General features: G+C 35.1%; 3 protein-coding genes across 7 annotated transcripts; 2 read left to right on the top strand and 1 right to left on the bottom strand.

Annotated features, from left to right (window-relative positions):
• The first annotated feature begins 5,937 nt into the window (after positions 1-5,937).
• LOC128992608 (helix-loop-helix protein 13) lies at positions 5,938-16,800 on the top strand. Of its 4 annotated transcripts, none has more exons than XM_054416273.1 (5): positions 5,938-6,127; positions 9,684-9,859; positions 12,525-12,624; positions 15,048-15,256; positions 16,552-16,800. In XM_054416273.1, exons 1-5 carry the CDS (start codon positions 5,973-5,975, stop codon positions 16,659-16,661), a joined length of 750 nt encoding a protein of 249 aa, XP_054272248.1. In that variant the 5' UTR covers positions 5,938-5,972; the 3' UTR covers positions 16,662-16,800. The 4 variants fall into 4 exon arrangements, with proteins under 4 accessions (XP_054272248.1, XP_054272247.1, XP_054272245.1 ...); XM_054416272.1 differs by having other exon boundaries at positions 15,045-15,256; XM_054416270.1 differs by having other exon boundaries at positions 12,525-12,690.
• An 8,304-nt stretch (positions 16,801-25,104) lies between these two features.
• Positions 25,105-70,618, top strand: LOC128993656 (NFX1-type zinc finger-containing protein 1-like). Of its 2 annotated transcripts, none has more exons than XM_054417717.1 (18): positions 25,105-25,215; positions 37,595-41,536; positions 42,038-42,121; positions 42,964-43,235; positions 46,967-47,110; positions 48,113-48,383; positions 49,426-49,502; positions 51,481-51,605; positions 55,923-56,051; positions 57,619-57,796; positions 58,654-58,755; positions 59,100-59,255; positions 59,629-59,917; positions 60,540-60,696; positions 61,317-61,428; positions 62,158-62,375; positions 67,204-67,487; positions 68,501-70,618. In XM_054417717.1, the coding sequence occupies exons 2-18, from the start codon at positions 37,657-37,659 to the stop codon at positions 69,277-69,279; spliced, it is 7,257 nt and encodes a 2,418-aa protein (XP_054273692.1). In that variant the 5' UTR covers positions 25,105-25,215; positions 37,595-37,656; the 3' UTR covers positions 69,280-70,618. The 2 variants fall into 2 exon arrangements, with proteins under 2 accessions (XP_054273692.1, XP_054273693.1); XM_054417718.1 differs by lacking the exon at positions 25,105-25,215 and adding an exon at positions 25,235-25,381.
• Positions 70,619-78,162: 7,544 nt separating this feature from the next.
• LOC128992618 (facilitated trehalose transporter Tret1-like) lies at positions 78,163-93,873 on the bottom strand. Its single transcript, XM_054416284.1, has 8 exons — positions 93,773-93,873; positions 88,155-88,299; positions 86,626-86,761; positions 84,743-84,922; positions 83,705-83,910; positions 82,669-83,217; positions 80,898-81,166; positions 78,163-78,951 (listed from the first exon to the last, which is right to left on the bottom strand). The coding sequence occupies exons 1-8, from the start codon at positions 93,775-93,777 to the stop codon at positions 78,714-78,716; spliced, it is 1,728 nt and encodes a 575-aa protein (XP_054272259.1). The 5' UTR covers positions 93,778-93,873; the 3' UTR covers positions 78,163-78,713.
• Between the last annotated feature and the right edge of the window lie 50,306 nt (positions 93,874-144,179).

Here is a 144,179-nt window from a genome sequence, read left to right as displayed (position 1 = left end):
CAAATAAATAAGTAACAGCTGATAGAATGCAGACGTTTTTCAGTCCCCATGCATTTCTTATGGTGGATATTTTACGTTATATCTCGTTTTCTGGTAACATGGGAATTCTGCTATTTTCCCCGAGTCCCTGGGGTCAAGACCTTTAATTTAAGACCCCTCCCACTTTTCTGCGACTTACCAGACGTCCACAATTTTCTGGTAAAAATTTGGTCTTATAGAATTATATATATAGATTCGATTAGTGAGCTTTCATTCAACTTTTTTCAAAATCAGAAAGATTGGTTAGGTTAGTTTGGTTATAACAGTTTAGTTTTATCCCTAAAACAAATGTTGCTCATCCCCCGGTCGATCTTTCCACCCCCATAACCGCAGCACCGTGGAACCATTCACTGATACCATTGACTTTTTACCCTGTGTAGATATAAAGACGAAGTCAATGCTATCTGGCCGGCACTCGCCCCGCCAAGCCCGGGCTGTAAAATGACCCTCGTCAAAGTGTTTAGGCAACTAGCACTCGGTACAGTTCATGGCAACACAGTACACCGCCACAACCATATCCCCCCTTATGCAAATTACCCAGGTTCACACACTATCTACTAACACCTCCGCCTGCGGCTAATTATAATTAATTCATAACCGGCCAATTTGAATACTCGGCGCAGTTCTCATGAAATTGAATTGGACAATGATTGTAAACACTTCTCGACCGCAACAATTGATTATTTGCATGTTAAAGGCCGCAATACAAATAGACACACTTCCATTGTGGAGTACAGGGGAGGGGGTGCTTTAGGCGTTAACTGCTTTTGTCAATATTCAAAGCCGGACGGGCGCGCGCGGCTAATCTGCCGGACGAGATGCCCGATTGCCCCTCGACAGGTTCTCACGGATAATAACTAGCATTGAACCCGCGACCTGCAGGAAGCTGGCTAATTTGAAGTGTAATTTGTAGGTTGAGATCGCTGGCACGCGCAGTTGTTTGTTAACGATGATAACAGGCAGCGGTGATAACAGGCAGCGATGATAACAGGGTGGGCATTTGCTAGGAAGGCTGTATACTTCTGCCTGTTGTTAAGGAGGGTTTACAAAATTTCCTGTATGTATCACCTGCAGTCTATATTGAAGTATACAGATCTATGGTTTATGTAGATCAGTGGTCCCCAACTCAGTACCAGGATCGGGTACCAAAATTTGCTAGATCACCACTCAAATTTTAACAATATCTTTAGGCAATAAGAAGAGTACATCCACACAAACATAAGGTTTATTTTTTCAAAATTTGAGCAAAAGTTACATTTTTATCTTTAAACTAGCAGTTACCCGGCACGCCTTGCTGCGCTAACAACTATTATTTTAAAAAATATTAAGGCATTGCCATCCCTTTTATTGTTTATATTGATAAACGTTTTATGTTTACATTTAACATTGGAGAATTTAAACGTTTTTGAGTGCACAGGTTGATTGGAATTACACTAAAACGTCTCCTTAAGGGGAGCATTGCGCGAATATCACTCCCATGTTATTCTTATGGGAAAACATGTGATTAGATAGGTACATTTATTTTTAAAACCGTTAGAGATATTGACCGAAATTTTTTTTATATTCATTCCTTAGATTGTTTTCTATGATTTCATGCTATATAAACAAGAAATTAGGTCTAGTTTTTAAAATATAAAATGAAATAAAAATTACTAATTTTTAATTGTGTTTTTTTTATAATAAACAACTTTTTTTAAAGTAAAATTAATGGTAACATTCTAAAAATGCATGAAACTATTCACCATGGTAACAGGAAGTATTGTGTAAAATTTGGGCTTGATGAGTTAAGTAGTTTTCTTTAGAATGGTACCTAAACTTATAAAAACTAACTTACGGATATTCACATTAGAAGTGCAGGCTCAGTAGAATCCTGAAGGGCCCTCTTTCAAAAATCCGGGAAAATTATTTTTATTTACAATATTAGACTATGGGTACTCAAATTTTTCAGTTTTTTATCCTAAATGCAAATATGCAGTTTGATTGAAGATAAGACTATTGCAAGCTTAGTAAATCAGGAAAACCCGGGAAAATGGGTAGTTTCCTTAATTTATCTTAATGGAGGATTAAAGATTCCTTCTTATGTAAGAAAATATCCCAAGTAAAAAGTTTTATATATTTTAAAACGTTTTTATTAGCTCGCTTTCTTGTCCGGTACAAACTTTGCAATCAATTTTATACTAACTTCCCGATGAGCTAGAGACTTGAAACTTGTAACATAGCTCACAAATGGAAGACAATGCAATATTATATAATTTAATTCTCATATTTCCCTTGGGCTACGGCCCATGGGCTTGTTTTTATATACTCGCTTTCTTGCACATTTTGATACTTCCCGATGAGTTAAAGACTTGAAACTTGAAACATAGCTCACAAATGGATGACAATGCAATATTATATCATTTAATTTTCATATTTCCCTTGGGCTACGCCCCATGGGCTTTTTTATTAGCTCGCTTTCCTACAAATTTTGATATCAATTTTAAACGAAGTTCCCGATGACCTAGAGACTTGAAACTTGAAACATAGCTCACAAATGGATGACAATGCAATATTATATATTTCATATTTCCCTTGGGCTACGCCCCATGGGCTTCCAAATTTTTCATGTTTACATTTTGAAAGAATGTAAATAAATCTATTAATTTAAGTCAGCTGTAAATACTTAAATTTGACAGTTCGAAGAGCAGAGGTTAAGAGGTACAAGTTCTGCTTCTGAGATATTCTAGAAATATAACACAAGCATTTCAATGTAATAAAACGTCTGATTACAGATAATAAGGTTTTGGTTATGTATTAACAGGCCATACAAAATAGATTTAACCACATTAAAGACTAAAAAGTAGAAAATAATTTATAAATAAAAATACTTTTTAAGAATGTCAGGTTTTTAAACGCACTAAAAAGTAGACAATAATTTATAAATATGTTGATAGAATAAATACTTGTAAGATTTAAAACGAAAAACGTGGGACGCATGCAATAGATCATTATAGTTCAATAGGTGAAGTTAATTGTAAAGTAGCATGCGCTCCACATTTTTCGTTTTAAATCTTACAAGTATTTATTCTATCAACATATTTATAAATTATTGTCTACTTTTTAGTGCGTTTAAAAACGTGACATTCTTAAAAAGTATTTTTATTTATAAATTATTCTTAAACAGCACAAAATACACAATAATTTGTCATCATTTAATAAAAGTTAATTTTTTGAGCATTTTCACGCACTGCTCCCCTTAAAAATATCATATTTATTTCCTATTTAAATAGTTTAACGAGTACTTAGGTTTCATGATGTTAAGCCTACGAATCACTTTAGTCAATTAAAAATGGTTTAAATACCTTTAACCTCTTAACCTCTTACGTGTGTATTCATTTTTTATGTTTGTGTTCGTGTCCGTATTCGTATTTGTGTTCTCGTAGTTTAAATGTGACGAATTCGTATGAATGACAACGTTTGACTTACTTTGACACGTGAAGAAAGCCCCCTGAGGGCTGAAACTGCAATAGTGTAAACTACTCCAAGGATCACCTGACAGTTAAGGTATTTAAACCATTTTTAATTACTTAGGTTTGCTGCAACAGGGGGGAGTAAAACAGTTTTTTTTTTTGTAAAATGTGAATAGTTAGTAAGAAATAAAAACATTTTCCAAATTTGATCAAAATATGTTCATAAACAAGCAAACTACAATAGTTTACTTATTCTCCATAAGAATATCATGGGAATTTTAAATTTAAAATTTTTTGGAATTTTCTCCTAACCATTAGGCGCATAATAACGCTTATATATACTAAATTATTTGTTTTTAAGCTCTAGAAAATAGTTTGGAAAGAAGTTGCAACATTTTATGGTTTTTTGTCAAAAATGGGAAAACCCAATTTTTTCGTTCTGGAGACAACAATCAATACAAGCAGCTCAAGAGAGTTTTCCCATTGGTCGTATCAACCCCCCCCCCCCTCCTACCAGTTTCACCACCCACATTGCAATACGTTTAAATATCTAAATACATAATTATAACAAATATACAGGGTGTTTGCATAGATTAAACATACTCCCTAAGGGAGTATGTTTAATCTATGGTGTTTGGTAGTCAGTGTCAACAATTTTAAGGCATTATTATGCGGGAAAATTGTGATTAAAAGAGGCAATTCTGAGAGTTATGTTTTAGATTTTTCAAAATTCGTTAACATTGTCCATCAAGATTTTTTCAGCTGGTAGCTAAAATGATATTACCAATGGCTTTTAGAATGTACACGAAATACTCTATCAAAAAAGTATAATTTGTTACTGTAGAATCCATAAAAAAAACCTGGTGAATTCGACTTGAGTAAAAAATGCAGCTTGCCTAAAAATGTATATTATTTTTTATATTTGTGAATACTGTTTTTACTATTGTTATACTATTTGGCAGTTGGTTGCATAAAAAATCCTAAGCAGGATGCGGCATCCTTTTTTTGCTTCTTCAAAATCTGTTATTGAAGTTGAATGTACAAGGTTTTATATGGATTCTACTGTAACAAACGTTATACGTTTCCCGATAGGATATTATGTGCAGATAAAAAAATTAAAAATATTAATAAATTAGCTACAAACTAAAAAATAAGATTTTAATAGACAATGTCAAAAAGTTCGGGAACAACTGTTTATGAAAGGAGGAGTGAGGTATATTTCTTCGGATATCTTATATTTATCGCAATTTGCCCGTACAATGCCCTAAAATCTTCCACACTGACTACCTAACACCCAGTATAAATATTGTCTTTATTTCGGGACGGGTCTTAAATCATTAAGACTGTTTTATTGTTTTATTATTATTATTATCTTAAACTCATCGATCTCTATCGATGGTCTTACTATGCTGTCGCTTTAAACATGAGTATAATACACAATAAATAAATAAAACTAGCAATCTAAAAAACAAGTCTGTCGTTTCACCTGTTCAACTTTCATATAATACCTCTTTGATATGACTAACTTTAAATGTTTGGATGTTAGCATCCGGATTATTGAATATGAATTATGAATTGTTAAAAACCGACTAGTTGCGGTGTTTGCAGTATTTTGAATTACAACAAAGCAGTTATTTGCAAAAATTCGACTAAGTTTAGTTACGACAAATATAGTATTTGAGCCAAGGGGGTTCTCTTATCCATTGGAAGGTTCCATTAGAATTGTCTAAGAATATTTCGGATTCCTGAGTTTCCGCGACTCTTAATTCTAAGTTATAGATAAACTTCTCATATTCTTCTTACATCCTGCAAACATTTTCCACAAAATTTTCAAAATTTTCGCTATGTATTTATTCTATTCCTCGCAAGCTTCTTTCCACACCTAAATCTATTAAAAGTATTCATACACTATGTTCTTCTTATTTCTTCCTCTCTTTTTATACTAACAAATTAAACAAAACTTGTTGTTCCCCGTGTTGATTGTTAAATTGTTATGTATTGTTGTTGATAGTAGTAAGATTTGATACATTTATATGTCATTTATAAGCCTGAAATGTAACGTTTTGCCATCTTTTTATGCATATGTAAAATGGAGTTTTCCGTTAAATAAATAAATACAAATAGTTGAAAAATGTGAGGAAATTCAGCATTTTAAACGAATATATATTTATTTAACCAGGCTGTAAATTATTTACAAAACTTTTCAACTCAAATAAAATTGTCAACTCCATTTTACTTTTACCGAAATACTTTTCGCCCTAAAGATACTATTAACCAACACAATCAAACCCAAAAACGATTCGCAAACCACTCGACGTCAGATCCAGACATGGGGAGGCCGCCATTGCTAAGCCCCGCCCCTGCGGCTGGACCAATAGGATCGCAGCATCCTCCCCCGGGGGTTAAAACCACGGGTGGACCCGCGGAAAATTCAATTACAACTGCGGTGTAGTGTGTAGTTGGTGTTGAGTGATGTAGTGCACGATGGCTGGTCCTGATATGTTGTTTAACTACAGACATCAGCACGGCATCAGCAATCAGCACGTAGAGTCTCCACGGCCATCTGTATCTCAGAAGTCGAGGGTTGTTGCGTCGTCTGCACCAGCTGATTCTAGCTCGTCGCCTCCTCTATGTCTCAAGTAAGTTGTGTGAAAAAGGTAGTGTGAAAAGACAGTAGGATAAGGAAGTGAATAAGAAGGAAAGACAGTTTTCAAATTGATATGAGCAACATTAAAATTTGGATGGGTAATCTTACAATATCTTTATACCTAAGGGAGATTTCTTTAAGATCAAGCAACTTTTTTATTCATCTATTGATTAAAAGTCCATTTTATAAAAAAAACTATAACCTTTTCGACTTTCTAGCTATCTTTATAAAAAACAGATTAATAAATCATTTTTTTACCCAGCAATCGTTTTCTAGATAGGCCTACAATGTTATTTCCCTTTTCAAAACAACATTTGTTACAAACCTACTTAAACTTTTTATAACAATTTATTAACCGATCAGCATTACATTGCTATACAGGTTAGGTATAATTTAAGAAAGACAAAAATAACATTATTAATTATATTAACATAGGTAGAGGTCAGCTATGGCTAGCCCCTCAGGCACTTATTGTCACTGTTTTAGCGGGTCGGACTGTAAAGGCGCTGTCAACCAATGAAACACAAATGAAAAAAAAATGGTTATAATAAAACATCTTGAGGCAATCTGGGGTTTAGTCGGAGTCTCTGGATTTCAGATGGTTGGCCTGTGTTATAAAATCCAATGCTGCTGGTTAATGGAAGTTTTGTAAATAATTTTGATGTAATTTTCTTGATGAAATCTTTCCATAGGTTTTATTCCCAGTTCTAAATGTATTTGATGGGTTCGAACTTACCAGGGACATTTCAGAATTATCCTTAAAACTTTATTTTGAAACGTTTGCAGTTTACGAATCGAGCTTGATGAAGCAGTTCCCCATACTGGGCAGACGTACAACAGTTGTGGACGTAGAAGTGTTTTGTATGGAAGGGTTCCATTCTTAATAGACATACATGATTTTTTGTTGATTAAAGGAAACAATTTTGATAATCTGCCGTAAGCCAAATTTAATTTTTTATTAATATTAAATTTCCAATTTAACTTTCGGTCGAAGTATACAGCTAACAACATGTTATTTAATATTTTTTGTTGGTTGTTAATTTACATTTTTATCATCTCTGTTTATCACTGTCTCAAAGTTCCTATTGTCAATTGTACAATTCTAGTTTTTGTTATCACCAGGCTGACTAAATTCCTTCGCCCTTGTTATTCATTACCTTTGACTACGTTATATTTTTCACGGCCATTGTTAAGTTTTCTTCTAATTTTTAAATTGTCTATTCTTGTTATACATTGCGAATGTCTTGTTTCTCGTAGAACTGTTTTGTTTTTCAATTTAAGTTTTGATCTGCTTATTTATTATTGTTCGCTTATAAGACTGACTTGTTGGTACCATAAATGTATGTATTATCGTAAAAATGGTGTTTACAGTTGAAAATAAATTAAATTAAATTAAACATATGGGCAAGTCATTTAGAAATAAAATGTGAGAATAACACATCGAAATGTTTTAGTAAATAAATTAGTAGCTAGGCAAAAACAATACTACACTTACAAAAACATAAAATGTAGTAAAATATGCAATGCTAAACATAATAAATAGTAAATACAACCATAGACTAAGCAGCTAAGGGAGTATGTTTTATCTATGATACAACACACCTGCACCCATGCCACAGCAACTTGCAGGCTAAGCAAATATCCGTCTGATTTGACTTTTGATAAAATAATACCATGACAAGACAAGACATATTAATTCCACATTTAAATATCATTAGATTTGACTTACTTGACTAGCTACATACTAGCTACTAGGTACTTACGTTTGTTGCTATATGGGGCCTTCCCCATATAGCAACACACGTAAGTACCGTACTTAAATGTAGCTAGTCAAGTAAGTCAAATCTAATGATATTTAAATGTGGAATTAATATGTCTTGTTATAATTTTAATGATCACGGTTAGCAGATAAAAAACACGTATTCCCTTGAATACGTGTTTTTTTATCTGCTAACCGTATAGGATATAATAGAAAATTACAAAATTTGATCAAACTAAAGCCATGAACTAGCAAACTGCAGAAGTTTCTTTTTCCACGTAAAAGTTGCATGAAAATTTTTAGTATAGAGTTTTTTCTACGTAATATTTCATTGTAAATCATTGCTTTAATTTTAATTTACAAAATATTTGGTTTTTAATCTATACACAATGGCTTTAATGGTGGACATTTCCATGTAAAAAAAAAACTATAAAAAAAATAAAACCTTAAACACTTTGTTTCTAATCTTGTTGGTTCGCGTATTCATTCAAGTTTATACATCACTACACATTCCATGTCAAATTTAGTCTAAATCGATTAAAATTAAAATTACTGCTAAGATAAAAATTAATGCGAGATATTTCTAAACCTTTAACGTCTGTTATAATTTTTTAACAGAAATTCAATTGTTTACTATTAAAGTTATTTGTTGATCTAACGTATCAATAGTAAAAATTTAACTGTTCTATGGACTATATAGGTAAATTTTGTTTAAGTGGAATTGCGGATGTATTCTCCACTAGAAAAGTTTGTATCTGAAAATTCATTGCGTGTTATTGGAGTGAACATCTAAATCTGTTAATTATTTCTACATAGTCTATTTTTGTTTTCTTCAATTTTGTTAATTATTAATTTGTTAATTGTTTATAGTCTTTTGTGATTGTTAACCCTGTAGTTGAAAGGAACTTGAACAACAGACATACTCAAGTTACCTCTGATTATTTAGACAATGAACATTGAAATTTTATGTTCTGCTCCACTGACAATGTCATTGCACTACTAAACAATTATAACAATAATTATTATTGTTGTAAATTTGTAATTGTAAATGTCCATGATGGTAAATTATTTGATTTAAACACTTTCCTTATGACGTAGGATTTTTCACGGGCGTTTTACTGGTTTCAGCCCATTTATAAGCGTCTTATCTGCCCAAGGAGGATTTTCAGTACTAGTAAATATACATGGCAAACCTATCTGAAATGTTGGTAGGCCTACTTTCCTGTTATAGGGAACATTCATTATTATCGATGATTTTTTCTACATCGATATTTTTTCCCTTCACGATCCATTCTGTATTCCTTCTGTTTTTATCTTCATTCTTCAAACACATTTAAATTACAAATTGACAATGGATCTTAGGCAAAATAATATATGGATTAAGAAATGAAACTATTCTAAACTAACCTAACATAACTAACCAAACTTGCTCTACCATTTTAAAATTCCGTTTGATAACTATAAAAGACTTTTGGGGGAATATCAAACGGGAGTTTGAAATGTTACAGCATCTTTGGTTAGTTATGTTAGGTTAGAACAGTTTAATTTAAATATATTTTTTTATTATTTTTTGTTGATACTGAACAGTATTTATTTATCGTTATTGTCAGCTGGTATTTTTAAATTCGTTAAAATTGATATTTCGGATCAACAAATAATATATCGATATATCGAAAAAATCATCGATGATAACGAATGTTCCCTTTAACTCGAAAAGAACATGGAAAGTACCATGTACATGTACATATGCTGAACATACTATGTTTATGTACTATGTATATTGTTGCAGCTCTCACAAAGTCCCCAGTCTGGTCAGCTATAACGGCTATGGGGAGATAGGGGATGAAGAACCCGTGGAGTTACCCAGCTGTGTCTACGCCTCCAGACATTCAAGTCTTCTAGGTTCCGGACAGTGTGTGCGCAGTCATAGTCATCTGCCTGCATACCTATCTCTAGCAGCACAAGGTATATTATATCATGAATAGTTCAGAATAGTATTTTAGACTATGGGGAGTAGTATACATCCCATTTCCTTGTCCAGGTTGTACTCTTACTCTTGCTCCCATGGCCATGGATACCCTAGGTGGTATTTGGCCTCGCCAACAAGTTGCCTCCATCTCCATCTCTCCCTGTTCTCTGAATCTTCTTTCCTTGCTCTCAATCTTTGCAAATCTTTCTCCGCCTGGTCTTTCCATCGATTCTTGGGTCTTCCTCGGCGTCTTCTCTCTGCTGGGTTTTGTCTCCAAACTTCTTTTATTAGTCTGCCATCTTCCCTTCATACATTATCCTCCATACAGGTTGTACTCAGTTACAAAAAATAGACAATAACTAGTATCTGTATGATGCAACCTGTCCCTCCGTGTACCTGGGGACATGCCGGGCTTTAAACAGCATTGGCCAGTCCCCAAGTAGAATGGGGAGTCAGAAGACAGGTTCCATCACACAGATTATAGAATATATGTTTTTACGGTCTAAATAGAATGTAAAATCATGGTTTTGAGAGGTGATCGTGTTGTTCATTGACAAAAATACTAACTCACGTTACGGATTGGTTACTAAAATTCAACTGAATGACTGGGTTTTCTCAAACTCCAGGCCGTAATTTGGTGAGTCGGCGGCTTATGAAATACACCAGCAAACTGTGTTAGGCACGACGGACTTCGGAACATTGGATCCATGTCAGCGATATCGTGGGTTAGACTGCTGGGTCACTGCTATTACACTTATCAGTACAGTAGAACTCTTGTACTGTCTACTGTGCCAACTCACCCCTTGCTTTACTGGATACGTTCCATGCACAGGGCAGAGGCCCATGTGTGACGCAAGCGCCACAGCTACATATATGTGGACGAGCAAATGCAAGTTAAGAAGCTAACAAACCTCTTAGTCAATCAAGCTACAGCACAGCTTGAATTGTACAAATTGAATTGTACGTTGTAACAAATATGGATTACTGCATCGTATTCAAAACACCTCCCAGTATTTTCGCCATTTTAACGACGCGGTCACATAAACGACATAAAGTTTTACTCTTCTTTAGAGTTGAACTTTTAGGTTTTGTGAGGGATGTTTGAGGGATTGCCTACATTTACCATCACGATTAGTGAAATACAAGTTCTGTTTTCGTGACGTTTGGGATTTGGAATGGCAAGAAATTACCTAAACCTTTTGACCGTTGATGCAACAATGTGCTATTCTGTATCCAATAGTCAATGCTAATAAATTACAAGATTAATAAAAAAAACCCCAGCCAGAGCTCGAAAAAATAATATAACACACAGAAAGCTGTATAATGGTCGGAAAACATGCAGAAAACCCAAATGAAACAAACAATACATGGGGTTAGAACAAAGGTCGAAAAACAACCAACCAAATGTCCGCATCGCTCAAACACCATAACACCATGACCAAAAATGAATTGTAAATGATTTTACAATGCTCTAACATGGTCAATAGTAAAGATTTTGAGAAGAGCGCCACAAAATGTGAAAGAGTATTTATACTTTTATGATTTCTGACTTCATAATGTGATAGGCAGATGGTTTGATATCCATTCTTCCCCTATCTCTCATTCAATGAAATCCGAGAAGGCTGTCGTCAGAATACGGGACAGGTGTAGCTGACCCGCTTTGCATTTCACTCTCGAGTTACACAGCATTAATCAATTAATTAATTAATTAAACCCAACAGTACTGAGGTAGGATTGTTTTATAGCCTGCAAATTTGTCTTTGTTAAGCTGTTTCGCGGTGCTGATGGGTTTGACTTGGCATTACAATCGTATATTTAATTGTAGTTTTATATAGCACAGAACATATATTATGTTAAATATATTATGTATAAAATGGGTTTCTTCTTGTGCTTGAGAGACCTGTATTTTTCAGCTTGGTTCTACAACTTTGATGTAGGTTCTAAGCCTCCTCTATTTACAAGACCGCGGTGAGACAAAAGTGGCAACACCGCAGTTCCGGTCAACTGGAACCAGAACCAGCGACTACAGAATAAATCTGTGGTCGCTGACTGGAACAGCTGTTGTAATTAAATTGATAATGAAGTGTTTTCCCAATGTTTATGTTTACATGTTTGTTAAAACCGTTATTGCCATGGCAATGGGCCAGACAATGCAACGTTGCCACACCTCAACGCTGCGGCCTTGTATTAGAGGAGGCTATAAGTTATTAGCCATAAAATGCACTATCACATAGAAAATTATCATTGGAGATCTGCATACAGTGGATTGCTTAAAGTTATTGTTTTGGACATTAATCTGTATACAAATTTTAGAGCATCGTATAAAAGAATGGCCTTCTCTAATACAAGGCCGTGGCTTTGGTGTGTGGCAACGTCGCACCGGCCGATCTATTGTTGCCTTGGTAAAACAGTAATAACAAACTTGTAGCATAACCATTGCACAGAAGTTCCATTATGAAGTGTAACAGCTTTTTCGGTAGGCCGGAACTGCGGTGTTGCCACTTTTATCTCACGGCCTTGTGTAGAGGAGGCCTTGATAACCTAAATAAACAAGTTAAATAAAACCTTTGACTATTAATACAACTAGACATTCCATCCCCGTGTGAAATTCCGCATCCAATAGTCAATGATAAAACCTTTCCTAACAAGCTTCTGTTGCAGATGACATAGGGGAGGCTGAGGACGGCTACTACGGCGCGGGCAGTCCCTACAGAGTTCAACGGCAAGCGGCGAACATCAGGGAGCGGAAGCGGATGCTAAGGTCAGAGCCGAGGCCCCGGGCCCCCACAGCCCCGCCGGGGCCCCTAGACCGACCCCCCGTCAAAATGTAAGCCCTCACGCCCACAAACAGCGAAGCGGCTAGGCCCATCCACCTGCAAATCCTAATTCATCAACCTCCTTCTCATCCTCAAGTTGTATTCCCTGTCACTGAGCTTTTTGTCCACATTGCACTACACAGCCATTCTCATGCTTTTTTACATTGATTTGCTTTCATTTACACGATCGTTAAATATATTCACACAATATTGATCCTGAAATCCCATTAATCCACATGTCTCCTACCAACAATTGAACACGTAACAACGTTTAATTCACATTCATCCTAATCTTCCTATTCCAAATTAATCCACATAACTGGATTCAATTTTGATCCAAAACATTCGTATTCACCTATTCTAAAAGTAAATTCGGCCACGCCTATTCTGGGTTTCGTCCTCTGTCACTCACGTGATTTTCATTCATACCTATCCTTTACTCCCTGTTTTATGTTTTATTTGACTACGGTTCTAATAAAAATCGATTACTTTTGGTCTGATTTCATTGTGCAAATAATGCGCCACATAAATAAATAAATTCGAAGAAACAACAACAAAACAAAAATATTCATATCAAAATAAATAGGATGAATTCAAGCTGAAATTTAGATAAACAAACCTAAAAACAAAACAATAATTAGCCTCTATTATATTTTTTTTTAACTTAAACGTATCCTGCATAAATCTTTCTCAAAACAAGACATATAATTTAGAAAACTAATACAGTACTACTCGTGTAATTTATAATTTTGTTTCCACAATCATGCTTATTCTTAAAGAACATAGTACTAAAATAACACGTTCTATAAGGATTAATAGATTTAATAGGTATTAATAGGATTGATAAACTACTTAATTTTATATTGAGGAAAATGTTTAGGGTATTTTATATCGGATCTTCATTCAGATAGGCTGTTAACAATAATTAACTGTCGCCGTTTGAACACATCCCATCAACGACTCAACAATAAACAGTAAAAAACACCATTAAACCAATTACGTCTGTACATTTGATGTTTATTTTTTGTCCATCAACAATCCTTTTTGATTTCCCCCCTAAAATCTCTTACAACTCATAACAAACAGCGAAGTTCACTCTATTTTATTACCAAATTTTAAGTTGTAAGACTAAGTTTAGCGTCTCAAAATATAAATAAACTATACTTTGCTATATTCCTTTGATAAATCAATTGGATAATACTTTTTTCCTAAATCAAACAATATAAAAAATGTGTTGAGTTAGTCGTGTGCAAATAGAATAAATGATTTTACATTTTATAAACGTGAGATTATCTGTACCTGTAAGATTTTGAATTCTTAGTAAGCTAGGAAAATCCTTTGGTATTTCATGGTTGACAAATATTAAAAATGCACAAAGCAAATTCCTTGTGCTTCGATGAAGGTTCGTGTTACAATATTTGCATTAGTTGCATTGCTAGGTGATTTGTAAGAGAAGTACTTTTGATTCCCAAAAACCCAAAGAATGAAGAATTAGATCAACATTGACCAAGTTTTTTTTATGTCTTCGCTGTTTGTTTGTGTTGTAGGGCTACAATTTTTCCCTTTCCTTTTACCTCTCCTAAACTCTTTCTCATTCATTCCTTCACTATGTCTGCAATTGTATGCTTTTTTGTGTGATTATTAATTTTATAGAGTTGTAAAATCTGTTTTCTTCATTAGTTTATTTCTTTGATAGAATTAGATGTAATACTCATATAGGTGTTAGAATAGATATTTGAATATGGGTAAGGGCATGAAGGTAAAGTTCCATTTTCTCAAAAAAATTTCTGGGTAGGGAACATTGGACGAATTCTAAATTGGTCAAGTGAATCCAATTTATGAATTGAATTGCTGTATGAAATTCAAAAGTCTTGCCCTAAAAGATGCAATATACGTTATGTAAAACAGTAAACGATCGTTTGCATGACAAACAATGATCGCTTTAGACATAGGCTACGCTGGAAGGGGTTAAAGACGAATATGTAAAGTCATATCATTGTGAACGGATTTAGATTAAAACAGGATATTTTTAGCAGAAAGCAAAGAACTTTCAACGGTATTTAAAGTGGTACTATTTCATTAATATAACATTTCAAACGACATAGTTAATAAAAAATAATAAGTCCAAACAGTTTTCTTCTCAATATAATTTCAGTACTGCTTGTAGAATATTGATGAAAAACTAGCACAACAAAATTAGTAATGCATACGAGATTCCCATAAAAAGAGATAAAAGGAGTTACCATGGTGACAAGCAACGGCACCCCATGTGTCTGGAAGGGAACTTCCCCCCTCTAAGGATGAAAACAACTACTGAAAAAAAAACTTGACTTTGCCGCTTGACTTCATTATGCTTGTTATTCAGCAGCATCAACTCGGCGTTTGACGAACTGCGCAGCCATGTGCCAACCTTCCCCTACGAGAAGAGACTCAGCAAGATCGACACGCTGAGACTGGCTATCGCCTACATCGCGTTACTGAAGGAAGTGCTGACGGCCGACTGCGATCCGCTCACATACGTGGAGAAATGTCTGCGAGGAGAGAAACAGGTGGAACGTGCTGAGTGGAACACTTCAGGTGAGATGTAGGGTTGAAATGATTGTCAAGATGATAAACCAATATAAGATACTCCGCCGTGGCAGTGGTGGTCCTAGGACCTTGTCAAAGGACTAAAGGAGGCTACCGGCTGGTTTAGGGTTACCCGAGAAAGGAGGGAACCCGGGATATTCCCTTGAAATTTTGGTGTAGTTCTAAAGTCATTTTAACGTCCAAAGGCCTCCGTTGCGTATTTAAGACAATATGTAGGTTTAAATTGATTTTTCCACGGTTCCAGGAGGGGGGTTTTAGACTCTCTAGTCCCCCTTCCCTTGGAACCGCCACTACACCGTAACAAACCTGGATACGTAGCGAATGTATGTTTGCCTGATCAGATTGTCACTCAAATATTTCCTTCAACATCTCATATATTTATTCCATATTTAATTAACATTTAGGTGTAATGAGAAGCTCAAAAGAATGTTATAAGTGTGTTTTTTGTAAAATAGTAATATAGCTTGGTATGAAATAAAGAAATTTCATAAGTTTGGTAACAATAAATCTGTTAACATTTATTCTCCGTTTGAATAACATAATTTTTAATTTAGAGTTTTTTTTTGGAATTTTCTCCGTAATTATTTGACTTCAACGTTCTAAATTATTATTTTCTCAAGTTCTAGAAAATGGTTTGGAAAGAATAAAAAAAATGTTTTGGAGGTGAAGAATGGGGGAAAACAATTTAATTTCCCATCAAACCCTTTAAGAACCACGTTCCCATTGCCCGATCGTGTTAGTTGGTGAAATCGTTCGGATACACGTAGGTGAATACTCTCAAAATCGGATGATTTTTCTTGAGTTGTTTTGCTAAAAGACATGGCCTCTGGGGACATAAAACATGAAAGTAAATAGGTCCCATGTCAAGGTCTTACAACACCTATAATAATAGCTTATTCCCCGTATGGGAAATTCACTAAAATAATGTTTCGAATAAGGTAAAGACCAACGAGTAGATTGCAGTAGCATGGAGTTTGGAGTTTTGTTTGGTGCTAGAGTATATTTTATGGGAAGTTGTCAAGATTTTTTTCTGAAGCCAGAAAGTTGAGCTAAATCTGGCATTAGGGCGGAGCATAGTTGTGTCGATTTCTGAAATTACTTCAGTAGTCATTGAGAGTTTGAGCTGGCACTTTGAACTAACTGTACAGCTACATTTTTAATGGCTTTATTTTAGTAACGGTACCGGTACCCAAACCTAACCACTGCTGTGGTTTCATAGATTACCTTGTTTTATAGCTTGGCGTTACTTTTGCCAGGTTTCTCACATTTTGTTTTTCTTACAGACTTGACGGCTCGTCTTTCGTGGATAAACTGGGAGAATTTGGGAGTGAACCCGAATCGCCGGAGTGTTCTGACGTCACTAGCTCTGACTACAGATACTCTCAACAATTAACATAGTCTAGTCAGCTTTTAGCAACCCAGTCTAGTCACCACAGTGCAATACCATCGGACCATTCTAGTCACTTGTTGTTGTCCCTTTACCATTTGTTGTGTATTATTGTTGTTTGATTTAATAAAGTTTCTTTCATTTTTGTGAATGTGTAATTTAATCAGAGGCTGCAAGACCCCGCAGGCTCTGTGGCCATGCACGGGTTTAGTTTAATTGGGAGAGTTTTGCAGAAATTTCCTCTGTAAGCTGACGAAGGTTTTACGACTGTTTTGTAAATTTCGATTTTTGTAGGGTTCAAATTTTGTCTCCGATTTATAAAAAACACCTTATAGTCCACTGTCAAATGTACACCCGTGTGCTCCTTGATGAGGCAGGTGTGGGAGTAGTCTTGATCTCTTCGTTTGACCTTGGAGAAATACAATTTCGATGGTAGGCACTCTTGAAAATGGTGCGTTTGAACGCTGTGGGTAAAAAACAAAATGGCCGCCATTTAAATGTTTAAAGTCAAATTCCATGAAAACCAGCTGTTAAAACAAAATGTTGCAACACATTATTTAAAGTCCTTTTTATTACAAATAGAATGACACTTTGTTTGTGAAAATCAGATAATAAATAAAAAAGTTATGTTACTTTTATTATTAATAGTAATAATCAAAATGGCAGTCATTATAAAATCACAAAGTTAAATTCCATAGAAACTAGTGACAAAAACATAATAAAAGTTACATAACTTTTTTATTTATTATCCGATTTTCGCAAATAAAGTGTTGTTCGATTTGTAATAAAAAGGACTTTACATACTGTGTTTCAAAATTTTGTTTTAATTGCTGGTTTTCATGGAATTTGACTTTAAAAAATTTTAATGGCCGCCATTTTGAAATTCGATGAGCCTGATCAAAGATTTTTTCGGAGAATGTTTATAGTTGTAGACTTAAAGTTTATACCAAGTTTCATAAAAATATCTCCAAGAGCTTTTGAGTTAAGAATTATTTTCAAAAAATACAAAATGGCGGATCACGGCTAAACTAAGCCGAAAAAAAATGTATGCTACATTTTCGACTTATTTTTGCACATAGAATCTGAATCTGCATAGCCCGTTACGCTTTACTGAAACACCCTTTATTACTTTTTGAAATATTTAACTGTCCTAGGCATTACTTCCACCCTAATTAATTTATTTATGGAAAATATAAAATTATGTTTTATGAAAGAATGGTGTAACCTACATAAAAACTTTAACAATCTTTTTTGTGCAGATTTGAAATAGCTAAATTTTGGTATCAACAATTCTTTCATAACTCTAACGGTTACTGATATAAGTAAGAAAATAAGTTTGCGACGGCGGCCATTTTGTTTTTTACCCACTAGCGTTCAAACGCACCATTTTCAAGAGTGCCACCATCGAAATTGTATTTCTCCAAGGTCAAACGAAGAGATTAAGACTACTCCCACACCTGCCTCATTAAGGAGCACACGGGAGCCTGTATATGTACATTTGACAGGGGACTATTATTGCCCTTTTAACTTTTTTAAAATTAATTTGTAGCAGACAAACTAAATTAAGAAAAACATCATCAAACTAAAAACAATATTAATCTATCTATTCCGGGTTGGGCAAAAGTATGGGCCCCAGGGGCTATTAACTCGGGTTACACTAGGAAATCCAAACTCTGCACAAGTACAACATAAAAGTATGGTTTTTTTTTATTGGCATCTCAATTTTTTAATGAACTAAAATGGGATATTTTGGGGGAAGCTCACAAAATTTAAACGTAAGCCCCTAAGTGACGGCCCATTTTAAAGTACATCAGTGAAAAAGGATATCAGTGAAAATTAGAGGTATCATTCTTAGGCCTAACATCATTAAGGGTGGGGATAGTGGACATTTTTATTTTTCATCAGTTTATTGTCTGCACTAATTCATCAGTGTCATTTCAACACACTGTCTTTATTCCAAAAGAGTAGCCTAAGAGGGTTAATTTATAGGAGTATATACTGATAAAGTCAATGACTTGGATGGAAGAGACCATATATTATTGATGAGAAAGGTTTGAAGTATGTCAATGAAGTGAAAAATAGTTGACAAATTGAGCTGATTTCCCCCATGAATAGAGCCTAAATTACCACAATCTTAAAAGAGTCATAGTTATCTATATATTAATTTGAAACTGTTTTTCTTTGTCATAGCTATTTTGAGAGAACGGCAGGGTGTAGAAACTCGGTAGAGGTGTCTAAAGAAAGGTCTTGGTCTGTAGATGAGCCATCAAAAGAGAAACATGGTGAATTCCCTTGGGGGCTCTTCCCCAGTGGCCTTTAAATTCCCATCCCATGTTATTCTTATGGAGGAAAACGGGGTTTTTGTCACAGCTAATTTGAGAGAGCGGCTGGGCGTAGAAACTTGGTAGGGGTCTCTAAAGAAAGGTCTTGATCTGTAGATGAGCTCTTTCATCAAAAGAGAAACGAGGTAAATTCCCATGGGGCTCTGCCCCAGAAGCCTTTAAAGTTGCCTCTTCAGATTTGTTTACATTACGACTATATGCATAATTCTACACTACTTTTTAATGAAACAGCTGTTAATATTTAAATTGTGATTTATTGAATTTGTCAAAATGAAGTACAGTATTTGCATTAGTCCAGTCAATGAATGATCCAAAAGTAGGTAGGTGTAGAGTGCGTGAGCAGGTAACTAAGCGATTCCTTCAGAAACTTGTTCAGGGGGCTTAGGGTGTTAACATACCAAAAGTCCTGACTCCTAGGTGGTGAGCCAGGTGGTGGAGGGGGAAAAAGGGGGGAAAAAGGTACGCATTTTGGGTTTTTTGATTATATCTCGAAAACTATCAACTTTTTGTATACTATAGTAAATTATAAAATTGAAGAAGATTAAATTTTCTACAAGAAAAGAATATAATGTGTTTATTTTGGTTCAACAGATTACGAGTTATAACTTATTTAATTGATATCTTATTAAAATACTCCTTCCATAAGAAATACATGTAAATTAGTATGCGAATTGGGGCGAATCCTATCCGCCCAAAGGAAATATAACTGATATTCTGGAAATATTGACAAAATTTCCAGTAATTTGACACTTTAATCATGAAATTTTGTCAACAATTAAAGCGAGGGTGAGCGTTTAAAAATGGGATGATTTAAGGTTTTTTTTATATTTCCAATAAAAAAACACCAAAACTCGAAATTTTGTTACCTCGCCCTCGCCTTAATTTTGGATCAATTTTAATGATTAAAGTGTCAAATTACTGGAAATTTTGTCAAGATTTCCAGAATATCATTTATATTTCCTTTGGGCGGATAGGATTCGCCCCATTTCGCATACTAATTTACATGTATTTCTTATGGAAGAAGATTTTAATAAGATATCAATTAAATAAGTTATAACTCGTAATCTGTTGAACCAAAATAAACACATTATATACTTTTCTTGTAGAAAATTTAATCTTCTTAAATTTTATAATTTACCATAGTATACAAAAAGTTGATAGTTTTCGAGATATAATAAAAAAAAATCAAAATGCGTACCTTTCTCCCCCCCCTTTTTCCCCTCTCCACCCCCTGGCTCACCACCTAGGAGTCAGGACTTTTGGTATGTTAAAACAACCTAAGCCCGCTGAACAAGTTTCTGAAGGAATCGCTTAGTTACCTGCTCACGCACTCTACACCTCATTCCTTGACTGGACTAAATGGGGTTTTCTGATTTTAAATTGGATTTTCTTCTGCATCGTGTAATGTTTTGCAATATAATGTTCTTCACAGTAACTCTTAAAATTATTTCTTTTGGAGTTAACTTATATCTATTGCATGGGTTGGTTTCTGCCTTTTTTACCACTTCTTGGAGATTGTACGTAGGTGATATTCGTTGGCATATTGCATCTGTAGACGAAACTTGGGTTGGTGTAATTATTACAATGGAAAAGAGCGAGGAATCCTGGACAATTTGATATGGGCTAAAAATAAAACTGAATTAACAATGTTCTACATTTCTTGAGCAATCATTGAAATAATCGATTTGCAAACAATGGAAACATAGAAAAAGTCATAGAACACAACCAAGTAGACGAAATAGAAATGATTTTTTGTTTAATTTATAATCGTTGTCATAGACAGCCTAATGCGGATATGAGAGGGAAAATTTTTTAGAAAACACTAAAAAAACAAGATAAGCTTTTTGAAAAAAGATAATATGATATTTAAAAAAGATTTTGATTATATCTAACTGTTGTGTAGATCGTGAGTATTTCCATAATCTTTGAATCGCCTGTAATGCTTCGCAATTGCTCGAATTCGAGCAACAGGTACACTAGTTTTTAATTAAATATAGGTATCTCCTAGGCCGTCCTGACAGCTTGACAAGTTCCAATATCATTTCTATGAATACGCCTAATATTAGAAGTGCCAATTGGAATCCGCATTCTCGTTAAGAAGAATCCCAATATTTTTGTAACTAACAGCATGGTCCACAATTACAATATGAGAGGAGCAACAAAACCACATGTACCTCAAGTAAATTCCGCCCTTGCAGGCAAGAGCCCTTTTACTTCAATAGTATCTAAATTTACAATAAATTGCCTCAGTACATCACACAAGAGCCTTCTATCGAAAATTTCGTGAACCTGCTAAAAAACATATTTAAGTCAAGCGGCCTACTACAGTGTTGATGAAATATATCTTGGCTATGTGCATCCCTGAAGAGGAAATGAATCCATACATATATTAATAGCAAGAAAAGTATAAAACAATACTACTGACGACCACGTCAAGTGGGAATACTCCAAAAGTATCCAAGTATAGAACTAGAACATAATTATTCTCTTTAGCGTTATCCTCCCGTTTCGAAGCACGGCATGGTGACTAGAATATCCATAAACAAGTAAACTACAAGTGGTAACATCACAAGTAGGGTTGTAACATCTGTTTTGTTTGGAGGCAGCTAATGGTGTTTGCGTGTATGTTTTAAGAATGCGAAAGCTTGGTTACTGGCACTGGTCTATGAAAATATTGACTCAGCTTTAAATGTACAAAAATATATTTTCAATTAAAATATTGTTTAGGGTTTCAGTTTTATATGTTCCATTTTCAATCGTTTAATAAATTGATGTCCATAAATTTAAATTTAAATGCATAATACACGAATTAATGAGCTGTGGTGCACGGCCGCCTTTATCAAATCTAATCAAATCAATCTCTATTTGCACAAAACAGTTACATAATTACACATTGTAACCATAAATAGGTGCATCGTTAATACAATATTTTTTATCACATAGAGACATTACACATTCAATTCTCAATGAAACAATGAAATATTAGTCAAGATGGCGTCTACCTGCGGAATCCCAGTCATTAAATTCAGAAACTTTGTACATGTACAAATCTATCTATCTCCAGGCCGCGGCCTTTGCAGTGGCAACGTCGCAAGTAGGGAACACAGGTAGGGAAGTAGGGAATGGTTGTAACAGCTGTTTTGTTTGGAAACAGCTAATGGTATTTGTGCTGGTATTGTAACTGTCAAATTAGTATATCTATTTGTTTTGATTTGGTTGTTATTGTTTTTATTATTATAAAAACAATAACAATCAAATCAAAACAATTAGATTTTTTTTATTTTTTTATCACAATTTTATTTACAATCTGTTCATTTTTAGAACATTTAGCAAATACAATAACAACTTTTAATAAAACGTTAGTTAATCTCTGTCCATTGACAAAGCTAACTATAAAATATTTCAATGAAAAAATAAATACGTAAATAAACAATGGAAAATTAAATTGTTCAAACAAAACGTGTGCTTAGATCCAAAACATGAATCCTTTTTAGCCTGTACTGGTGCTGTTGTCCAAGAGGTTTAGAGCCAGGTGATTAGGGTGATTTTCAAGTTTCTTTAGATATTTTGCACTAAATTTGGTTATTTCCTCTTCAACCGTAGGAATTCCACTGTCCTTGTGAAGGATATTGTTATTAACATACCACGGGGCTTGCAGAATGAACCTTAAAACTTTTGACTGAAATCGTTGGATAATGTTTATGTTCGACATACTGGACGTTCCCCACAGTCAGTTGGATTCCATAAGTCCAAATTGGCTTCAGTATTACTTTGTATAGTAATAATTTATTTGCAATGGTCAATTTTGATTTACTATTTAGGAGCCAGGAAAGATTTTTAAATTTTAAATTTAGGTACATTCTTTTATTCCAGATATGGGTTTTCCAGGTTAATCTTTTGTCAATCGTCATGCCGAGGTATTTCACATCGTGGGATTGCGGAATTTGGACATTATTTAAGGTTACAGGAGGACAAGTACCTAATCTGGTAGTGAAGGTCACATGAGTAGATTTGCTCTCATTCACTTTTATTTTCCATGTTTGCAACCATTCTTCTAAGTCATCTAGGGAATTTTGAAGATTAAGTGAAGCTACCACTGGATCAGGATGGGACGCTAAAATAGCTGTATCGTCAGCAAAAGTGGCCACAGAAAGATGTACTATCTGTTTTTATTATTATAAAAACAATAACAATCAAATCAAAACAAATAGACTAAGTCAAATTTGACTAATTTGACAGTTACAATCAGGTGATCTTTTGTTTGCAATCCGAGTGACGTCAGAATATGTGGGAATAGCACACCTATGTTTTTGGTATGTTATTTGGTTGTTATTAATTATTGTATTATTATAAAAACAATAACAATCAAATCAAAACAAATACATACAAATTTGACAGTTACAATCAGGTGATCTTTTGTTTGCAATCCAAGTGACGTCAGAATATGTGGGAATAGCACACCTATGTTTTTTCCTTCCACCATGGTATTTGTGTATTTACGAAAGCTTGGTTACTGGAATATGAAAATATTGACTCCACTTTAAATGTACAGATATAGATTTTCAATTCATATTCTTTGGTTTTCAATTCCGTATGTTTTATTTTAAATATTTTAATACATTTATGTTCATAAATTTAAATCAATGAAGTGCGACATAATGAGCTGATGTCACCTGTCTGCCATGTTATCTTATGGGACGCATGCATGACACTTATAGTAATACCAGAAACAAAAGAACCCTGGACCGTTTCGAGCCACGCAGGTTTGAATGGTACGCCACAGGTGCAGGTAGGTACCTGCGCGAACCACGTGATCTTTTCGTTTCTGGGCAGGTTGTTTTGTTCTTGGGATATCTATAACAACCCTACTTGCAACGTTACCAATTCCAGGGGCGGGGAGCACAATTTTTATTTCAGCTGCAGTTATTTTAATAAGAACAAAATGAGAGCATTCTATTGGCTGAGGGAACACCATTAGCGCAATGAAACGGAATGAAGCCATCGGCCTTGGTGGTCTAGTGGATAGCATGCCGGGCTTCGAAACTTATGGTGCCAGGTTCGAAACCCATCGGGGGCAATAACTTTTTGTCTAAGATTTTTGCATTATCAGCAAGTTTGGTTAGTTTTGTTAGGTTATAACAGTTAAATTTTATAATAAAAACCTTATAAAATTGAATTTGAGCTATTTATAGTTTTATTTTATGAACAGAACTTTTTTTTCGATTAGTAAACCTTCATTCAATTTTTTCATTATCAGCAAGTTTGGTTAGTTTGGTTAGGTTATCACAGTTTAATTTTATAATTAAAAAATATAAAATTTAATTTGAGGCATTTATAGTTTTATTTTATGAACAGAATTATTTTTTCTATTAGTAAACCTTCATTCAATTTTGTCATTATCAGCAAGTTTGGTTAGTTAGGTTAGGTTATGACAGTTTAATTAAAAAATTAACTGTATATTTTTTAGTTTTAGGCCTACAATAATTTTTTTTTAATTTCTAATTTTTAAACTCTCATTTTGTCCGTATTAAAAAACTGCAGCTGAAATAAAAATCGTGCGGCCGGGGATCAATTCTACCAGGCCGTGGCTGGTGTCACCTGTCTATCATGTTACCTTATGGGACTAGTCAACACCATGGTGGAAGGAGTCAACATTACAGTACTTACAACGTCGCCAATTCTACCAGGCCGCGGCCTGGAGTTAAAGGTGGCTGTGGTGCCAACCCAAACTTCTCCTTTTTGGTGGCTGGTTGTCGTAGTGGCTCCATGCCGAACTTCCCGTAGTGCCACCTTGACGCGCTCCCCATGAAACAGAATTAACACTTTTTTGATATTAATTAATCTTAATAATATACAAGTCTAATACCACTAGATCACTAGTCAAAATCAATGATTAAATATTTTGATTGACAATAATAGTCAGCCAATTTTACTACCAAGCAGAAAAAAGTAAACATAACCAATTTCAGATGGTTCTTGTCGTGGTTCTTCTTCTCACTAGAGAGAGGCTAGCAATAGCAAAGCAACACAGAAGATAAAACAGCTGATCTGTACGGCGTAATTTACAGAGTTTGAGTTTACACAAACACAATTATTTTACAAGTCTGGATTCTGCTGGTTCTGATTCACTCACTGATTGTGATTGTGATTGTGATTAATTCTGCATCTTCTTAACTACCCGATCTCGATGTGATGATAGTGATTTGAGTAGTGATTCGGTGAGTGATCTACCAATACCATAGATAAATCCTACTGATGGTGATACCCTCTGATACTACTACTATTAGGTGCAAGGTGCATAATATACTCCATAGTCTCAGTCTTAGAACTTCAGATTTGCAAAAACCCGACCAACTTTGTTAATAGGCCTAGGAGGAGAGCAGAGTAAGTTTTCTCTAACGCAGAGGATACGCGTCCGGTAACCGGACGTGGATTAGGCGTCCGGCAGTTACTGTCATAACCTAACCTAACCAACCAAACTTGCTGATAATTAAAAAATCAAATGAAGGTTCAAATCTCTTCATAACATAAAATTATAAATGCCAAAAATTCTAACAAAAGATGTACAGTTAAGAAGAAATTACATTCAAAGCAAAATCTGTGACAAAAAGTTTAAGAAACCGATGGATTTCGAACCAGGGACCTCTAGGATATCAGCCGAGCACTCTATCCACTACACCACGAACAACGCTGACCGATAATCGTATCGTTGTGGTAATGGCGTTCCGGGACCCCACAACCCGGTGACGTCACTACCGGACGCCTAATCCACGTCTGGTTACCGGACGCGTATCCTCTGTGTTTCTCTAATCATCACTCCTGACTCCTTCCTTGTTAATATTAAATGTAGCATTCAGCTGAGACTTCAACATTCTTTTTGCTGTATTGTTATTTTTGCTTTGCTACCCTACATGTTTAAGTTACATTAACTTACTTTTGGTCCTTACTTTAGGATATTGCGAAATGCAAATATCGATCGATATATTGATTAATCGATTGTTTCATTCGATATATCGTATGGCTAGTTAGTTATACTTAAGGTTAACCTAACCTAACTAACCAAATGATAACTTAGGCTATATCGAATGAAACAATCGAATAATCAATATTTTCATTCGAATGAGTGTAGGACGTAAATTTAAAGTAAAGTGCAGCCGTTTACAGGACTAGGGTCTATTGTTACTGTGATGTGTAGGCCTAATCAAACTTTATGGGACCAGCCCATATAGGCCTAAGATAACTTGCTAGCATAGTTAACCCTCCGAGTGTCCATAGTTTAGGCCTTAATGTCCGCCTATTTTTGGCGCATTTGCAAGGTTTTATTAAAACGGATCTGAGAAGCTTAAAACAATGTTAATTCTACTGTTCTATATACCATTTTGTTTGGAAAATCATGGGCTTTAACCCTAGGAGTGGCAGATCGACAGAAAATGTCGATTTCAAAATGTGCCGCTGGAGTGGCGGGCGACAGAATATGTCGATTTATGTAATGTTTTTTTCAGTTGCATGTTAAGCACATTTAAAGTCGGTGAAATGACATAACTCTTTTACCAATGGAAAGATAAGATTCCGAAGTTTCATTTTATTATAAGAATGAACCTTATAACATAAATATGTCGATCTTATAATGAGTTACATTTAAACGAAAAATACGCGCAAACTCGCGAGCGCCATGTTTTGTTGCGCAATTGTAAAAGATGAGTCATTTCAAAAATAAATAGCAGACGTAATTTTTGTCTCAGACAAAAGCAAGTGGTACCACTGCAACAAGCATGAAGTAATCTTTTATTCTGTATAAAGTATAACGTCATAATACATTCCAACAGCTGATGAACAATTTTTGTAAAAAGCCTATTTTTACGTATTGTCCATGTGGCCAATCGACATAAAATGTAGATTTCTAAATTGCATATATATACCATGTGAAAAGTACAAAAACGTTGTTTTATATACGCTCTTGTAGACGAAGGACAGTAGAATTCAATGTCATTAGGCTGGTCACACAAATAGAAGCTTTTGATTTTTCAAAGCTAAAAAGGAACAGAACACTTGTCATCGTCTAACCTAAAATGGCGGCGTCGTCGTGAGTTTTTGTCCGATAACAAAGACGAAGTGTGGGTTTTATCCCTAATTTTACAGTGTAATGTTCGTTTTAGTTTATTACAAAATAATAATACAAAATAGGCGAAATATTTATGCATTATTTTGCATAAATATCCCTCCGAGCGTCCATCGTCGAAAAATCGACGCGCTACACACTTTGTGTAGTGTCACACGTCGATTTTTCGACGCGCGAACATCGTTTACGGCGAAGGCTCTATGACTGACTGAATCGGATTGAACTGAATCGAGTTAGGTATCGTTCTTTTCGTTATATTCTAAGCTTTCTCCAGAGGTCTGTCTCAGCGCTGTATGTTCTCCGAGCCGATCGTAATTGTAGCAGACAGCTGACGTGCGTATTTGTAAATAGCTAGGTTACCCTTGGACCGATGACTGATGTGTTTTATTACGTTTATCATTGTTTTAGTGTTAAAAATCAAAAGTAGTGATATACGTGGTGCATTATAAGAAGATTTAAGTGATTTTGAAGGGCTGGTTGATGATCCTGAAGAAGTAGGTAGTGATATTGATGTAAATTATCAGCCAGATTCCTAGCTATGGTTAGGCTATGCATTCTTAATAATAATATAATGTTACCTTCTAACGTTCCAAAATGGTGTAGTCATACGACGCGTTTTGGAAAACACTACACTATTTTGGAACGTTAGAAGGTAACATTATATTATTATTAATAACTGACGTTCCAGTAGTAGGAATGAATTCTAATATGCATTCTTAGCTAAACGCTATGTACTGAAATCTGTTTTTTGCCCATAGACATAGACATAGACATAGACATAGACATATTTTATTTGCACATAACATTCTTTACATGTGTTACATACAGAATAGGTGCATTGTCAGAGTTTGAATTGTCAGAATATAAAAAATAAAATAGTAATCAAGATGATAATATAATTAACAAAATTGAATGATAAAACTATTCTAAACTAAAGGGGCATTGTGAAAATCTGCAATTAAATAAAAGGCTCTGTCAATTAAGAGTTCACCTATTTTATCTTTAAAATTATTTTCATTTAGCAATTTATAGTTTGCAGGCAGCACATTGTACAGCCTCAGCCCAGCATATAGTGGACTTTTTTCATAAAGGGTCAAATGGTGCCTTGGAAATCTAAAAATGTTTTCATTTCGAGTATTATATCTATGGTTGATTTGAATTGATTCTGGGAGGTCGTTTTTAGCTGAATGAATGTAGTTTAGTGATTCCAAGATGTACAGTCCTGTTAGGGTGTGGATTTTTAAATTTCGAAAAAGGTTTTTGCATGAACTACGTGGATGAGAGCTGGTCATAATACGGATAATGCGTTTTTGTAGCCTGAATATTGATTTGACTCCGGTAGCCTGACCCCATAAGATTATACCATACCTCAATACTGATTCTACATAAGCATGATAAACCATTTTCAGAGTTTCTTTAGGAACACAGTCCCTTAAGTGCAGAAATACAATTGACATGGATCTAAGTTTACTTTTCAATTGATTCAGATGTACATCCCATTTAAGTGATTCGTCTATGTAAACACCTAGAAATTTATGAGACGTTGCCAATTTAAGGGATTCAATTTTATTACCATTGTTTCTGACAGAAAATTTTATTGTTTGCGTTTTTTCAAGATTAAGTTTTAATCCATTGTTCAAGAACCAACCTTCCATGTCATGAACCACATTTTCAAGAGAAGATAGCATTTCAGAAGTACTATTATTTTTTATCAAGGCTGTTGTATCATCTGCAAAAAGAATTAGTTCCTGATCAATAGCTTTAGGGAGGTCATTAACGTAAATTAGAAAGAATAGAGGACCTAAGATTGAACCTTGGGGCACACCTGCCGATAGGTTTTCCCATGGCGAATAGTACTTGATCTTATCCAGTGTTATTACAGTTCTTTGTTTTCTATTAGAAAGGTAAGAACTCAATAGAGAGTGACAACTTCCCCTAATACCATAATCACTCAGCTTGAGCTGAAGGACTGAGTGATCAACACAGTCAAAAGCTTTGGACAGGTCACAGAAAACACCAGCTGTAGCCTGAGACCCGTCCAAAGCCTGGGTAACCTCATTTATAAACTGTGTTAGTGCAGAACCTGTGCTTAAATTTTTCCTGAATCCAAATTGTTTGTTATAAAATAGATGATTGCTTTCAAAATAACTAACCAATCTCAAATTTATGACCTTCTCAAATATTTTAGAAAAATTACTCAATACAGAAATTGGACGGTAATTGTTAATATCCGATTTTAGGCCCTTTTTAAATATTGGTGAGATTTGGGAAAGTTTTAGTTTATCCGGAAAAATTCCATGTATTAAACACTGGTTAATAATTTGAGATAAAGGTTCAGCAATGATATTAACAGTGGCTTTTATCAATTTAATTGGGATCTCATCCCAGCCAACGGATGATTTGTTTTTTAGTGACAGAACAATCTTTTTGATTTCCTCCACATTAGTTAGCCTGAGGCTGCACAATGATATCCCATTATCATTACAGATATGTTTCACTGAAGCATGGACTCCATTGACAGTAGCCTTTTGAACATTTAAGTTACTTACTGTATTCGAAAAAAAATTGTTAAAAACTTTAGCAATACTTCTAGGATTACCAAGCTCATAACCATTTGTATCTTTCAAAACTATTCTTTCTTTTGGTTTTTGGTTTGTATTGCCAAGCTCTTGATTTACAATTTGCCAAGCTGCCTTAGTTTTGTTTTCTGATGTTTTTATAAAATTGCTATTCGCTAGTAATTTTGCTTTTTTTACAACTTTGTTAAATATGTTTTTATAATGCTTAACATATGTAATAAACTGTTGGTCATTACTGAGCTTGGCTTGCATGTGCAATTGTCGTTTTGTTTTACTTGAAATTTTTATACCTTGAGTAATCCAGTTTACAGAGAAAGACTTGGTTTTAGAATTATTACTATTATTTTTAAGAAACTTTGGAGGAAATATAGAATTAAAAGTCAAAAGAAAATCACTTAAAAAGTTGCTAAAGTTTTCATTTGGGTTCAGGACTGGATCAAATGTAAAATTAATATTTTGGTTTAGATATGTACAAAATTCATCAATTTTTCTATTTGAAATTATTCTTTTGGTATAGGAACTTGTATTATTATTATTACCAGTAGTCAAAATATTCTTATATTGCCCAGGGAGGCTCAGGAATATGGCGTTATGGTCAGATAAACCTAAATCAGTATTCAGTTTATGGTCTACTTTATAAATTTTTTTTGTAATCATGTTATCTATACAAGTAAATGAATTGGCAGTTATTCTAGTTGGCTCATTAAACTGCAAACAGAAACCATTACATTCAACAATTTCCTTAAACCTACTTGTGATTGCATCATCCTTTAAAATGTTTATATTAAAATCCCCTGTTATAAAAACATTTTTCCTTTTGGCTTTTTTTTGTAAACTAACAAGCAGCTTTTCAAGTTTGTCCAAAAACAATTTACTTGAATTATAATTTGGCACTGTATAAATGGAAAAAAATACTGAATTGAAATCTACAAGTTCGATAGCAGAACATTCAAAAATAAAATCTTCATTTAAATAAGAAAACTCCTGTACAGTTAAGTATTTACAATTATTATCAACTAATATACATGAACCACCCCTTAGGCTACTATTTCTTACATAAGAGTCAGCAATTCTAAAATTATCTATTGTATTGAGTAAAGAAATAGAATCATTATCCAACCAAAGTTCATTTAATGACATGACTTTAATATTTAATTTGGACTGTGATAAAAATAAATTGAGCTCTGATATTTTAGTAGAATTTAACCCTTGACAATTGTAGTGCATTACTAAATTAAATTTACTGTAAGTATCGCTGTTTTTTAATGAATCTGAGCTAATATTACTCTGAGCTTTTACACTGTTGAGATTATAAAATTTGTCTAGAACTAGTTTAGCAGGCATTTGGTCTTTGTCAGGATATCTTAGTTTAAAGACAAATGTAAGCTATTATCTAAGGAGGAATCTACATCTATCACCTGATTGCTCTCACCACTTGACACAACACATTTACTCTGCTTTTTGGCACTTGACACTGATGGTTTACTCTTCAACACCTCATTGTAGTTGAGATGACCAGGAACCGTTCGGGAGCCTGTGGAGCCAACATCAGGAACTTCTATTGCAGAGGGATGTTGTTGTGTTGAGGGATGTTGTTGTGTTGAGGGATGTTGTTGTGTTGAGGGATGCTGATCCGGTGATGACTGCTGTTGAGAGCTACTAGGTGGTGATTGTAGCTGAAGTTGAAATTGATGTTGTGAAATCACTTCTCTTGATTGTGATACTTTTTGTAATTCTTGTCGAAGTTTGAGGGTGAATTGGGGATGGGAGAGTCCATGATGGAGAACACGCTGAGCTCCTGGTTGCATGTTGGTGACAACTATGACCGGTACACCGGTGATATCATGAAACTCGCTTATCTTCATGGCAAAATGCTCAATCTGCACAAGATCTCGGACACACCCCATTGGGGAGCAGATTAGCACTCTGAAGCTCTTGATCTTAATGTTATCTGTAAGATCTTTGAAAGCAGAGTTATAAGTATCCAGTGTGGGTTTGCCGTTGAAGTGTTCTTTGGTTATAAGGCTATATACCGTTGCTTGTTTAGGATTGGTCCTTTGGCATGTCAAAAAGTTTGTTATGCAATCTTTTAAATCAGGCTTCCCAAAGTGTTTCCTAAAAGCCACGGCCACACCCGCAGTCATTCTTCTTGGGTGATGGAAGTCGCCGGAGATGGTATGGGCGAAGGCTACAGAATTATCGTTCCTTAGCCCCTCAATTACCTTATACATATCTGCCTCCACCACTTGTATCCCCTTTGCCTTTTTGGTGATATCAAAAAAAGACTCCTCACAGAATACCGGCACCTTATCAGCCTGATTGTTTGAGCTATTTTTCAGGCGATTTAGGTTGTTTCCATAAATACAGAGCTTAATCATTTTTGAAATTTCTTTTTTCCCAGAACGGTTGAAGTGCAATCCATGCTTTGTGTACATTTGTCTTGGTAGTAAGTTGATGGGGAGAAATTTAGCATGATCACTTTGGCTAATGATTTTTTCAAGTTCCATGTTTATTAAGGCTACTTGGTTATTTAAACCAGGAACATCATGCCTGTAGGGCAAGCCTGCAATAATTAAATTTGTGTGAGCGGTCTTCTCAATAATCTCCTGATACTTAGCAGTTAGTTTATTGTCACCACCTACAATATCGTTGCAACCTCCAATGACAATAACTGTGTCGGATTTAGTAAACGTTTTAGTAAGTTTGTCAAGGCTGTTTACCACTCCATTTAGCTGAGCGTTTGGCTTGTAGATGACAGAAATATTTACATTTGTAGTAGGCCATATTTCAATGAGGTTTCTGTACAAATCCCTACCATGACTATCGGAAATCAACAGTAAATCATTTTTCTTTGAACTTTGAAGTCCAAGCTTGTAGTTTTTAGTAGTCTTAGTAAGTCCAATTTCATTAAATTTCACTAAATGTTGAGGTGTGTGAACAGGCATTCTCTCAGATGTAACTGAATCTACTGGCAACTCCTTTAAAACAGGTGTTTCTTTAGATGACAATAATTCATATCTGTTAGATAGGTTGATTGAGTCAGTGACAACTTGTGATCTGTCTACAAATTTAGCAAAATGTTTAGGCACTACAAAGCTGTCATCAGTAATTTCTGTAAGTTTTTCATCTTTCAGAAGCTGTATTTCATTTTTTAGTTTTTCATTTTGCAGACTTGAATTTTCAGAATCACTTTGAAGTAGTCTTATTATTTCTTTATGAGAGTTAGATTCTTCTGTAAATTTACTTTCCATATATGCAATTTTCTTCTTCAATGCTGCATTCTCTCTTATTAGTTCAGGGTCAGGTAACGGGTATGGTTGAATGGTTTCCATTAGATGTAAGTTCTGTCTTTTTAAGCTGTCGACTTGAGTTTGAAGCAATTTTAATCTCTTATTGAGTGTATGTAGTTCTTCACTTTCAACTACATCTTTTTTATTGTTAGTCCCTCCTGAGGGAGTTTTTTCTATCAGTACATTTACATTGGCAACTGATGCGTTTTCTTTCAAATACATAATTTCTTTGTTTTTATCACTCAGTAACCCTTTTAAAGTATAATTTTCTTCTGATAAATTGTTTAGTTTCAGTTGTAGATTTTGAACTGTTTCCTCTGCCTCAAATTCTAATACTTGAAGTGATGATTCAACTTTTTCCTTTTCAAATTTCAATTGAAGCATGTCCTCGTTGGCTTTATTTAAAAAATTACTTAACTGATGTAATTTATCCTCCAAATCAATTGAGAATTCATTAGAGAAAACCTCTTCAAGCCCCGAGTGTAATATTAACACTGACTTATCATTAGCTTGATTTTGACATAAGCTAGTCTCAGGTGTACTGGATATAACATCTAATATGTCTGCAGAGATAGCACTTTCATTGTGAGTGATGTTATTTGGAGTTTCCAAAGTGTTGCATTTAGTGGGTGATTTTATAACTGATTTGAAATCAAAGTCATCAATATTTAATTTGAGCTTATTTTCATCTATGTATTTTTTGAGTTGACATTTAGATCTGAATATTTTTCCCTTAGGAGAATAGTAGTAAATGTCAACTTTTCCTTTAGTTGTTCCTTTTTTTCGGGTAGTCTGTTTCCTTACCCACCCATCTATATACTATTTATATCTATTTATACTTATTATATCGCATAACTTATTTATTTGCAAATCTACTTCCTTATATTATTATATATTTGTAATCCTCATAAAATTTAGAACAAAGTGGCTATTTTAAAATATTTATAGGCCTATAATTTATACAATTTCATTGAGCGCGAACTTATTTTTTTTTTTTCAATTTTTCCAAAATAATTTTTATTTTTACCTAAAAAAATTTTTTTGAAACAAATATTCCTTAGGTTTTATGTATGATATTGAAGCCCATAATTTTCCAAACAAAATGGTATATAGAACAGTAGAATTAACATTGTTTTAAGCTTCTCAGATCGGTTTTAATAAAACCTTACAAATGCGCCAAAAGTAGGTGGACATTAAGGCCTAAACTATGGACACTTGGAGGGATATTTATACATGTGTGATCCAAAATAGGATAAAAAGTTAGTGAAGTTTTGTGAGCTATAACAGCTGATCAGTTGTTTTGTTTACATTTTTGCTTTTGTGAAAACCAAATATTCTATTAGCCTACTTATCTTATTTAGTTATTCTTATATAGAATGATATTATTGGCTTCAAAAAAAGAATGGTTTTATCATATTGATTTATTAGTAGAGGGCATTTGTGGATCCATCAACGTGTAGTTGAAGAAATTGACGTTTTCCAATTTTTCCGTATTATTGCTAGTAAATCTATACAAATAATTATTTTGTGTACATTATGATTTGTCTATGTAGAGGAATAAATTCTGAACAAAATGCTTATTTTGAATTGTGCAATTCAAATTTACGTTACATGTGAAATGTGTTTGCTTTTGAAATAAAATTAGAAACATTTATAAATTTTCTTTTTTTTACTTTTTTTCTAAATATATACCCTTCTAAAATTGCTTTGTATTACCATTTTTGAATTCTACTGACTATTACGAACAAAATGAATATATGGTTCAATAGTTTATCTCTACATACCTACTAATTTTATACAGATTTTTGAAGAACTCCCTTACAAATTCACCAAAATGAGCGTGCCACTCCACAAAGCCTATACTGAAAATCGGTCTTGCCACTCCTAGGGTTGATATCATACATAAAACATAAGGAATATTTGTTTCAAAAAAATTTGTTAGGTAAAAATAAACATTATTTTAAAAAAATTGAAAAAAAAATAAGTTCGCGCTCAATGAAATTGTATAAATTATAGGCCTATAAATATTAGAAAATAGCCACTTTGTTCTAAATTTTATGAGGATTACAAATATATAATAATATAAGGAAGTAGATTTGCAAATAAATAAGTTATGGGCAAAAAACAGATTTCAGTACATATGTAGCGTTTAGCTAAGAATGCATAGCCTAACCATAGCTAGGAATCTGGCTGATAATTTACATCAATATCACTACCTACTTCTTCAGGATCATCAACCAGCCCTTCAAAATCACTTAAATCTTCTTATAATGCACCCACGTATATCACTACTTTTGATTTTTAACACTAAAACAATGATAAACGTAATAAAACACATCAGTCATCGGTCCGAGGTTAACAAAGCTGTTTACAAATACGCACGTCAGCTGTCTGCTACAATATTTTCGGAACTAAAATGAATAGCGCTTAGAAACAGACCTCTGGAGAAAGCTTAGAATCTAACAAAAAGAACGATACCTAACTCGATCCAGTTCAATCCGATTCAGTCAGTCATAGAGCCTTCGCCGTAAACGATGTTCGTGTGTCGAAAAATCGACAAGTAAGTGACGCTCGGAGGGTTAAGTTAGAACATTAAGTTGTAGCCTCCTACTAGGGTGTAAGTAAACTTTGTAGGTAGTGATGGCAAAATTTCTCAAAACATCGATTAAAAAGGAAATCGATGGCACAAGAACATCGAGTCCTTAACATCAATGTTTTTAAAACATCGATGAGAAAAATAATGTAAAAGAAGGGGGGAAATGCTAGTGACGTCGCAAGTACCTAAGTTAAACGACATTCCAACAACGGAAAACAATAAAACAATTATTCTTTTTTTTTAAGTTTATTTAGGCCTAACTTAACATTGATATTTAAGTTTAAACATTTTGATTTGAAACATTTAAGTTAACAGAAAAATATAAGAATGTTAGATAAGAAGAAATCCATATTAAACTTAAGTTACCTAACTTATATGTTTTATTGGCCTAACAACCGTTTTAACTGAAAATAAATGTTAAACTAACATAAAATAAAAATAACCTCATATTAAATTATAACGTTAGTGTAAAATTGTAAAATAAGCTATGTTAAACTAACATCTAACATATTAGACTAAATGTAAAACAAAATAGGCAAATAAAACAAAATGTAAGCAAATGAATGCCACTGGCCAAGTGACACACGCCCTAGCCTTCTCGGCTATCTGTGCTTGGAGACTGAGGAGTCAAAAACCGGTATTTAAGCTGACGCCAACGATTGCGAACTGATAGCACCTTTGTTAATGAAAATTTCAACCGGAATAAAGTGTGCAATAGTTGATGTAGTAACTACCTTTTTAACCAGTGTGGAAAGTAGCTTTCAATTATAGGCCTACCTTTGGGCATAGACAAAAAGAATGAAATATATACTGTCAGCCGTGCTGCGGTTGCCATGGTTACCATAGGTTCCGGCGCACACCGCTGTAGTTTACGTAGCGCGTACGCCGTAACTACCGTGGTGCTCCAAGCGGTGTGCGCCAGAACCTACGGTAACCGCAGCACAGCTGACGGTCTATATTTAATTCTTTTTGTCTATGCTTTGGGCTATGCCTTATTCATCTATAAAGCTATCTTTGTGCACAGCATATGTTTTTGGCTTGAAACAGTCAGATATTGTATTTGCAAGGGTTCATATGTAGATAGTTAGTTAGTTTTGCCAGCATATCTGGAAAAATGCACACTTAATAATATGCAAACCAACTGCTGTTCTGAATATACAAAGGTTTTAACTGACTACAAGATCCACGTCCGTAGAATGGGTACATATCTAGTAATATGGTACCAGCCCAAGTAGTTAAACTTCTAAAGAACACTGGAGATAACAATGAGCCAGTTAAACTAATAGATAAACCGTTTCTAAAGTTTAAACCACTTTGGAGAAACCGGCCCTTAGAATCAATCTTTGATCAATATTAACATGTACAATTTACACACAGGTACGCTCGTAATATGCATTTGTTTGAACCTATACCAAAAGGCATAATAATCCAAATGTACAAACAAACAAATATTACATTTAATAGGCCAACGTGTTTTGTATTACTTTTTTATTTAAATTCAAGTTTTATTCAAACTAAGTAGGCTAAAAAGTAAAAATTTTTATGGTTAGAAGTTTAAGAAAATTGTTTGAAAAATAAACAAGAAATTGTTTTAAACAAAGTTTATAATGTAGGTTCTCACATTACAGTATTTTAAAACCAAAATACAACATATTAAAGAATTACATGATCCTTATTAGTTACCATTAAAATGTACAACAGATTGCCTTTAACTTCAGTTTTCTGGCCGATTTCATCTCCTCCTTTATAGGCCATCAGGATAATAGGCAACAAGAATGATTGGAGTCCTGATTTTCAAGTTCTACTGTATTCTGTTAAAGGGGAGGTGTTCAATTTACAGTCGGGCCTAATTTTAAAATCCTAACCAATTTCGAAATTTTTTAAATGTGGACCACTTCTAATTTCTTGTTGGTGTCTTATCTATCATGTTCGAGGGAGGAATACAAATTCATTATATTGGTTACATTTATTCTTACTAACGTCTTTGATAATAATATAATCCTCATGTTTCAGGTCTCCGCACAGTGTTGATAAGCACATGGGTCACATAACTTAGAAACCGTGCAGCATCCAATATGGAACCAGACAGAGGAAGAGGAAAGAGAGGCGGAGGAAAGCCTTTTAGAGGAAACGCTGGAAGGCAAAGACATTTTGGAGGAAACAAGAACAAAAATGCACCCAATGTTAATCAACATCCGAATCCTAATCAGTTCAGAGAAGGCATGGGGCCAAATCAGCCACCACCATTTACAGGACACGCACCTCCTGCTATGGATCCCAGGAGATTCCAACAACCCTTTGCACCTCCGACATACCCTCCGCAATTCGGAAATCCTCCCCCACGATTTCCTCAACAGTTTTCTCCCCCTCCTCCACAATTCCATCAGCAGTTCTCTCCTCACCAACCACCTACTCATAGACCAGAATACAGTCCGCATCATGGTTTCTATCAAAATCCTGTGGGAGGTTCCCATCCAGTATTTAATGAAAACAGAAGAAATGTTCACAGTTTTAACCAGGAATCACCGCAAATGCGCCCAGATGGCCTGTCGAGGCCACCTTCAAATTTTGACTTTAGTCAACCAGCAGATCCTTACAATCCTGAACTACCATATCCAAAGACAGATGAAAGATCCAAACAGGAAAATAACCAGGGGCGTGCCCAGAGGGAAAAACGAGCCCCAAGGTTTAATGTTCCAAGAGATCGTAGATCAGGAACACCTAGTGGACACACTTGGAACTCTGAAACTAATTTACACCGTGTGAACAGTGTAGAAAGCTTAAAATCAGAAAAGAGTGTAAATCTTGATACGAGTAACCAGAAGTCCCAGAATAGAGGTGGTAGAAAGAGGAGGGACCCTCGGAATAGTAATAACCAAACACCCAACAATATGTTTAGTAACCCACCTGAAATGGGTGCAGACATGAGTGACAACTGGCAGCATATCAGACGTGCATCCCAAAGTAATGATATAGATAATATCTCAAATTATTCTGGATACAGTCAGAAAAGCGAAACACACTTTAGAGGAAGGGGAAACATGAGAGCAAGAGGACGAGGTAGGGGCAATGGAGCAAGGGCAAATAACTTTGAAAGACCACAGAGTAGAAATTCTTCAACTGGTGATTTTGTCAATGATTTTGAAAATTTGAATCTAACCATGGAATCAGGTCTTGGAAATAAGCAATCAAGAAACATACAGAAAAACCGAAGAGGACGAGGAAAGAATCAGGATTCCAAAGATAATAAGTCAGATCATAACGAAGGTGGTGAAAACATTAGGCTTTCTTTGAGTGATGAAGATAATACAAATCTAAGCAGCGATACACCCACCGATTCAAACAAGAGTGAGAGTAACCAAACGGTTGGAAATGACAATATAGAAAGTGGGGCTCAGCAACAAAAAGACAAGTCAAAGAAAAATCAACGCAAATCAAAAAACAAAAATAATACAGCTCAAATGAAGTCTAATGAACAAGTATCAAACATTACAGTCGAACAACTTGAAAATTTAAAGAAGCAAGACCCCTTGATAATCATCGAAATATTATCTGCCAAAGAAAGTGAATTCGGATCAATATTTCAGGACACTTTGGAACCAGACATTTTGATTTTGGCAGTTGAAGTATTAAGTAAAATCTGTGAATCACCCTCCAGTCAAATGAGAGCTGAAGTATTGAGGCAGGCCAGTTTGCCTTCTTTTGCAGATCAGTTGTTCACTTGTGTTACAGAGTTTCCCTATCTCGAAGACGAGAAAATGCTACAACAAGTAAATCAGTTTTTTGAAAACACTATTTTGTTTTACGAAACATTGGCGGATTTCATGCCTAGCGCTGTGAGAATGTGGCATAATCATGTAGTGGAAGTACAAAAGTCTTTAAAAATAATGACAAAAAATCCCAAGATTGAATTAAACTGCAACCTTGTTAGCATGGCAAAAAATCTCCTGAATGAAATAGGTCAAAACCTGAAGGAAGATGTGGAAAAACCAAAAGAATCAAGAAATGAGAAGAAAAAAGAAAAATATTTTCCTGAACCGGTTGGAAATTTTAGAACTGTATCTCTTTACCCACGACCAGAAGATGTGTATGAAGAACAGCCTTTCCTGTACCCAAACATAATCCAAGGTCCATATCAAAGTGTGGAACATTATCTTGACATACATTTTAAACTTCTCAGAGAAGATTTCATGAGCCCAATCCGCCAAGCAATGAGAGTTTATAAAAAGCAATGCAACACCAAAGACCGATTCAAAAGAGTAGATAATGTCCGAATTTACAGAAAAGTAAAATTCCTTCACTCCAAAACTGTACTCGACACTGTTGGTTATGAGGTTTGTTTTGACGTTGATAAAAAAATCAACAGAGTGAATTGGGAATTCTCTAATAGATTTATGTATGGATCTCTACTCTTATTTACTAATGACAATTTTGATTCATTCTTTTTGGCCACTGTTGCCAATAGAAATGTAAAGGAATTGCAGGACAAGCTTGTTACAGTAGAACTGGTTCAGAATCCAGAAAATGTAAAATCCATCCTGGGAAAAGAGTTTATTATGGCTGAAAGTGAAGCTTATTTCAATCCCTATTTCCACGTACTCAAAGCGTTGCAGAGGTTCAACGAAACTAATTTTCCTCTCGGCAAGTACATTGTCGAGGTTAGCACAGAAACAGAGCCTCCAAGATATTTGGGTTTTGATGACCAATATGTAATCAATGGGCTTGGACAGACTTTTGGGTGCAGAGTTTTGGATTACAGGGATTGGCCCACACCCGAGCAACTAGGATTGGACCCTTCTCAATATGGGGCCTTCAGGGCTGCTCTTACCAACGATCTCACCGTCATTCAAGGTCCTCCAGGAACTGGGAAAACATTCTTAGGTTTAAAAATCGCTCATGCACTGCTCAAGAATGCTCATGTATGGAATGAGAATAGCACACCTATATTCGTTGTTTGTTTTACCAACCACGCTTTGGACCAGTTCTTGGAGGGACTTCTCCCTGTCACTACTAAACTCGTAAGAATCGGTGGAAAGAGCAAAGGTAGTGAACTTGATAAATTTAATATCCGTGAAAGAAGAAGAGAACACAGTTACTACAAGAAAGCTCAAGGAAGAGAAATCAGGGACTTGAAACTGAAAATGTCTACCGTTTTCAAAGACATACAAGTCTACCAGTCCAATTTAAGAGCTTTAGAACACACTACTGGTGTTGTTTCTTTGGCCACTTTGAAACTTGTGATGGGCGATGAACAAAGAAACTACTTCAGTGGGGACGAAGACTTCTTAGATTGGCTCCTGGAAGGGGTAGCAGGGTCCAAGGAAAAAGACAAAGTTAAAATCACCATCACAGCTGACAGAGGAGTAGTAAGGGAAGCTCCAAAAGTGGATCCTCTCGTAGCCGATGCTGAAGATTTGAGGGTCAAGCAAGCATTCTTTGATACAATCGATCTAGACCTGAATGTTGGTCCGTCAGAAGACACTGTGATTGTACAGTTTGCTTGTGTCTTGGACAATTTGGCTAAAAAATATGACCAACTGTCACAACAGCTTGGTGGCAAAAACAAATTGCACAGATCTCAGCTTTTACAAATCAGTGAAACAAAAAATAGCTTAGGTTTGACCATCACACACCTGAGGAAAGAACTCGTGGAGGCTAAAAAATGCCCCCGATCTGTTACTGAAAAGTTTAACCTACAGGAGCAAAGATATTTACGAGGTCTCAAGCCAGACGAAAGATGGAGGCTGTATCATTCTTGGATAGAAATATTGCGTGACGGACTCACCGTCACTCTGGGACAGAAAGATACAGAATACAAGGATTATTCTTATCGGTATGAGCAGATGCGGCAGAGCGATGATTTGCAGATTTTGAGAACAGCCAATGTGGTTGGAACAACGACAACTTTGGCGGCCAAGTTCCAGCCGATGTTCGAAGCTCTTGCACCCAGAATAGGTAATTGATGTAATTGATTGTAGCATTGTTGTAAGTTTATTTCATAAAACAATTAATGCAAGCGGGATGTATGCCTAACACTTAGACAAAATCAATTTATTTTTAGCTTCTAACTTTTTTCAGGAGAAGATATCTTGGTAAATATTGTTTGTTTGTGCAATGTCATGATAAGGATTCCTCTAACTCTGTAGGTTTAATATTAGGTGAATGGATAGTGAATAAGTATCCATTATATTTTGATCATGTTGGTGCTTTTAAAGATAAATATGTACTACTATCAATGATATAAATAATTATTTGATAATATTAAAAGGCGAACTTTGAAAATCACATAGCTGGGATAAAGTTGGTTTTGAAAACTGATAAGTTCATCAACAGGTTTTTAGTTATAGAAATCTATACTTTTAAAATTCAAGCAGCAATTATAACTAAAACTACTAAATGAATTTTTCTTCCAAGCTTTAGCAGTAAGCTCTTCTAATTCATAATTTATCTCAACAGTGATTGTAGAAGAGGCCGCTGAAGTTCTAGAAGCGCATATTATTGCATCCTTATCAAAAAGCTGTGAACACTTGATACTTATTGGTGAGTAGATAAAGTAAAATTTATCTATATCTGTTATTAGATAAGTGCACTGATTGTAAAACTTGTTTCATACCCAAGGTTTTGTCAAAGGTTTTCTAATCAATATCTGGGTTGATTTTTACAAGTTATAAAATCTTCAGTTTGTTTTTACTTCTTACAAAATATTCTCAACATTCCTGGTTGTCTAATTGTTTTACCAGTAAATTGTGTGAAAAATTAACCTAATTATTTCATCAAGTAAATTGACAACTGCATAAAACTATTTCATATTATTCTTTCAAAGAATGTTTTTATACGAGACCATCATAAGGAAGAAACATATTGCCTTTAACTTTGGAATTTAGTATTAGTAGATCTTTGAAATGTTCTCAATAGCCAACTAATTTTGACTGAAAGCTTAATTTAATGTTTCATGGTTACTTGAAAAGAACTGGTCTTATTGGACCAAAATAAAAGACTCGGGTCTTCAGAAACATGAAACTGATCTATAAGACTTAATTTTGATATGAAAACTACTGAATTGTTTGACAACACCTAAATGCTTGGTTTCATGTATGTTGATTCCTAGCGTTTTAATACAACAGTAGATCTATTGAATTTATCGGTCAATATTTATTGATTTTTCCCTCCTATAAAATCAATAGTTTAAATTTGTTTACAGTATTTTACGTGCTTTTATTGTTGTCCGTTTGACCGACCTCTTAGGTTATTCACACAATGCTCGGACCCAAGTCGGATCAATTAACAACGTTTCTATATGAATTTTTCTAAGGGAACAGACAAAAGTTTCAAGCTATCAAGGTCTGAATCAGAGAGTTTCTACTGTCGCTGAAATTGTCCAGGTGATCACAAACAGCTGCGACCAAGCGTGGCGGAAACACGAATGGCTCGGCAGTACCACCTGGACGTCTCGTTGTTTGAACGGTTGGTGCTGAACGACATGGCCTGTCACACGCTGACTCTGCAGCATCGGATGCGGCCGGAGATCTCTAAACAGCTGGTGCCGACCATCTACCCGCTGCTGAGAGACGATCCTAGCGTCCTGGACCGACCAAGCATCCGAGGAATGGACAAGAACGTCTTCTTTATGACTCACAACCACTTTGAGGATGAGGTAGGTGATTTTGTTTCAACAGAAATTCCAATTGTTCATATTGTATAATCCTGTGGTTAAATATTATAGTTAGCTGAATGATGGGGTTAGCAATGTGAGAGTTTTAGATGCAGGGTGTCTAGTAGTCGGGAAAATCGGGAAAGTCGGGAATTAGTATTGAATTTCAAAATGGTCTTGAAAAGTCGGGATTTAGTCTTAAATTTGATTTCAAAGTCGGGAATTTTCATGATTTTGCCGCGATCGTCGTCTTGCGTTTACGTAACCGCAAAAGCCAATGATGATGTCTACACGGCCTCGGGAAATGTTCACGATTTTTCCGCGATAGTGGACGACGACGATGACGTTTTCCGAAACCACGAGAGACGACGATGACGTTTCTGTGACAGCGGGAGACGACGATGACGTTTCTGTGATAGCGGGAGACGACGATGACGTTTCTGTGACAGCGGGAGACTACGATGACGTTTCTGTGACAGCGGGAGACTACGATGACGTTTCCGTGACCGCGGGAGACGACGATGACGTTTCCGTGCCCGCGAGAGACGACAATGATGCCTACACGGCCGCGGGAAAGGTTCATGATTTTGGCGTGATCGCGGACGACGACGATAACGTTTCCGTGACCGTGGGAGATGACGGTGATGTCCAAACAGCCGCGGGAAATGTTCATGATTTTGCCGCGATCGCGGACGACGACGATGGCGTTTCCGTGACTGCGGGAGACGACGATGACGTTTCCGTGACCGCGGGAGACGACGATGATATCTGCTCGGCCGTGGGAAATGTTCATGATTTTGTCACGATCGCGGACGACGACGATGACATTCCGTGACCGCGGGAGATGACGATGACGTTTCCGTGACCGCGGGAGACGACGATGATGTCTACACGGCCGCCGGAAATGTTCATGATTTTGCCGTGATCGCGGACGATTACGATAACGTTTCCGTGACCGCGGGAGATGACGGTGATGTCTAAACAGCCGCGGGAAATGTTCATGATTTTGCCGCGATCGCGGACGACGACGATGACGTTTCCGTGACCGCAGGAGACGACGATGATATCTGCTTTGGCCACGGGAAATGTTTATGATTTTGTCACGATCGCGGACGACGACGATGACGTTTCCGTGACCGTGGGAGATGACGATGACGTTTCTGTGACCGCGGGAGATGACGATGAGGTCTACACGGCCGCGGGAAATGTCCATGATTTTGCCGTGATCGCGGACGATGACGATAACATTTCCGTGACCGCGGGAGATGACGGTGATGTCTGAACAGCCGCGGGAAATGTTCATGCTTTTGCCGCGATCGCGGACGACGACGATGACGTTTCCGTGACCGCGGGAGACGACGATGATATCTGTTCGGCCGCGGGAAATGTTATTGATTTTGCCGCGATCGAGGGAGATGACGATGACGTTTCCGTGACCGCGGGAGACGACGATGACGTTTCCGTGACCGCGGGAGACGACGATGATATCTGCTCGGCCGCGGGAAATGTTCATGATTTTGTTGCGATCGCGGACGACGACGATGACGTTTCCGTGACCGCGGGAGATGACGATGACGTTTCCGTAACCGCGTGAGATGACGATGACGTTTCCGTGACCGCGGGAGACGACGATGATGTCTACACGACCGTGGGAAAGGTTTATGATTTTTCCGCGATCGCGGACGATGACGATGACGTTTCTGAGACCTCGGGAGACGACGATGATGTCATTGATGTCTACAAGGCCGCAGGAAATGTTTATGATTTTGCCGTGATCGCGGACGACGTCGATCACGTTTCTGTAACCGCTGCAGTCAATGATGATGTCTCAACGTACAGTACGTGGAAGATTTCATGATAAAAAAAAACAAATTTGCTAGTTAGAACTTTTGATTGCTGCATTATTTCTTTACTTGAAAACACCACATTGTCATAATACTACTTTATGACAAAGACAGGGGTTGGTGTAGTATTATTCAGAAAATTTTGTTAAGCTTTAAAAATTGGTATCGGTATCAAGAATCGAGAATCGATACATTTCAGTATCAACACCCACTAATTGTTGAAAAAACTAGTCTTGAATAATCTGGAATTAGTCTTGAAAAGTCTGGAATTAGTCTTGAATTTTAGAATGGAAATAAACTAGACACCCTGTAGATGGTTTGAACTTACAAATTAAAAGGTTAAGTTTAAACTACCAGATTATTCACATGTGGCTCTTCAGCCATCACCAGATCGTCGTATAAGAACCTGAGGTGTTTCAAGGTTGGGAAAAAATACTCATTAACACATTATCTTACTAGTATTATAAATGTGAAAGTTTGTGTGTTTGAAGTTCAATCACACATTAACTACTGATCAGATTGAGCTGAAATTTGGTATGATGATGGCTTACATTCTCGATTAATATATAGACATAGACATACTCTTATGTCAAAGATCCTTTCAGGCTCCGCCCCAGTGGCTTTGGAGATTCCTATGCTAACCTTATCAGTATCTATATATTAATAGTTCATATTTAAAATGAATTAAAGAATTTTGCCAGCTTTTTTAACTACACAAGTTAGTTGGTTCTAAGATATTCAAAAGTTATAGGGTTTACCAATAGGGTGCAGCACTAATTATAATTTTTTTTCATTTACGACAACCGCTAATTTTTAACCAACCAGCAATAAAAGCTGTGATACACAATGGGAACTGGCAAAATAGGAGTGTTTACAGTTATGCTTATGTTTTTGTTTTTTAAATAATTTGTGATATTGTGCGAATATTTGGTAATTTTCTTTTTTCTGTTGTTTAGGTACAGTGGTAGAACATTATTATGGCTATGGTAGATGTGTCATACTATAGCATACTGTAAATTAAAAGAACTAAATTTTCTCAAACCTTGTCCTTTGCCATTGCAAACACAAAGCACGAGTATAACCGCAATAAGCATTTTCATACTGATTCGCCAACCCCGTATGAAAGAGGGGTACTCTGCTAGTACATCATATAGAAACAAAAAACGTCGGCTTTAAATAGTTTTTAAACAGGCCTATTGTATTGTGACGCGAGCACAGTCAGAACGGTTTGGAGGCATGCAACAACACAGTACCCGCAAGGCAAAAACAGCAAAATTAAACGTTTTTATATGTAAAACACCTGATCCGGAAACACCATGAAAAAGAATGAACATATAAAGTTTTAACACTTTGGTAATCTAAAGACCGCCAGTTTATATTCTGAGAAAACTTATTTTTCTAAGCACAATTAATTATTCCTAAGTTATAATCAAAGTAAAGAACATCATCAGCTGATTCACTCGTTAATATAGACATTGGTCAAGTTAGTTTCTCATATATTGTACTGGTTCATTAAGATATATTCCTAAAGTCTGGACCACATAAGTTTGCAGTTGGTGGCAGCCAAATTCAAGACAAGGCTAGTGCGACGTTGCCACATCGCCAATGACAACACAAATTAAAATATTCAAGGCAATATTTTCAAATCAGCTGGTATTATAAGATTTGACAACACCACGCCGTTCTCATTGGTTCATTCAACACCATATGGTAAATAGGCTCCTCCCTCAACTGCAAACTTATGTGGTCCCGACTTTAGTAATCAAAATTATATAAATTAATTGCTACAAACCCCAGTTAAGCATTTCGGTTGAGTTTTTCAGGTTTTCACTTAGTACTTTAGACATATCCAGCCATCCAGCCGACATAATACTCCTGTGTTTTTTATAGGTGGTTGAAATAACAAGCAAACGCAACAGGTTTGAAGCTGAAATCTTACTGAATCTTGCCAAATATCTTGTGCAACAGGGCTACAAACCTCAAGATATAACAATTCTGGCCACATACAAGGGTCAGATGTACCACATGAAAAGTGTAAGTCGACGATTTGTAAAATGTTTTTTTATACATCCTTAATATAAATTAGGGTAATTTTTGCCCTCTCACATGGTAAAAGCAATTGATCATCTAGATTCTTTGGATGTCAAGTCCTTGTCTATTTATGAAACAGTGAAGATTCTTGGTGTCAAATTTGACAGGCAACTAAATTTCCAAACTTGTCCATCTGTAAATCATTGTATAATGTGTAGTTTTGGAGTAACTTAAGCTGTAGTCCATTAGAACTAAATTCTCATGCTGTTCGCTCCTCCAATCTTAAAGAGTAGATTACAATATCAATACCAAATACTTAGTACATTTTAGACAGTACTAAGTCATCAGTTCAATTTGTATGCTCTCAGGTCATCAAGAATAATTGTTTCACAATTAATTATTTAACAATTTGATGATAAAATATATCATTTTTAAATTGTGTTTTATAGCCTGGCACTAATTTGTTAACTAATATATTTGCTTGTATAATGTAGATCCCCCTATTTGGACAACCTTAAGACAAATCTTTGAAAGACCGAACTGAAAAAGCAAAAAAATATGAATATAAATTATACAAAAATGAATAGATAACTTCAGCCACAAATTATGTGTGCAGTACTACAATACCCTACTGCCCTAAACAATAAGGTAAACCCAAAACAGTGATGGGCGAACTTGTTTATTAACATGGCTGTGGACGAAGCTAAGTTCCGAGTCCTTATTGACCATCCAATAATATGAAGTTCGAGTTTCAAATGAGAGAGAGAGAGTCCTAAGTAAAGTTTGAGAAGTCAGTTTACTTCATATTTGATCAGATTTTAGTAGTCTACTAGTTTGAAAAGATTTTGATTGTAAGTTTAAGTAATTAAATATTTGTCAGTGATATAAACATTTACTTCTTATTATGTTTTTTCACTTCCATCAGTTAATTTTTGAACTATTCACACAAACCAGACTCCCTGGAATCATTTCCAAAACTCTAGATTCTATGCAACCTTTTCATAGGAAATCAAGAACATGACCGGATTTCCTAAAGGGATACAGATCACAGTCGTGGACAACTTCCAAGGCGAGGAAAATAAAATCATCCTCCTCTCTATGGTGCGAAGCAACGCAGTCAACAAGATTGGGTTTTTGGAAATTGAGAATCGGATCTGTGTGGCTCTGTCTAGAGCTAGAGACGGTCTTTATATCGTGGGCAATATGAATTGTCTGGTGGCCAACTCAGACATTTGGGCCAGAATCAGAAACAGTCTGACCGTACAGCAAAGTTATGGTGAGTACGTCAGTAGTGAGGTCTAAAAAAATACTCGTGTTAAAACCGGAATGAAGGAGACTATTTAACCCCCATTTAACTCATTTTTGAAGGTTAATCAACGCTATTCAAAGCCTCTTTTGGTTTGGAATGATCACAAACGTTTTTTTATGTGATATTAATTACTGATCAATTGTCTCACAAATCTATCATATAAAAACATTTACAAAATTATTGTACACTCCCAAAAATCCACTCATGAAGAATCAGAATTAAAAAATCTACAATGCAAGTATCTTATACAGCAGCGACCAAGATGTATGTACAGGAGGACCCATCATCTCGTGGGCAGACTATAGTGTTGCCTTTGGTTACTTCACCGATCACCGAGTTACCGATTACAATTGATGAGTTGTTAAGTCATATTTTGTGTGTTTTAATTTTTTCTCATTACCAGGCCTATACACTGGATCTACAATATTATTTTCTAAATGCTAAATACACTGTGCGTAACAAGTCAAAAGTGTCTGCACTGCATTTTAAACGATTTATCATTACCTTTATTAAACTATACAAAAGTTAATGTTAGGTTAGGTTTGAACTCAGCCACTCATAATCACGAATAATTGGAAGAATACTTTAATTGTTTTCTGAACTTTATCTTCACAGCGGTTAACACGACAATGATTCACGCCAAGTAAAGCCCCCACACCCCACGCCACGCCACGACGGAAGGTTCCTGTTGTTTATCCAATTTTCAAATGATTTAACATTTTTGTTATGATTTCACTTCAGTTAACCTTTGGATTCGCAAAATTTAGTAGCCTATAGATATGAACTGATTATCGGGGTGCAGTTAAAAGGTTTTTTTGGTAAAGTGTAGGACTTAAATCTTCCATACCATTCACCTCTTCCTTTTTTCAGTTGACATTACAGTTTGCCCACAGCATTAAATATGTCTCAATTTTAATTTATGTTAAGTTTTTTGAGTGGTGTAAGTTATATTTTATTTTAAGTCAAGGTGTACAGGATTGTTGTTGAAAATACAACACCTTGTTTGTAGGACCAGCACTATTCTTGCGATGTCAGATTCATCAAGAGCAGAAGACAATGATACAATCAGCAAAAGACTTCAGTAAGGTATTGAAGTTTGATTTATTACCTGTACATTATGTAATAGTTCCCAAATTTATGGTTAGGGCTTATAACATTTGCCTTTCCAAAACTACGTTTGGCAATAACTGAAAATATAACATTGTTACCTCTAATTTAAATAGTTGACGTAATAAGTAGTAAAAAAAACTTTCATTTTAGAAACTTTAAACCAATGAGTTGGCGAAGCTATAATTAATGTTTACCAAATCCTGTTTATCTTGATTGAATGTTAAGAATTTTAATGTGCTGGATATTTTTCTCACAAGAAGTCTATTTCTGTAATTGAATTTTAAATGTGTCACTTAGACATGTGAGCACTCTAAATTAACAAGTAACTACGTTTAGTTTCATTTGGAATATTTAGGTTTGGAATTATGAACTTCGATTTAATATAACTTATTAGTTGGTCGGTTTGTAATCTCAGTTGTCGGTTTTACTGGTTTTTAGCGGAATCCTAAGATTAATGGGAAATATAGGTGACCCTGAATAACTTTTCCATAATCATTAACACATTCGATGCGGGGGGTCCACGGGTGGGGTAGCGTGCATTGCATTGTTTGCCGGATCAGTGTGGTTCAGCCATTGTCGGGGAACGTTGTAATCTTTACCAGCCTGTAGCTTATAATGCGAGCTTTATTCTGGTGTAGGTTGGTACAAAAATTGCCCGTAAAATCCCTTCTGGCAATGCTTTTGTCCCGTTTTCGGGGATTTTTTCAGTTCGAGCCGTATTACAAAGACTCTGGTTATTGATCCAGGCAGTGCTGCTACCTTTGAGTGTTTCAGTAAACTACGTCCACTTTCGGAGTAATGCAGAACAATCACCACTGCTCTTTTGTGATTCGTCTTACTGAGATATTTCAATACCAATAGCGATCGCTGATTCAGTTAGCGCGTCGGGGCTCCGCCCGGGCCTCGCCGCCATTGGCGAGCGCCTGTTTAAAGGTTTTCAGCAGCGAATGTGTTAAAGACGATGTTAATGTCTACAAGACCACTGGACCATGATGATGTCCAAGAATTTATGGGAAATGTAGATTTTGGTTTATTGGTTGCTTCGCAATATTTTCCCCACAGTCCAGTAACTCTTTAGCAATTGCGGGGAATAGAAACATAGTGTAATAGTGGGCGACGATGATGTCTTTGTGAGGTGAGAAATTAAGGCTTTCGCTGTGATTAAGGAGGACAATTGTAACGTTTCCATGACCATGAAAGATGATGTTGATGTCAACCAGACCGTGGGAGATTTTCAGGATTGTGATTGCGGAAGACAATGATGATTTTTACATGACAGTGGTAGGTATTCAGGATTTTGATGTGACCGTGAAAGATGATGATGTCTACAAAACCAAGGTAGATATTCATGATTCTACTGCGGTTATAGAAGTCAATGTGGATGTCTTTGCGATCATAAGAGAAGTTCGAAAATTTGCCGTGATCACAGTTAATATTTATGATGATATTGATAAATGTAATGTGTAGAAAATTTACGGATACCAAATCTCAATACTGATTATCTATTGGCAACTATGCACACGTTAAAACATCACATAGCCATAATGTTTGTTTTAGTAATTAATGCAACTATTGTTTCTGTATTGAATAAATAAAATTATTAATTTTGTTGATTCAAGGATTATCACATACATTTATCATTGGTTATTTATTAGTGTCACTAAAGTTTTACCTGCTATTTCTGCCACAACATAAACCTAATCTCAGCAGTAAACTTTAAATAAAGAAAATGATCATAAGTGTGGCTTATGCTAAAATTTAAGTGAGTGATATTTTTTACAACCAAGAGTTGGTAAAACAAAAGTCAGACCAATAAAAATTGCAATTGACACATAACTACTTATTAGTTAAGTAATGCATCATACGAATCAAGGTTTAAATTAAAAAGGTTTTTCAAAAAGATAGTTTGAATTCAGCACAATTGTCGATCACTGTGCAATGTTGTGATTTTTAGGTATCAGAGGGAGGGTGCAGCCTTCTATGTGGTCAGCCTCTGGCTTGTGGTCACTCATGCAAGTCCATGTGTCATGTGGAGCAAGACTACCACAAGAGATACAAGTGTAAGGAGGCGTGCAGCAAGTAAGTCATGGTCAACTATCTTTGTTACGGGTAACTCACCTTTTGTTTAGCAATATGCTTGCTAAAGATAACGATTTAAATCATAATGAATCATTAATTAATTCTAACAAAAAGGTCAACGTTAGATATTGACTTGGGTTTGAACCGGTTCCTTCCTTTCAAAATTGGCGTTTTAATGAAATAAAAATCAAATCAGTTAGAGCGAATCTATTTTGGGAACAGGCAACCAGCTCAAATTGTTGCTACAAAATATTGTATGCTGGACAATCTCATGTTCAAGATAACTAAAATCGTTACCTACTAAAGATTGTACGTTTAAACTTTGTCATCCCCTCTAAACTCAGTGAAATTTTGTCTGATCAACTGATACACACGCTGTTAAAGCATCGTCACTTATTGGGCCTTAGTGTTACATAACCTTAACATGTGCCTTTGTTAGTTGATGTTAGCTGCGTTACTTTTATACTTCATCTTACTTTCATCTAGGGATGGGCGAGTAGTGTTTTTTTGAGTCGAGTCGAGTAATTAGCCCTAATACTCGAGTATCGAGTCGAGTCGAGTCGAGTAGTTCACGAGAAAATCAACAATTTTATTTTACATATATTCCATCTTCATTTTTACGAACAAAGCATTTCTCAATTCACCAAAAATAGACCTGGTTAAAAACTTTTATACCATATAAAAAACACAATATGTATGTGTATCAAACTTATATTTTGGTGTTAAAAGTTTATTATTAATTGCAAAAAAATTCCAAAATGTGGAACTAAGTGTTTATTTTAAAATAGGCCTACTGTAAATGTTTGAATTTGACTAAAGCATGAGATCTAATAAAGTTTCCTCTAATTTATAAATAGGCTTATAAGTATTTATCTAAGTCATTTCTCAGTTTTTGTATTTATTTGAAATTCCATGAAATTGTCTTAGTTAACTCATTAGTTTATAATTTTTTTTTTTAATTACGTACCTAGCCTACATCTTGGTCTACAAATACTCATTGTAAGGTAAGTTTTTCCCCCAAGTGAGTAAAAACTAACTTCAATTCAATCAATTCAATTCAAAACTACTTTATTCGTTTCCTGTACATAATACCTATATAATGACATTTTCTCACTAATTATATATCTTCAAAATTTGTTTAACTATGAAAAAGTCACCAAGTCTAGCTGAAAACATAATCATAAACGAGGATATTTTTGAAATACAGAATAACTAATCAAACAAAATTTTTTAACACTTTTATTTCTCAACTTTTTTCCTTGAAAATGTCAACAGTTTTTCACTTATTTTTAATAAAGATTATCACTTATAATTGTTTTAAATAAGTCCAGATGTGTGAACTTGAAGAGCAGACAAGAGACATACGTCACTGCCACAAAAACTCTTCTCTACTGTGAATGAATGAACTGTTTATTGTGTGAAGCCCCGCCCACCGTCTAACGGGACATGGGGGAGGAAAAGAGAAAGTTTGGCAGAATTTGCGGTACTTATGGATTAAACGGAGGCCACATTTTGTCAGCGCGCTGCGGCGGTTAGTTAGGTTGGGTTATCATAATAGAAAGTATAACTCGTCTGGTATCGTTCGAATCATAACGAAGCGAGGAAAGTCCTACACACATAATATTTACGATAACCCAACCTAACATAACCGCCGCAGCGCGCTGACAAAATGTGGCCTCCGTTTAATCCATAAGTACCGAATTTGCCCTTGTTCTAAAGCCTGGTTCACATGCCCTCCATCACCCTCGGCCTCAGTCGCTTGCAGATTTCCATTACACAAGAGTGTTAATTATTTTGAAATACTGTAAATGTTTGAATTTGACTATGATGAGATCTAATAAAGTTTCCTCTAATTTATAAATAGGCTTAACTTTTTAAGTATTAATCTAAGTCATTTGTCAGTTTTTGTATTTCTTTTTAAAAGCAATTGCAGTTATACCTACATTAAAAAAATTACAAACATCTTTGCCTACAAATACATTTTGTAAGGAGAGTCTTTTCTCTAGTGAGTAAAAACGATCGTGGATCGTGGTCAAGGAATGAACTGTGCTAAAACAGCACATTGTCAATGTTTACAAAGTATTTTGACTGAAACCTGAACCCCTGGTATTTTTTAAAGACATTGCATAATAGCCTAAGTCGACGTCTGTGGAGAAAAGTATGTTTTACTTTTAGCCTACAAAAAAGATTATGTTTTGGGACTAAAATCTCCAAAAGACCAAAAGAGTGCTTTTAACAAACATTTCATAGTTTTATTTAGCAACAAAAGTGTTTGACTATGTTCCCGATTATACCAAGAACAAGGTTCGGCAGAGTGGATTCACTGTGAACCGGCCTGCCTGGCCCTTATGCACGACGTCACTATAACCTCCGTGTAGGGGTGTCAACAATGGATCGGAACAATTGAAGTTTTGAACCTGTCTGTAACCTAGTTGTTTATACTTAGGCCTAAATACTCATTATTTATAAACAAACACGTCCTACATATCGGATCTCGAATCACGATATTTATCGATACCCTTTCCACCCACAATAAAACATTAAACAATGTCAAAAGCAATCGTCATTTGCTCCATTGAAACACGAAAGTCGATTGGCTGACATGGTAGTACACTGACGCCTCCTGACCAATGAGAACTGTTGTTACATACTTTTGTCAACATTCACCAATCGTTTTAACATTACAAAATCGACACGGGCTAAGGCTTATAATATTTTTCAATAAATACTTTATGTTATAGTAGCACTTAAAACTTCACTAAACTCTTTAATCATAGTACAGATCAAAATATGGATCTACTTTTTGGCGCAATTAAAGCAAGCCTAACCATACGACGATGTTAAAGTTTAATGGTTGAATATAATTTTTCTAATGATGCGTATAATCAATGCAGGGATTATTAAACTGAAAATTTCAACGTGTTTAGGTTATTTATTTTGTACTAAAAATAAGAATAATACATCTAAATGTCTGACTTATTGATACAGACATTGTTTAGTATAATTAATTTCGTGTTGGCAGAACATTCGCGCGCCGGTTGTCTCTTGAGTTGAGTCTGACATCTTGAAATGTAGATTCGTAGATTGTGTTGTGCAATGCTGAAGCTAAACAATGTCACCGGCACCGTCGCTGTTTTGAACTAGATAGTTTCTAAGTTGGCTATGAAAATTATTAACCATGATGACAAAACTAATACTGTAGCTATACAGTAAATAAATGTTAAAATAAAATATTTATCCCTGTCGGATGTCGGTATCATCGAAATCGACTTTTGACAATCGAGTCTTGGTACCGATACCAATGTCCAAGTATCGGTGGTATCGATGGCGATAATGGAATCATCCCTTTTTACTAGTAGAGCTGTATCGTGACGTAATCGATGCATCGGGATTTTGATGCATGCTGGATCGAATCGGGATTCGATGCATCGCACTCGCACACCTACACCACTGCCCACCCAACCCACTGCCTATCACCCAGTGTCAGCTTAGCTGTCGGCGCTGTCGCTGTCAGTGAAATGGATGACGCAAGCGATGTCTAGGTTGCCGATTATTAGTAGGCCTAGTATGTCAATATTTAAAGGGGTTAATGGATTAAATAAAACTCAAACATTTTCCTTTCTTACTATTTATTTGTCAAATATCAATGAAAATAACGAAATCGTCTACTACTCGACTCGAGTCACGAGTATCTTTTAACTACTCGACTCGACTGTCGAGTATTGCCAACTACTCGAGTAATTACTCAACAGTCGAGTACTCGCCCACCCCTACTTTCATCACTTTAAATGCTGGAAAACAGTCTTCCTTTTAATACAAAATGTTGTTTATCTGCTATGACCTCCTCCAGTTTTTAATTTTGGTTAAGAAGAGAGGTTTACAACTTAAAAACAAATACCGAAACCCCGGTCTGACAGGCCCATGAGAATTTTTAGAAACACATGTTGGCAATACTGTTTACTTGGGAGATTCCATTCCCCCAATACCATCCTCCTTTTCCTTCCCTACCTTTTGATATATTGTTTGTTCATTTTGCATGGGTGCCGTGACCTTGACAGGTTGCCTGTTCATAACATGCTTGACTCAGAATCCCAGCGTTAGTGTATTTTAAAACGGGGTCACAAGCCCAGGGTTTTGGTTTGTGTGTTTCTAAGCGGGGTCCATTATTTTCAAATGGGGTCTCACAGACCGGGGGTTTCGGTTAATGTCAGCTTAGGTAGGGTTTTGGTATTGGTGTTAACATTAGTATTGAATATGTCTATCTAACATAGACATATTAGTCAAGATATTTTACCAACATTTTGCTTTGTTACCCAGAGTTCTGTGTGCGGAAGGTCACATGTGCCCCAAGAAATGTCATCAGCCATGTGGCGACTGCCAAATACCCATGAGGAGACAACTGCCTTGTGGGCATTCCGCTGACGTTCCTTGTCACAAGGACATAAGGTATGATTGGAGTGTGTATTTCCATTCAAATGTTTTATGAAGTAAACCCTCAAGATCCTGACCTAGTTAACTCCATTGTACGTTAATGGTGCATTACAGGTCTTAGAGGGATAGTTAGGCTACTAATTCTACTGGAAACATATTTGGTTGTTTTCATACTTAACGATTTTTACATACTGACTAAACAGTTTGGATGGTTGGATTGGTAAATGTTTAAAAGATGTAGTATTGCTGAAACTGTTATTCAGTGCAATTTGGTTATGACGTCATTTAACGGACCACAACATTTTTGACACTATATCAGAGTGACACTATAAAAGGGTCATAAAGCTTATTACTGTATTAAATAACGTAGGAGAAATAATACTCTATGTTTTTTTACTGTAACCACCTGCTAAGCTGTCTACATGCGAGATGGATTCGGGACAATGGCAGTGTTGGGTGGGGGACAGGTTGATGCATCGGGAAATGATCTTCGGTGTGGTGAGGGTGGGTGATGCCGCGGGGACAGTGCAGTGTAGGAGGGGGGCAGGTAGATGCGATGACGACTGCACAGGGAAGTGCTCAAGGCCGTATCCAGAAATATGCTGTTGCGTGACTACTGTATACGTCTGCAGTACACTTGCCAACATCGCCCATTACAGCCATTTACCCACGGTTACTTTGTTGCTTAGAGCGGGATTTTAGTGTTGGGTGGGGGACAGGTTGATGCAGCGGGAAATGATCTTCGGTGTGGTGAGGGTGGTTGATGCCGCGGGACGGGACAGTGGCAGTGTAGGAGAGGGGCAGGTAGATGCAATGACGACTGCACAGGGAAGTGCTCAAGGCCGTATCCAAAAATGTACGGTTGTGTGACTACTGTATACGTCTGCAGTACACTTGCCAACATCGCCCATTACAGCCATTTACCCACGGTTACTTTGTTGCTTAGAGCGGGATTTTGTTGACGTTATATACGAGGTTTTAAAATATTTTGACGATTAATCTGAGATTTTACTAATGCGTGCGCCTTAAGTTTGGTGGGATTTAGGCTTGAATGACGTTATATCCGTGTTGACGTTATGACCAAGGCCGTAATAACCAAGATGCACTGTTCACAAAATTAAGGTGGTTTAAGGGGAAGGTTTCCGCTTGAAGTAAGTATCAGCTGATCAGCTGTTGAATGTTGTTTCATTGTCAAGGTGAAGTGGAGGGGATGGGTAGGGTGGAGGGGGCTTCTTCTCAAACCACCTAAATTTTGTGGATGGAGTAGTACATGGCTTATGGATACTCTATACTGTTCAGTGAACTTTGAATAATCCCTATAACCTAAAAGGTCGCTGAACAGGCAAATTAAGTAAACAAATACTGTAAAAGATGATCTGCCCAATTCAATAACAAATTGCACATTAAAAGATTCTGTAAAAATAAAAAATTTTAGTTTTTAGGTTTAGTATTATTTAGCTTGCTTTATTGAAGTAACCATCAAATAGTAATTTTCACACTACATAATCCACAACTGCCATCCCACATTATTTGCACCTACATAATTTTGATCAAGCATCATTATAGTATTGTTATTTTTCAGAACTCACCAATGTGAACAGCCTGTTGAAGTGCGGGTTCCTTCCTGTCGTCACATCATAACTGTGCAATGTCACACCAGGCACTTCCCGGTTTGCTCCTTGCCTTGTACTCGGAGACTGGATTGTGGCCATAGTTGCGAAATGATGTGTCATGAGACCGAAGACCCTGACCATTTAGAAGTGAGTAGTTTTACATACCGGTTTAAAAAATCAGAAACTGCTTGTGCCTTGAGTTTTCCATGGAATTCCTATGCAAGTATTTTCGAAGATGTCTTTGTGATCATAAGAGAAGTTGAGATTTGATGCGATTGCTATTATGTGATCTGCACAAACGTGCAACCTCAAAAGTGTTTTTTTTTATAAGGCAGTGTTATAAGGTAAAACAATAGGCCCAAATCAAACAGCTTAACACTTCTTAAATTGTCTTGGAAAACTTTAAACACAGTAGGCTACATATTATTAAACAATGCTAAGATTTAATAAAAACAGAATAGGGTTGATCCCTATGGTTTTTAAAGTATATAATTATTTTTTATTTGACTTGAACAATCATGTCAATATTAGAATCATTGTAATGGCAAACACCTGGCAAAAGGCGTTACAAGCTCGCTGTGCTCAAGTGGAAATGTCACTGCTTTTGCTGACGTTCTGCAGACGACTCGTCCAGCTAAATGGTTAGCAGCCAACCTAATACTGTGTGTGATTTTCATTTTCTAGGTTACTGCAGATAATTTGTACGTTAAAATTTTAATACATTTAGTCACTATTTAAAGTATTAATCACAAATTACTTGCTATTTTTATTTTACTTTCAACAGAAACATTCCTAAAAATGTACGGTAATTATTGTTTCTCCAACTGGAAATAAAAATGTAAATATATTGGCCTAAATGACCTCTTATAACCTGACGGCCCAGATAACCAGGCTCGAATAGTGGAAAGAGTACTGTAGTCAATAGATACACGTACAAAGACACAGTAAACATAGCAGTACAATTAGGTATGACTTTCGCCATGATTTGTTCTGTTTTGTTGCAGTACGTCTGTAGAAAGCCTTGTGCTCGTCTCAACGCTGGCTGCACAAAGGATCATAAGTGCCCGTTATTATGCGTCGAACCATGCAACCCCTGCTCCGAAATGGTAAAAACTCAGTTCTTTAAAATGCCTACAATCTTACTGTCCAAATTCTGTCTCCTAATTTGGGATTTTCTGAGAATATTTTGTTCATCACATTTTTCCTACAGCGCTTTATTTGCTTTTAAATGTGTATTATACAACAAATGTGTTCTGTGAATAAACGGGATGAATTTTGTTTTCAAGTCTGAGTGGGGACCTCAGAGTTTTTATCCCCCACAAAAAAAAAAAAACAAAAAAAAACTGTTAAGTGCATTGGAGCACAAAAACCTTTAAAATTAGACATTACTATATAAAAAACTGATGATTAATATTAATCCTGTGATATTTGACGGCTTGTTGTTTTGCAGGTAATAAGAGAGCTTCCTTGCAAACACCTTCTGAAGCTGGCCTGTAGTGCTGACCTCAATTCTGTACTATGTCAGCAGAAGTGCGCGAAAACTCTACCCTGCTCACATCGCTGCACCAAGAAATGCTTCCAAAACTGTGGACCTTGTGACGTCCAAGTAAGTTGTTCAAACAGCGACTATTCTTACTAGGTAAGCTCGGTATTATTGTTTACTTGAGGTGTGACTAGTAATTGTTCGCATCAAATGGTAAATACTTCATAACATTACTGAATATTTACTGAATACATTACTCAATGTATGTTTTAAAAAAATATTAACGTTTCTCAAAACAGATCAACAACAATTAGGTAACAGTTTAAACAATAAGGGCGGAGAAACAACAGCTTAAAAAGTTTTTCTTACCACCCAGTATTTTGTAACCTTTATTTGTGTATTGATTTGTCTTTGGACTCTAATTTTTCTGGGTAAGTAAGCACATCACTCGATGTGGGTTGATAACACTTTATCAACTACATGTTGTTGTGTCTAGGTTGAGAAGACTGTAATCGGATGCAGACACATGGTAAAGGTGGAGTGTAGCACTCCTGCTACGAGACAGATCTGTACTGGACGGTGTCCGAACGAGATGAGGTGTGGTCACCAATGTGCCAAACGCTGCAAGGACGAGTGCTCTGTGACAGACTGTGAAGTACTTGTTCCTGTTAAGGAGAAGAAAACGGTGTTTGGGTTGTCAGTGTTCAGTAAGAAACTGTATCCGCTTTTGTGCGGCCACAGTGAAGCCCATGTGCCGTGCAACAAGAAACAACTTGTTGACCAAAGTGAGTATTTAGAAATACGAGTGGAGAACACCCAAGAACTGTACACTTCGGCTAGTTTTTCATGATGCGATGTTGAGCCGCTGCGAGTTTGAACACCAACACACTCAAAAGTCGTCAGTTAATCTCTGATTCAGACGATGTTGAATCTTAGTTTGATTTTGGACATTCAGATTGTCAAAGTCACATTTTCAGATGCTGACGCTCCGAGTGTTTGACGGTTTGATTTTCAACACTCCCATTCTCAAAGTCACATTTTCACTTTTCGAGTTTTCAGTAGTCTATTTCCCACTGACACAAGTCAATTTCGAATCTTCTAGGTTTTTTAACTCTCTTATGGTTGTAAGTCACTCTACCAGTCAAATTGCATCTCAGATTGTTATTTAAAAGTTTGTTTTTTGCTGCAGATAAAATAAGGAAGTAAGTTATATTTGTCATAGTTTTTTATTTTGTCCACGTTTTTGCATCCAAAACATTCTCGTAATACTAAAAATGGACTGTTGGTAGCTTAACTTAATTATGTTATTTTGATTACGAAACAGGTAACATCAAAAATTGGGATAAATAATTGTCTCGTTTTATCAATCTATATTCAAATGTGATACTCATTATAACATATTTACAGTGAGTCCAGAGGAGTTGATGAAATACTGCCAGAATCCGTGCGGTCAAGTTTTGAACTGCAAGCATCGTTGTAGCGGAACTTGCAGCGAGTGTATGCAGGGCCGTATACATAAAGTGTGCACCGAGACTTGCGGCAATGTCCTCGTTTGCGGTCACAGGTAGACAGAATTTTTAACAAGTACATTTGTTGTGGAACTTGAATGTAGCCTTTTGGCCTGTAGTCTTTTTGAAGAATGTTAGGAAAATGACGAGAAAGAACCTATGACAAAAGTTGGCACTGTAATATATGGGTTTTTTTCAGGTTATTAGTCTCGAATCTCAAGACAGATATAACTTAAATTCGAAATAGTTAGTTTGATTTGATGAATTGGTGCATCAGTTAGGAGAGACTATAAATTCATGGCAAAAATGTGCTTTGGACCGTAGTGTCCAACTCTAAATCTTTTCAATAGGTTTACTCTTGGACTATACAGGCTAACTTCTACCTTTGTTTGATACGCCACACACAGTCTGAGGCTTTTGTAAACAAACAAACGTCTGTTGAAAAAAGGCCTTTAACCTTTTTGGAATTTTTTGTTTGCTTTAATAACCCAGCTTAAGTCAAATTGTCTATCACTTCTCAGTTTTTATTGATAAATGGTAATTTAAAAGTGACAATTAAGGCAAATACTAAAATTGTTGCACTTTGATAGCAGCACCAACATTCCTACACTGAATACAAATATCATAAGTTTCCATCGTTTATAACAATGTTTTCAATCATGTTGCGTTTTCACAGTTGCAAAGTCAACTGTAGAGAGGTGTGCCCTCCGTGCAAGGAGCCGTGCAGACACGAGTGCAAACACTCGAAATGCAGCAGAAAATGTGGCGAGGAGTGTGTTTCTTGCAAGGTAATTTCAATTTCAAACATTTCTAAGTTTGCCATGAGAATTACCGTCGTAACCCACAACCCCAACTTAGAGATTGCTGTTTGAAATACACTGCAGCCTACTTGTATTGTGGGTGACACTACTTGATACTAATTGATTAACTTGAAGGCATATCTTTTAAGTAAACGGAACTGAAAGTTTATTTGAGAATTGCATACTGTAGTAGATTGATGTGCCGGTACTGGTTCCTGAGCAAAATTGATTCTCAGTAGGTTTAGTTGTACAAGTAATCAAAGAATTTTCAAACTTTTGGGGTTTTGGTTTGGATTTATTACTTTTATGTTTCTGAATAAACATTCAAAGGTAATTTGAAACTCGCAGATTTATTTACTTATCTCACTTGGGAAAAATAAAAACACCAATTCTATGATATCTGCGGCCACAGCCTTGGTTCATGGTTGCCCATAGTTCAATTGATGTGATGGCGCTTAGTCGTCGTTGTCAGAATACCTCTCAAAGAGACTCATCTCTGTTGGTACCTATGTACCAACTCTCCGACACCAAACATTTTTTACCGCAAGTTCTCTGTACCAGTTTTTACCAATAGTCCTAAAGTCTAAAAACGCCTTTGAATCTGAAAGGTGTTCAGCAATAAAGGAATCATAAACAAAAAAATTATTAATATTTAAAAGTTTACATTTTTTTCACGAACCTTTTTTTTACGTATTATTAATTGACTGTGGTGTACAGGAGCCGTGTGACTACTCTTGTCCACATCTGAAGTGCTTGCGTCGCTGCGGCGAGCTGTGTGATCGAGATCCGTGTTATGAGTCTTGCCCACAGCGGCTGAGCTGCGGACACTCATGTGTTGGTTTCTGCGGCGAGCCTTGCCCTCCTTGTCGCCAGTGTGAGCCGAAACATTTTGAGGAGATATTCTACACTGGAGAAGAAACCGAGGAGGATTCCAAGTATGAGTTTTGCTTTTGTAATTTTTGGAAATGCTTTTGCGATTGACACCAATTATTAAATGGTTGCATGTTCAAAGTATTGCTTGGTAAACAAATCTTGCCTAATGCAGTGTAGTTTCTTCTTTATAGGTCTTTTGTATTTTGTTTAAGCTAGTTTGCATGTCTATTGTTATCTAGTTTTGTTGGCTTTTACTATTAAATATTTTTTAGAGCAATATTCGGTTGTTTTCTTTCCACAATTCTTTTTTTGAGTAATGAGTGACCCCTCATTTTGAAGGGTTTGTCAAAAGAAATACAATGACGCAAACCGGAAGTAGATATTTCATCCCTAGCCTAAATGGCGGGTATTCCAAAATTTTATTTATGTAAAAAATCACCCATTTTGGAATACCCGCCATTTTGGCTAGGGATGAGATATTCACCTCAGATTTGCGATATTGTGTTTCTTTTGACAAGCCCTTCACTGAATAGGGGTCGCTATTTGAAAAAAATAAGTCTCCCCCTATCCCACTACCCTGTTAGGGGGGTTGAACAATATTTTGGGTGTAAAAAATTGCGGAATCTTTGTTAAGAATCAATGCCACAAGCAGAATATTTCTATCTATTTCGGATTTAAAAATACAGATTTGTTTCAAGGCTTAAAACACACTGTACAATAATGATGGACGAAATATAGAAATTCTGTTTGCTGTAAATGGTTCAAAGATTTTTAAAATTTTGGGAAATGATGTTTAACAATTGGCCGTAAACACCATATTTCTGCCTTTGGAAACCCAAAACTGAAGTAAATTTTACAATTGGGATAGTTAATTGATGCAACATTTATTAATAACAATTAATTAAACTTACGCTTTGTAGATCTATAGCTATTTCAAATTGTGTAAAATACGACAATAAATCACTTTTAAATTAGTCCCTAAGGTATGGGTAATTTTAAATTTTTGCTTTGATATGTTTGAATATAAAATCTCTTTATTGTGGATATTTTAATGATGAAACATACAAACATTCCAAATTTTATTTATATGAACACTTGATGTTAATAATACTGCCAAATATTGAGTTTTTCCTAATTAATATTCAGTTTGATCTTCACAGATGAAAAATCCACTTTTTGCTGTAGTGGTGTCTTTCACTAAACTGTAAAAAGATAGGTAAAGGAAAAAAAAAATATAAACAAAAAAATATATTTGCAAAAATTAAATCCTGTATATACATACAAAATTTACTGGAGTCTGGGTACGAAGAAAAAAACTAGAATAGTTTACTGCTTTTTTCACTAATGCGGGGTCTGGGGGCCTTTTTATAACCCCTCAATTTATAGAAAATTTATAAAAGTTGTGAAAAAAAAGGCTTTTGTTGATGCTTTGTTGGATAGTATAAACATATGGAAATTAACAATTAAAATCTGGGAACAACATTGTTTCTCGTCGATTGTTCCCATCGGTTAGAATTTCTTCAACGATGCATTTGAGATAGAAATTCAATATATGCCTGGCTTTTTCTCAGCCAGGTCTTTGCCCGTGGGAACGTGACTTGAACTTGAGATCTTGCGTTTATCTTTTCTTTATTTATTCCAATGAGGGGTCAGCGAATATTTTCTATTGTTCTTAAGATCGTAAAGAAAATAATTTTAATCATTTTAATTTTTAATTTCCATATGTTTATAATAGGTACAACTTGAACTGCCTTTTTTATACTATACATACATATCCTCTTCTGTTATGGTAATTACTGAATCTGAGGTTCAGCCTAAATGACCCCATCTCCGTTCATCCCACCAAGTCCCGTCCCTCCACCATCTTAACCCTCCATACTTTTAAGTTTCTCCTGGCCTCCTTCCCGCTACCATTATCAATTCCATTTTCCTAGGTATTCTTTTTCCTGGCTTCTTATCACATCCTCCTTATGCTCTCTACGGTTTTTCTTAAACTTCCTTAATTCACCTCTCTTGCTCTTGTGGTTTGTTCATTCCTTAGACTATGCCTTCATCTTATACACTTGACAGTCCTTAAAAGTGTTATTTCTCCGTCTTTTGCTGCATTATATTCCTTGCACTTTATTTTTCTGCCTCTAAAGTAACTTTTGACTTGTTACACATCATTGTTGTTCTCATCGCTGACACAGAACTATAAATAAATACCCCCGCCGCAGCAAACCTGCAGACTAAGCGAATTTCCATTTGACTGATTGGATTTACACTGAAATGTCTACTTAAAAATATAACATTTATTCCCGATTTAAATAGAATTAGTTTAACAAGTACTTAGGTTTGCTGCATCAGGGAGGGTAAAATTGTTTTTTTTTTTTTTTTTTATGTTAATAGTTAGTAAGAAATAAAAACATTTTCCAAATTTGATCAAAATATGTTCATAAACAAGCAAACTACAACAGTTTACTTATTCTCCATAAGAATAACATGGGAATTTTAAATTTACAATTTTTTGGAATTTTGTCCGTAACCGTTAGGCGCATAATAACGCTTCAATATACTAAATTATTTGTTTTTTTAAGCTCTACAAAATGGTTTGGAAATGAATTGCAAAATTTTAAGTTTTTTGGGTCAAAAATGGAAAAAACCTATTTTTACCCCATAAAACCCCCCGTAAACACCCGTTCCCATGGTCCGATCATGCTGGATCGCGAACTCGTTCGAATAAACGTAGGTTTACACGTTTGTACCAAATTTCATCAAAAACGGATCATTTTTGCTTGAGTTATCGTGCTGACGGACACATATATATATATATATATATATATATAAATATATAAATATATATATATATATGAATTTGAACGGATGGTGTTTTTGGCCTCTAGGGACCTCAAAACGAAAAAAAAAATCGGTCCCGCGTCCAGGTCTTACCATGAGTACTACGGTAATAGCTTATTCCCTATATTATTATTATTATTATTTGTTGTCATGAGAGCCGAAGCCCCCTGACTGCTTACCCCGTACCTATCCTTCAGGACATACCCGGGCCCCATGATGTAGGCCGAAGCTTACGCATCAACCTTTAGCACATCATGGGCGGATGACTTAAGGTCATCAGGCTCGCCGGCTGCCGAAGCAGACCCTTCGGAAAGAGGGTTGCCCCTCAATCCTAACCAGGGATTCCGGCTGCTTGTTTAAGCGTCACTCCACCTGGGTTCCACTAAGTCGGAACCTAGAGGTCCATAGTAGAGCGCCCCGACGCATTTAGTGCAAGCAACACTCGGGACCTATCTCATCCCTGACAGGCAGAACCCGCCATCAATAGCCAGGAGGAAGGGGACCATCAGCACGCTGACGGGGGGAACCCCAACCTCCCATTTACACCGCTGCCCGATCGAGGCCTTACCCATTGCTGGGAAACCAGAGATAACCAGAGCGATAGATCCCCAGATACCCCTGGCGGGCTCGGACCCAGCACCCGATCTACTTCGTTTGCCCGTCAGACCCAACATCACTGCCAGGCCATCAGGGTTTCCCAAAAGGAGGCAGGTATAGAAGTGGGACCCACCCGGATGAACCTATCCACCAGAGGTGGCGACACCCTTGACTCAATTGAGGTTCCGGGAAGAACCCCCCACACTCAAGATAACCATACCGTCCGTGCTCAGAGACAGGGATAGGTTTGCATAAGTACCTACAAACCGTTGCCCTCACACTGCGGAAAGTTACGTTGCCCTTGAGTGTCCCCGTGAGCTGCGGGTACTTGCCCGTTTTCACCTCCAGGAAAGGTTACTTCCAAAGTCGAGGATTTGCCCACTGAACGCTGGTCGCACACAACAAGCAGGCCGAAGCCCAAAGAACCACAGACACAGGTAGGTTAGAGATTATGATGTACTTCCATCTCTCCTAGAGCTAAACACCCCTCCATCCTGGATAAAGGAATGTCACTGGGACCCGATGCCCAGTCGACCATGTCTGTGACCAACTTGAAAATGCCGATACCAACACGGAGCATTTACCTCCCCTCTGGGGGCTAGGTATTTCACCTCCCAGGACGAGGCTACTTCCAAAGTCGAGGATATGCCTCACAAAATGTCAGTCGAACACAACAGGTAGGACTCAGTCACAACCACAGTTACAGGTAGATGAGGAGAGGCGGAATTAACGGCGTCACTGAGAGCTAAACACCCCCCCCACCCTGAATGGAGGGAATGTCACTGGAGGCTCCCCCTAAGGGGCTGGCGCTTACCAGTCGTCCATAACTGTGGTCTACCTGAAGTGCCGGGTCTGACACCGGGCAGTTACCTCCCCTCTGGGAGAGCTAGGGTCCGCGTGGTCGCCCAGGCCACGAACCCACGCAAGCGTGAGCCCCCTGCGGTTTTATTCCCTATATGGGAAATTCGCTAAAATGTTGGGAACAAGCTGGTCTAAAGGTAGAGCGCAGGCCTTTGACCCCTGAGGTGTCGGTTTCAAAACCTGCCAATCACGTATAACTAAATATGTTGGGAGCGAGCTGGTCTACTGTAAAGGTAAAGGACGGGCCTTTGGTCCCTGAGGTGTCGGGTTCAAATCCTGCCAATCACCAATATGTTTTTTCTCGAGGGATCCGCAACCCATAGATCTAGCCTGAAGTAATAAGAAAACAATCCTGGGCTAGATTAGTGTCCTAGAACAAAAAATATAAAGAAATTCCGAAATAAGTGTTTTACGTTTATCTATAGCCTGGGATCTTTCCCCAAGCTGTCATCTTTTCCATTCTCCATCACTTTACTTAGTGTGATTCATAGATTCAAAAACTAATGTTGAAAGTAAAACATTTGTCTCTCAGACTGAAAAAAAAATTGGAAAGCTCTCTAAACTCTGTCCTATTTTGATTTATGTTGCCTGTTCTAGATGGGTACTGCTAGTCGACTGTGGACACACGTTAGAATCGACTGGTCTTGAAATGTGGCTCAACATAGAGCAAGATGGAGGAGAGATCGGCTGCAAAGTGTGCCCTCGTTGTAAATCGCCGATCGTCCAAACCCAGAGGTTCATGAACCTTATCAAGAAAACATACATGGACATACAGCAAGTGAAAGCCAAGTGTTTCGGAAAACGAGACGAAATATCTAGAGAACGTGCTAAAGCTTTGAGGAGGATACAACAGATAACTTTCCAACAGATGTCAACTAGGGGTGAGTTTTGGTTCTCAAAGTTATGAAATTACGTGACTTGTGTAAATATTCAGGTATTCTTAAAAATAACTTAATTTTCTCATTTGTCAGTTTAAACTTACTAGTATCAGTTTATCCAGGTAGTGGGTGTGTCAAGCTAATATCTGTGGTAATACTTTAGGCTAAAAGAACTGTACTCAGGTCAATTTTACTTTAAACCAATTGAGACAAGAAAGAAACCGTATTGTAACAAGAATGTCTATCCAAGCTCAGTTGTTATGTGTAAAATCTTTCAAGGCTACCTTCCTTCTAGATTATTAAAAAAAAAAAAAAAAAACACTTTAAGTAGAAGTTAACACAAAAAGTATTCCAAAAGCTATAATAATACAATGTGAATAAAACTTGAGTGTGAAAAGTTACCACGGCAAAGAATTTTTCAAAATGAAACAAACCCTACGTTGGCTACTTATTTATTAGAAATATCTTGATAAAAAAGTAGCAAAATGAAACTTCCAGTGCTGTTAGGATTGTGTTTTTCTTTACCATTTGTTTCTCGTTATTTCAGTTATTTAAACCCTCATTTAACCAAATAAAATATATAATCATAAACTATATCTCGTCCATTAGTTATATCAAACTAATAATAAAGCACAAATCATAAAATTAACCCTAACTAAAATAATAGTAAAAAAATTTTGTCGACACTACCGCCCAGGGTTACCAACATAAACTAAACATGATAAACAAGTTTCAGATTTTGCAATGGGATGAGAAGTCTACTTGTGTTGGATTGTCTACGTTTTAATATTTTTAGTATCATAAATTAATTTGTTTTAATTAACTTTTATCTTTATCGTATCATGATCATGACTAACAGTCATCTTATATAGGGATATAAAATCATAAAGCTTGATATTGATACAGTTTTTAGTTGTTACACAGGTCTGATGTCTAATAAATGAAAATATTTTAATATCATGAATTTTAAATGAGTTTATTAGAAGTAATCACAATCTGATTTTCTCTCTTTCCAGATCAACAAATGGACGATGAATTGCAGAAAATGTACCTTGAGCTTCTAGTAGAACTGCCAGATGTAAAGGGTAAAAAGAGAAACACAATTGATACTCAGAGATTACATCTGCTGTGCTTCTGGACCGAGTTCTTTATTTCTGTTTATTCAAGAAAACTAGAGGTTTGGTCCAAATTGTTTGAGGAGGGAAAAATATTGTTAAATGCCAATATAAACTGCATCACCAAACTTTTGATGAAAAGACGTCACAAGATCAGTGAACAGGAGATGGAGTGTTTTCAACGAGAAGTGAAACGCATTCACAGAATCGCTGATCTTCTCGTTTACGTGAATTCAGCAGAATACCGCATGGCAGCTTCAAATTCCATTGTGAAAGAGACAAGAAAGGCTGCTGAACATGTCATTTTTTCAATCTCTGCTTATGACGACGTATACGATGAAGTTGCCAAACACCAACTTGAAAAACTTAAAACCCTCATCAGAAGCTCTTCCGAAGTGACTGCAGCAGAAAGATCGATGATAAATCAAGCGATGTCTTCAAGTTTTAGAAGTGCTCAGAAGACTGGCCATTGGTTCAAGTGCAAGAACGGTCATCTGTACTGTATTACCGAGTGTGGCGGAGCGATGGAAGTTGCTATTTGTCCTGTGAGAGGATGCGGGCAAAAGATTGGCGGCCAGAATCATCAGTTGCTGGAGGGTCAGGATCTTGCTTCGGAAATGGATGGAGCCAGATATGCTGCTTGGTCAGACGCCAACAACATGGCCAACTTCAACTTCTAAATGTGATGTAAAAATCTATATATTGAAATTTATTCTATAAATATGTGTGAATTTTTAAAGTTTTTTTTACTTCTTTTGAATTATAATCTACCGTTTTAAAATTAGTTTTACAGTAGCCTACCTCTTATCCAACTACTATTCAATTGGGCAAAGCTTAACCAAGAGTATGCCAAAACATGGGCATACGCTATAAACTGATCACTTATTTAAAAAAAATACATTGTTTCAAGTGGTTGTGGTCAGCTGGAAAAGAATAATTTTTTTATTTTTAAAAAATAACTCAATTACTCACGTTCACATGTTCCTGTAAATATAATTTTCTTTTTTTTCTGTTCGATAATCGATATTAAATTTGTTTGCAACTTGGAGTAGTTCATCTTGGAAGTAAAAACTTTCTGTCTGATAATAAACCTTTCCAGTGATTGTTTTTAAGTTTCTGTAGTTTTTTTACAAGGTTACATGTTTTGTTTTTCGGTTCAGTTTCAAATTCTTTTTCCTTTTCAGTAAATTTTTAAGTTATTTTGAGTTTTTATTGTTTAAAAGTTCATCCTTTTTACAATGCGGTTATTTAAAAAATGTTAAATCCAGGCTGCCACTGCTTACTAGAAACATTACATGATATATAATATGATGTAAAATAGAAGGACAATAATACAGCTCATAGAATATATAACTTAGGCATTGGGAAACATTAATTGAATGAGTTTTAGACCTCATTGCTATATCGGACGGCTTTATCTGGTTAAGTCTCCGAGGTAGGCTACTGTATAGTCAAAGTTACATAATATTGTTATGCTCGGTACTTGTTGTTAGTATGCTTTATACTGTTATAAAAAAGGTATGGTTTTGTCTTATGGGTATCGTCTTAAATATGGGGTTTCATAATCTGTTTTGCATACAAGAAAATGTTTAAAGTCCAGCCAGAATAGTTTGTACTCTAATAAAAATTACTATATTATATTTTGTTATTTTTCTGTTTTGCACACAAGAAAATGTTTTAAGTCCAGCCAGAATAGTTTGTAGGCCTACTGTAATAAAAATCACTATATTATTTTATTTTTTTTCTGTTTTGCATGCAAGAAAAGTATTTAAGTCTAGCCAGAATAGTTTGTACTGCAATAAAAATCACTATATATATTTTGTTATTTTTTTGTCAAATGTTTCTGCAACTGTTACTGCTTTTAGTTGACTTATTTAAATTGTGATTCAAATGGATACAATAATAAAGACTGCATCTTTAACTGTAATTATTTATGACTACTATTTATTCCATCTGTTTTACCAAGGTTTGTTATGTTGTACAAAGGCAAACGTTGCTAGTAAATTGTTTGATATTGTATTACAGTGTTTTTTCTCCCCTCACAATAATATTTTATTGTTTATTAATTATGTTTTATTATCTTAAGAATGTACATAGGCACTTTTATCGGTGACTGATTCTGTATAACCTTGCTATTCGTTGATTAACGAGTAGACGTCTACACTCGTGTTGTTTTCTGAGCAACTGTTCGTTTCTGGAATAGCAAATGTTCGTTCACTTTGATGTGTACAAAAATACCAACAATGAACAGGAAAACATCAATACGAATATTTGCTGCTTGCCAAATAGACTATCCAGTATCCACACTACTCACGATTCGACGAGTCGCTGCTCGGTGCTTGGCGCCTGTCGCATGTAGACCGCCTTTAGAAGAAGCTATAAACTCGATAGCAAGTGATTCTTGATAACCAATGAACTTGGATCCTTAAATTTGCTCTTAACTTTAATTTTCAAATGAGAGACCTCAACAAGGAGTATATTTTGATAACAATAGAACTTTCCATGTATCTTTGAACTTGGCTTAAATTGAATTGAAATTTTCCAGCAACCTCAATGAAAAATACACCTTATATAGCTTTGGAATGATTCTTTAGTAGTATTTTTAGACTTGAAACTTTTATCATTATACTTCGATCAATTAAGAGTGTTAATTAAGTAGTGCATTTAATCCACATACACAAACTCAGTAAAGCTCAGTCACAAATTTAGAAGAACAACTAAAAGAGTAGACTCTGTTTATTTGCTCAACCCTACTTCATGGGTGTTTTTGATTTTAGACGTCACACAAGGAGTTTTATAAAGGTATTGAAACGGACAAATGAAACAATATAATTTTATACATATAAAAATACACAAAAGTATGAAAACTATGTATAATCTATAGAAGTGTACACTAAACAACAAAAACCTTACTAGAAATATCGATAAAAATATATTGCAAAAGAACAACGCCATTGGTGACACACAGATCTACACTCCGGGAACTTGTATCACAAGCAGTGACACACGGGAGCAGGTTCCGTGATACGAACTCCCAGGCTTCAACTCTTTACGGGTAGTACGGGGGATGGGGAAAGGCGAAATTATGTTTAATAGGTTCCAAAAAAAAGGCGAGGTACATCTTGCCCTTGAAACTGCCGGCAGGCGATAACGCATATTTTTCTATAAACATAAATGGTCCCGGAGGAAAACTCCAAAATAAAAAAAAATGTTTATTTTAGTACTACATGATGCCAGTAATGAAAATTATACATTTTATGTTTTAAGAGTACATTATGGAAAAAAACCAAATTTCAATAGGTAGGTACCCAATAACACCCAGTTCCCATAATGAGTTTGAACCTGTTTGAGGACTACCAAGTCCTCAAACAGGTTCAAACTCATTCTAGTTTATGCCAGCATGATCATGTTCATGCCAGGTTTTGAGATTTCATCAAAATTGTGCCAAATTTACTTGAGTTATCGTGTTCACACACACACAAATCTAACAGTTTTAACAAATAGTGTTTTTTACCTCCGAAGACATCAAAAGGAAAATAGTCCCGGGTCTAGATATTACTATGAGACCTAAAGGTAAAAGATACCTAGGAAACTGAACAAGAAACCTTCATATTGGTCATCCCTTCATCATAGAAGATTAGTATAAGAGGACATGGTGCAAGGTTTCATGGCAACTGACTTTACACAAATTCATTCTCAATCTTAAGGAGAACTAGGACAGACTTAGTAACAATTAATTGTGAGCGCTCCAAGATATAAACTGTAGTGGAGAAATAACTAACATTTGGAACTGATTATTTATTTTTATAGTGTCCAGGAAGAAAACAAAAGACTCAAAACCCCTTTGAGCTCCAAAGACTGAATAAGCAGCTAGTAACAGGACATTGTCTCTTCAATGCCTAATTTGCACAAATCACCTAGTAGGCTTAAGTAACTTACAATGTCATTGTAGGTCCCAAATCTTGTTATCGATGTGTAACTGTTTTGCTCAGGATTGGTAAGTTAATAAAGGAGATCACCTTTAGCTGATCTCAATAGAAAAGCCTCACCTACACTTTTGTCGGCTAGGAGGAAGTTAACAGGTTGGGTTTATTTATTTGTAAGTTAACTTATATCGCAGGTCATCCATCGAACTTATACAGGGTGGTAAAAAAGTCCCTGGACAGTTAAATATTTTAAAAAATAATGAAGATAGAGCTACAATACTTGGTACAAAGTTACAGGGCATAAAACTCTATTTTAACACATAATTTATTCAGTGATCCAATAACTCTTCAGGGGCACGGCCCACAAGGAATCGGAAGAAAATCTTAAATGGAAGCATAGGTCAATATGCACATCAAATTAAAGGTCTTTTTTAGTAGAATACAATGCCACAAACCGCACTTCAAAAGGTTGATCCAGCGCAAAATGGCAGATGTTCAAAGATTTCTTGAATCCGCCATTTTGAATCTTTGAACGGCTGCCATTTTTTACTCAGGCATTTTTTTGAGCTTGAATTTACTGCATCGTAATCTACAAGTGAAGACCTTTAATTTTATGTGCATATCGACCTATTTTTACGTTAACAATTTTCTTCCGATTCCTAGGGCTGTGCCCCCTGAGGAGAAAGCGTATAATAGCAATGTTAATTAAATGAATCTTTGAACAACTGTCATTTTGCGCAGGATCAACCTTTTGAAGTGCGGTTTGCGGCATTGTATTCTACTAAAAAAGACCTTTAATTTGATGTGCATATTGACCTATGCTTCCATTTAAGATTTTCTTCCGACTCCTTGTGGGCCGTCCCCCTGAAGAGTTATTGGATCACTGAATATGTGTTAAAATAGAGTTTTATGCTCTGTAACTTTGTACCAAGTATTGTAGCTCTATCTTCATTATTTTTTTAAAATATTTAACTGTCCAGGGACTTTTTTACCACCCTGTATATAAGCCCACTTCTAAAATTAATTTAATATTATTTTTAGTGAGAAGTTAGTCGGTCTTGGTAAAAATTGTTTCTAAAAAGCTAATGGAAACTGCAGTTTTGTTAAGTGTGCACTGAAAGTTGCCCAAAATATAGGCGCTTTAACAACATTATGGTATAGCTGTCGACCAATCAAAAGGCTGCCGGGTTGATCCTGAGGAAAATCAGTAGCTTTTTGGTGGTTGAATGGACTTAGCTGTTCCTGATCATTATGGGGTTTATAAATAAACTAGCAGTGTCCTTTTTATGGGGTTGACGTATAAATATAAAATTCTTGTTGCAGTTATACTCGTGCTTTACATTTGAAATGGGGGAGGAGGCAAGGCCACACTAAAAAAACCTAAAAAATGGAGGAGGGCACAGTTTGAGAAAGTTTGGTTCTTTAAATTAAAAGCATGCTGTAGTATTACTGTAGTGTCATCTACCATAGCCAATAATGTCCTCTGCACCTAAACAATAGAAACAAGTAAATTATTAATCATTCACACAATATCACAAGTTAAAAACTACTTAAACTACTTTGGCAGTTCTCTTTATTTGTGTATCACAGCTTTTTTGTTGCTGCTTAGATCAAATTAGCTTAGCTGTTGTCAAATTGCAAAAAATGTTTAATGCTGCACCCTGTTGGTAAACGTTATAACTTTTTAATGCTACTGAATATCATAGAACTAACTTGTTTAAAGAACAGTTGTCAAAATTCTTTAATTACTTTTCAATATGAATACTTATAAAGTTAACATGGAAAACTCCAGACCCACTGGGGCGGAGTCCAAAAAGATTTTTCGAGATAGAAATATGACTATATGCTAATCGCGAATGTGAGCTACCATCATTATGCCAAATTTCAGCCCAATCGGACCAGTAGTTATTGCGTGATCGAACTTCAAACACACAAACTTTGGTAGGCATATACTCAAGGCCGTAGCCAGGACAAACTTTCGGTGGGGGGGGGGTCAGGTCTTCTTTTTAAGTGGCGGTTCTAGGACCTTGTCAAGGGGGCTCCCGGGGGGCTTGGGGGGGGGGTGTGGAACACTCCCAATATAAGAGCGGGGTCTGGGGTAAAAAAATATATAAAATTGTTTATATTTTTAAAGTAGTTTAGTGACTTTCTAAAGCAATTTTGGTCTTAAAAAGTGGTCTTTAAATAATTAAAACGAACCCCCCCCCTAATATAATTTGACCATTACAATGTCAATTCGAGTTAAGAATTAGACTGACATTTACTCAATAAACAATCTCGAATCATGGCTATTTACCAATGGACTGATTATTAAACGGAAGGGAAGGACTGAAAATAGAAAAAAGCTTCTTGTTTACGAGAATTTAAAGCCAAGAAAACCTATATTAGATTATTGATTGACCCCGATTATTCCATTCAAAATTGATTAATTTACCAATTACGATACCGTACTCACGCAAATTACTCGACCGACAAGATATTTAATTGCTTAATTACAAGCCAATCATCGGTCCTAGGTTAAGAAAAGAACACGACTTTCGGCTTTTAAAATAATGTTTTTTTTACATATTTAGGTCGTAAATTATATCGTAGATATAAAGTCAATGATTATATCAATGGTTACCCGGTCAAACAGGGTAGTCATGTTTCAGCTTCTCAAAAATCGCTGCGAGAACGTATAAGCGGATACACAGCTTTCTTTGTTAACTAGCGCGGATTCAAATCGTAGAACTGTCCTTTTGTTTAGTTTTTAACTGGGTATTTTTTTTAACTGAAGATAAATTTGTTTATTGGGGCTTACTTATTTTAAAATACAAATAAATAAAGAAACGACGATGGATTTAGTATATGTCGAGGCTAGTGACATCCAGCGGAGACTAGACGAACTGTTGCGGACACACCTAGCGGAGATTAGATGAACTGTTGCGGACCTTCATGTCATGTCAGTGACACACCTAGCGGAGATTAGGCGAACTGCTGCGGACTTTGATCTCGTCAGTCGTCACTCAGTGCAGTGGACTGGACAGTGGACACCGCGGCAATGAATACACAAACTATAGACGGTGAGCGAGCAACTTCGAACGTGATGATAAATAGTGATAATGACGTAACTTAACTATCAACTAACGTATAATATCGTAACGATTGTAAAGCTGTCACGGCACTTTATTAGTTTCCATGTAGCAGCAAACCTAGGTACTCAATAAACCTAATGTTAACAACATTTAAATTACATTTTTTAAATTAAATTAAATTAAAACAAGATTTAAAAATTCATTTCCATTCTAGCTCCTGAACTGTTGTATTCAATATAATAATTAGGTTACATACCTTATAAATCCGACAAACAGCTCAATTTGAAAAGAAGGTTGTTTACATGTTTCGGCTTGTATCGGCCATTGTCAAAACATCGCAGTTGGATGGTGAAATCCTTTGCATTGTTTCCTACTAAAAGTACATACACAAACACACACACGGACGGGACGAAAACATTACGAAAACGAAAATACTTTCTAATAGGCCTATTATAATACACGGGCAGGACGCACGCACACCGTTGGCAAGGTCAGGATGCAGACCAGTTGGTCTTGTCTGTTGACAATGGCCGATACAAGCCGAAACATGTAAACAACCTTCTTTTCAAATTGAGCTGTTTGTCGGATTTATAAGGTATGTAACCTAATTATTATATTAAACAAGATTTAATTAAAAATCAATTCAGGCAAATGGAAATTCGCTTAGACGGAAGGTTTGCTGCGGCGGGGGTACAGTATTTGCTTATTTCTGTTAGTTATTTATGTCAACTGAATTAGTTATTACTGTCGACTGTGTGATTAGTTAGTTTGTACAACTTTGATCGTACAAACAAGGAATTGTTCAACTTCCTCACAAAATCTGATATTGAATTCAATTTCGTCTCGTATAGGGAAAAGAACAAGAAACAAAGGGACAGGGAGATTATAAGAAGCTTAAATTGTAATAATGGTTATGGGAAATACAGTATTGAACTTGTCGATGTGTTGTTTTAGGAATGACAAGGTGTTGTAAATGTAAATGGATGGAAACGTTTAAGATGTTTGAAGTTTGAAAAACCGGTTTGCAAGTTTGTCGTCTTTTTAAAGAAAATATAGCTCTAATTGCCCGCTTCTGCAAACGGAATAGAAATAAGGTTCACTTATTCTCATACACCCATATGATTGTTTTTGATTACAACTATACATTAGCTAATTTTAATTAAAATGGACTACACAATTATTTTGGTGAATTTCCCATATAGGGAATAAGCTACCGTACGTCTCATGGTAAGACCTAGACCCGGGATTGTTTACTTTTTCGTTTTGAGTTACAGTTTATAAGTAATTACATTTTTTTGTGACTTTCCCAATAAATTATCAAGGTTAAACTTTCACTGCTAACCCATGAACGTTGTCCCATGTTTGTCCCCCATAAGGGTTGTCTACAAGCTAGAGAAACCGTGTCAGATTGATGATAATCTATACCTATAAAAGGCAAAGCCCTCACTGACTGACTCACTCATCACTAATTCTCCTACTTCCTACTTACCTAGAAGACTGAAATTTGGTAATCTAAGTAGTTTTTATTCTGATCTGACTTTCGTACTCCCGCCCCAGTGGCTCTGGAGTTTCCCATGTTAAACTTATGATTTTTAATATTTAAAAGGAATTAATGAACCCTAATAGCTGTTTTAGTTAAACAAGTTGGTTTTGGTTCTATGATGTCATAGACAAAAAGAATTAAATATTTATTATTTAATTATTTTTGTCTATGATTATGTTCAATAGCATTATATATTCACAAGGTTATACATCGATCTCTATTATTACTACAGTTTACCAAACAGGGTGCAGCACTATGAACTTTTTGTTTGAATTTATGATGAAATCAGCTAATTTGAAGAAAAAAAACAGCAACAAAAAGTTGTGATACACAATTAGAACAGTCCAATACTAATTGTTGTGGTATTTTGCGAATAGGGTAGTTTTATATCCAAGTGCATAATTCATTTGACTTTATTTTCCCCCAATTTTTTATAAAAAAGATCTTTTCCATGAATAGAGCCAATAGCACAGGCCTATAAAAGGGTGAGCGAACAAATACAAATTACAAGATTTTTAATATAAAAATGTGGGGATACATCAGAAGAACAAAATGTACACTTTAATTTAATGTACACTGGTAAAAAAAAAACATTGTTTATACTTTTAAGTGTGATTTTGTAACAGATTTGACACCAATTTGCAACCAGCCCTGTTCAAAGAAAAATTGGCATATACGCCTCAAACTGTAGATAGTAATCTTTTATTTTAATACTCTCTTAGAGCTGACAGCTTATTAAGTCCAATGTTGTTCTTCGAAGTAACGATGAAAAGCCACTCGAAATGCCACCCAATCCGGTACGGCAATCAATAGTTTTATTGATGTTTTTGAGGTCAAACGGACCCCCCCCCCCCCCCCGGTAACAGCCCCCGGTTGCCGGGTAACAGTTATTAATAAAATACTTTGCAAGAAAAAAATAAACAGCTGACATGAGTTTTTTGTTGGTTAAGTTCAGGTTTGATAAACAAAATTATTTTTTTTTTCTAAAATTTAATCATTCAAATATTACAAAATTAACAGCTGAACCTTATCTATTCGAAAACAAATATTTACATAATCCATAGCAACTAATGGTAAAATTAAAACATACATACTACTATCTCGCTGTAAAGAAATTGCCTATAAAACATTCAAATAACATTTTGAAAGATAGATTGATAATAAAATTACCTGAGATTATTCCAAATAATAATGTTGGTAAAGCTGAATAAAAAATTAAATATTTTTAACACAAAATATCTTTTCCTACAGTAACCTAACAAAGGTTACTGCACTACTACACTACAACTTTCATACTACAGTATTTTGGTTGGACAAAACATTATAGTCCGTTATACTCAGTTTAAGAAATTTATGTGGTTGTTTCATAGTTAGGGTGAAGTGGATGGGCTGGAACCGCTTCACCTCAGACCACTAAAATTTTGTGGACAGAGTTTAAGACATTAATTGATTGTATTGGAAAACTAATGCCACAAATGAGTAAAATGAGTTCCCTAACACATTACATTTCGCTAAAATAGTTTTTCTTGTAGAATCATTTAAAATATGTACAAATATAATTTTTCCAAAAACTATCTATCACTTTTCCTCTTTTTCTTGTAACTCTCCTCAATGTCCTGCATTGTCCTTCCTTCGGTCTCGGGAAGGTAGAAGTAGAAGAAGATGAACCCAACAACACTAAAGCTTCCGTATAGATAGAACACTCCGGACAGAGTTAACGTCTTCTCCAACACAAGAAACGTTTTTGTTGCGATGAAGCCGAAGACGTAGGAAATACCGGCTGCTACACCACACGCCATACTGCGCCCTCTAAACAGAACACGAGAAATGAGATAAAACAGTCTTAAAATTACCTGAAGCAGCTATATTTGGATTAGCAACACCACGGAGAAGGATTAGTAGCAGAGGTACGAAGGATACAAAGATTAAGGAACGACCGTGCGCTTTCATCTGGTATGTTGTGCCAGAAATATAGTTATGACGAGCAAAAAAGAGTCAGAGTGGCCAGAACCGTGTGGAAATTCCTATCACACATGGTCTTTCTTCACCCTGATCGTTAGTACTTGATGTTGAAGGTGCGGTGTTGGACTTTGCCCTAGACACCACTTAGGTAACTGAGTGTTTCCTCTCTTTGGTAACACCTTACAGATTATGTAGTCAATACTCTTTTTATTATTTTTTTTTACTTGTTTTACTTTGCAAAACCGGATGTTTCTCCTAGAAACATAAAATGCAGTAGTAAGCTTGTAAGGCCAGCGAGCTTGTGAAAATTAAATAACCTAGCAGCTGTAAATACTTGTGGATTCGTTAATTGTTTAACTGTTACTATTATTGATATACTAAAAAGATCCTATAGTAATGAACAAGTTAACACATGGCTGTGTCAGGATTGGACCTGTACCCTAAGCTGACTTTGGTCCACATTAGAATTTGCAGCTGCTGTTTCCTTTACTGTCGTTCAACAGAACTCACATTTGCTGGGAGCCCAATAGCACGAGGAATATTTTTAGCGAATTTCCCATATAGGGAATAAGCTATTACCGTAGTACTCACGGTAAGACCTGGACCCGGGACCGATTTTTTTTTTCGTTTTGAGGTCCCTAGAGGTCAAAAACACCATCCGTTCAAATTCATATATATATATATATATATATATGTGTCCGTTAGCGCGATAACTCGAGCAAAAATGATCCGATTTTGATGAAATTTGGTACAAACGTGTAAACCTACGTTTATTCGAACGAGTTCGCGAACCAGCATGATCGGACCATGGGAACGGGGGTTTATGGGGGCTTTTATGGGGAAAAAATGGGTTTATCCCATTTTTGACCCAAAAAACATAAAATTTTGCAATTTCTTTTGAAACTATTTTGTAGAGCTTAAAAAAACAAATAATTTAGTATATTGAAGCGTTATAATGCGCCTAATGGTTACGGAGAAAATTCCAAAAAATTGTAAATTTAAAATTCCCATGTTATTCTTATGGAGAATAAGTAAACTGTTGTAGTTTGCTTGTTTATAAACATATTTTGCCCAAATTTGGAAAATGTTTTTATTTCTTACCAACTATTAACATTTTACATAAAAAACACTTTTACCCTCCCTGTTGCAGCAAACCTAAGTATGTTTTAAACTGATTCTATTTAAATAGGGAATAAAAATGTGATAATTTTAAGGAGACATTTTAGTGTAAATCCATTCAGGGAAATGGAAATTCGCTTAGTCTGCAGGTTTGCTGCGGCGGGGGTATTTTATATATAAATATAATAAGTTAAACAATGTAATACTGTGGTTTTTATAAAGACTTTTGTCTATTTGTAAACAAATTTTAAAAATTGATCAATGCATACATATTATTATCTGTAAAAAGTAAGGAAAAAATACAAGCCCACTTTTGTAAGTGATACGCCATGGTCCTAGATATAATTGTGCCCCCTCCTCCTTGAGGAAGAATTTTCCTCTTTCTTACACCCCCAACAAATATAAAACCCCTTGCGCCCCTGCACTTGGGCCAATTTATTAAAGTGGTCCTGATATATATAAATGTTGACTGACATAGATTTTTAGAAAAGCCACGATATCACATCGTTTTATTTGTACGGTAATATTAGAGACAATATTGTTAGGGTTCCAAATGTGAGTTGAGTCAAAGGGAAGTAAAGGAACCATACCTGGGAAGAATTACACATGTTAGCATATCAACATATAGACATAAGAGTTAACTTCTTTTAAATGAAACGCCAAAATAATCATACCTGAAAGGAAAGACTTCGCTGAGATACATCCATGGCAATGGATCCATTCCGATCCCAGTGAAGAAGGCGAGGGCGACCATCATGACCATCGGCATCCACGCGTGTTTGTGGCCTTCGAGCTCATCTACGTACAGTGCGTAAGTACCGAGGGAGAGACAGCTGACGGCACAGCCCAGAACTGATATGAGACCCAGGGGTCGCTTGCCGATGAAACGGACAGTGACGGTGCACAGGACACAGCCACCCAGCCCGATAGCCGTGAAGACTGTCTGCAGAAAATGTTTACATGACATACTCTGTTAAATATTAACATGGCTAGATTTATCATTGTCATACTTTTCATTTAAATTGTGATCATACAACGTAAGTATTTTAAGCCAAGTATGAATGGAGAGATGATTGTAGGATGAGTGGCGCGATCTTGCAGTCTTGTTAGTGACTAAGGCTGACATATTCCTTAGACACAGCTGTTAATTAATAGCCCATACACCTAATGACAACTATGGGACCTACAGTTTATAGTGGAATCCGCACCACATTTTTGCCTTGGTATTAACGAATTGGTCTAATTTTCAGGATAGTACTGCGGATAGTCATAGTACTCAATAGAGCGGACCACACCATCATCATCCACACCAGGAAGTATCACATCCACAGTCCATGCCTATAAATACCCACAATTCGTGACCTCCTAGTAGCTGGATTACAGGACGATGCCACCGTCCCACTCATCATCATGATCATGGATTACATGATAGTTTTAATGTTCATTACAATATTAGTTAGTGCAATGAGGGTAGTCTTCAGGCTTTTCTTTTCAAACAAAAAATTGTGATTTCTCAGCTATTTATTAGTTACTAGTGCACCTGTTGCTCGAAATCGAGCAATTGCAAATTATTACGGGCCCTTAAAAACGAATAACAGTCATAATTTAGAGAATGTAATCAATCACTCCACTCCAGTTATCAAAACTTAAAATAAGCTCACTCTGAAAACAAATGCCCTTGTGTGTATCATGTGTTCACTATGAACAGATGTAATACTGTAAAATACAAATTATTCGTTTGTTTATGAAAACAAAATCGTTTCTTCATAAGAAATACATTGGGATTTCGATGGCCTGAGGTGCAAAGCCCGGAGACTTATATTACAGGAATTGGTGAAAGGGGGCGTCTACACAAAAAATACTTAATTTTGACATATCGGTTGTAAAAATCCGTCCATTATTAACGGAGGAGTAGTGTTTCGTAGAAATCGCCTTCACGTATTATATTTAAGGATATGATCTTTTGCTGTACTTGATGTAGTTGGATAGGAAAATGTAAATGCTAAATAAAAGTTGTTTTTGCCTTTTTCGTATACATTCAAGCATATTTTTTAGTAAAGACATTAAAACAGACACAATTTTTATACAAAAAATTATATTCCATGAATAATTTTTATGCTACCTTAAATTGTACTAAATTTCATAAAGATATGTGCTTCTGTTATAGTATCTGATATAAACCTTAATTAGAAACAAATAAAATTGTGGATATCTCTTTAATTAACAAGAAGTATTTGGAAAACACGTTATACTTGATTATATTAGTATTTTGACCCACAAAACCTACTCCTAAAGTTTCTGCACTTACCTAGACGATGCCCAAATACAAGAATAAATGGTTGGTCATAGTTAACCATCAATGTTAACAGTCAATAATTAAATAATTTACATTGTGAGCATTTGAACTGAGATATTCTTACACTTTTAGAATTGCAAGGTACTCACTGTTGCTAAATAAGGATCCATAATAAGCCCCAAGTTCATGAAAACTGGCACCATGTAAGGTCTGATTGCGAGCATTCCAGAGCCGTATGTGAAGAAGAAGAAGGAACAAACCAAAAACATCGGCATCATCATCTCTTGACGACAAAAGTCCCTCAATCTCTCCCTGAAGGGTAATTTCTGTTCAACCAAAGACTCGATCGATTCCTTCTCCATACCGATCGTCAAGTCGTTCAGTTGGGCTTTCAAATCCATTTTCTTTTGCTCGCAGCTTACAGAAACTTCGGTTGAACCGTCTGCACTTTTAGTGTCTGTTGGATGAGTTTTCGGAGACTTCTCATCAGTTAGGTCTACCTCATTGGCATAAGCTTGTTGCTCCAAGTCGCACTTGGACATTTTGGTCAGTACTTTGCTGGCGAGGCTGTACCTCACCATCTCGTCAAACTCGTTTTGTACCTGATCAGGAGTCACCCACCCTCGTAACCAGCAGAGAGCCTTCAAAGCCTCCTCGGAATTACCCTTGGATAACAGCCAGATGGGAGTCTCTGGAATCTGCAGAGAAAAAGTGTTGGGTAAAAATCAGAAGTTGAACAATTTTGTGACAATTACCTTAAACAATCAGTTCGGGGGCAAAGAGGGGCACAGCCTTACGAGGAAAGAGAAAACAAAATGCATTATGGGTAGAAAAACATATTTTTGTCAAAAATATCCAATAATTTGGTAAATCAATTCTTCAACAATAGCAATGTTCAAACTAGAGTATTTCTAGGGCCATTTAGACATAATCTCTTTCATAATTATGACAAATCAAAAATCACCCCAATAATGCAGTAAATATTCTAAAATTTCCGATTTAAGTAAAAAAAAGTGAAAATTTACAAAACTTTACGATTTGATCATTTACACTCATTTAACTATAACAAAGCAAAGCATTATTTTAGCTAAATACAACTACGTTAACTTTTATTCTAAAAACTGGCTATGGCTTCAACAGTGACGTCATAGTCAAAAGAATCTACGCTTTCTGTTATTATCTCACCTGTAGAAGGGATAGACAGCTGACGACAGGTACCAACGCGCTGATGAGTGCGCTTGTCCGCCAATCAGTGACCGTCCCCAGGAAGAACATGAACACGAAGCCCATGTACTCTGCGATCTCGGCCATCGAGGTCAACGTTCCTCTCAACTTGGGCTCACTAATCTCCCCCACATACGTTAGTATTGAGGCTTCTATCGACCCTATACCTGTGAATTGTATCATGTTATATTGACAAATTTGATAAAACTACCATCAATATATCTTGATCTATTAACAGAAGTATATCTCTCATTCCCATAAAGCTGTAACCAATAAAAAAAAATAGTTGAATTGAGCTTCCAGAATTGCATTTTGATGTCTCTTGAGTATATTATTTTTGTACTAAGTAAAAATTAAAGAAAAACTTTATTTTAAACAAGAGTTTTTTTTCAAGCAACATCAAATATCCTATAGTATCAAAATATAAGGGAGCAAATATCATCTTGAAACAGCACACACTTTTTCTGTGGTTATTCTACTTTGGTGTATTGTAAAAAGAAATTGGATACAGCTGGTCTATATGGGTAGTATTTGTACTTCATCATCTAAAAGTCAAAGGTAATATCCTCTCAAGGACTAATAAAGTAGTTGAAGGTTACAAAGTAGAGTTTACAAGTTAAACCTTGACTTAACTTATTCCAGGTTCATATCTGACTAAATCAGCTGATTATTTAGTGTAAACAGCTTGTGTATTCTTATAACTTGTGTTATTAGGATGAGAAATATTCGTTTTCACCCTTATATATCAACTATATATCAAATATATCACGGTTTTGTATGTCACGAAGTGACGCAGGTTGCTAGTTTGGCTTTAAAAAATAGTCCTAGCTAATGAACCAGCTGTTCTAGTCAGTAACGAATATGTCATACCATCCATCCATACAAGACTTAATCCTTCAGTTTATAGCCTTTTTAATATGCACTCTCTGGTGCGCTGTTGCAAATATCTAACCTCAAAGAAACTATGCCTATTGAAAGGATTAATTTTCATTTACTTACCCAGTCCCATGATGCCGCTAAGCACAAACAACATAGTGACCGTCTGTGTGTAGTATAGGGTCACCCAGCAGCAAAAGAATGGGATGTTGAGGAAGATCATGGCTCTTTTGCGGCCGAGGTAGTCGAGCGTCACCGCAGCTGTGAGGCTGCCCAGCGGCTGACAGAAGTACACGATACTGCCTACGCAAACATGTCCATCATCCTTCGGAAATACAGTATTTGTTACTTTGTTACCCAAATATGAATTGAGGATGAGTGCATAAAGCCTTTCTTAGGGCTTTTAATATATGATCCTGGCCAACAAAAAGCTGTTCTTAGAATAGAGAAGTGAGGTAGAGGGAATATTCAATGATACAAGTGATGTCTAGCACTAGTCGCTGGTGTTTAGGACAAAGTCAAACACCGCTACTCTCGGACTCATGTACTGCAACGCTCACGGTGGAGGAAGACCTGAGCCCTGTGCGATTGAAATTTCTGCACAGCGCTAGCCGCTCAGGCTCTTCCTTTGCTCGTCACAAGTATATTTTGAGCACAACATACAAGAGATGAAAGGTACACAGCTGTGCCATGAGTGAGTTTCCTCTGTTCTTCATCTAGGTATCTTACTACTCTGTGGTCTCAGCCAGTACCAAAACTCCACCGATCATTTTTCTTCATTCTACACTTACACTAACAGTGTGAAGCTGCCATAGAGACACAAAAAACTCCTAGAGGTGTGTAATTTAAGCTGAATATAAATGCCTGGGTGTGAGATGCCTTTAGTTTGATTTCAGGCTAAGATCAGCATTTTCTTTGGCATGGACCATTTATTGAAAGCACAATAATCAAATATAGTAGTTGTTTTAGCGTGTTTATAAAGAATAAGTTATTACCGGTCTCTTGCTAAGACCTGGACCTGGTGCCAATTTACTTTTTTCTTTTAATGTCCCCAGAGGCCAAAAACACGATCCTTTCAAATGCATATACTATAGGTGCCCGTTAACACTATAACCCAAGTAAAAATTATCTAATTTCAATGAAATTTGGCACAACCAAACTATAGGAACGGCTTTTTATGGAGTTAAAATTTAGTTTCTGAATAACATAAATCTATAATGAATACTGTGTGTTCTTAATGTTTGTTTATAATGTAATTTTTTGTGTAATAAATTCAATTTCAAAAATAACTACAGCTGAACCATTATTACATATGGGATGTACATAACATGGGAAGTACATGTACATATGGGATGGTTGATGAATGTATTGAATCAACAATGGCTCGCTAAACATAGGAGTTAAATTCTTCGACAACTTTGATTGTCATACTACAGTACTCCATTTCACACCTTACGTGTCACATTCATAATAAGAAATTACTTGTCTGGAACTACTTTAGCAAAAACTATTGTTCTTGACAATATTTGAAGTTTTCAATCTGTCACTCCATCCAATGTCATGGTGCCAAGACAAGTCTGTTACGTAATACAAGATTGTTTGATAACCAATCTCATCTCAACATTATTCAATACTTTAACTGCTTCCAGTCCAACAAGCATTGCCACTGACTATGTAACTGTTAACATGGGAAATCATAGGTTTCTTCCAACACCATTCCTAATAAACTAGGATTAGAATTGTGCATTGGTTTCAATATTAGTACACTATCATCATTCATAAACCTGATCAGACATTTTGTTCCTAAAACTCGTTATATTTTGTATTCAAATAGTTGTAAAATATATAGGTAGTTATTTAAATGGTGAACATATCCAACAAGTCGAAGAAAAATTTGAGTAAAAACCCAATCAGACAAATGGAAATTTGCTTGGTATGTAGGTTTTCTGTGACAGGAATATTATTTCACCAGCATAAAGTATAGTCTTAAGAGTGGAAAAACTCACCAAACCACGATGCTTGCGACATTGTGAATTTGAGCCCCTCCTTAGAATGCAGCAGAGGAGGAATAACTATGGTGGGGAAGGCGATCACCATGCCAAGGTCTAGGAGAAGGAGGTTTTTAGCAAATGCAGCAAGGTACTGAAACAAAGGGGTACATTCATATAAGACAAGTAAAACTACAACCTGTACAGTGGTTTTTGAGTGTACTGTACCACAGATAAGTAAGGTCTAGAGGAAACTTGCTCGTGATGACTGTGAGCTTTCAGCTCTGGTATGTTGTGGACGAGCATCTAAAAGCTAGAGCGACAAGCACTGTGTGGAAATTCCTATCGCACAGCGCACAGGGTCTTCCTCCACCTTAAGCGTTGTAGTACATGATGGTGAGAGGGGCAGTGTTGGACTTTGCCTCTAGACACCAGTGACTATATAGTGCTGGACACCACTTAATTGTACCATGGGATGTTTAATCTGTTCCTTTCTTCCCTGTGGCATGTACTTGATCTAGTAGATAAGGGATTTCTTCAAAACAATATTTCCCAGTAATAGTTATAAAATGTTTAAACCAGTATTTAAAGCTTTTCATTTACACCCAGCCTTCTTCGTGAACCTTTATTAACAATCCTGGCCCCAGCAATCTTGGCTTTGTTGCTTTTGTCAGCATTTCAATAAAAATGGAAGAGGGGTGCATTTAGCAGATTGCATTATTAATGATAATAATTACTTTTGATTTGCCATTATATATAAACATAGCAAATTTCATGGGGGAGGCCTCCAGGCCCTCTTCCTGGAGGGGAACACCCTGTTAGCCCCCCCCCATAACAAGGTTCTAGAACTCCCACTGGTTGTTATAGTGTTTATTGGTTTGCTTCAAAACAATTCAAAAGATTATTGATGGTTCCGGAACTGCATCCAGCTGTTCAAATTTTGGACTGATGACATTAATCAGCTGATCTTAGTCAGTGAACTAGGTGAAAAGTGCACAAATATTATGATTAATATATGTAGTTTACTTAATTGCATCTTTTCTCAGTATTACTTTTCATTACTAGGCCAATCATCTAATCTAACATACAATTTAGCAGCTATGGCATCCATGTTTTACTACTTATCCCGGATCCTGGCAAAGGATTGTACACCCTTTTAAAAAAAAACTAAGATTCGATAAAAGCATTTCTGATTGACTCTGAGGAAATTCCTTACATTTTTATTATTCAAAACGTATCCAGCTGTCAATCCCAAAAAATGGTAGGTACTGTATTTCTCCAAACAGATTTTCTCAGTCATTATTAAAGTAACACAAGTCATCTCATTCCATTGTTAAAAAAACAACACACTGCACACCTTGGGTCTTTTTCCACTGTTGTTCAGCCTACATTCATTTTAGACTAAAATATGCCATTGTCTTAATTGGGATATAATTTGATAACTGGATTTCTGTTCTAAGATTACATGGAAAATAGAGAAATTTTCTTATGAAAACAATTTTTTTATTATTTTACGGTATTGTAAAAGGGATGGTTCAATTATTTACCTGTGGAAGAGCTCGCCTCCATTGGCTAACTGGTTTACTCTCTGCATATTTCAGATGTTCTTTCTCCTTTTCGGAAATTGAAACTCCTCCGTTCTTGAGTTTGGCGCCTGGGACGACCCCATTTTGAGTCTTTGCCCCACCAGTCCTGTAAAAAGTTAGATAATACCATTATCATTGAGTTTTTAAGCTACTCTGGATTGAGTTTACAAGTTTATTCTAAATCTTATTCATAAAGTAAATTTGAGAATTACTGGGATGTTAAAGTAATATGAAGAAATATTCTTCCCTACGTTGTCAGTTTTTAGGACTCCTTCTTTACCTAATAAATCATTTTATAGCAATATATATTTTCCTGCAATTATCAATGCTGAAGTTATCGATCCAAAACAGTGTTTACAGTCACAAAAATTGTTTAAGCTAGAAATAATCCCTCGAATTCTGCAGCAAATAAAAATTTGTTGAATATTAAATTGTTGAAACCCCTCTTCCTTTGAAACCAAAATTGGTTGTAACCGAAAACAAAACCAAAAACTCTCTATAATAAAACTACTGTAGGTTCCAAAATCAAATAATGAACACAACTCTTTTTTTTAGCAAAATGTTAGTCTTGAATTCTTTGGTAAATATTTTCTTTCTAATGTTCTAGAAATATGGTAAAAATAAGTTTTTCCCTCACTGAATCTAGAATTAAACTACAAAACTACCAGTTAGTAGATGAGATGCCACGAGGGAGACAAAGGTTTCAATTTTCTCCATGTAAATTCATGACTAAGTTGAGTAGATTGTAGCTTCATACATAAAACATTCTGGAGCTAAGAGGACAGTTGCATGTTCCCACGGTTTTGGGGCATAATGACAATTCGGGGTGAAAATTTTGTTTAGGGAAAATCCCCAGTTGCGCTAGGCAAAATATTAAATTGACTTTTGAGTAAAAATTTGCAACTTCTTGACCAGCATTGTACATGTTGGTGAAATGAATTGGATGTAATGAAATGCATCTAACAAATATTTTTTACATGTAAACACTAAACAAAGACCTTTTATTTTATGTACATTAAGATTTTCTTCTAACTCCTAGCGGGTCATTCTCCTGAAATGATACCGTATTATATCACTGAATAATGTGTTATTTTTTATGTCCAGTAACTTTGTTCCAGATTTTGTCAAACTCTTATTTGTATTATTATTTTTTAATATTTAGCTGTTCATGTAAAAAGAGCATCTCAAATGACTTCCAACATACTATTTCACTAATGCAAACAATCAGCTGTTTAGTAAGTGATTTAATCATATCGTCTATTGAAGTGAAAAATACCAAAGAAAATTAGAAACCCATCCAAATTTCCTGGCAGTTAACCTCCTCGACAATAGTGAAGCTACATATAGGCTCAAAAGAGTTAATCCAATAGACCTTCCAAATCGTTTTTAGTTGAACTTTTTAAAAGTTTTGTATGTTAGTGCACTTGATGGAGTGTAACTAACCCATGTTAAAATGGTTATCAAATTTACTTATTATTCTAGTATAGAATAGATTGTGAATAAATACTTGTTAAAAAAAAAAAAATAAATAAAAATGTTTGTGTCAGTGCACATTATACCCATGTAATGAGACAAATCATATTTCATAACACTTTAGACAACAATGTAACAATAAGCTGCAACTGATTAAAACAATCTATAGATTTTTTTCGATACAAGCAATTGCTTACAATAAAAAAATGCTTACAATCAAAAATTACAATAACAGCTGACTTTTACTCCCTAAGGACTAAACAACATTTTTACTACCAAGGGAGAAAAGAGCTAATTAAGATCAGCATTGCATGTATAAAACAGCTGTTTTGCTGCAGTATGTTGATCACTTGTTTTAAAGAATATTTATTTTAATTTACTGGTCATAATATGAAAGTTTGATAATATGAGTAATTAATCGAGTGGAAAATCCCTTATACTGATCCGCAAAGGATTAAACGAAACGGAGCTAATATAGCTGCGCTACTTGACCTCAAAAAGCGCTGCTATTCTTTTGCCAGGCGAGAACTTTAGCTCAACTTTAGCATCGTGGTGGTAGTTCTAGCTAAGGTTGGAAGCAATTTTATAGGATGTTGGTTATTATTTATTTTTTATGCTTGAAGAGAAGGACACAACTATCAATGTTCATATTTTGATTTAGGTTATTACTCCAAACTTTTAATAGTTTGTAAAACTCATAGATACTGATAACTATCTGTAGCAGTAATATAAAGTCAAAATTACAATTTCTATGTTTACAATATGTTTTCTTAGGTTTCTATGGATATTATTAATCTCATACCATAAACAAAAAAAAAATAAAATAGACCATCAGCCATGCTGCGGTTACCATAGGATTTTTTAGGTTCTGGCGCACACTGCGGGGGGTGCCATGTCGTTACGGCTTACGCGCTACGTAGCTACACGGCGCTGCCAGCGGTGTGCGCCAGAACCTATGGTATCTATGGTAACAGCAGCACGGCTGAAAGTCTATATTTAATTCTTTTTGTCTATGATAAAACTTTACTTCTCAAATTTCTCTATGATATTCAAAGAGTCACTAACTAATTCATTGTATAGTTGTGTAACCATAATAAATCCGACACTATGAGTAATACAAGATTATTTGTCAAAGTGATTAGTCAAATGACCAATCAGAATCAGATAAGAATACTGCATGTCTGGAGACCATTGGGGTTTACAAATTAATGCTCGATTTTCGTTAGTCTTGTAGGGAAATTGATTTTACAATTTGTTATTTTCCCAAAACAATCTAATATTTGTTGAAAACAAACCCAGGTAAATCCTGAGACTATTTCAACGTGTATACATATCCTACTATGTTTAAGTTCGTTTATGTCAGCCAAATGTTCCTCCATCACGTTTTTACTTTTACCCATACACATGGTGTATAAAGAGATAAAATTATTGTTTCGTCAAATATTTCGAGTTTTGAGTTTTTGGGGGAAATATTGCTTCATCATAATTAACTAAATATCATATTTTTTGGGCTCCTCTGAACTCAAAAAGGTGGTTTTTAAGCACGATAGCTGTGATTGTGTGCGTCTATGAGTGTGTGGATGTGTACAGAGCTACCGACTATATATCTGGGGTGATTTTGATTAATATGAATTTAGGTACTAATCCGTTGTACCCCCAGATGTTTTTTTATATTTTTTTTTAATAGGTGTTTTTTTCCTTTAAAAGCCATAAATTAACCGAAAATCCGATTTTGACCAAAAGAGCAAAAAGAAAATGTATTACAATTTAGTTAGTGATGGTCCTTTTCACTTTAAACGAAATGGAACAACCCACCAATGCTATCAAAATCGTTTTTCAAAAATTATTCCAACTTTTTTTACTTTCCCTATGAAATACCATGGTTAATCCCATTTTCCCATGATAATGTTGTTCGGAAGCTAATAGGAGAAAGTTGTGTAAGTTTGCTGATACCGTGTTTATTCTATTGCCCAGTAATTGGTTACAGCAAGTACTTGTGTATCGTTGACATAATAGGAAAAGTGAAATTAAGTGTTTTAATTAATTGGTATTGTTTTTCAAACATTGCAATATAAAAAATCAAGGCAAATCAATAAGGCAAATCAGTTGTTTATAACTAATTTCTATTTTAAAGTTAAATATATTTGTAGCAAACTTTATGCTGCGATTGATGAGTATTTTTAATAAATTAATACGTAATAGTAAAATTTGTAGAACATTTTATTCGCATTCAAAATATCAACTTCCACTTTGGTCAATTTCCTCACCATGTAAAATTTATTATCAAAAAAGCTAAACAGCCTCCAAATTTATAGTTGTAAAAAATACTGAATTAGAGACAGTTTTGTTAAACTTTGTAAAACTAAATCTACAGTTCTACTGGACCGATTTGATTAATTAATAGGTCAATGGAAAGGTTCATCCTTTTAGATTTGCAAATAATTAATGAAAGATTTATGGTAGTAATGGGTATTCATCATATGATCATAATGAAACATGTGGTTATAATTTAACAGTGTTGTATTGTTATTTCTTAGATTTTTCTTTGTTTACATGTTGTTGTTAATCATTTGCATTTGTGGTTAAATTTTGTTTATTTTGTTAAGCTCATATTTATAAAGTTATTTCCTTAATCTGTAGTAAAGCGTTGTATGCATTTCATAACCATTATTTTCCTAGAGACCGTTGTATTTAACCACAACGGGCTCTGTTGCTAGTGTCACTATTGTTTCTGTACCAGCTGATCCATAAAATACCAACACATGATTAATTTATTATTACTTAAATATTTTGATTTCAAATTGAACGTTTTCAATGGCAAGTATCGAAATTCGTGTACACCACCACGAATACACGGGTAAATATGGAAAATGTAGACTTACTGTTAAAATTGTACTGTAGATATATTTTCTTACAACGATCTAAATACAAATTATGATGATTATCGTGTCGGCTGTTAAAAAAACAATTGTTATTTGATGTTTTAAGTTTCGGACGTGTAAAATTACAACTCAGGTGAAAGTAATGTACTGGAAAAAATGCTTCCACCGTAATATTCGTTTGAAAGATAAAGTACAGCAATTTCAATCGACACTTTCATCTGACAGTTTATAAGTGCGCAGGTGTTTTCTGCCAGAAATTATTCTTGTTTGGAAAACATTTTAATTTACAAACGAAATGTGAATAGTTGTGTTCCGTCCAATGTTATTGATTAAAAGCAAGGTTTATTATACAAAGGGCGAATGCAACCTTTATAATTGAATAATTTATTATATGTTGTTTAATAGTATTCAAAGTTGTATGTACTTAGCGTTGTAATAGGTTGGTCAATTGGTCATAAAATGAATCACAGTTTGAAATTGAGCATCTATAAATATATTTTATCAAAATATCAAATTACAGTTTATAAGTTGTTTTTCACAACCAGTTTCACCAGATTATTTGTTTTAAAATATTGTTTAGTTTAGGTTTTTTTCTTGTAGTATATTGCATATTAAACTACAAAGTTTGAATGTGAATATTTTTTTGAAGATTTATATGAGACAGTTATTAAAAAAAATTCTCTTTGGACGCTTCAGACCAGTTTATACGGCTTCCAGTACGGTGAAGTTGTTATCAAAATAATTGAAGAAAAAATAAAATTTTCTATGGAAGGAGTTTTTGTATACAAAATACATTCTTCCCGATAGGGGATATTTGCTATAATATTCTCATTCCCTGATAGTTGTGTGTCTGAACTTTGTTTTCTATTGGTGGGATTTAAACCTGGGACCTTTTTATAAAACAGTTTAAATAGTCCCTATCTAAGCATAAGTCTAAGACTTGAACAAATGTGAGTATTTAACAGTTTATTAGACATATACAAATTTTAGTTTGATGAAAAGGCTTATATGACAATCTTAAATAGATAACATAAAACGTAAACGACCAAATTAATAACATATACTAATTACTTTACGAAAACTGTTCTTGACAAAGTTTTTAACCTTTGAGACTAAGAAACATTGTTATTTTGTGAAGAAATAGGTTTTCTTCTTAATTTTGCATTGGGGTGGTTATACCTTTTTCCAATGGCTGAAATTTAATTAAAACAAAAATTAACTTACGCCATATCAACGTTCACTATTTTACTTCCAGAGAAGATCACTTGCACTCATATCCACACTGTCGCTAGTGTATACCGATACACTATACACTATACAACCACACACTGTCTACACTACACAGCCTACTAGTAGCGCTATCTGTCTATCAGTAGATAGTGTTGGCTAACTAGCTACGAACCCGAAACTTGCACTGAAGGTTGTGGAAAATTAGGCGCATTTGTCGAACCATAGAAAGTATGCTTGTTCAAGGTGGAATTAGTTATTTCAATGGTGGATGTGTTTTGCTAAAATATATTTAATGTAAAAAGTATTTTGTTAGTTGAATATTTTCTAGATTAGTCAATGCTTTTAAATGATTATGTGCTTGGTTATGTTTGCAGGAACTGTCTTGTGTGTTGTTTTAAAAGAAATGGACATACTAAATCATGGTTTAGATTTTGTTATAATCCAATAATCTCAGTTCCTGTATTATCATCATCAGAATCATTATCATTATCAATTGAGACGCAGACGCCATCTAGTTGCGTATTTTTACGCATATATATGAGTGAAGGATGAGTGTATAATGGTGTGAGATGATCTGTGTAGCTTTGTACTGACTAAGATCAGCTGTTTCATTAGAATCATTATTTTAATAGCCCAATGATCAGGGACAGCTGGGTCCAGTTCCGAACCATCAAAAAGCTGCTGACTTTTCTCAGGACCTGGCACCCTTTTGATTGTTAGGAAAGCACAAAACCATTTTGCTACATCCAAAGTCATTGGTGATACCAATGATAATTTTAAAGCCCAGCAACACAATATAACTCACTTTAAATAGTAATCCGATTAACATACTACTAGCTGTTACCCACGGGCTTCACCCCGTTTGACTTCATAAGCATTAATAAAACTATTGGTCAGGTTAATCTGAAATAAACTGAACAGAATACAGTTATACAAACAAATAATCACACCTGATTTTAATAAGGCAATAAATTGAAAGAATAACATACAAATAAGTACAGCAGAGGTATTTTAAGTATATGGTTTATGGGGGTGTGACTTTTAGTTTTTTTATATTCTTGGGTAGTTTGGGATTTATATATTGATTATAACCTACCTATAAATACCGACTCTCAGCAACCTAACCTAACAGAATCCAAACAAATTTAATTATGCTACCCAGCCTAGCCCTTCGTATACCACCATATGTAATTATGATTCCGGGCCAAACGTGGTCTATCATTCTTTTTTATGAAGAATGTTTTATCCCCAACTTAGATTTCAACTTTTAATTTAGAGCATCTTTTAGCTCAGGTGTTACAATATTTAATTAAACCATAGAGACAAGAATTAAATATAGACCGTCAGCTGTGCTGCGGTTACCCTAGGTTCTGGCGCACACCGCTGGGAGCGCCATGTAGTTACGGCATATGCGCTAGCTAACTACACGGGGCTTCCAGCGGTCTGCTCCAGATCCTATGGTAACCATGGTAACCGCGGCATGGCATTGTGTTATATACTTCGATGACGGTCTATATTTAATTATTTTTGTCTATGATTAAACTCGACCCAACCTATTAAATCAATAAATAAGTTTACCGATGACCTAAATAATAAAAAAAAACATATGTAAAACCCGAGTCATAATAAAACTGAAAATGTTAAGTATGATAAGTGAAATCAAAGCTGTATTAAGACACTACTATGTAGCCTTTCGCTGTGTATATGAAATAGTGACGTGATCATGAATGTATGCATGAAAAGTTCTACTTCTTACTTAGACGTGTGTCATTGATTCGTCATGCTCAGACAACTGTGCAAAACACATGTGGGTTTTAAGTGATAAATTGGAAGTAGTGTGATGGGAATTCGTGTTTATTTCCCTACAGTCAAAGTCTAGGCAATTTTTAGGTCTTATTGGACCATACAGGTCCCCTTTTCAATGGATTTGCAAGCGTGTTAATAATTTTCGCTTTGCCAAGCGACACAGAGTGATGGTACGATTTTGACAGTTTCAAACGACCTATAAAATACCTCTTATCAGCTGTTTTTGCACGTTTTCGTTATCGTTTTAGGTTTGCTCGCGGCCTTGTTGCATTGTTTTCGGCAACAATTAACATATTTTATGTTATTCCTACCGTGTTTTGCTTGTAAAACTGTATTTTATAGTTTGCCACCAAAATATGATATGTTCTTTTGTCTACTGTTGTATTGTATTGTGAGAGGGGCGGACGGTCTTAGCACATTAACTGAATCTTATTGTGCATTGTCGATCTTAGACACTAGGCCTAAGTATCTAGTCATAGACAAAAAGAATTAAATATAGACCGTCAGCTGTGCTGAGGTAACCATAGTTTCTGGCGCACACAGCTGGGAGCGTTATATAGTTACGGCGTACGCGCTACCATGGATAAAACATACCCCATTAGTAGATTTACCATCCTCATGGAACAGCTGAAGACAATTTTACTGTTAGTTCTGTCCGGTGTACTATAGAGTCGTGTTTTGTTTACAATTCGTTTCTTGCTATTTCAGTAATTTAAAACCTCGTTTGGTAAAATAAAACTATCTAATCATAAACAATAACTTGTCCACTAGCTATATAACCAAACAGTGAGGCACAAATCATGAGAAACTACCCCTAAAATAATAGAAACAAATTGTAAACAAAACACGAAATCTACAGTAGTACACTGGACAGAACTAACAATAAAATCGGCTTCAGCTTTTCAATAAGGATGGGAAATCTACCAAGGGAGTATATTTTATCCATCATAGACAAAAAGAATCTATATATACATTATATACGTGTCAGATAATCTATATATATAAAAGGAAAAGCCCTCACTGACTCACTCACTCATCACTAATTCTCCCACTTCCCATTTACCTAGGAGGCTGAAATTTGGTACACCGATTTTTCAGGCATTAAATAGGAAAACTAAGCTGTTTTTATTCTGATCGGACTCTCGGGCTCCGCCCCAGTGGCTCTGGAGTTTCCCATGTTAACCTTATGAGTTCTCATATTTAAATGGAATTAATGAATCTTAACAGCTGTTTCAATTAGACATGTTGGTTCTGTTCTATGATGTTCAATAGCATTAAAGTTACAAGGATTACCAAAAGGGTGCAGCACTATTATTTCTTTTACATTTATGACATCAGCTAATCTGCAACCAAAAGGTGAGTGAGCGTAGCGAACGAACTTCAACCTGGAGGCGAGTTAGCGTAGCGAACGAGCTAACCCGAAGGCAAGTGAGTGCAGCAAACGAGCTCCAACCTAACGGTGAGTGAGCGTAGCGAACGAACTTCAACCAGAACGTGATTGAGCCATGCGAACGAGCTCACTTATGAAGTTAAACGGGGCAAAGCCCGCGGGTATAGTTAGTTAAATATAAACTGTCAGCTGTGCTGCGATTACCATAGGTTCTGGCGCACTCCACTGGGAGTGCCTTGTAGTTATGGCTTTAGCGCTACGTAACTACACGGCGCTCCCAGCGGTGTGTGCCAGAACAGCCAGGACCTATGGTAACCATGGTAACCACAGCACGGCTGACAGTCTATATTCAATTCTTTATGTCTATGGTTTTATCTATGGCGCTACGTAACTTCACGACGCTCCCATGTTTTTTACCAAGTAAATCTTTTGGAATGACTTATTATAAGCTATAGCAACTGTTATGACCCATCAACTTTGTCAGCAACAAAAAGTAAGGTAGAAAATGGAATGTTAGCTAAGCATTCTTTGACTGGCTCTCACAACTATACGTTTTTTAATAAAAAAATACGGAATGTCTACTTTAGTATGCAATAGTCAATAAGTGTAAATTACATATTTTTGGTCGAGTTTTCAACCACTAGACAACCACTAGCTCTGAGTTAAACTCCCAACTCAAAGCATGAAGATTTCCAGGTTTATAACAAATTATACGGATAAAAATTATAAGAATTAAACATTGCCAAACCTGTATCAGCCAAGGTCCAGCTGATAAAAGTTGGAGTGGCTTTCAACAGATAATGATAAGTCAGAAGATAACTCTCAATGATGCTCCACAGTAGAGCCCAACCCATCAAGTGCTCAACTACTATGCGTGATATATCTTATATTTGGTGTTAAAATTCTAGCTAAAATGGCAGGTGCAAGTGGTACAAATGAAAGTTGTAAATCCATTTTAACCACAGTTGAAAAATGTGTCGAGTGTCCGGTGTGTTTAGAAACTGCAAAAGTGCCTTTTAAACAGTGCTCTAGAGGTCATATTGTATGTATGACGTGTACCACCAAGATAAGTAAATGTCCAACATGCGAAGGGACGTTCACACAGGAAAATCCAGTTTGTGTAAAAAATATACTGGAAGCTCTGCCTCGCCATTGTGTCTACAGTGAAGATGGATGTGAGGAAATTGTGGAACCAGGTAATGATCATGAGGAGTTCTGTGGATACAGACCGTTGGTTTGTAGATCTTTGTTCAGCGGCTGTTCTGTTAAAATGCCAGGTGTGAAGCTGTTGGATCATTACAAGGAACATAATCATTATGGAAATAACAGTATCATTACAGAGATATCTGTAGGTGGATTCGAATTTCCTTATTTATGTTCGTTCACTCCAGTATGGTTGTTTGACAATTTGTTTTGGATTCTATCCGTTCCACGTCAGGTGAAAGATACTTACATTTACAAGATATTCTTTCTGGCAACACCAATTGGTAAGCTCGACCACGACTACTATGTCCGTGTTACAATACAAAATGGGGATTTTCTTGTAACTAGCACACTGAAAGCCATCGCTGAAAAGTCATCATTTAATGCCGAGAAGGCATTCAATTACGTTATGGAAATGGAGATACTATTTTCTCATGAAATAGAAAAATTGTGTATGACAATTCCATATAGGCAAATAAAAAATTGGAAATCCATAACAATGAAGGATGAAGAAATTAAACTGTTTTTCTTCAAAACGGCAAAAGAGTGAAGGCATGAGAGAGATTTTAGTGTATTTCAGGTGAGGCTTATCATTAACAAAATCTTTGTAAATGTTAGAAACAATCAATCAACACATTTCTAAGCAGAGTAAGGAGGAAATTTAAACTAATACTGTGTATTAAACATAATTGTAAAATGGGGCAAGATTTAATTACTTAACTCAGGTTGTGGGAACCGTGGGACATGTAATGAATCATTACTTTAGTTTAAAGGACAATATAAGACTTAATTTTTCTTGTAAAATGTGTTTGCTTGTATTTGTAAGCCTAATTCATACTAACTTGAATATACTTATCCATATTTAAAAATACATATGAAATATTGTTGTATAGTTATAATAAAATTTACATCACATCATAATTTAAATGTTGTTTGTTGTTACTTTCCTGATAATCCATTGGAACAAGTGTATAATAGACATCAGCAAAGCACATACCTAGCTGTCGCTGAGCTTAATGGGGAAAATGTAAGCAATTGTATCTATTTGACAAAAAATTGCTATTCTTTGCTTTTTCACATTTACTTTTAAATGATCTTAGAATAAAAAAGAACATAGACCTTTGGTTGCAGGACCTACAATTAATTGTTTTAGCTATCAATTTTATATTGTACTAGACGTCATATCCGTGTTTCGCAACGGGAAGAGAACGCTAAAGAGAACAATTTATTATGTTCCCTATATCTGCTATTTGTAGATAGACTTTAATTAATTTACTATCCATCAATGCAAGGCCTCCTATGTTATTAAAAGAATATGTTGGATTTTTGTGTGCAGCAAATCGACCCCTAAATATTTATTTTTATAGGCATATTGGGTATCAATTTAAAGCTCTTGTCCTATAGATGTACCTTTTGCGGGTTTGGATAATATCAACTGAATGATTCCACGCAATGTACGACAAACTTGTATTTTATTTATATATATAGATGTTTGTGTGTCCGTTAGCGTGTTAACTTGAACAAAAATGATCGATTTTGATTAAATTTGGTAAAAACGTGTAAACCTACGTTTATTTGAACGATCTCGCAAACTAGCGTGATCGGGCTATGGCAACGGGTGCTTATGACGGGGTTTATGGGGTAACAATTTGTTTTTCATATTTTTCTCTCTAAAAACATAAAATTTAAAAATTTCTTTACAGATAATTTTGTAGAACTTAAAAAATAAATAATTTTGTATGTTGTAGCGTCGTTGCCCAACAGCCCAACAGTTATGGAGATTATAAAAAAAATTTAAAATGTACATGTTATTAATTCTTATGGAGAATAAATAAACTGTTGTAGTTTGCTTATTGATGGATATATTTTGATCAAATATGGCAATTTTATTTATTTCATACTGAGCTATCGAAATTTCAATAAAAACACACCTTCCCTGTAGCATCAAAAGCAAACATAGGTACTCATTAAATATAATGTTATTTAAATAGGAAATAATTCTGACAATTTTCAGGGAATATTTGAGCAGAAATGCAGCCACATAAATGGAAATTTGCTTAGTCTTCAGGTTTGATGTGGCGGGGGTATTTGGTATTGCGAAAGAATAGACATGTTGTTTTGTGTTTCTTTTCCACTATTATAAAAAAAAACTTTTTGTTCCCTACCAACAACTATTTGCTTATAAAAATGCATTGTGAGTAATATTGTGTGCAATTTACCCATTTTATTAGTGAATTTCCCATGTAGGGAATAAGCTATTACCGTAGTACTCATGGTAAGACCTGGACGCGGGACCGATTTTTTTTCGTTTTGAGGTCCCTAGAGGCCAAAAACACCATCCGTTCAAATTCATATATATAATAATACTAGCTGAAACCCGCGGGCTTTGCCCCGTTTAACTTCTTAATTTTCAAGATGATCTCGTTCGCATGGCTCAATCACGTCCTGTTTGAAGTTCGTTCGCTACGCTCACTTACCTTTAGGTTGGAGCTCGTTCGCTGCGCTCACTTGCCTTCAGTTTAGCTCGTTCGCTACGCTCACTTCCCTTCAGGTTAGCTCGTTCGCTACGCTCACTCACCTTTAGGTTGGAGCTCGTTCGCTGCGCTCACTTGCCTTCAGGTTAGCTCGTTCGCTACGCTCACTTCCCTTCAGGTTAGCTCGTTCGCTACGCTCACTCACCTTTAGGTTGGATCTCGTTCGCTGCGCTCACTTGCCTTCAGGTTAGCTCGTTCGCTACGCTCACTTCCCTTCAGGTTAGCTCGTTCGCTACGCTCACTCACCTTTAGGTTGGAGCTCGTTCGCTACGCTAACTAGCCTCCAGGTTGATGTTCGTTCGCTACGCTCACTCACCTTTTGATTGCAAATTAGCTGTTGTCATAAATTTTAAAAAGTCATCCCATTTATTGTTTATAATACTTTGATTAAATTTTAAAAAGTCATCCCATTTATTGTTTATAATACTTTGATAAAGTTCTTTATTTTTTAATATTTAACATTGGAGAATTTAAACGTTGTTAAGTGCACAGGTGTGCTGCGATTGGGGTTTAATACATTTGGACTTATTCAAAAGTAAAATAGTTTTCTGTGCTGCACTCTGTAGAAACACTGTGGCACTATTTCAAATAATGACTAATGCTAATACAGAATGTTGTAATTATTCGAACCTACAAAACAGTTGGTAAAAGTAAACATCTGCTTTTAAATTATATTTATTTGTAAACATTGTAGATCAAAAAGTCTGACATTGGCCCACTTAAAACCCTCTGGGGCAGAGCCCTTTTGACAGATCTGCACCAAACTTCACTCGAACCATCCTTGAAAGATGCTTAATAATGCCTGAAAGTTTCATTACAATCTGTCGAGCGGTTTCGGAGTCCATAACGTATATACATACACACACACACACACACACACATACATAGTTCCTCTTTTATATATCTATATATATAAAATTCAATGTATGTTTGTATGTTTGTATATTTGTATGTTTGTATATTTGTATGTTTGTATATTTGTATGTTTGTCCTTTATGGACTCCGAAACCGCTCGACAGATTGTAATGAAACTTTCAGGCATTATTAAGCATTATTCAAGGATGGTTTGTGTGAAGTTTGGTGCAGATCCGTCAAAAGGGCTCCGCCCCAGTGGCTCTGGAGTTTCCTTATGAGTACTCATATTTAAATGTAATTAAAGAATCTTAACAGCTGGTTCAACTAAACTATCTGATTCTGTGATGTTCAATAGCATTAAAAGTTAATAGGTTTACCAACAGGGTGCAGCACTATATATTTTTTTTTTAATTTATGATAACAGCTAACTTGCAACCTGGAGGCGAGTTAGCGTAGCGAACGAGCTAACCTAAAGGCAAGTGAGCGCAGCGAACGAGCTCCAACCTAAAGGTGAGTGAGCGTAGCGAACGAACTTCAACAGCTAATTAGCAACCAAATGCTGAGTGAGCGTAGCGAAGGAACTTTAACCAGGACATGATTGAGCCATGCGAACGAACTCATCTTGAAAATGAACGAGCATTTGACATAAATCCACACTAGGACAGGACGACGTCTGTCGGGCCAGCTAGTATATATATAAAAACTCCAGTATTTTACACCCTCCCTAAAGTGCACAAACCATCAAGACCACCACCAGGAAGACCAATCGTCTCAAGTATTGGATCACCAACTGAAAGAATCTCTGCCTTTGTTGATGAACATTTACAGCCACTAGCACAAAATTTACCATCCTACATAAAAGACACTAACGACTTTCTAAACAAAATTGCAGTCTTAAACCTCCCTCAAAATTCAGACTTATTACTTGTAACAGTTGATGTTGAATCACTATATACAAATTTTCCCCACGATGATGGTCTGAAGGCTGCCAAACATTTTCTTAACTCTAGACCCACAAATTCTAAACCTTCTACACATTTTTTGGCAACTCTCATTCAAATGATACTAACCATGAACAATTTCAGATTCATGGACAAACACTTCTTACAAATTAAAGGCACAGCAATGGGTACACGAATGGCCCCAGCCTACGCTAATCTTTTCATGGGTCTATTAGAGCAAAATTTTCTTTCAAACAATCCTTTAACTCCTCTTCTTTGGTTAAGATATATAGATGATATCTTTATTGTTTGGCAGCACGGAATAAATTCACTAAAAGAATTCTTACAAGATTTAAACCAATTTTCTTGCTTGAAATTTACTTGGAATTATTCAGACAAAATTGTTTCTTTCTTAGATGTTGATGTCTTCATTGACAATCAGAAACTTAAAACAAAAATTCATTTAAAAGAAACTAACAAAATGCAGTACTTACATTATCAAAGTTGTCACCCTATGTATATGAAAAAATCTATTCCAAAAAGCTTATCAATTCGTGCTAAAACACTCTGCAGTGAAAAATCTGATTTTGACAAATATATCACTAAATTGAATTCTGCTTTCATTGAAAGAGGCTATCCTCAAAAACTAATATCCAATCAGATAAAAAAACCCAAAAAACTCAACCAAGATAATAGTTTTTCAAGTGATCCAAAATTTATTACTCAATACTATCCTGGGCTACAAAAGATTAACAGTGTAATGAAAGTAGCATTCAATATTTTGAAATCTTCCCCCAGTACTGAAAATTTATTTTCCAGACCACCAGGTGTTATTTTTAAAAGGCCACAAAATTTAAAAAATATGTTGGTGAGACCCAAAATTCAAAATTCTCGGCCTTTAAACAATTCTAAACACGGCTGTGAACCATGTCACAAGCCCCGATGTGGTATTTGCAAAATTATGAGTAATACAACTGAATTTGATAGTAAAGTTACAAACAAGGTTTATCCGATTGTTGGTAGATCAACTTGTGAATCTCACAATGTGATTTATCAACTATCGTGTAAACATTGTCCAAAAGATTATATTGGCCAGACTTCAAACTCTTTAAGAGTTCGAATGACAGGCCATCGTTTTGATGTGGTTCATGAAGACAAAAGAAAACCAATCTATAATCATGCCGCTCACCACAACCAAAATTTTGAAGGCTGCTATACCCTTAAAGCCCTTCACAAAGTAAACCCACATCAAAACCCTAAATGCAACCAACTGGTTTTAAGAAATTCTGAATTGGCTCACCAGTTGGTACTAAAAACAAAGTTCCCCTCTGGTTTAAATTTAAGATAGTAAAAAAGTGATTCAACTCAGCTGAATTTCAATTTCCTTTTAGGCTGATTTTATTATCTTCTTTGATCTGTACTCAATCATATGTTCTCAAAATTCAACTATTTGTAAACAGTTCTCAAAATTCAACTATTTGTAAACAGTTCATATTTATTTGTTTTGTTCATCTTTACATTTTTCATTTCTCTTTGCTTGAAAACGTTTGTATTAAACGAAAATTTGCACTGTTTCATGTTTCATTCTTCATAAACTCTATCAAGATCTCCTCAAGAATATATATTTAAATATATATATTTATATATTTATATATATATGTGTCCGTTAGCACGATAACTCGAGCAAAAATGATCCGATTTTGATGAAATTTGGTATAAACGTGTAAACCTACATTTGAGTTCGCGAACCAGCATGATCGGACTATGGGAACGGGGGTTTACTGGGGTTTTATGGGGTAAAAGTAGGGTTTTCCCATTTTTGACCCAAAAAACATAAAATTTAGCAATTTCTTTCCAAACCATTTTGTAGAGCTTAAAAAAACAAATAATTTAGTATATTGAAGCGTTATTATGCTCCTAATGGTTACAGAGAAAATTCCAAAGAAATGTAAATTTAAAATTCTCATGTTATTCTTATGGAGAACAAGTAAACTGTTGTAGTTTGCTTGTTTATGAACATATTTTGATCAAATTTGGAAAATGTTTTTATTTCTTACTAACTATTAACATTAAAAAAAAAACAGTTTTACCCTCGCTGATGCAGCAAACCTAAGTACTTGTTAAACTAATTCTATTTAAATAGGAAATAAATGTTATATTTTTAAGTGGACATTGTAGTGTAAATTCAATACTGTTAATACTAATCAGGCAAATGGAAATTCGCTTAGTCTGCAGGTTTGTTGTGGCGGGGGTATTTTTTAACACTTAGGAATGCAATACTACACAATATTTAGAATCAATAAAAACGTTAGCTAAATTTTAACATTAGTATTTCTGAAGTCTTTTTGGGCCAACAGTAGTTATTTAGGAAAAAGAAAATTCAATTTTAGAACTAAACAATCCCAAACTTGCATCAGTCAAGGTCCAGCTGATTAAAGTTTGAGTGGCTCCCAACAGATAAGGATAAGTCAGAAGATAACTCTAAATTATGTTCCACAGTAGATACCAACCCATCAAGTGCTCCACTATGCGTGATATATTTGATATTTTGTGTTAAATTCTAGCTAAAATGGCAGGTGCAAGTGATACAAATGAAAGTTCTAAATCTTTTTTAACCACAGTTGAAAAATGTGTCGAGTGTCCAGTGTGTTTAGAAACTGCAAAGGTTCCTTTTAAAATGTGCTCTAGAGGTCATATTGTATGTATGACGTGTACCACCAAGATAAGTAATTGTCCTACATGTGAAGGGCCGTTCACTCAGGATAATCCAGTTTGTGTAAAAAATATACTGGAAGCTCTGCCTCGCCATTGTATCTATAGTGAAGATGGATGTGAGGAAATTGTGAGATCAGGTAATGATCATGAGGAGTTCTGTGGCTACAGACCGATTGTTTGTAGATCTTTGGGCTGTTCTGTTGAAATGCCAGTTGTGAAGGTATTGGATCATTACAAGGGACATCATCATCATGGAAATAACAGTATCATTACAGAGAGATCTGTAGATGGATTTGACTTTCTTAGTTTACGTTTGTTCACTCCAGTATGGTTGTTTGACAATTTGTTTTGGATTCTATTAGCTTCAGATAAGGGGTGGGATACTCACAAGATATTCTTTCTGGCAACACCAATTGGTAAGCTCGACCACGACTACTATGTTCGTGTTACAATTCAAAATGGGGATTTTCTTGTAGCTAGCACGCTGAAAGCCATTGCTGGGTCATATCTTGAGAATAAGGCATATACAATCTACGTTAAGGAAGTGGAGACACGATTTTCACATGAAATTGAAAGATTTTGTATGACAATTCCATTTAGGCAGATGCGAAATTGGAAATCCATAACAAACAAGATTGGAGAAATTAAACTGTTTTTCTTCAAAACGGCAAAAGAGTGAAGGCTGAGAGAGATTTTAGTGTATTTCAGGTCAGGCTTATCATTTTTTTTATTTGTTTAAATGTTTGAAACAATCAATCCACACATTTTTAAGCAGAGTAAGGAGGAAATTTAAGCTATTACTGTGCATTAAACATAATAGAAAAATGGGGCAACATTTAATTTACTTAACTCAGGTTTTGGGAACCATGGGGACATATTAATTTAGTATAAAGGACTATATAAGATTTAATATTTCTTTTTAAATGTGTTTGCTTGTATTTGTAAACTTAATCCACACTTACATGAATATACTTATCTGTATTTAAAAAGCATATGAAATATTTTATAAAATATAAATCACATCATAATTGAAATGTTTGTTGTTACTTTCCTGATAATCCATTGGAACAAGTGAATAATAGACATCAGCCAAGTACATACCTAGCTGTCAATGAGCTTAATGGGGAAAATGTAAGTAATTGTATCTATTTGCCTAAAATGGATATTCTGTGCTTTTTCACATTACAGGCTCTTAGAACAAAAAAAGAATACAATCAAACTATCTAAATTTATATGATATAACTTTGGTTGCAGGACCTACAATTATTTGTTTTAGCTATCAATTTTAAATTGTACTAGCCGTCATACCCGTGCTTCGCAACGGGAAGAGAACGCTAAAGAGAACAATTATTATGTTCCCTAGAACTGCTGTATGTAGATAGACTTTTATTAATTGACTTTATACTACTCCATCTGGACAATATCACAAAAACATAATTCCACAAGTTTTAAACGAACCTGAACACAGTGCAAACTTTTTCCTGACTTATTCTTATCCCTGTCCTCTCATTGGTCAATTTTAATGTTAGTGGAGAGGGAAAGACGCCACTTGGTCAGTTCCGCATGTATCGTCGTACCGGCAACTCCCGTGCTTCACGGTCACAAACTATCAAACCGCAAAAATATATAATTTTACCGTTCAAATACAGTAATACTTCGTAAAAGTTGTTTTTTAGTTCTTTTATAAACTTTTTGGACAGTGATTTTATTTTATTTTACCTTTCACTCGAACACGTGCTCGAGATCGTGCACAGACTTGTCGAAAAAGCGTGGTTTCTTTTAGTTTTTACGTACAATCTGGTTTTTGAAGTGCAAGTTTATTTTGATATTTTGGAGAAGAGTGTGTTTGTGTCATCTTATGCCATTTTTTGACTGTACCATCGTCATCGCCCCCCCCCTTCTAGAACGTCGCTTCAGTTCCCAAAGAAGGCGCCTTCTCCCCCCTGCTGAGTCGACTCCCCTCGCTGATCCCTGGACCACGTTGCTGAGAGGCCCTGTACCAGCAGCCACAACCTCCCAAGGACCAAAAGTGCAGTAGTATTATCAGGTACTGTGCTCCAATCAGAATATTACTTGCACTATTTCATTTATTAAGCAAAGGTTATTGTAGAACTTTCACGGTGTTGTTTCTTTACGAACTCATTGACATTTGTAAATTCTGAGAAAACCGGCGCATTGCTGTAACCGAGTATTTCGTTGCAGTTAACATTTCATTTCTAGTTGTCCGAGAATTTACTCAATAACTATAATTAACGAGCGACTAAATTCACGTTCGGGAGTACATTACGGGCACATTAAACATTGGTCCTTCGAGCCGGATCCATTTGGTCTCAGATCCCTCAAACCCCTGTCTTGAAACACCTCAGAATTGATCACGCTAGCCTAATGCACTTCAAACATTCAAATGACATCCCTAACAGTACTTTAAAATAAATAGTGTTAAATACATAACATAATGAAGTTTATCACGTTCAAACGTCAATCCAAACTAATCCAAACCCGAGCTGCAAAACTTCTAATTCATGCTAAAACTCTTGAAGAAATACCTGAAATATTAGATAGGCACAAACAACAAGCTTTATCTTTATATGAAGAACTTAAGGAAAAAACTAAAGAGTATCATACTATTAGGGATAAACTTCTCAACACTCCTAGTGCAATTGAAGAGGACGATGAGAAAGAGTTACAGGATATCGAGTCACAAATATCTGATATATTTTTGGATATTCATTCTACTGTAAGACCTTTATTACCAGTCACAAACAATGATGATTCTCTTAACACCTCCAGTGTTAGTTTTCACGCTCATGAAACTCAGTCTACGAGTATTAGACTTCCTAAAATTCAAATCAAATCTTTTAATGGAGAAATGTCTCAATGGATTGCTTTCTATAACATTTTTGATGTTACAATACACAAAAATAAGTCTCTAACAGATATTGACAAGTTTCAATATCTTTTGTCTTCACTTCATAATGAGCCTTTAAATCTAATTAAGGCATTGCCTATAACAAGTGAAAACTACAAAATAGCTTACGAAACGCTCACAAAACGTTACCACAATCCAAGGGTGTTAAAATCATTGCATATAAATCACCTCATTGACATGCCCACTTGCCACGAAGTAAATGCAAAAACCTTAAGGCATTTTATTTCACAGTTTCGAGAGCACAGTTCAGCTTTAAGTAGCCTAGATGTTAGTACTGTCGATAACAATCCTGTCTTAATGACTTTGTTACTACGAAAGTTTGATGTTAATCTACGTACACGTTTTGAGGAAAAACGTGTGACCTTAGAAGATCTCCCTACTCCTGAGGAGTTCATAAAGTTTTTAGAAAATGAGTGTGTGTACTTAGAAAATGCGCATTTAATAAATTCAGATGCAGTTAGCTCACGGAGTCAAGCACAAACATTTTTCAACAATAACAAAAGCAAACCAACATTCCAAAGGTCAAAAAATGTTACATTAAGCGCTCAGAATGTTGTAAACAGTTGTACATACTGTAATGACAACCACTCCATTTACTCGTGCTCTGCATTTTCGAAACTTGCAATCAAAGATAGATTAAATTTTATCAAAACAAACAGTTATTGTGTTAACTGCCTGGGCCCTCATAAATTCAAAGAATGTCCTAGTAAAAGTACGTGTAGGAAATGTGATAAAAGACATCACACATTTTTACATTTAAATGTAAATCAATCAAAGGATATGTCCCAAGGTCATTGCCCTAAAACTGGTATCGGCGGCAGCGCCCCACCTCCCCCCCGGGCTGTCCCATCGCAATCAGCTGATAACGCTCTCTCTCTCCCTCAAACTGCTTGTGCAGTAAATACAAATAACGAAACTTTTACTACAGTATTGGGTACTGTACTTTTGAAAATCCACGCTTCTAATGGAAATAATATGATTGTGAGAGCATTGATTGACAGCGCATCAACCTGTTCTTTTGTAAACACTGATGTCGTAAATAAATTGCAATTAAAGAGACAGTTTTCTCCTAAGATTGCAAAGGTCGATGGTATATCTGCAACCCCTGTAAATACAAAAGGAATTGCTCATGTTAACATTTTCACATTAAATGAACAAAAGGTATCACACCAACTTCCTGTTGTGATATTAGATAAAATCACATCAGATCTACCTGCAGTCTGTCTGTCATCCAAACTTAAGGAAATGTTAACTAATGTCAACCTCGCAGATCCTAGCTTTGATAAGCGAGGTCCAATTCAAATGTTGTTAGGTGCTGATATTTTCATGCAAATAATAAAATCGGCACATTTTAGCTTAGGTGAAAACTTGCCTAATGTTTTAGACACAGTCTTTGGCTTTGTTATTATTGGTAAAGCGCCTGTACTGAACTCTGACCTATGTGACGTATCTGCGAACTGCACAACACTTGTTTGCCTTCAAAACGATCCATTACACAAACTTATGTCCGACTTTTGGTCCCTAGAGCAACCACCAGAACCAAATAAATTAACTGAGGACGAAATTGCGTGCGAGAATCACTTTGTTAAAACTCACACTCGTTCGCCTGATTCTGGGAAATTTACTGTGAAACTACCTTTTAGACAAAACCCCGAAAATCTAGGCGATTCATCGTTTACAGCAAAAAGACGTTTTTTATCTCTGGAAAATAAATTAAAATCCCAGCCTGAACTTAGAGGACCCTACTGTGATTTTATGGAAGAATATCAAAGTCTGGGGCATATGACTTTGTTGAAAGGAGATTTCCCTAAAGATAACCATTATTTTCTCCCTCACCATGGCGTTATAAAGGAATCCAGCACTAGCACCCGTCTTAGGGTAGTTTTTGACGCCAGTTGTAAGACCTCTAATAACATTTCTTTAAATGACATATTACACGTTGGACCTAAACTTCACAATGAAATTGCATCAATTATAATCAACTTCAGACAACACCGCTTTGTTTTTACAACGGATGTAAAACAAATGTTTCGCTCAATAGTTCTTGATGAGTCAGACCGAAAATATCAGCTTATCTATTGGCGCAAGGACCCAGCCGAGCCGTTATCTGTTTATCAGTTGAATACGGTTACATACGGAATGACTTGTAGTCCTTATATTGCTAACAGAGTAATCAAACAACTAATTGAAGATGAAAAGGATTCTTGCCCTGTTGCATGTAAAGCTTTACAGGATCATATTTATATTGACGATATTGCACTCGGTGCTGATAGTTTAGAGGATGCTGTCGAGCTGAAAAATGATGTAATATCCTTATTAAATAAAGGAGGTTTCCAGCTAAGAAAATGGACTGCTAACAATGACACGCTCTTATCAGATCTCCCTGTTGATTTTCTAGAGAAACCTGTACATTTTTACACTCCTGATCAGCCACTTATTGCAATTCTAGGTTTACAATGGATTCCAAGTTCAGATAATTTTACTTACAAAATTAATCTGGACAAATGCGAACCTCTAACCAAACGAAAGGTGTTAAGCAATATAGCTAAAATATTTGACCCTTGTGGGTTTTTATCTCCTATTGTCATTTTTGCCAAGACTTTTATCCAAGCACTCTGGGCACGAGGGCTTAATTGGGACAGTATAATTCCACATGACTTAGCAGAACGATGGCTTATTTTTTATAAAGAATTACCAATGCTAGAAACTGTCAAACTACCCCGCCATTTTGGTACCTCTAACGTAAACAACATTCAACTTCACGGGTTTTGTGACGCAAGCGAGGTGGCATATGCCGCATGCGTTTATTTAAGGTTGATTAATAAGGATGATAATACTATCAAGACAACTTTAGTAATAGCAAAAACAAGAGTTGCACCGCTTAAGCGTACAACATTACCCCGTCTAGAACTATGCAGCGCTCATCTGCTAGCACAGTTATTGCATTATTCTATGACAGTTGTAAACAAACAAATGAATATTGACTCAGTGTACGCGTGGTCCGATTCAACGATCACACTTGCTTGGATATCAACACCTCATTATAAATTAAAAACGTTTGTAGCTAATAGAGTAGCACAGATTCAAGAATGGCTACCAGGTGTTACTTGGTCACACGTCCCTTCTGCCTCAAACCCTGCCGACTGCGCCTCGCGAGGAATATTACCTCACCAATTAATAAATCATCATTTATGGTGGACTGGTCCACAGTGGCTATCGTCTCATCCCGATTGTTGGCCTAAAACTTCTAGTTCCAAGCTCAATATCAGTGAACTTCCAGAAGTTAAGATTACAACTGATAACATTTTAGTATCGACTAATGCCGAGAAAAATGAATTATTGACTACTTTCTCTTCATGGTTAAAGCTAAAAAAAATAACAGCTTTATTACTACGATTCGTACACAACACAAAGGACCCATCAAATAAACTTACAGGTTATTTATCATTCAAGGAACTTGAACAGGCTACCGTGTCAATTTGTAAAAAGGTGCAAAGTGAAGCTTTTTACTCGGATATTCAAAATTTGAGAAAAAATAAACCTTGTTCATATAACATACAATCTCTCGCTCCCTTCATAGATAAGGACGGCCTAATCAGAGTTGGCGGGCGGCTAAAGAATGCTCTTATCAGTTCAGACGCTAAACATCCCGTCTTAATGCCCAAATCTCACTATGTGTCAACGTTGATTGTTGATTATTATCATCTGATGTATCTTCACGCTGGACCACAGTTTTTACAATCTCACATCTCAAAACGTTTTTGGATTTTATCTGCAAGAAGCTTAATTCGATCAAGGGTTCACAAATGTATAACATGCTTTCGTTTCAAACCTCGCACTGTCTATCCTAAAATGGGCGATCTACCAGAACCTCGTGTTAATCCTTCTCCTTGCTTCAACGCCACTGGTCTTGACTACGGAGGCCCTTTTGATATTAAAGTGCACACTTTGAGAAGAGCTCAAATTGTTAAAGCTTACTTGTGTTTATTCGTATGCTTCGCCACAAAGGCAGTTCATATTGAGATTGCATCCGATTTAACTACAGAAACATTTATCGCCGCTTTGAGTAGATTCGTTGCACGAAGAGGAGCCCCATCTCATTTGTATATGGATAATGCCACTAACTTTGTGGGAGCTTCACGTCAGTTAAACAGAGTAATAAGAGATCTTATGAGAAGTCAAGATACAAAAGATAAATTGAATGAATTTGCCGTGCAGTACGCAATTCAATTTCATTTTATACCACCTTCAGCCCCTCACCAGGGTGGTATATGGGAGAGTGGCATCAAAAGTGCCAAAACCCTATTGAAAAGAGTTATTGGTGAAAGAATTCTCACTTTAGAAGAATTTCAAACTTTATCTTCACGTGTCGAAGCCGTTTTAAACTCTCGTCCACTATGTCCCATGTCATCTGATCCATCGGAACTCGACATTCTAACTCCAGGACATTTTATCATTGGAAGACCCATGATTTCCCTGCCTGAATCAAACCACGGAGAGTCACCTATGAATCACCTGAAACGCTGGCAAGCTGTACAATCGATGGTTCAACATTTTTGGAAGAGATGGCAAGCTGAATACCTACACACACTACAGCAGAGAGCGAAGTGGACCAAATCACACCCTAATGTAGAAGAAAATGATTTAGTCTTAATTCATGACCAATCAGTCCCACCTCACACTTGGAAAAAAGGAAGAGTCATCAAAACACACCCTGGACGTGATGGCGTCACTAGAGTCGTCACCCTGAAGACAGCCAGTGGAACGCTCACGAGACCTGTCGTCAAGATCTCACCCCTTCCTAAGTAATCTACAAAAAATAATAAAAAAAAAAATAAAAACAACAAAAACACAAAAAAATAAATAGGTTTATTTCATATGATATCTATTTTTACAAACATACTTTTTTATTTTCAATGGAACTTTCTTTCAAGAGAACTTTAAGTTTTGTTTTACATTGCGAATCCCTGAGTGATTCACGGGCGGCGGTATGGACAATATCACAAAAACATAATTCCACAAGTTTTAAACGAACCTGAACACAGTGCAAACTTTTTCCTGACTTATTCTTATCCCTGTCCTCTCATTGGTCAATTTTAATGTTAGTGGAGAGGGAAAGACGCCACTTGGTCAGTTCCGCATGTATCGTCGTACCGGCAACTCCCGTGCTTCACGGTCACAAACTATCAAACCGCAAAAATATATAATTTTACCGTTCAAATACAGTAATACTTCGTAAAAGTTGTTTTTTAGTTCTTTTATAAACTTTTTGGACAGTGATTTTATTTTATTTTACCTTTCACTCGAACACGTGCTCGAGATCGTGCACAGACTTGTCGAAAAAGCGTGGTTTCTTTTAGTTTTTACGTACAATCTGGTTTTTGAAGTGCAAGTTTATTTTGATATTTTGGAGAAGAGTGTGTTTGTGTCATCTTATGCCATTTTTTGACTGTACCATCGTCATCGCCCTATATTATTAAGAGAAGATATTGGATTTTTGTGTGCATCAAATTGATCCCTAAATATGTATTTTTATAGTCATATTGGGTATCAATTTAAAGCTCTTATCCTCTAGATGTGCCTTTTGCAGGTTTGGATGATATCTCGTGAAAGCCTCTCGTCATACAGGCTTTAAAAATGTCAGAGTTTGTGCTGAATTCTGTTGTTAATCATCTGAACTTTTTCATGTTTACATTTTGTTTACATCAAAACAGATGGGCATGATACAATTTTGTTTACATCCATACGAAAATGGGGTTATTATTGTAGTTAGTGATGTTTCAGTGAATTCAAGTAACGCTATTTTTCACCACACTATACCCTATATTCGCCACAATAATAATGCACACTGACTGATAGTCAACAAAACTACAACTTTAAGGTAAAGTGAAGAAATAATTTTAGGAATCATCAAATATAATAATAAATAGCGCAACTCAGCGTGCGCATGCGCAGAAGTTCTCTATCCACAGTATACTAGCAAAACAAAATACAGTACAAAAGGAAAAACATCAGTTGTTACTATTAAGCAAAGATTAAACTGAACTCGATACATAGTAGTTAAGGGTAGCAGAGTGGAGTGTGGGATCTGTTTATGACGATTAGATTACGGTATCTGAAATTTTAAAATGCAATGTAAAGGGAGGGAAACAGGTCCGTGACGTAGGAAGTGGTGAAGGAAGTAGTCAAGGCGAGTAGTCCGGAGTGTGGGAACTGTTTATGACAATTAGATTAAGGTATCTGCAATCTTAAAATGATATGGGAAGGGAGGGAAACAGGTCCGCGACATAGGAAGTGGCGAAGGAAGTTATGAAGGTGAGTAGTCCGGAGTGTGGGCACTGTTTTTGAAGATAAGATTAAGGTATCTGCAATCTTAAAACGCTATGGAGAGAGAGGAAACAAGTTCGCGACGTAGGAAGTGGTGAAGGAAGTAGTCCAAGCGAGTAGTCTGGAGTGTGGGATCTGTTTATGACGATTAGATTAAAGTTTCTGCAATCTTAAAATGCTATGAGAAGGGAGGGAAAAAGGTCCGCGACGTGGGAAGTGGTGAAGGAAGTAGTAAAGGTGAGCAGTCCGGAGTTCGGGAACTGTTTATGACGATTGGATTAAGGTATCTGCAATCCTAAACTGCTATGGAAAGGGAGGGAAACAGGTCTGCGACGTAGGAAGTGGTGAAGGAAGTAGTAAAGGAGAGCAGTCCGGAGTGCGGAAACAGTTTATGACGATTGGATTAAGGTATCTGCAATCTTAAAATGCTATGGGAAGGGAAGGAAACAGACCCACGACGTAGGAAGTGGTGAACGAAGTAGTAAAGGCGAGCAGTGTGGAGTTTGGGAATGGATTAATGTATCTGCAATACTAAGACTGCTTTCATATTAAACTAATGATTTTACCTGAGCAAAGCTCGGTCCCCAGGTACTCTAAATTTATATGATATAACTTTGGTTGCAGGACCTACAATTATTTCTTTTAGGGTTTTAGCTATAAATGTTATATTGCACTAGCCGTCATACCCGTGCTTCGCAACGGGAAGAGAACACTAAGAAGAACAATTATTATGTTCCCTAGATCTGCTATTTGTAGATGTACTTTTATTAATTTACTATCCATCTATTTTATTAAAAGAATATGTTGGATTTTTGTGTGCAGCAAATCGACCTCTAAATGTTTATTTTATAGGCATATTGGGTATCAATTTGAAGCTCTTATCCTCTACATGTGCCTTTTGTGGGTATGGATGATATCTCGTGAAAGCCCCTCGTCCTACAGGCTTTAAAATTTTTAGAGTCAGTGCCGAATTATGTTGTTAATCATCTGAACTTTTTTAAGTTTACATAATATGTTTATATCAAAACAGATGGCCATAGTACACAATTTTGTTTACATCCATACGGAAATGGGGTTATTATCGTAGTTGGTGATGTTTCAGTGAATTCAAGTAACGCTATTTTCACCACACTATACCCTATTACCACTATTTTCCACAATAATAATGCACACTGACTGATAGTCAGCACAACTACAACTTTAAGGTAATGTGAAGAAATAATTTTAGGAATCAGAAAATATAATAATAAATAGTTGCAAAACAATTCTATTGCAATGCTATGGATACTGATTGTGTATTTAATATGCATCCATGCTAAGAAAGTAAGCGGGCAGCTGATTTTGCGGCCCTAGGGATGGAAAACCTGCTCGGTCCCCAAATGACGATGACAACTGGCATGGCCAGCAAAACGTAACTTTCAGCCACCAATTAACGTAAGTAACAGCTAAAACATCATAGTGTGGTGAAAAATATTAAAATGATATTTGTATAAAATGTAGAGAACAAAATGACTTGCGTTGGATTTTGTGTTGTGATAGGTAAACATATCACGCATATTTACATCATGCATATTTATGTTTTAATAGAATGTTTTATTGATGTTTTAGGGAATTTAGGTAGTATTATGTAATGTAATTTGTTTAAAATATAAAGAAGAGATTTTGTGTTTTCATTGTATGTTTCATTAGCAATTGTAATTTTTCCAAGATACCTCGAAGAGATCACGCACACCATGAAAACAATAGGACTCCCAATGCAAATAACAGAGATATGATGAGACAGAATCTTTTTCACTCTTATCAACAATATATAAAACATATCCCGGATTTTGAAGTCACGAAGTGTCTCAGGCTGCTATGGCTACATAAACACAACTGTAAAAAATCCTACATTAACAGTTCTCATTTTGTATCACAACTTTTTGTTGCTGCTTGGTACAAATCAGCTGTTGTCATAAATTTAAACAATAAAAATGCTGCAACTCATGCGGTCTTTGGTCCTTCCAGCCTTCACATATTGCTTTCCTGCATAAGGAAACAGCATCTCTAAGGAGGATATGGCAAGATTTCAGAGAATCAAAAATTCAGACATAAGGTTCATTTTTGGTCTTAGTCGCTTTGACCACGTGTCCTCCTTCCGAGATGCTGTTAAGCTCATCCCAATGGATGACATGTGCAGCAAGCTGACCTGCTGCCTGGTCCACAAAGTGCTCATGCTGGGAGAGCCTCGGTACATCAGCAAGAGGCTGAAGTACAGGAGGGAGATCTGTCTGCGTAGTACTCGCTCCGAACGCAAGCCTCAATCAAGTGAGGCTTGAGGTTGGAAGGTCTTTTTGTTATTATGGGACACCCTGTATATATCTATACATAGATATATGAACATAGATGTATACATATATAACATGTTGAACAAATAGTGTTTTTGGTCTCTGGAGAGATCAAAATGAAAAAGTAAATTGGTCCCGGACTCAAGTCTTACCATGAGACCTACGGTAATAGCTACTTCCCTAAAATGAAACTTGATAAAAAGCAGAAAAAAGTTTAACGACTCATGTAAATTTCTAATATCCCTAAATGAAGTTAGGAAATTGGTAAAAGCTAATTATAAGAGATATTGAGCATATCTTAGTTAGTGTTAATGACCTATTTTGTTGGTAGCGATTACATGAGGAAAATGTGTGTCTAGACGATGTTTCAGGGGGCATTCCTTGGAAGAGGACGAAGTCCTAAAACAGCCTCAGTCCAATAGGGTTTCAGCTCACTGGATTGGTACGTCACGAAGAAGAAGAAGAATGGCTTAAAACTAGCTCTGGCACCATTGATCTTCGCTAAATAATTATAAGATTTACATTAAATTACTCTTCTCAAAACTCTGCAAAACTGCGATTTTTTTTTTTATTTTGGTTTGGTGATTTACTCATAAAAACCCATTACATAATGGAATTTTGAATTTGAAATGGCTTGAAAGATTTTAGCTAAAATTTAGTGCGTTTACTACTTTTAACTCTAAAAAAATTGTACAACCCCACAATTCAATTGATGTAAACATTTTGGGTTAAAAGATAATGCAACTTTAGTGTTTTTACCCATAAAAAGTGACAGTTATTCCCACCACCACCGCTTACAAGGGATTTTACATTGCGGTGAATAAGAGAAACAGGTAACATAAATTAATACATTATTTTTATCGATATATATATAATCCAATGTATGTTTGTTTGTCCTTTATGGACTCCAAAACCACTCAACAGATTGTAATGAAACTTTCAGGCATTATTAAGCATTGTTCAAGGTTGGTTTGTGTGAAGTTTTGTGCAGATCCGTCCCCCCAGTGGCTATGGAGTTTACAATGTTAACCTTATGAGTACTCTTATTTAAATGGAATTAAAGAATTTTAACAGCTGGTTCAACTAAACAATTTGATTCTGTGACGTTCAATATCATTAAAAAGTTAATAGGTTTACCAACAGGGTGCAGCACTGTTATTTTTTTAAATTTATGACAACAGCTAATTTGCAACCAACAGGTGAGTGAGCGTAGCGAACGAACTTCAACCTGGAGGCGAGTTATCGTAGCGAACGAGCTCCAAACTAAAGGTGAGTGAGCGTAGCGAACGAACTTCAACCATAACCTATAAGATCCAAAGATTTTAAATCAAATGACAGTTTAAGAAGATAAATACAGAAACAGTAGGGTAAAAGATGAAACGCTAGATAGTCTCTTTGAAAACAAAACAGATACTCTTTGCTTTTTCACTTATACTTGTTTAACCTCATAAGTTGAGTGCACATCAAGGTTTATACCATTGTATCGTTGTTCATAAAATTATTATTGAAAACTACAAACTTTCAAGTACATTTTGTTCAGCAAGAAGTAAAACTATTTCATTGGTAACAATATAATAAGTTCAGTTTTCAGTTGATTCAGTTCTCTTGCAATTCCTAATTTCATGAATGATTACGTAGGAATAAAATTATATAGCTAAATAAATAATAAATACATAAATTTATTTTGGTGCCTAGCACTCAAAAGGTCACTGGTTCATTCCCTACAGAAGTCATTAGCTTTGTTAAAGCGACGAAACAGGAGGCAATTGCTTACACAAACAGGTTACTATGCTAAATCTTAGCATAGGTTGAGTTGTAAATAATCTAGTAATATCTAAAACGATCATGCTAGTTAAACTCCATAATCAGTACAAAAATTCAATAATTTTTTGTTTGGACATAGTTGGACCTTAGGTGATTTAACAATAATATTGTTTACTATTCGCAATAGTATTGCATTATTACATAATGTAGACATAAAAAAATGTTGCTGTTCATTTTATCAATTGATTGCTCTACATAGTTTCCCTAAAGTTTTAAACGTACAAACTACGAATATATTTTGTACTACATATTAACATAAAACTTTCATAAGGCAAGTTTTAGCCTACAAATGTTATCAATCAATTATTCATTACCTATCACCCAATTAGAATAACATGTATCCACTCCGTGTATGATATAAATACCCTTTGTAACACAAGGGAAGCAGGCAAATACGAATAATGAAACAGAAAAGCTATTTGCCTCAAACAAATGTAGCCTTGATGGAAACAGGACTGCGGGAAATGGGAGCATTTCTCTGGAGAGATGGTAAATTAATTGCTGAAATGTTGGTCACACTGCAATCAACCAGCTGGACGAGCTACTTAATTGCCTAGGAGTTGGCAGCACTGTATACTGCAGTTTCGCTGAAGTTTTAACTTTTTGATATGATTGGTAATGGTAATAGTTTCGGAGTAAATTTGGTTTGAAAATAATTCAGAAAATACAAGTTACTGTGTTACAAATAGTAATTAATAGCTGCAGTTATGGAATTATGATAGTAAAATAGCTTTCATTGGTGATAAATATTGAATATATTTGTAATAGTATGCGGGGTCAAATATTAATACAATAACCAAAAAAACAATTTTCTTAAGGATTACAAATTCCTGAAAATTACAAAAAAAAAAAACACAAAAAATTCAATATTCAGATGTATTGAAGGCGTGTTTCGCTACTGTCTGCTCTTCTCTAGGAAATTTCCCCAAATTCTGTATTCATTTCACATTATAAAACATTCAATATAGGCAAAAATGCATTGTTAACCCTAACCCTATATCTACATTGTGTGATTACTAGAAAGTTCTTAAAATCTAGTATTACGTTATTCAATTTGTTTTAAGTTTTTTATTTTAGTTCAAATCTTTTAAAAGATTCACTATTTTGAAGCGGCAACAGTTGGAAAGATACACGATCTCTAACATAATTAATAATCGTGGAAATACTTTTAATACTTTTTAATGAAATGGCGACTATACAAAGTAGGTATTTTAAGCCAAGTATGAATGGAGATGAGTGTAGAGTGAGTGGCACGATCTTAAATAGTGACTAAGGCCGACATTCCTTAGACACAGCTGTTAATAGCCCATACAGCTAATGGCAAAGGGAACTATAGTTTATAGTGGAATCCGAACCACAGTTTTGCCTGGTATATACGAATTGGTCTAATTATCAGGATAGCACTGCGAATAGTTGTAGTACTCACTCGTGCGGACGTTAATCCACACCAGGGAGTATCGCATCCACGGTGCATGCCTATAAATATCCACAATAAATACTCAATTAATGGATAAAATCGTAACATGTGCAATGTAAAAATCATACTCACACGAAAGTTGTCCTTTTAGGATAAACTATTCACAAACACATTTCAAATTCACATACAAAGTCAAAGATCGAAAATTTGGAACGAAAAAGAAGAGCTGCATCAAATAAAGTTGGACTGGGTTTGTTAATATCAGAAAACAAGGGGAGTTGGCCATCAGATATCTACAGCCTGATCGTTAAATTTGCCGTTGAGCCGACCATTGCGCTAATAAAAGGAACTTTTATGTCCTAAGCTTTGAAAGCTATCTACACTTAACCACTGGAGGCTGGTTTGGTTGGGTATTGTATGAAATGACTTTATCTGTATTAAGTCGTCTAAGAGCATAAATATTTACGTGTGTGTAGGAACTAACAAAACTACCGCAAATCTGCAGACTAAGCGAAGTTCCATTTTTGTCTGATTTTTACTAACATTAATTATATTATTAAAGTGAAACAATACAATTTTTATGCAAACGGTTAAGGCCATTTACCAAATACAAATAAAGGACTGGGATTTTAAAACGAAGCACAGAGTGTGTAGATTTTCTAAAAATACTTGGTATGGACTAATTTCTCAAGGGCTCTGCCCCACAGGCATTTCCAAAGGGCGACGTCTAACATGCTTCCAAAGTTTAAATGCATTTAATTTATTTGACGAAACAGCTGGTCAATGCAATTAACTGTTGTTTGTTTATTAACAGAAAAAAATGTTTGTGTTTATTTAGATTGAGTAAATATGTGCGTTATTTAGTAAGAAGGTTTGGTTAATGAAAGGTTGTATTATGTTTTGTAGAGTATTTCTCACAGTTTTAGTTGTAAGTCACATAGGAAGCCACATGTGAAGAGGCTTGACTAAAATTGAAGAATAATGGTAATATTATTCATGAAGCATCAATATAAATTAATTGATGTTATTGCTACACTAAGGTATGTTGTCATTTTATTTTGGATATATTTACATCAAATGTAGTGTTTAAAAAGTAATTTTTAAACTTTGGAATCAGTTTATCTTTTCAAATTAAATCATAGAGTTGCTGTATTTTTGAACACACATCAGCACCACCATTTAATGGATGCCTAGGTCACATTCTCTCCCCGTTGCAATGCATAGGTAGCAGATCTTAGCAGACCTTATTTGTCAGATCTATTCCCTATCTAATAACCTATTTTAAATATATGGTTTAAATTAGTACCTAGGTTAGCTGCTACAGGTAGGGAAAAGTTTCTACGTTTTTTTAGTTCACGTAAATGAGATGTCTCCAAAAAACCCCTACCACTGTAAAAATCTGTTTAAAAAAATATTGTAAATTTTTTTGTTTATCGCGAAAAATATAATATTATACTCCCAACTCTTCTCATAATAAGGTTTTTTGACAGGTTAATAAGAGAACCTATGTTTAAGATTATTATACTTTGAAGGTATTTGTATACAACGGTTGTTTTTTATGACAAAAATAATTGTTGCGGAACCTATTATTATAATTTGTTCCCAAAACAGCACTAACTTGTTAGTTTGTACCAATAACAGAGATTCCCCTTTTATAAATAGATTTGTTGCATCTAATGTCAAACAAACTTTATTCTTTAAAAAATTATTAGTTATGTACTAGTACATTAGACGAAAGGACTTCCAACAATGTTATATGAATCAAACAAAATAACTACAACAAATTATAAACTAAATTGACGGCTTAGATCATTTATAAAATAACTATTGGAGTATAATTTAATAATTTTACTTCAATGACTACCCAGTTTGGTTATAAAAGGGAATCCTAAAGATTTTTACACAATTCAATGACTTATGGAAATTTAACGGCGGATGAGGCAATTCAGTTACTTCCAAGTACTGCATGAATTGCATACTCTAGACTAAACGGCACTGTTTATCTTAAAGATTAGATAGATACAATATAAATAATTTAATGCTTTTTAACAAGGTGAGTTGTTCAAAACTGTAAGTTTAATGAGATTTCTTTACCTCCATATCTAAAGGTCGATGGTTCAATTCCAAGCGGAGTCTATATTTAATATTGTCACTGTTTTATTAGTTAATTTACGCTCCGGTATCTAAGAAATATCTAATTTATAGTTTATACATTAATGCCACGTTGGGTATACAACTTAGCATTGTAGCCCGTATTATCAACGTCTAGTATAGCACAGTATATAAATAAATAAAAAGTTAACAATACCAGGGCGTGAGCACTCTATCAAAAAGAAAGACGCAACAAGCCATTAAACACAAAATAAAATGGGAATACAAGTTAGTGAAAATATAACTTAGGCCTATATCATAGTTAGTTCCAATTACATTATATATTTTAGCGAACTCAGTGACATACCCGTTATACATTCACTTATGTATAATAAATTTCAATTTATCAAAACAATTAAAATATTAAGTAGAAATATCAAACCTACAATAACATTTGGGTCAATGTAACATTTATTTATGTTGGCACCCCTGCTGTTAACATAGTGTTTACATGTGGGGCAGTGGTACAGGGATATTTGTCGCGGGAGGCTGTGTGGGTTGGCAGCCCTGCTGGCCCGGGCAGTCTGGCAGTAGCAACGCAGCCGGCGAAGAGCAAACAGTGCGTGAGTGAGGAGAGATCATGTCGTCCCTACTGACCTCGGCTATTTGATTACTGGTAAATACAATGTTTGTTACCCCAAATCCCTAGTAATCTCCGAGTGCCCTAATCTCTACGAAAATGGGAATTATAATCTCCAGTGACCCTGACCTCTCCATGTTCTCCGGAATTAACCAAACGATTTATTTACGGGTTGTGGATACAGGGTGTAAAGGATTAACTGTAATAAGTTAAATCTAAAATCAATCATATACTGATTAGGTATAGTGTGTCGAAGATGTATTCTGAGTTAATTTCACTCATAACTACTCACTAATTCAGTGATTATCTTCACATAACGGTGTATTATGAAGTAATTCATTTCAGCGAGATTCAAAGCATTTGACTGTCTTCCAATATACAGTTTATACGCCCTTTTTACCTTATTCTGGCTTTGCATAAACACGCAATAAAACGAGATTCTATGCTACAATCTTGTTAAACAACTCCAGTTCTGTTAATCGTTTACGAATGCAAGCGTTTTTATTCACCAAATGTTTGTATGTATAAAAGTTTATGTAATGAATGGTGAATGGGTGGATTTAAAATCAATCTAAAAGCAACAAGGAATAGTTTTCATCGAAGATGTGTTAATTTTAATTATACGTAATTGGCCATTCAGTAATTAATTACTAGTTATATGGTGTAAAATAGTTAAATAAATCAACTCGTTGCATCTAATGACAATGTTAAAATCCACCTTTTAAAACTCTTCTCGCTGTGCATCAACACGAATAAAGATTCATATTGCTGCAATTCGTGTCCTAACGAATAAAACAAAAACTTTAAAATACAGGGATATTTAATTGAGTTACAATTGAGTTAGGTTTAAAATGTGCAGTAAGGAAATGTCTGGGAAACCATCTCCAAGCAGCAAAGCATTTCAAGAAATTTCTCACGTATATTGATATCAATGATACCGTATAAATTGGAGACAGATTTGTATCTAGTCTATACCACTGTTTAAACTAAACCTGCGGTTATGGAAACGATCAAAGACACACCATTAATATTTAAGTAATAAATGGCTTAAGTACGAATGTTTGCTACCACAAGAACAAAATCGTATTTTGGTTCAACATTGCAAGCCCACAAAGAGAAGAAATAACTTCAGATTAAATTTTGATAATTGATAATTTATTTATTTAATATATCAAGCTAGCAATCTATATTAGGCTAGTTCATCCTCGATCAGAATGTATTTATGCGTTGTAATGATACAGAATTTAGCAGCATAAATATATATCTTGGTGACCAAGGCGTTCTAAAAATGCAACGATATTTGCAACGCTATTTTAAGTAATTTTTGTTTTTAAAAAATTCGACCAAACTTAGAAAAATCACAGCATTCTGGGGTAAACAGAACCCTTCCCTTCCATGGCTGATTCGCAAACGTTTTATAAAATATCCTAAATTCACTGGTTTGATTATCTCATAAAATCGGAATTACTTTGCAGTAGAGTTATTCCGTCCATTGACACATTTTGTAATCGCTTGAAAATACGTTGGCAACACTAAAGATATTACGAATACGATCAGCTGGTGCGGCGTTTCCCTTTTCGTTCATGTTTGGATTAAACCACAGCCACCTCTAGACTAAACTAACTATAAACATGTTGTACAGTGTTTGAAAGACTAACTATTTAGGCTATTTGCTTTATAGTAACTGTAGGATAAATACAATGTGTTAATGCGAGTGCAAACTGCCTTTGCTGCCACTTCGCCCACTAGTTACACAAATAACTAACATATTTATCTAAATAATAATATTCAAATACAATTTATGTTATTTCTAAACAAAATATACACTACTACAAATAACTGCTAATTTATCAGCTAGTGCTTATTTTACTTGGATTTATAGTAGTTTACTCTCTTACTTCCGTAAACAAGTTCTGCGTAAACACGTAAAATAACCATAAACAATCTGTGCTTGTTTATAATACAGAGCTAACAGAGCAATAGAGTGCTGTTGATGCTTGTCTCGAATAAGAATGTTACCAGTGCAATCCTAAGAAGAATTGTATGGGTAGTTGAGTGGTTATAGTGTCCATCAAATCTAAAGGTCGCTGGTTTGATTCCAAGCGAAAGCGTATCAACAGCCAAAAAACCTTAAGCTTTTAACTAATTAAAGTACAAACCTCAATAATACGACAATTTGTGGACTCAGAGGTTGTCGAGTTATCCAGAACATTGAAATGTTCAATGTGTTCTAATAAATGGAAACATAACATAAACATTTGTACATACACATTTATTACTTACATAAGTATTTTTACATAGTGAGAAATCAAATTTCAAAGAATCTTAGGCCTATAAACAATCTTCAAACGCTTAGAAATCCATCTAGACGTATAATACGTCCTGTAACCGGTTGACTGTCGAATTACCGGGAGTCGAGTTAGTGAGGTTTTTATAAAAAAGGCCAACGTTAGATAGTAAAAATACTAGGCGTACATATACTCTCACAAAAATAAGAATTTACAAGTTAATTCTATCTTGGATGTCATTCAATGACGTTTCATAGAACAGTTTAAGAATTATATTGGGTTTTGGGTTAACTTAATAATTTGATTCAATCCCCTATAATAAAATTGAATTTCAACGGACTTACAGTTACACAACAAATAAATAGGCTTAAAAAGGTTAAATACCAATCATCACACAACAGCTAAGGGTATCTAGCGGATAGACGCACTAAAACAAATCATTCTAGTAAAAGGTCATTTAATTTACAGAGAATAGTTAAGTAGTGTAATCCACTAGATTCAAATCAGAAAAACTGTTGTTAAAACTGTTGTTACCTAGGTTGCTAGGATAACACATGGTTATTGTGTTAGACAGTTTAGTGGCACCACAGGTATATAGTATTCATTTTGGAACAAATTTTATAAAAATCAACAATCAACTAGAATTAGGTCGCAAGCAACATGAATTCCAACAATACACGTCTAAATATTAACTATACTGTATTTTCTATCCGGCTAAAATTCCCACGAAGTTCTAAGTCACTACGCATCTCGTGTTAAACATACAGGGCTTACGGAGAAGTTGTTTCGTGTTGTTTCAACTGTTCACTAAGCCTTGCCGCAACAACAACAACTACGATAATAATAATTTTCATAATTTCCGAGCATGCAAGTCTTTGCTGAACCTCCCTAAAATGTTTTTAACACGGTATTGAACACGAGAGGGTTTATTCTATTTTATTTGTGTTTGACCTTTGCATTTTATATCAGCTGTATCAAAACGTATCAAAGGGTGAATTGGTATGGTAGAAAATGAAATGATGAAGGTACCACAACACCGAATTAAAATTTTATTGTAAAATCTACGTAACGAACTATTTGTGGAAACCTTTCAGCACTGAAAGATTTTTCAAAATGTCTTGTACTAACGAGATGAATAAGTGATTAAGCATTTAGTGTTATAGGATTAATTTTGTAAGGTCGTTGTATTCGGTACTACGGTACTATGGGGCCCATCTCCCGTTGGGCATAGCCGTAGAAGTCTTTAAATGCGAATAATTTAATTTTACCTAGAAAACTATCATTTGTGATTGGTGGGAATTTAACCATGGCCTTTACGACAGAAGTACGTTGCTCTAATTATTTAAGACCATATGTTCTACAGTGTAAATAACAAGGGTAAAGTTAAAGTTCTTTGTAAAGTTTAATCAATGTATTTAAAACATTTTTCATATGATTCGGCACAGCAATGAAAAAGACAATACACTACTTTACTCATTTTTAAGTATAACTGTTATTTTCCTAGACACGAAATGCGCACAAGCCAACACAGACAATAAATATATTTTCATCATCGGATTTACTAGTAAAAATCTAAAAGTCGCACCCAATGAAAATTAATGTCAAATCAAGCCATGCAATAGAACCATAACCAAATGACCAAATCAGGGCACATTGATAACGGTCAATCCAGCATAAATGAGCTTGATTGGTCGAAAGCAGAATAATTTAGATTGCAATACGTTTGGGATTCCTAATCAGCTGGAAATGTATGGAAATGGTAATTTTGGATTGTTGTATAGGTCAATGGTGTATATTGATACTGGTAAGGACTTATTCCGCAAACATTTTTCTATCTATATACTCTCGGTCGACGTATTGTTTACCCTGAAAAGGGCCTTCACGTACTAAGGAGTCAAACCATGGCTGCAGCGAGACAAAAATGGCAACGTCGCAGCCCAGGCCTACTGAATCAGCTGTTGCACTAATTCATAATCGAGCGTCTTGTATTAGAGGAGGCTACGGTAATCATCTCTAAATTATTTTTGTCACACCTTCGAGACTCGAAGAAAAGAGCATACACAAGTTTATAGAACCTTCGTGTGCTCAACTCTTTGTTGATTTCTTGTTCGTTGAGTACCAACTTGAATTTATTGCAACCAATTATATCTAATACAACAATTTATTTGCAAAGTATTACTCGGACGCAGGAGTTTAAGTAAAAAGCAAAACACATATTTTAAAATCTCCTCAAAATAAAATAAAATATTCAGTCAAAATTAACTCACTCACAGTAACAAGCGTCATCACTTCAAAATTGGTTTTGTTTTAAAAAATGAATGAACAGTCCAATTGAACGATCCAAAATCAACGATACCATTGAGGCATTGAATTTTCTGGAAATTACCGTCCCTATTGATTACATAGATAAATCAATCAAGGGTCCTTCTCTAGATATTGAATATTATAAACATGGTAATGCTTAAATCCTTCTTCTTATCTAAGGTTAGGCTCACCCAGACAACAAAATGCTGTATTATCTTTAGTAATACCTGTACCCACCCCTTCAAATCCCCCCACCCCCAATGTAAACCCTGATGAATCTACTTAAGGGTAATCTACCGGAACAAGTTGTTTATTAAAGATTGAGGGTTAGGTTATTAAAAGATAAGGTTAAATATAGTTTACCAGTGTATTAGCCAATTCATTACTGTATTTCAGACTAAGTTTAGCTACCATGAAAATGTTCAATCATTATTTTAAAATTTATTAAATAAAATAGTTTCAGTGTAATAGTTTAGTGTGAATCCGTTGACTTTGGATGCTGTTAGTAGACTTATAATGATGTAAAATTTGTTCAGTTATGTTGTGTATATAAGCATTTCGTTTTGATTCTTAAACTATTTTATATCCCTAGAGGCCTGTTAAGGTGTAATATTCAAGTTAGAAGAAAACTTTGTAATAAACTTGCTTGAAAATAAAAGTTGAAACCTTTATTAAACCATGTTTATAAATTCATGAATGTTAAATTTTTTGCCCAGTTTTGTGTAAACTATAACTTTGTAGAAAGTCGAAACTAGTTGCAACACTAGCAACAATTGGATTACTACGAAGCAGGTATTTACACCAATTTAATACATTCAACATAATCCGGAGGCTATTAACTTCTAAAATAAACTATAACCTTTAATTATTTATATAAGTAAACATTACCCTTTGCCATTTTAAGATTATAGAAAGTTTAAATAATAATTAACATTGAATAACGATAACCCATTTTTATCTGGTACACTGATTTTAAAACCAAGTTAAAGCTAAAAGAAAACGTATTGTTAAGTATTGCACGACATAAAATATGCTGTAAAACTAAAGGAAAAACATAAATTCGCTATTAGCACACTTTTTGAGGGCCCAATTCAGCTATTTATTTAAAAAATATATTGTCAACAGCTGATCAAAACAACCGTAAATCTTATGTCTTTTCAGTATCCAAAATTCAATGCTATAACCAAGGAATTGTGTTATAATATCAATCAGCTGTTTTTGTTTATTTCGAAAGAACCAGCTGGTTTGTCGTCATTAATACTTTCCACTGAACAGCTGATTTTCATGTGACGACACGTCAGCAACTCGTTATTACAACAATTATTGTTGCTTCATTAAACTACGAAATGTTTATGGTGTGACATAGTTATATACAGGGTGTCCGGTGATAAGTGTTAAATAAAATTTTGCATTAAACTACATGGTAATGGTGACAGAATGTCGCAAATTTGAGGTTCCCAACTTCAACAGTTAGAGAATAACAAATAAATTAAGATTTTTCAAAAATTATTGTAGTTGTTATGAAAAAGGTTATTTTACTCTGTTAAAAATGCACTTACCGTCAACTTCAATGACATTTTCAGAATCCTCACAAAATTTTAAAAAAATATAACACATAATCGTTGGGGTACGTAAAAATATTCTATTTAAAATTCTTCGTTAAACAAATTATTTTTATATCGACGAAAATGTAAATAACATTCAGCAGTTTATTTCTCGGTTGTTGAGTTCCGGAGAGGTTATCAAATATGACAAAAAACTTCCTTATTTAAAGGGCTTTACAATGGTGTATAATAGTTTTTACCGAATTTCAAATTTCCTAATGTAATTCGATCATTATTGTGAAAAAACATGGTAGGGCAAAGAAAATCTATTGTGAAGAATAATACATTTAAGTGCAGGCAACAAATAATTTGTATTTCTTTCTCGCATGCAACGCTTTGTTTATAACTACCCAGCTAAGAAAAGAAACATAGTAGTAAAATGTGTTTGTGATAAAGTTACGGTTATCGTATAATTTTCATATAAGATTTAAATTATCTCCCGGAATTTCTATTTTGTTGAATGGATTTAGTCAATAGATTCAGGTATTTTACTGATAACAATACTTTATCCAAGCGATAAGAAAACAAAGCGAACCAGTAGTCATATTTTAAAACGATCTATCAGTCACATGTGGACAGTGATCGGTCAACTATGTCTTTTTCGATTCGGGAGTATGTTGAAATGCATTTTATTTATGGTTTGTGTAACGGCAATGCGTCGGCTGCTCAGAGAGAGTACCAGAATCGGTATCCTGATCGCACCACCCCCAGTACTCAGGTGTTTACTAGAGTGCATCAACGTTTGCTGGAAACAGGATCGGTTGAGAAGAAGAAGAAAGAAGTAGGACCTGTGCATGATGTTGCAGCTGAAGAGGGTGTAATTCAGAGAGTTATGGATAATCCTACTACTAGTGTTAGGCAGCTTGCCCTTGAAACTAGTATGTCCCGGTGGAAAGTACATAAAGTGTTGAAGGACAATAACTTCCATCCGTATAATTTTACAAAGGTCCAAGGATTGGAGCCTCGTGACTTCGAATCCAGAAAGGAGTTCTGCCGCTGGCTTCTTCAACGTGATATTGTTGAATATCACTTCCTTAAAAAATACTATGGACTGACGAATCCCGTTTTACCAGAGAAGGTGTGATAAATATTCACAATATGCATCTTTGGAATAATGAAAATCCAAAAGCCTCCAGAGAAGCTTCTTTTCAAAAAAGGTTTGGGATCAACGTGTGGGCAGGTGTGATTGGAGATCGGTTAATTGGTCCTCATATCTTCGAAGGAAATCTGAACGGTGATTTATATCTAGATTTTCTTCAGCACTCTCTACCTCAGTTGTTGGATGAAATTGATCCTCAACAAAGAGCTGAAATCATATTTCAGCAGGATGGTGCTCCACCACATTTTACTGAAAGCGTTCGGTTGTGGCTATCCCAAAACTACCCGACATGGATTGGACGTGGAGGAAGTGTGACATGGCCTCCTCGATCTCCAGACTTGAGCCCGTTAGATTTTTTTGTTTGGGGTTACATGAAAAGTCTAGTTTACTCAACTGTTGTAAACTCTGAAGTTGAGTTACGGGAGAGAATCTTTGAGGCTGCTGGGAAAGTAAGGGAAAAATTGACGTATGAGGTCACAGTTGGCGCAATCCGCAAAAGAGCTAGGGCCTGCTTGCGGGAAAACGGTGGGCACTTTACACCCAAACTGTGATTTGTGCTTCGGACAAAGTGTGTCATTGATTTGTTTAATGGGTTAACTATCATTTCATATTTAAATTGTAGTGTGTATTATGTTTTTTACTAATGTGTTGTGTTTTTTAATTACAAATTTTCCAAAGTCTTCAAAAAAACTCTTTAGTTTGATGGAAGTGTAGTCTGGTCAATCATAAATTATACATACCCTCATCATCAGTGGTCAGCTCATAAAATAGTAAGTAAAATTTTATTATTTTTTACAATATCTGTTTTGGCTTGACCGTGATTTTTCACAATAGTGCGTAAAATTCACCATGGATTTGACAGTAGGTAAATGTTGTTATACATCACATTGTAAAGCCCTTTAAATAAGGAAGTTTTTAGTCATATTTGATAACCTCTCCGGAACTCAACAACCGAGAAATAAACTGCTGAATGTTATTTACATTTTCGTCGATATAAAAATAATTTGTTTAACGAAGAATTTTAAATAGAATATTTTTACGTACCCCAACGATTATGTATTTTTATGTAGTGTGTGTGCCCGCACCCACTCCACGGAGGTAAGAAGGTTTGTATCATTTGTTAATTTAGATTGGTTGATTAATTATTAATCGATTGATTGGTTTTTTATTTTTTTGTGATTTTTTAGCGATTCTTTAGCGATTTTTTCAGGATTTATGTGCTTATTTGCTTGATATTATGGCTGTAATTCCACTTTTAGTGCTAATATAAGCTTATTTCCCTGGTACTAAGCCTTTAACGGTAATTTTATTATATTCTACAGTCTAATTCATCATTAAATGATTATTAAATTGGTTAAAATGACTAGAAAGTCAAGATTAGGCTATGAGTCTTACGTTTTGAATCGTTTTACTTGCCGATTTGCAACCACTGGTAATACTTGAATTTACGATAAACTCTACATTTAAATTACTTAGACTTCACTACATACCATGTAATAGGTGCTTAAGCAGTAAAATATACAGAAATACAGTCATAATTTACTTTTATAGAGAAATAAATCAAGGAATAAGCCTGTACTGTTTTTTGAACTGTCTTTGTCGCAATAGATTTTTTCCATTTTCTGGCTAAACTATAGAGTTATAAGCTCTCCAAATGTGGTTTTCAAATCATTTACTAGTATAGCTTAACTAATTTGATGTTAAAATCCCTTAAAAAATCACAAAAAACACTATAATTTGCAATTTTATGACAATTATCGTGTGTTAAACTCGTGGCGAAAACGCCATTTTATTTTCTGAAATATAAAGCTATTGAAAGGATTAAGATGAAATAAACTACATAATTATGTTTATTGCTATATATTCAACAGTAATAGATATATTTTAGCCTTTAAAAATGTTTACTTTTTAAGCCTTATCAGTCTAAAGTTGGCTATTTTGCTCCGAGTTGGACTATTTTAAGTCACAGATTGTAGACTTTTAAAGTGTATTATTAACGTAATATTTACTGTTTTAGGCTAAAATGAGTCTCAAAGGTACTATATTATCCTTTGGTTAGTTCACAATTGGCTTAAAACAGTTAGAATCCTAATAAAGATCCTTTAAATTCATATAACAATCGTAGCATTCGTCTAGATGAAGATAGACCTTTAGTTAGTCTTCCTGTTAATCTATACATCCATTAGAGGCTATAATCAGTATTAAACTAATTATTAAAAGTTTCATTTGAACAAAAAGTGTACATAGTATTACATCAACTGCCTGCCAAATCGCTACGGTATTTCCCAAACATCGATAGAATGCGCTGACATAGGAATTTCGCAAGGTCACCGCGCGCTGCTGTAGATCTATTGTCATACTTTAATATGTATGGCTAATATCATAAACACCCATTTATAACATATGTAGATCTATTGTTATACTTTAATATGTATGGCTAAAATCATAAACTTTAACTTAATGGTTTATTAGTAAAGTACAAACACCATACAGTTTACCATATACAGACTCTTGAACCTCGAGTTCGGTTGAAAATTGAATTTTTTATACGAGTTTTCAGTAAATACGTATGGTTTTAAAGTATTGAACTGTATAAGGATTGTTTATTAACAATATTATGGTGAGAACAAGAATTAGTAAGTAACAAAATCAGTAATAAAGCATTTTAATGTTGTATAAAGCATAAACCTGAGTAGTTCTAATGCTAATTATACGTATTTTTTGGTCATTTAACCACAAATGTAGAGTTAAAATGTGTACTTTTAGGTATTTTACTAATAAATCTAGGCTTATATAGCCTGTTTGACCACAAATACAATAGAAAATGATTTATAGCCTTTGGAATACTTCTCACATTTTAAGACTATCGTGTCTATCGCCTGCCGTTTGCGGAACGCAACACGTAGTAACTTAAACGCGGGCGGTCGATTACTAAATAACCCTTAAAGACGCATGGATTTAATTAGGTTAGTAAAATGTGGGTAAAAATTAGCTTGAATTCAGTGAAAATCCCATCTCTGTATCACTTTTAGTTTACGAGATATTTGCATTTAAAGTTTTCCATGAGTTATTTTCCCTATAAACCAGGTAAATATTATTTTTAACATACAATTTGCATCATCTAACGTTAAATTTGAAAGCCTCAACCTAATTAATAGGTTATAAAGCTATTAAATCCCAATATTCCATGAACTAACAGTCTTTAACTTGTAAAAACTGAGTTTCCAACGCTTTTCGACCATTCTGATAGGTGGAAAATCACAAGAAATGCCTTAAAAATCAAACCAATCAATAGATTAATAACCAATCAATCGATTACTAATTAATCAACCAATCTAAATTAACACAAACTCTTCTTACCTCCGTGGAGTGGGTGCGGGCACACACACTACGTAAGGGGGATTAGAACGTGTATATTATGTATTATTATATTTTTTTTAAATTTTGTGAGGATTCTGAAAATGACATTGAAACTGACAGTAAGTGCATTTTTAACAGAGTAAGATAACCTTTTTCATAACAACTACAATAATTTTTGAAAAATCTTAATTTATTTGTTATTCTCTAACTGTTGAAGTTGGGAACCTCAAATTTGCGACATTCTGTCACCATTACCATGTAGTTTAATGCAAAATTTTATTTAACACTTATGACCGGACACCCTGTATATTGGTGACAAGTATCCTGTTATATTTGATGAAGGAATATATTTCTATTACTATTCAAGAAGTATTTTCCATCTATGTGTAAGTACTATAGTTATTTTTTGGGATTAATTTAGTTAGTTTAAGTAGTAAACTCTTTCTTACTAAGTTAGTATTGTTGAGTTTATATCAAGAGGTATTCCTCAAAATCCTATTACAAGACATTTTTTATTTCGTTTTTAAATCAAGAGTAGAAGTTTTTAACTCTTTGAATGTATTTTTAGACTGGATATAGATGATGTGTGTAGTTATGAATTTGGATAAAAATATGGATTTACTTTAATAATGTTGTCAAAAGAGTCAAATCATTAAGCCTCTTAAGAATTTAATCTTTTAATGGGTTGAATAAGAAGACTACTTTTCGTATTGGACAACATAAATTAAAAATAGTTTTAAACCTTAATGTCACAGTTTCTCTGTTATATAGTATCCGTAACGATTTAGTATATTTATGCATGTTTTGGACATAGGAACAACTAACTTGTTTGCACTATACATTGATGATTATCTTACACCAATTATACAAATTGTTTCAAAAATCTTAATTGAAATTACTAAAACGTTTTGGGTGAATCAAAAAGCGGTACAATACATACAAAACAAATACAACATGAATACTTACCAAGAATAGTAGTGTAAAACAATTTGGTTTAAAATCCACACTCTTTTCAAGCACACAATGAGTTGGGAATAGATGCATAGCAAGAAGGCTGAAAAGAATGCAAGTTGGCTACAAAGCCGGACCATTAGTGAGTGTTTGGACAAAGGAACGGTTTATGTATGATTGTTTTGGAACAGAGGAACGTTTGGATAGTCGATCTGACAGATGGAACGACGAAATTGAAACACCGATACTTCCCATATGGGCTAATAGTCAAACAATAGATCTCAATCTTCGTTTGTAGGTTATGTATGATACGCAGTAAATAAAATTTGGCTTTAAAAAGTAATTGGGATATATTATCAACCGTATAAATATAGTGAAATTTTATTCAACTTGTTTGAAACAAATTTGTGTAATTTATATATAGTTTGCAAGTGTACATGAATGGGAGTGATAAAGTTCTATAAAATAAATCAAAAGTAAAAATACTTTTTAAAATACCACGTTTTTAATCGCACTAAAAAGTAGGGAATAATTTATAAATATGTGGAGAGATATTTAATTACCTATATATGGAGTAATATACTTGTAAGATTTTTAAAATGAAAAACGTGGGGCGCATGCAACAGATTATTTACAGTTACCTTCACCTATTAAACTAATACTAGTGGTCGTCCTGTGGTCTCGACCAAAAATAATTAATGTACAGACTTCTCTATTTTCTCCCCACACTGTAAATAAAACATGTGATTGGGATTTCTTCCATTTGTTTTGATTTTCTGCTTACATTTTGTTGTTATTTCGTCACCATCATGGCAACCCAGTTGGTCCATGTTAATTTTTTGAAGTTTTCAAATTCGTTTTTTTGTGCTTATTTTTTAGCCTATTTTAATTTATAAAGGGATTCTGCACATCTACAGGCAAATATCTTTCTAACAGTATGCGTAGATTTCCCCTGCGATGCACACGAGCTGAGAAAAAAGGTTTTAAAGAAACATGCTTGCCTATTAATATATAGATAGATAGATAGATTATTGAACTATTAATAAGTATTTATTCTCTCCATATATTTATACATTATTTTCTACTTTTTAGTGCGTTTAAAACGTGGTATTTTTTATTTATGATTTATTTTCTACTTTTTGGTGTTTAATGTGTTAGCTATTTTATATGGCGTGTTAATACATAACAAAAACCTTATTAACTGTGAATAGATGTTTTATCTTTTCTTCGAAAGGTTTGTTTTATATTTAGATTCTCTCAGGAGCAGAACCTGTACCTCTTAACCTTTGCTCTTTGAACTGTAAAATTTAAGTAGCTGACTTCAATAAATTGATATTTTTGACTATTTTTTAAATTCTTCCAAAATGTAAACATTGATACTTTGGAAGCCCATGGGGCGTATGCCAAGGGAAATATGAAAATTAAATGATTCAATATTGCATTGTCATCCATTTGTGGGATATTTTCAAGTTTCAAGTTTCTAGCTCTCCGGGAAGCTTATCGATTGCAAAATTTGTACTGGACAAGAGAGCGAGCTAATAAAAACGTTTTAAAATAAGACGTAGGAACAAAAAATAACCAACGGAGCCAATGGGCTCGGCGGGGAAAAATACTACCCGCTGGATTGGGGCTATATACATTATATGAATTAATCCACATATATTTCTAAAGTTTTGGGATGGTATTCTTATGGCCCTACCGAATCTTCACAGAACACTATTATTGTATGAATAGGAATGACAGAAATTTTTTTTTTTTACAATTTATTAGCTAGCCCAAAAGTCGGTGAAATCGTAGATATTATTTTGTCCCAAATTTTAATTTCTAAAATCCCAAATAAGTTCTTTAAGAAATATCGTCGCTGGAATTTGATTTTTAAATGAAAAACTCAAGAATTACACTTTACACTGAAGCTGCATGAAGCTTAAAAGCGGTTTCAAACTGAAGAGAACGTTGCATGAGAAACAAAGCCTTTAAAACCGACGGTTCTGCCATTAACGCCGGCACAAAGAGGTTACTAGGGGTTGTTTTCAAAGATAAACGCTTGGTAAGATGAAGTTTGAAACACGAACGTACAGCTAAGAAATATAAATACCCCCGCCACAGCAAACCTGCAGACTAAGCGAATTTCCATTTGCCAGATTGGATTTTCAATTAAATCTATTTCAATAGCATCATGTTTAACAAGTACCTAGGTTTGCTGCAACGGGGAGGATGAAACCTGCAGACTAAGCGAATTTCCATTTGCCAGATTGGATTTTCAATTAAATCTATTTAAATAACATCATGTTTAACAAGTACCTAGGTTTGCTGCAACGGGGAGCTTAATAAAGTGGGTATTTTAGTAGAATATCGATATCTTAGTATAAAATAAGTTAATTTGCCAAGATATTTTCGATATTTTCTTTTTTACTTCCTTATAAATTATGTATTTTTGACTTTTACAAGACCAGCTGCTATGAGTGATAAACACATTATTTGTTTTTGTTGTTGTTCCTAAAGAGTGCTTAAGCCGAAAATGTGGATTTTTTTTCTTAAAAAGTAAGTTAAAAGTATTATTTGTTATACTGAATAAATATGAAGAAAAAATACTATCTCTACGAAATGGGGACGCCACCTGGGTGCGTATTTTAACCCAAATGTGAGGATGAGTGTAGAATGGTGTGAGATAAGCTGTGTGTGTTACTGTCTAAGATCAGCTGTGTCATCAGTCAGGATCATTGGTTTAAATCAATGATCAGGGACAGCTGGTCCCACCTTCATACCTATACTGCCAAGAACTTCAAAAATTACAGATATCGGTAGTAAATTAAAGTGATTATGTCACAAAACATAATAACATGCAAATTGATGGTTTTACACATCTGGAAGGGTATTTTTATTTAAAGCCACTGTTAATGTTGATGATACTCCAATCGCGTGCGAGACTCAGAATGTGGTATTAGGGTGGGTGTGACTAACATGATAAGGTGGGTAGAATTGGGAGTAGAATCAGTTAACTTTTCATCACAGAATACAATAGTGAAAATACCCTCGCAGCAAACCTGCAGACTAAAGCAAATTTTCAATTGTTAAAATTTTCACAAAAATATTTCCTTCGATATTTTGTTCTAATATTCGTGATTGTGGGGGAGCGATCTGGCATGGCGCGACAAACCTGTCGATGAGGTAAAGCGCGGTACTTCGGTTCCTAAGGTCTGGGGTTCAAATCCCACCAAATCACCAATGGAATTTATCTAAGTGATATTGCTGCAACCCCGAGGTCTAGGCTCGTGTCTAGCGTCCTAAAAAACATATTCGTGATTGTTCTACACAGATCGATACAAAATATCGATTATTCGATTGTTTCATTCGATATATCGAATACTCGATACATCGATCGATATTTTCATTCGGTTGTTTGTTCCAACAGATACAGAAGTCCCCATTTAATTTCTATGGCATTAAAGAATTATGTCAAATTATGAATTTGACTATGAAATAGAATTACCGTACACAATCAGTTACAAGTAAATAGTCCTACTGGAACGTTCTGTGACCATTACGTCATTGAGAAGTAGGAATTCAATTTCAGCTCTGTGAATTTAATAGCCTTTGACTAAACTTGTAATTGCATGCCGAGTCCTTTAACTTCTTCCGCTCGGTCTAAGTGGAAATCTATTAATACCCGAGAAGGGACGTTTGTAAGCCTATGAATGTCAGACTACTTATATTAATCTATAAGGTAAAATGGTACAATATATTATATATTTCCAAAATAAAATTAGTGAGATTACAAAAAAACGTTTAACTATCACAGTTTAATCCCCTAAATGATTGTATGCATACATGTGTATTGAAGGTAGTCAGTTTAACACAAATTCAACAATGCATAACTGAGGGAATTAATCACAGAAACAAGCTTTATTTTAAATCAGATGAAAAAACCCATAAATTGTACGATACTTAAACACGTTATGATTTAGGAATGAACATAATCAAAAAGAAAAAGGCCAAGTTTATGTGTTGCCAAGAATAAATAATGTATGATTTCTTAGAGAGCTTGAATATTATCTTTGATTTAGTTACATACAACTACTTGTAGAATAGCCAGTTATTCAAATGAATAATGTGCAAATTATGTTTTAGTTGAACTAATGGCCCAGCATTGATTTAACTCGCTGTATTAATAAACAAGTTCAACCCTACTCTAGCTGCTTTTGTAATATATCTCTCAGAAACCAGAAAGAGTTTAATTTAGTTTATATAATATGAAATAGTTTAAATTTGGGTGGAACTCTCTAATACTTTTACTTTCTCCCCCTATACCATAGTATATGGAGAAAGTATTGTTTTCGTCAAAATTTTCGAGTTTGAGTTTTGAGTGGATATATTCGTTTTGGGTCCCCCTGGACCCAAAAAAGTGGTTTTCAAAGTGATGTCTGTGTGTGTGTGTGTGTGTGTGTGTGTGTCTGTGTGTCTGGATGTGTACAGAGCTAGAGACTACACCTGTGGTCTGATTTCGATGAAATTTGGTATGTAGGTTCTAATCCATGGTATCTCCAGGCGTTTTTTCATTTTTTTGAAATTTTGATTTTTAATGGGGATTTTCCCACAAAAACCCATAAAAAACCGGAAAAATTGGATTTTCTCAAAAATGGCCCGAACGATTTTGATAAAGATTTAGTATGTTGTAGCCATTTAAATTCTGAATAAAATGGTACAAATCCCATTTCTGTAAAAATTACGGTTCGAAAGTTATGGTCAAATATGTTATTTTCCCATAAAAACCCCATAAAATAAAGAAAAATTGGATTTTAGAAAAAAATCTGGTTTTGATTTATCATAGTATGTTATGATCCTTACAATTTTGATAGTTTTTATTTTTTTTTATTTTTTTTTTTAATGGGGATTTCCCCATAAAACCCCATAAAATAACGGAAAAATAGGATTTTCCCAAAAATGGCCCGAACGATTTTGATAAAAATTTAGTATGTTATAGTCCTTTATATTCGGAACAAAATGGTACAAATCCCATCTCTGTAAAAATTACGGTTCAAAAGTTATTGTAAATTATGTCATTTTCCCATAAAACCCCCATAAAATAACAGAAAAATTGGATTTTCCCAAAAATGGCCCGAACGATTTTGATAAAATATAGTATGTTATAGTCCTTTAAATTCTGAACAAAATTTTACAAATCCCATTTCCGTATATTTACTCTCACCGCTTACACATGATAAAGGTTGTTGACAAACTTATGGGAGAAAGTATGTGTCAGAATGCTGATACCGTTTATTTTTGTTTGCAGGTAGGACTTCAACAACTCAATTCGCTGCTTATTATTGTTTAGGTGTGGGTGAACGGCTTTTGTAAGTACTTTTTTTTGTTGACTATTTTAAAGTATACTTCATGAAATTTGGGATGTACTCTAGTTATGCCCAAGTCCAATAACATTTTAGGAAAATATAACCGTAATAGATAGTTTTGGGGATAGTTTAATTTTTATCCTGTTTAATATTTTTGGTGTTAAGTTGGACCCTTAGGCTCGCTACCAAAATAACCATTTAGAATAGACTAAAATTTCGCCTGCCTAATTTTCTGTTACATGATCAGTACAATTTAAATTTTATCATTAGTTTTCGGTCGCTAATGAATAGATAAAGTACTAAGTTTCCCGATTAAAAAGTCAGTAAAATGTTGTGTCATTAATTTTGAGTACAGTGTGTGTCCAAATAAAGAGAAACTGAAATTAATGTAAACGAAAATCACCAATCAACCATTGTGCCATTAATATTCTCACTAGCCATCACACCACTCCATGTATAATGTATATGTATGTATATATATCCTATGTATAATGTATACATGAATGTATGTATAAGGTGTGATGTCTTCAATTATTATCAATTATCAATCATTGAGATGGGGACGTATTTTAACCCAAATATGAGTGAAGGATGAGTGTAGAATGGTGTGTGATGACCTGTGTAGCTTTTTGTTACAGTACTGACTAAGATCAGCGGTTTCATTAGTCAGGATCATTTATTGCCAGGAACAGCTGGGTCCAGTTTGTCATCACATAAAAAATGGCAAAATTATTTAATAGGCTATTTAATTGAAAAATGTATACTTAATTATCGTGACATTTGTTCCCATTATTTGCACACCATGTGACCAAAATACACATTGTACGAATTGATAATTTAAACTTTCAATAAGTAAAGTTTTATGAAATTGAAAGGACCCATAAATTTAACAAGCTTGTTCGTAAGATTGAAAGGCTGCTTTGAAGTTTCCTGTGATAATAGAGAGAAATAATTTATTCCTTTAAGCAGCGTCGTATAAATCGACGCCTTTCGTGTCAAGACCACGTCACAAGTGTTTACTTTGGGCCTGAAACTTCTTAAGTAGACTGAGACCATTGATTATATACACTTAATATATACATTCAATACCAGGCCTCAATGAAAGGCTTAAAGCCTTATTAGGTTCAGGATGTCACTCCTAAGTTGTAAACAATATTAAACTGGTTCTCCCTGAATTTTCATCAATGGAAAATAAGTTCTCTAGGTTAGGTACTTAAGTTTTTTTGAAATTCTTTTTAAATAAATTCCGAAGCTAACGTAAGGTTTTGACTAGTGGTTAAAAGCAAATTGCTAAATGACAGCTCATAAACGGTGTAATAACATTTTTTCTAAAGATTTTACTATCTGATCTTTTATCATGAGCTACCTAATCCGATAATAATATCTTTAAATCAAACCATCAAGCTTTCAAGTCTTATCAAGTCTAAACTATAGACTGTCAGGTCTAACTTATCGAGTCCTGCTGAAGAACCACTACGGGGGCTTATCAATGAGAGGTTTTGTTTTGAGCTCACTTATTGCAGTGTAAGTACAGCTTTGTACCTGTTGAGGTGCTGTTTTGGTTGAGAGATTGAGATAGAAGAGGAAAGGGGGCTTAAGAGGGGGGTGAGGAGTGAGGGAGGGAAAGGGGGGTGAATAAGAAGACAGACTAAAATAGAAGGGAGATGAATCCAATTGATCACCTGATATTTTCGATGAATTTAAACAAATTAATCACTATAATAAATTAACTAGTGTACATGTTGCTCGAATTCGAGCAATTGCAAAGTATTACAGGAGTTATTTAAAAACGAATAACAGTTATATTTACAATGAGTTTAAAAGAGCCAACTCAAAGATTACCGATGTGTAACTCAGATCATGTTTATCTTCGTTATTGATAAACCTAAAGCATTCCGGCCGGTTTTCTCTTTCTCAAAATGCCTCACTGTACAGGCAACACATGTCATAGATAGAGGGCCAATTGAGAACGAAAAGTCGTTTTGGGGTAGTGTTAGGGCGCATTTGTAACCTAATAGTTCAGATTGTCCAGGGTCAGGTGCCGACTGTGATGAGTTAAAGCCTATATTACGCGCCACTGTTCTGTAGCTGCGGTCGTTATCACGATTACGCCTCCTGTCTACGTTTCGTTGTCGTCGCGTCGGAGGCATTTAAACACAACAACAAACAACCAACAAACAAATAACAAATAAACAAATTATAGCTACACAAAACAACGTTAAATGCACAAATTTAAGTTACAATCATGCTTACACGATCCGTCTTGGGGGTTATGTTTACACAAACTCAAATAGTAAATAAATGTACTCAATGCGTTTCATTGAATTGAAAAATAAATAACAGCAATTAAATTATACAGCTGATCAAAATGTAAACAATTAAGTTTTCCATAAGGATAACACGGGAACTTTCAAAGCCACTGGGGCAGAGCCCAAGGGACTTTAAAAAAATGTAAGGCCAGTTTGCAAATCTACGCGACACGCTCTTTCCAATGAGACGTCAATGGATAAAAATCGGGTAAGAAATGGCGGAGGAGTTCAACCGACAAAGTTTCATGTAGCGTATTAATTATATAGATTTTTCCGAATGCAAAATAGGTCGTGTAATACTGTACTGTTCTGAGTGTTTTTCAAATTTGCAATCTTAATAGTTACTTTCATATGAGATGGTATTTGTTTTTCAATGATTCCATAAAAAAATCAGTTTTTTACCCCTTAGTCCTTGTCAATGGGGTTCTACTTCCAAACTTATAAAGGTCTCAATTAATGAATTAAATGCAGTAAAGCATGAACATATTTTTGTATTTGATTTCTTAAGGGTATTCAAACTGCTTTTGTGTCTTGAGTGAGAAAAGTATGAAAGTGGAGACGCAATTACTCTTCATTAAATCACAACTCTTTAAGTTGATCGGTTAGCATGATGATTTAAATGCCTTTGATATGGAATCATACTTACTCATCAAAGACAACTGGAATCAACGATTGTGAATGTATGAGCTATTTTGCCTTGGAGATAAATTCACAATGGGAATCATTGTAACATATCTGTTTGCTTAGCATTTGATTAACCTTTTAGAAAACGCTCAGGAAAACTAAAAAAGCAATGACGAAATATTCTAATTGTAGGTAAGAAATTTCTGCTAAAAGTGCAATTTGAAAAAAATATTTTCCCTATTGGCTCAGGGTAGTTTACTTGTTTAAGTAAACAGTATTTGTTATTTTAAAACTGGCTTCATTTTAAACTAACGTATTACGTAAAAGTATACTTTGTGGCAGTGTGTCTATTAAAATCTGTTACATATACAAATAAATATAAAATAATTAGCAAGCATTTAGCTTGTTAAAGTAAATTTTACCTTTTTTAACACTATTTTGTTACTCAAATTGGTCTAACATTGTTTTTGTCATGGTTATCGTTTATTTTCATACTTTTGGTTTACATTGCTATAAATAGATTAATTAATACCAATGCAGTAGGTGAAATAGTTTACGAAATTAGAAGAAGTAATCATAGATAGTTGGACTTAATGTTGGTGTGTTTTCCAACGTGCTTCGAAGTTTCCAAGCTACATCAAACCTCACAACACACCAAAAATATTTCTCAAGCCTATCAAACAAGAGTTTTGTCCATAGTACCAAACTGAGCTGCTAGTTTAGTAGTGTGAACTTGTGTATTTATATAATACTTGTGTTAGAAGTTTGGACGAAGTCCAGAAGTGACTGAAACTTCAGAAATATCCAGAGACACGTCTGTCTATTTGACACAATGACAACACGTTTACAGTCTAGACATATCTTTAACACGCAATGTTGTCTGGGATATTTTGAAAGACAATTGCGTCTATTTTATCGCCAAAATAAAAATATAGTGAGCAATTAAAGCCTATCAAATACAAATGCTTGTACGATTTTGGTAGACGTTGGGAATGAATAGTTCTCAATAGTTTCTGATCATCTACGTTTAATGGGTTCAAAGTTTCCAAAATAATGTTTGATTTAAAATCCCATGCTATCCTTATGGAGAAGAAAGTAAGCTACTGAAAATTGCTTGTTTATAGATATCTTTTGATAAGATTAAGAAAAAGCATGCATTTCATACTATGCTCATAACATGGCTACAATAAATACTTTTCCCACCTTATAGCAGCAAACCAAAGTACTCGTTAAATTGGTGTTCTTTGATACTTTGATAGTCCCGTCAAAAAATAGTTTAACCTCCGAAAAAAAATAATCTTCCCTAAGTTAACCTAGAAATATGTTCCGTTATACCTAGAAATATGTATGCAAAGTTTCAAAACTTTTGGATTTTTAAGAGGTTGGGTCATTAATTTATATATTTCACTGGACTATGAATAGTGAATAAATCTGACAATTTTAAGGAAACATTTGAGTATAAATCCAATGAAAATGGAAATTTTTTTAGTCTGTTTTAAAGCTATTATGTACTAT

This window comes from Macrosteles quadrilineatus, unplaced genomic scaffold (genome assembly GCF_028750875.1).
Source record: "Macrosteles quadrilineatus isolate MER2022 unplaced genomic scaffold, UCM_ALF_1.0 Scaffold_4__1_contigs__length_99947679, whole genome shotgun sequence".
Lineage (NCBI taxonomy): Eukaryota > Metazoa > Arthropoda > Insecta > Hemiptera > Cicadellidae > Macrosteles > Macrosteles quadrilineatus.
This window is presented reverse-complemented; position numbering and strand designations above follow the sequence as displayed.

Coding starts and splice junctions, on each gene's coding strand:
- LOC128992608 (XM_054416269.1), top strand. CDS start 5,973: ATGGCTGGTCCTGATATGTTGTTTAACTACAGACATCAGCACGGCATC. Junction 6,128..9,683: donor TCGCCTCCTCTATGTCTCAA/GTAAGTTGTGTG, acceptor ATATTGTTGCAG/CTCTCACAAAGTCCCCAGTC. Junction 12,691..15,044: donor GACCGACCCCCCGTCAAAAT/GTAAGCCCTCAC, acceptor CTTGTTATTCAG/CAGCATCAACTCGGCGTTTG.
- LOC128993656 (XM_054417717.1), top strand. CDS start 37,657: ATGGAACCAGACAGAGGAAGAGGAAAGAGAGGCGGAGGAAAGCCTTTT. Junction 51,606..55,922: donor TGTAAGGAGGCGTGCAGCAA/GTAAGTCATGGT, acceptor TTTGTTACCCAG/AGTTCTGTGTGCGGAAGGTC. Junction 59,256..59,628: donor GTGGACCTTGTGACGTCCAA/GTAAGTTGTTCA, acceptor TGTTGTGTCTAG/GTTGAGAAGACTGTAATCGG.
- LOC128992618 (XM_054416284.1), bottom strand. Junction 86,762..88,154: donor GGAGGCGAGCTCTTCCACAG/GTAAATAATTGA, acceptor CCTTTGTTTCAG/TACCTTGCTGCATTTGCTAA. Junction 84,923..86,625: donor GTCGCAAGCATCGTGGTTTG/GTGAGTTTTTCC, acceptor ATGTTTGCGTAG/GCAGTATCGTGTACTTCTGT.